General features: G+C 48.0%; 2 protein-coding genes and 1 pseudogene across 4 annotated transcripts; 2 read left to right on the top strand and 1 right to left on the bottom strand.

Annotated features, from left to right (window-relative positions):
• Window positions 1–28824: 28824 nt before the first annotated feature.
• On the bottom strand, window positions 28825–128849 carry Dpysl2 (dihydropyrimidinase like 2). 2 transcript variants are annotated; one of them, XM_028890023.2, is made up of 14 exons: window positions 128344–128849; window positions 87004–87092; window positions 84355–84539; window positions 55501–55665; window positions 51675–51736; window positions 51209–51289; window positions 50443–50511; window positions 45605–45725; window positions 36415–36571; window positions 35944–36085; window positions 34287–34457; window positions 31470–31649; window positions 30594–30759; window positions 28825–29005 (listed from the first exon to the last, which is right to left on the bottom strand). In XM_028890023.2, the coding sequence occupies exons 1-14, from the start codon at window positions 128683–128685 to the stop codon at window positions 28914–28916; spliced, it is 2022 nt and encodes a 673-aa protein (XP_028745856.1). In that variant the 5' UTR covers window positions 128686–128849; the 3' UTR covers window positions 28825–28913. The 2 variants fall into 2 exon arrangements, with proteins under 2 accessions (XP_028745856.1, XP_028745857.1); XM_028890024.2 differs by lacking the exon at window positions 128344–128849 and adding an exon at window positions 90408–90688.
• Window positions 119297–119405, top strand: LOC114707324 (annotated as a pseudogene).
• Window positions 128850–129081: 232 nt separating the features above from the next.
• On the top strand, window positions 129082–136380 carry Pnma2 (PNMA family member 2). Of its 2 annotated transcripts, none has more exons than XM_028890008.1 (3): window positions 129082–129191; window positions 133547–133675; window positions 133952–136380. In XM_028890008.1, exon 3 carries the CDS (start codon window positions 134345–134347, stop codon window positions 135437–135439), a length of 1095 nt encoding a protein of 364 aa, XP_028745841.1. In that variant the 5' UTR covers window positions 129082–129191; window positions 133547–133675; window positions 133952–134344; the 3' UTR covers window positions 135440–136380. The 2 variants fall into 2 exon arrangements, with proteins under 2 accessions (XP_028745841.1, XP_028745842.1); XM_028890009.1 differs by lacking the exon at window positions 129082–129191 and adding an exon at window positions 129625–129733.
• Window positions 136381–144179: the final 7799 nt, after the last annotated feature.

Genomic DNA, 144179 nt, shown 5'->3' with positions numbered 1-144179 from the left:
CACATAGTATTGGAAATGTCTTCCTGAGACTGCATCCAACCCCGATGGGCACACTCTGTGTGTTCTGTGAGCAACCTGCTTTACCTATATGGCGTGTTGGATGAAAGGAGGTAGCTTACTGTCTGACTGCATTCTCCAACAAGAAACGTCTAGGGATGTCACAGAGGTTACACCATTTGATGCTCTAGAGATTAAGGAACTCAGTCCAGACAGTCACTGAAACTGATCCTCATAACCATCTGGGGTTTGCGAGAGGATCCCCAAGGCTTTGTGCAACAGTGCTACAAGAATCGGGCTGTCGCCGGGCGTTGGTGGCGCACGCCTTTAATCCCAGCACTCGGGAGGCAGAGCCAGGCGGATCTCTGTGAGTTCGAGGCCAGCCTGGGCTACCAAGTGAGTCCCAGGAAAGGCGCAAAGCTACACAGAGAAACCCTGTCTTGAAAAACCAAAAAAAAAAAAAAAAAAAAAAAAAAAGAATCGGGCTGTCTCTGTTCACCTTGACACTGCAGAGAACCTGACCTTTACCACAAAGATTCTATTTCCACTAACAGGAAGCAGCACTGTGTATGAGCTTATAGCAAGAAAAATGTACTTACATCATCAGGAGGATTAAAAATCATAGACAGAAATTTGCAGCTGTCACCATCGTTGTCTAAGGACCACACTCAAAACATTAACGTCGGTGACTCTATTCTTCAGCCAATTGCTGTCATTTTGCTTCCCATGAGCCAAGAGTCATTTTCTGCTTTTGTCTTGATCCCCATGGCAGATATAAAGAAAGCAGTCACAGCGCTGGAATCAGCATCCAAAGACCCCATCATCACACAGAACCAGCTTCAAAGCTCTGGGGTATCTTTCAAGCCCTGGACGTACCCTTCAGCTACTGTATTCAAAACTTTTTTTAAAGCATCAGACCTTCCAGGGCTGGGACAATGGCTCAGTGGGGAAAGCACTTGACACAGAAGTGTGAGGACTCAAGTTCGATTCCAAGAACCCACACAAAGACAGGCAAAGTTGCACATATCTGTAATCTCAGGGCTCCTAGAGCAAAGTGAGAGATAGAGCCAGGAGCATGCCCAGAAGCTCACAGGCCAATCAGCTTGGCATACACACCAGGGAACAAGAGACCCTGTCTGAAACACCCAAGATTGTGTTCTGATCTCCACACACATGCCATGGCATGCTCATGCACACACACACACACACACACACACACACACACACACAGAGAGAGAGAGAGAGAGAGAGAGAGAGAGAGAGAGAGAGAGAGAGAGAGAGAGAGAGAGAGAGATTCCAATTTCTGTGGCTTCTCAGATGAGGACATTGTCATTGGTGGGTTTTTGGTTTGGTTTGGTTTGGTTTGGTTTGCCCACCAGTCCTAACTGAAGTGCGTCCCCAGAGAAGCCTCAGACGTTGCCCTCCAAGGCAGCAGGGAGCTCAAGCACAGGAGGTTGCTCAGTCATCCTCAGCGGTCTGTGGTTACCACACGAAGGACTCCTCTTCCCAGAAGGCTACAGCTGGAAAGGCCAAGTATCTGCTATGGTAAAATAGAAGTGTGTGCATGGCATCTGATTAACCATCAGCCACCAGCCTGGCAGATATCAGCTAAGGCACCCCGCACTGCTATCTCTACCAAAAAGATAGGTTTTATACTCAAATGCTTACCGTTCAGGAACATCTAGATACCCATTGTCCCCTACTGCTTCCCGCTGCAGACAAGCAGAATTACCGGAACTCAGAATAGACACAGGCTATGCTCCATTCTTGGCAAGGAATGGGTGGTGTGCTGTGAGGAGGGTGGTGGGGAAGAGCAGGGAGCACGGAGAGTAACAATGATAGAGAGTAGGAGTGCAAACACTGCAACTCCAGTTGGGGGGGGTTATCGCCCTCTTCTGGCCTCTTCAGGAACTGCAGGATTGTGGTATACATGCATACCTTTGGAAGACCAAGGAATCCTGGTTCCAGTGTCAGCAAAGGGAGGCAGTGGTGGCTGCAATAACAGATGAGCCCATTGCAAGACGTGAACTTAGGCAGGCAAAGCAGCAAAGCTTTTCCCTTGAATTTCTTTATAGCGGAGCCGCTGCCAGGAAGTGCCACCCACTCTGGAGGAGGAGCTTCCTTCTGTCAATCCAATCTGGAAATGACCTCACAGATCCACCCAGGGGCGTGTCTCTTGACTGATTTCAAACACCATCAACTTGGGAATGAAGACCAACTGTCGATTGTTGATACTAGGAAAGGAGAGTCCCTGGACCTTGAGGAGGGGAGGAGTATGAGATAGCATCTCAGAATTACTCTGATCCCTAAGGACCCAAATCATCTTTGTGATCTAGTCAACACAGGGAAGGGGGCTGTGTCAGTCAACTAACAAATGGAGTTTCAGCTCAAGTTCAAATTACAGTCAACTAAACAAGAATTGTGACTACATGTTACCCACTTCTCCATTCCCTGAATGAACAATTAGAATGTTCCCACTCATCAATGACAGCCTTCCACACTCTCACGAGGGTTTCTGACACACAGAGCAAGAGCTCCTATTGTAGGAAGGATTGAGTTGAGCCCAGGCCCCAGAAGATCCTTTCTCTGCTAGGACAGTAAACTTCAAACTACCCTATGTCCCAAATGGAACAATGCAGAGATCATCCTCATCTTCATAGTACATTCAGGGCCAGCTTGAGCTGCATGAGATTCTGTCTCAAATAACCAAAATAAAATAAAATGTGCGGTTCTGACCCATTTACTCATCTAAGTGGGGACTGGGCACGAAAAAGTAACCAGTGGCAAGCTAGGGCCCCAAAGCCAACTGCTCTGTCACTTGGGCCTTATGACCCAGAATATCCATGATGCATGAAATCTCCATGGAAACCGCAGGGCTGTGTGAAGCCTCTGACAAGCTTCGGTGGAAAGCAGCATCCTGCAGGGCTGGGAGGTCTCAGCACAGAGCACTGTCCTCACTGTCGGCCAAATGTTCTTCACTGAAGAAATGGCTCCAGCTTGCAGCTGGACCTGCTAAAGACTGAGCTCCTGACTGGCACACCCTAGGCTGTGTGGCCTGGGCTGCCCTTTTGAATGGGGTGTGGTAGGACACAGTGACTCCAGGAATAGGAATTGCAAGATCTGAGGGGCATGTTTCTGGGTACTGATGATAGAATGAATTCAACTTCAAAGACACAAGTACCACACCCATGCAGATGCCCCAGGCCCCCAATACCTGACCCTCATCTCTGCATTCCCTCCTCAAGTCAACCTGTACTACTAGCCTAGTCTACTCTACAACAGAAGAGCGACGATGGGCTCATGCCCTGGCGATACATGTCGGTCTAATGAAGATCCATCCCTAGTAGTGGCAGGCCCATGAGAACCAATGGCCCATTGGAATGGCTTCCTGGAGGCTCAGGACATCCTAAAAAGTTGAGATTTTTTTTTTCCTCATGGGAATCATCATGTACTTTGAGCCAGCAACTCATAGACTACTGAGTCATTTCATCATGCTCAGACCTGAGTCTAAGAAGAACTGGGTGAGACAAAGTTAACCCCCTTCGCTATTAGAGCTGCTGTTACCTTGCAGAATTTCAGGTTCCCATCATTGTCTAGTTAAGCTGTGCTGAACTGGAGATGTTAGTTCGAGGGGAAGAGGTATTTCTATGGGGGCAAATACAATGGTTACATTACAGCCACCCTTGGTCTAGTTGGGGTCCTCACGCCCCTGTACCAGTGAAGAAGGGTTCTTCTGTACCAGCTCCGATGATTGACTCCAGGTAACAGGATTACTCTCCACAAGGAGGAGGGGATGCTCCCTCAGCCAGTAGCTCTGGGGGGGGGGGTCTCTAAAATTATCTTACTACTTCCCTGTTAACAACAGTAGTTCAGGCGTAACCACTAAGAATTTGGATCCATGCTACCAGATAACCCAAACCCCAACCAGTCCTTGGCTGACAAAGAGAAGATAGACTAAACTAGACTGTTTGGGCCAACCCATTTTTATGTTAGGATATGATACAGTAGAGAGAGCCTGGTACACCTGTGTCTTTCACCCGGTGTCCCCTAATGTCACCATCTCTCATTGCTGGGGGACATTTCCCAAACCACAAACCCGGTCACTCAACCCCAAGCTTGACTCAGGTTTCCGTGTTCCTCCATTAATATTATTTTTTCTCTTCTAGGATTCCATCCAGAGTGTGGCTTTGGGTCGTCCTGTCTCCTTAAGTCTCTCAGCCTTGCTTGTTCTTCATGACCTTGACGGTTATGCAGAGTCTTCGTCGTAGATCTTGAAAGAGCGCCCTCGGTTACGGATTGTTCTGGCTTTTTTCTTTTTCATCATTAAACTTGATGTTGTCTCCTAGAGTTTTGGGATTGAGGAAGGAATGCCACCAAGGTGAAGTGTCCTTCTTGTCACCTCCTGACCACCGAGGACAAGAGTAGCCAGATGAGTCGCCAGCGATGTCACCCTTCATCTATGGTTTAGGTTACACGTGATAGTTTCGCCACTGCCAGGTTGCTACTGTTACGTTCTCACCGTGTGTTCACTTGACGTGGGTCTCCAAATCCAGATCAGCCTCAAAAGATGGCGTGCCCACCTATGCCATCAGAAATCGCTCTGTAAGAAGAGCTGTCACGGGCTGGGAGAAGGCTCATCCATCAAAGTGCTGGCCAAGTGAGCATGCAGACCAGAGTTCAGACCCCAGAACCCGCACACAGGCCAGGAGGGTGTGGCTCCTCTCCTGTAATCCCAGCCTCGGAAGGCGGAGACAAGGAGTTCTCGGAGTACAGTGACTAGGGAGGGAAGCCATCTTAGCAAGGTCTGGATCTGATGGGGAGCTCCAGTCTCAGTGAACAATGTGGGAGAGTGACAGAGGATGATTCCTGACATCAACCTTGGGTATCCACACGTGTGCACACCTGCACACACACACATGCACACTTAAACATGGAAATGGAGAGAGATTAAAAAAGAGAGAGAGAGAGAGAGAGAGAGAGAGCACTGTCTCTCCATCTACTACCCATTTAACACTCATCTCTCAGGATGACCTCATTGGTATTTTTGGATTATAATTAAAAAGTAAGCCAAGTGTGCGTCATATAGAATTTTCCTCCCAGATGAAACCTCCCATCTTGGGGGGAAGCTCTTTAAGACACAGAATGGTCTAAGGGGAGGCAAAACATTCCATCCTTCAAGGAAGCCCACTGATCTCAAAGTAAACAATTCAATGGCTTTAAGAAGTCCCTGAAAATGACCAAATATGTTAGGCCCGCCTTCCCAAGTGAAAAGAAGCAGGCGATACTCTGAGAGAAGCTGAGCTGCCTGAAAGTGACAGAGACCACCTGGGCTTCCCAGAAGAATCTCTGACCAACTGGGTGCCTGGAAATGATACTCCAACTGTCGGGCTGCCTGCAGGCTGTGCAGTGTGCTCCAGGTTCCAGCTTGGTGAGTTGTCCCCCAGGCTGGGGTGATGCCTCTGTCCTTGAGTCATCGCTGCTCCTGTAAGAAACCTCTAGCTCACATTCCTGTAAGTCACCCCAACAAAGCTCACTAGTTCACCAAGATGGACGTTAGCGGTATCTTTACTTTAGTCTGACATCGGTTCACCATCCAGGGTGAGTGTACACATTTGTCACATCTCCCCAGGAACAGCGTCACAACAACAGCATAGTGCTGCAAACCTTTAGTTCCAGCACTTGAGAGACAGAGACAAGTGGATCTCTGTGAGTTCCAGGCCAGCCTGGTCTACATAGCATGTTCAGGCTAGCCCAGGCTACATAGTGAGACATTGTCTTAAAAAGAAAAAAAAAAAGTAAGTGTCTATTAGCTAGTTCAAACTGTGTTTGTACTTCAAATTGTTCCATTTTGTCCATGGGGAGCTCTCTTGGCTTTTTTGTCTTTTATGGGGAGAGCATGGGGCTCCTTATTTCTATGAAGATGGTGGCATCTGATTGGACCTAAACATCAAGTGACTACTGCGGTCATTTGGATGCTCACAAGTGCATGTAGATGCCGAGTAAAAGGTGACCTATGGCATTAAGCTATTATCTGTCATCTCCAACGCCTCGCTTCTATCCTGGGCTCTACCATCTAAGGACTGGACTCTGGCAAATCCTGTTTCTCCTCTCAGTGGACTTGCTGCTAGCTTCTGCCAGTAGGGGGCAGTAGAGAGAGCTCAGCTGGCCAGAGAAGAATTCAGTCCGGCTTGCTTGGGTTCTTGCCAGCCTGGGGCAGCAATGACCCTTCACCAGAGTGGCAGCCCTTACTTCAGCTTCTAGCCTCTTTCCAAACTTCCAGAGTCAGCGTCGCATGCCATCTCAGAGACACCAGCAGCAGCCGATGGCATCCGTCGCGGCTGCGCAGAGGGCCTCCTCCAAGCTCCCAGTTTCTGATGCCTTTGCCCGCTTCTCTCCATGGCCTTTGGCTTTTACAGTTCCATGTGCAGCCTGTTCTCTACGTGAAATCATCGTCCACACACGTTGTCTGCGTTTTTCTTGCCTGAGCCCTCACGGACACAGAAGTAAAGCACAAAAGCTTGCAACTGAGAAACGGGAGGCCCCCAGCAAAATGAAAGCAGTTGCTTTGGTGGGGCGTGTGTCACGGGGGCTTGTCCGCCTTCCAGTCCTTCTGAAGTTCTGCCGTGATGCGGTTTCATAAGTCTCTGTCCTTCACAGAGGACAGTATGTACCCTGGGCAAACTACCTCCCACAAGCAATGACAGGTAAGGAGACCAATTTATGTAACTTGTTGGTAATTGCCAGGTGGGTGGGGACAGAGTGTGAATTGCTAGAAGAAAAAGTAAACAGAATACTGACGGAGATAGTATCTGGGAGGAAATGTTTTCTGAAAACAGAAGAGGCCATGGCAGGGTTCAACGACAGCAGCCACATCTAACTTCATTAAAAGTCCCCACACATGGGAAGTTGAGAGGATGGCTCAGTCAATCACGTAATTACCAAACAGGCATGAGACCCTGGGTCTGGAGCCTCAGCAGCCATGTAAAGGGTCAGTATAGCTCCTGTCTGTAACTCCGTGCTAGAATTGAGGGAGACACATGTGGACCCCCCAGAAATCTCTGGCTAGCCATCCTAGCCTAGTCTGTGAGGTACAGCTTCAGTGAGGGACCCAGCCTTCAACAATAAGGTGCAGGGCCTTTAAAGACACACAGCATAAACCGCTGGCCTGTATGCGTGTGTCCCTGCATGCCTGCTCACACACACACACACACACACACACACACACACACACACACACACACACACATCCTTTTTCTTATCATTTATAAAGAAGTGGGGTACATCAGGAAACTTGGGTATACCTAAGAGAGACAAGCTGGCCTTCCAGAAGCATTCTGCAAGACAGACATGCTGGTCTGACTCATTCTCGGCAGCTTGAAGTCAGACATCAGCGCCCTCTGCTGGTCATGATGCAGAGGACAACGCAGACCATTCTAAATAGCTTGAAGCTGACCACCCAATTTTTCTATTAACTCCCAGCCCCTCCAACTGTGACTGTGTTAAGCTAAAATGAGATCTTTGGGATGAGCCTTAATCTAATATGATTAGTGTCCTTAGACAATGATACGATCAGGACAAAGGCATAGACAGAGGAAAGGCTACGCAAAGACCCAGGGAGACAAGCCATCCACAGTCAGGGAAACTAGAAAGGATCTCACCCAGCCAGGGCCTCAGTTTCAGACTGGCCCCTCCAAAGATGTGACCAAGCAATATGTTGTGGGTTTTCGGTCCATTTTTATGTGTTTATGTAGGAAGGGCTATGTGCCACGTGTGGAGGTCAGAGAACAAGTCGGTCCTCTCCTTCTATGTTTGATCCACGTCCCCAGGGATCAAACTCAGGTCATCAGGCTTGGGAACAAATGTTTTTTACCCACAGAGCCACCTCATTGGCCCGCGTTTCCATTCTCTAACCTCGTCTGAGAGGCCTAATAAAACTAATAGTCTGATTCCTGTGTCCACAGCCCCTCATACTAAGACCCCATTCCAGAAGAATATTTTTCTAGACAGAACTGGGACCCAAATCCTTAGCAGGTTTTCTGCTCTGAGTGGACTGAGCTAGACAAAGAATTCCCTGTAATGAACATGCGTCGGTGTGCCATAGACGAAAGAGCCTATCTTGGCTCCCCTACTTCTGCCCTAGATGCTAACCATAGCACTCCCTTCACAAGAAGACAGAGGGTCCTTATAGTTTTCTCCTCCATAAAATATGGCTCATACTCACCCACCCACAAAACCATGCTCCAAAATGTTCTTGTGCGGTACATCTTCACACAACAGTGCAAGCTAGTCTGTAACTCAATGTATACCCCAGGCTGGCCTGGAATTCACAGCAATCCTCCTGCCTCAGACTCATTTCTCCAAAATTCTTGTGTTGACATTCTAACTCTCGAGTAGCTGTATTTTGAGATGGCCTCTCTAAAGAAGTAGTCAAAATTGCATAAGGTCATCGTGGAACTCTCTGATGTGACAGTATTCTCAGAGAAGAAAAACCAGGGCCCATGAAATGGCTCAGTGGGTAAGATGCCTGATAACTAAGCCTGAGTTCAAATTCCTGGTCCCCATGACAGAAGGAAACACTTGAACAAGTTGTCCTCTGACTTCTACATGTGCACTGTACACAGGCACACACTAATTAATAAATACAATAATAAGTAAAAAGAGGTCATGTTTTTTTCTAAGAAAAGACGCCTGAAGGGACTAAACTCTCTTACCTGCACAACTGAATTTAGGCTCCAGTTCTCCGAGAAGGACGAACAGGTGTCTTCTCCAACAAAGAGCCAATTATCTACAAGGCCCTTACATTCAGGGTCGAGGGAGAGAACAGAAGGCCTAAGTTACCCTCACAGTGTCTCAAGGACAAACCCAGCAGCCCCTCTGAGTCACGTCCAAGCTTGTGCAGATGTGTCCAAAAATGATAAAGCTAAACCTCAGCCAATCAGAAACATACTAATGTAACCACTGCTTGATTAACCAGTTGTGTAGTTGACCCTGACACTCCCCTCAGCTGTGCCTAAAGGAGCCTGCATGTGTCTCTCAGGGTTGTCGCCATTTTGTGCAGATGACTGACCCCACATGCATGATGGTATAATAAACGCCCTTTCACCTTGCATACTATATGAGTCTGGGGTCTTCCTTCAGCATTTCCTCGAACACTACACACCAAAAGCGTATGCCCAGAAACGTCTTAGAGGAGTACATAGACAGAAGGCATCCACATGCACACCAGGAAGAGAGTCCTCACTGGAAATCAAATATTGACCTTGAATGTCCAACCTGCAGACACTGAGAAAACAACTGAATGGGAAGTCACTGAGGCAGCGGGATTTTGTTATGCTAACCCAAGCTGACCAGCACACCCACCAAGATGCCTTACCTTAGGGGATTACGACACTAACGTCTAAACCAGTGCTTCTCAGCCTGTGGGTCAGGACCCCTTTGCCAAACCTCTAGCTCCAAAAACTATTTACATTACGATTCATAACCACAGCAAAATTACATTTATGAAGTAGCTGTGAAATAATTTTATGGTTGGGGGGGTCACCACAGCATGAGGAGCTGTGTTAAAGGGTCATAGCATTAGGCAGGTTGAGAACCACTGCTCTAAACCAACTCAATCAGTTCTGCTTAGCCTACCCTGAATGCAACCCAGTGTGAGCCTTTGGAACACCCCACTTAGTCTCTTATTTTGAGGCTCCCCTCCCAACTATCTCCATCACTCTTCATTCATGTTTCCATATGGTATCATTTTCTTCCTAGCTAAGAGGTTTGCTTTGACACTTGTACAGCGTGAGATCACTGCCTACACACACCCTCAGCATTTCACGTCCGAAGAATTCTGCCTACGGATTTTAATGTTTGTTTTCAAAAACATCAGTAAAAAAAAAAAAAAAAAAAAAAAACTGGTAAAATAATAATAATAATAAATCTCTACCTAGAATTTTTCTTTCAAGGCTTCCCCCACTGTCCTCTGTCTCACACTGCTCCTGACTTGAAGTCTACCCAAATTCTTACATGTTCTTTGCTCATATTTCTTCATCTGGCCGAATTTTTATAAAATTAGTAGACTTTTCTTTCAAGCAGTTTTAAGTTTTCAGGGGAAAAAATGAGCCAAGAGTGCAATATCTTCTCCCACCTTCCCTGTGTCCCATTACCCACATCTTGCATTAGTGTGGTGCATTTGTTGCAGTGGACGAATCAATATTAGTGTCTTACTGTCACTAAAGCCTACCATGTGAGTCAGACTTCACTCCGGTTTGCATAGCTCTATGAGTTTTTTCCAAAGGTGGGATGTCATCTATGCCCCATGACAGCATCACTTTACCGCTTAGAGTCCCTTTGCTCCAGCTCTCCATCCCTCCCTCCTCCCTGAGCCACTGGCCAACACGGTCCTTTATTGCCTTTTGTGGATGTGTCCGTGTCTCCCTCTGGCTGCTCTTCACGTTCAGAGAGTTTCCATTTTAACCATTTCAAAGTGTGTAGTCCAGTGGCGTTCAGTGCAGTCTCGATTTTGTGCAACCAAATCCAGTATCCATTCCTCCAAACAAGCTGTGCTCACGCAGCTCCAGCCGAGGGACCTGTGAAGGGCAACCTCAAGTCTGAGAACAAAGGAAGTCCATGTTTTCTTATAATTGTCAAGGGGTTTTGTTATCTTTTTTTTTTTTTTAAGATTTATTTATTATGTATACAGTGTTCTGCCTGCATGTACGCCTGCAGGCCAGAAGAGGGCACCAGATCTCATCACAGATGGCTGTGAGCCACCATGTGGTTGCTGGGAATTGAACTCAGGACCTCTGGAAGAGCAGCCAGTGCTCCTAACCGCTGAGCCATCTCTCCAGCCCCCAGGGGTTTTGTTATCTTAAGGAGACCTCCTCAACATGCCCAACTTTTAACTCTTTTTCTACTCTTCGTATATGAAATAAATCAAATGTTCCTTTAATTGGACATATTATACATAATAACAGCTCCAGATTCTGACAGTTTTACGAGAGAATCCATTTAAACTTTCAGTAAGACAATTTTTCTGCTGTGTAAGTAAATCATTCCACAGCACAGAGTGTACGGAAACAGTCCCAATTGATTCCGCAGGCTGCTGTATAGACAAAACACTGACATATACATATACATCAGAAGATGCTTAGCGCTAGCCCGGGTGTAAACACTGATCTAAATAAAATCCAAATGAGGTAGCGTATCAGCATTGTGTCTGAAAATAATGGTGATGCAGTGATATGGTTTGCTTCTCTGTTACTGTAATCAGCACTGACCAAAACAAAGGTCGTAGAGGAAGAGGTTGATTTGGCATGCGGCTTCCAGCCCATCATCCAGGGAAGCGAAGCAGGAACCTAAGCAGAGATCCAGGGAACATTGACCACTGGCTTGCTGCCCACGGCTTGCTCGGTTTGCCTTTCTTATTCAACCCAGGACCACTTCCCCAGGGGTGGCACTGCCCACCGTGAGCTGGGCCCTCCCACATCAATCATTAATTAAGAAAACACACCCCAGACTTGCTTATAGACCAATTTCGTGTAGGCAATTCCTCAGCGGAGGGCCCCTCTTCCCAGGCGACTGCATGTGTCAGGTTCATAATGACCAAGAAGCACGTGCAGTTAGACAGTTTTGTCCCCTTCACGGATGGAAGAGCCAGATAGATGTTCCAATAAGATTTGTTGACACAAAGCAGCTCTTCTCTAAAAATGCTTGCTAACCTTTTTAGGTGTTCTAACATCTTTACATTTTCTTCTTATGTTTCTTTGGGGCTGGGCATGCGCACCACAGCATGTGCGGAGGTCAGAGGACGGCACTAGCAAGCTGTTTCTCTCCTTCCACCGTGGGGACCGTGGGGATCAAACTCAGGTTGTCAGGGTTGGCAGCAAGTGACGCTCTTCACTGGGCCATCTCACCGGCCTAAATTATATTGTCTTAAAATGATTAAGAATATCTTTGTGAACGTAAGAGCCAGTACTATACCGACTTTGTGTTTCTAAAAACATATTCCAAATAGTTCATTTCTGAATTTTATGAGTAGTGACCGTGTAAGGAACAAACTCTTAAATTTTGAGTAAATACGAGACACGATTAATTTAGCAAATGAAATGACTGTATGCACCATTGTACATTGTAACTCCCATGTGTTCGCTGTCCACCTGAAGCTACAGGACAATGTTCCATAAAATGACTCTCCAGAAAGCACTTTATTGAAATCCACTTTAGGGGATGTGGTAGTGATGGACTCTTGACAATGGGGAGAAGAAGGGGAAATTGTCACTGGCCCCTTTATGATATGGTCCCAACATTTCAGACTAAATAGTTCTCAGCTAACACAGTCGAATAGCTTGACATAATCAGGTGGCCACTGTGGACCTTAGGAGGCTGGACTTACTGACAGGTTGACCGACCATCACTCACACAGCATTCCATCCACCAAGACAGACATGTCTTCTCAGGAGCATTGGGAACTTAATTCAGGATGGACCATCTTTAGGTCACAAAGCAAGTCTCAATAAGTGGGGGGTTAAGTCATAGAAAGCAGGCTCTCTAACTATAGAAATCGCACTGGAGCCCATCCCAGAAAGGTCTGTGCCTTCTCCTCATTAGGAGCTGAGAAGCACACTTCCTACAGCCTTGGAGTGAAGAAAACAGGGTGAAATTTACAGCACAAAATGCTATCTCTAGATAAGAAGACTATCACAGAGTCTGTTAGGAAAGTACAGCTATGACTCAGTCACACATATGTGCATACACACATACACAAATACATACATACTCACATATATAGATACACACACATACAAACATACATACACAATCATATAGATACACACATACACATATACATGCATACTCACATATATAGATACACATACACATCAACCTTGCACACCAGCCCTGCACACCAGCCCTGCATAACAACCCTGCACACTGACCCTGCACACCAGCCCTGCACACCAACCCTGCACACCAGCCCTGCATAGACTCTCTCAGACCATGGGAAGGAAAAGCTGATACCCAGATATGCAGTGAGGTCAATACTACGTGGGCACAAAGCCAAAGACATCACAACTGAAATCTATGCTCATTATGAACAGGTGCAAAAAAATTCTAAAAATCAGCCCAGCAATTGAACCAAATAATGTGACAGAAGAATAACACACCACGGCTAAGATTGGTTCACCCAGTCATGTGAAGTTGGTTTAGCATTTGAAAATCAATCTGTGTAGTCACTATTAACAAATTTTAATTTAAAAAGTCAACTCAATAAAGAAGTAAAAAATATTGGATAAAATGCGAAGTCTCTTACCAATTTTTTAAAAAATTCTTAGAAAACAATAAGCGGAAACTCTCATCTTTGTGAAGAATAGCCTACAACAGATAAAGTGAACCATACACGCTGCTGGAGGCCTGGATGCTTTTCCGGGAGGCTCTCAGCCCATTTGTGAGCAACACTGTTCTGGGGAATGTGGTCAGTGTGATAAGGTATGGAAATGGCACCTTCATTGGAAAGAAAGAAGGAAAAATGTCTTCATTTGCAGACAACCTGATTGTCTACATGCAAATCCAGGGGGGCTTGTAAAAAGCTAAGGGAAGATGAGCAGGGCTGGGAGGTCAGTATCCAGAGATGATTCATGGGGCTGGAGAGCTGGCTTAGCAGGTAAGGGCGCTGCCATCTGGAATTCCTGAGGACCTGAATCCCATTCCCAAAACTACAGGGTGGAAGAGAGAACCAACTTTGAGGGTCGGCCTCTGGCCTCCACACGTGCACACAAAACAAACAAATAAATAAAGGTGCTGAGGAGGTAGCCCAATGGTTAAGAACGTTTGCTTCTCTTGCAGAGGACCTGGATTTAGTTCCCAGCACCCAAGCAACCCCTCAGAGCTGCCTAAACATCAGTCCAGGGGGACGGACTCCCTCTTCTGCCCCCCACAGTCACAAACGCACGTGTTACACATACATAATGCAGGCAAAACATTCATACACCAAAAAATAAAATAAATCTTAAAAAACAAAATGCAAACACAATTAAAAAGTATCACTGTGTTCTAAACACTAAGCCATAGGATTAGATATACAACCCAATTTAGAATAGCATTAAAATAGGAAATGTGGATAAATCTGAAGACAGTATCCGTGCATTAAAATGTATAGGCTCTACCCTCAAAGACATGAAGCCCTACCTGTCCTCATTTTGCAAAGCATGTTATTCAAAGAAATGAGAAACAGTAATTTTATGAAAATATCTGAAAACACTTTCTCAACTGGGTGACCAAGATAAACAAATGAAGACCATTACGGGACTGAAGAGATGGCTTCATTGGTTAATAATTTGTCACGCACAGAACTGGAAAAATACTGGGAGGGAAGAGAAAAAGCGGGGAGGGGAGGGGAAGACTAAGGAGGGAGAGTATCTGACTACAGAACATCACCAGTTCTTAACACTTTAGGGGTTTTGTTTGGCTGGTTTGGGTTTGGTTTGGGTTTTTTTCCTTTAGACATTTAGTAACTTTTAATTTAAGTTTTTCATGTATTTTGACCGTGTTTTTCCCGGCCCCAGCTCCTTCCGGATTCTCCCCACCCGCCTACATTTAATTCTTAGTTACAAAGCAGGCACACTGTTACAGAACGGGCTATCACCCAAAGACCATCTGATACTCTTGGCCCAACGGCTCGACTTAGTAACGTCCTAGCTGTACAACCCGCTTCTGGATAGTACATGGTCCCTGAATAGTGCCTGATAGTTCTGATCCCGCATCACCGGGGCGCTGCTCCAGAGCAGGGAAAAGCTCACGTCCAAGAGCTCGGGTTGTCCTCCTCTCAGGCTTGTGCGCTGCCGCCCTCTAGGGGCGAACTGGGCGCACTGCACGAGCAAGGGCCGTTCATTCTGAATTCCCTGATGAACAGGTCTCTCTCACTTCTGTCCACCAGGTCTCCGTGAAAGGGAAATTAAAGTCACCAGGCAAAGGACTGCTCTCCTCAGAGTGACCCTGAGGGCTAGGACGCTCATTCTGGAAAGGCTGGGAGCGCCAGTGTTTCTGGTTTTTTTGATACTACGCTGTCTGTTTTATAAGGCAGACCCACGGACACTTAGCACCTGTTTGTGGAAGACACTGTTCAGTGCTACAAGCATCGAATAAAACATGACTCCGTCCTTAAGGATCTGATAATGGCATATAAAATAAAATAGACTTACACTACTGCTGAAACCCATGAGTTAGCCTGGAAATCAAAGGCTAATGGTACCCCCTAGAAACTTGGAGGGAGGGGTTCCTGGCATGGGTCCTTGTGCATTTTTTACACACCAACTCATCTGGACTTCACATGACCATCCTTCAAAGGGGGATACAGAGCTTCCACAACCAGCTTGCACAATCAGCTCAGAATTAGGCATGCAGGGAGCACGCACTCAGACCTGCTTTTGCTACAAAGCACGGACTCCCCACTGGGGCCCACCAGGTAACCAGGGTCTCTGTCTTCAGTTTGTGTCTGCCTCCTTTGCTTCGGGCCGCCTGCTTAGCTCTGCACACAGGTGTATGCGTCACTCAAGGAGTGTCTGTTGAGGCCCCTGTCACCCCCTTCAAGTTGGAAAACAGAAAAGTTACTGTCCTAAACTTTCAGTCACCTTGAACCTTTCAAGACAGGCTGCCCCTTTATGACTTCCCAGAGGACAGCCGTCTATAATGGCGAGGCCACATCCTGGATTGAGTGTCTTCTGAGCACCAGATTGGTCCCCTAAGTGATGATAAATAGCAGGACTTCCTCCAGCCATTCTGCAGAACCTGAATTGTGGTCAGGCAGACCGTGCCTTGACAGGGACTGTTGAACTATGTGTGCCTCTTGCCCCCCAGACCCACTTCTTCTATTTAAGACTAAACTTCACGTCAGAACCTTGAGGAGAGACTTGGGGTGACACTGAACTCCTGTCTGTGTTCCTCTTCCCATAGTGGCCACAGGAATAGACCTCCCTCCCCGGATTCCACCATTACACATCTCTTTAATTGGTGTATTACAGCAGGTGGCCCAGCCTAGCTTCTTGACTGTGCTGGGATCCAGCGTTTGTCCTAATACACATACACGTCTGTGCATGGCCACAGAGCCCACACTCATTCGCACTGGCTTCTTTATCTTCTCATGACTACCAAAAATAGTCCAAGTCTGGACTTTGTCATTTACTGGGAGCCTAAGACTTGAGTTGGAGAGATAGCTCAGCAGCTAATAACATTCACTGCCCTTGCAGAGGACCTGGGTTCTGCTCCCAGCATTGGATGACCTATATCCACTTGTACCTCCAATTCTGACACCATCCTCTGACTTCTCTGGGCACTGACACCCATAGAATGTACATACATACATGCAGGCACTCACATAAATACACAAAATCAAAATAAGTAAAAGAAAATCATTTTTGAAAGACCTGACTCTTTTATTTAGTTCTCCTAGCCTGTTTCCCAATCTCTAATTAGAGCTCACGCCATCTACCTTTCTTTGTGATGCTGAATTATTACTACTAGTATGATCCGTTAGCTGCTGAGACAAACAGAAGAGTCGATGAGAGCGTTTCAAGCAAACACTCAAGGGTAGAAATACACAGAGATGGGTAACCAGCCCCCAAAGCTCTCAGAACTCTCACTCCACTACAAGGAAGAAACGCCTTCCCAAGTGAGAAAATGCTAATACCCCTGGCACAAATGTTTCTTGATGGCTTTCTCCAGTGTGTTTCCATCAGTGGAGGATTTTCCTGTTTTCCTCCTGAAGTCCCTGACCCGAGGCTCCTCCCCCATCCCCATCCCCACCCCTCCCCCCACCCCACCCTCATCTTTCTACCTTCTGACTCCAGGGCACTGACTGACTTTCTCTGCCAAACTGCATGCTTGAGCTAGCAAACCCCCTTGGAACACAGTCTTCGCCCATGATTTGAGACGGACCTCTCTAGATCATCCCCTGGGTGAGTCACTTCTCATGGAATGAACCAAAGTATTAATCTGCCAAGAGACAGACTTTACCTAGGCAGAAAATGGTGTCTTAGCTTCCTTGTCTATGACAAATACCCCGACAAAAGCAATTGAGGAAAAGAGGAAAAGTGGATACTTTCAGACTCATGGTTTAAGGCACAATCCATCCAGGTATGGAATCAAGGCAGCAGAAGCTTGAAGCAGCTGGATACACTGTGTCCACAACTGGATACACTGTGTCCACAACTGGATACACTGTGTCCACAACTGGAAGGCAAAGATCTGGAAGGCCCATGCCATCTGGACTAGGATGTCTCTTTTTGTTACACATAGGATTCCAAGTCCTGGGATTGGTGGTGCCTATATTTAGGCTGGGTCTTCCCACATCGATAAACATAACAAAGATAATCCTTTGTAGGCATGGCCAGAGACCAGAATCTACAAAATAATTCTAGTTCCTGTGGAGTTGATGATCAATATTAAGTGTCACAGATGGGGTGGAACAAAACAAGCCAAGGGCACTCTTTGGTTACAGGACATTACAGAAGTGAACCAGCCACTTTCAAAGCTACCAGAAGGTTCTATGGAGACCACTGGGAGAGAACTGTCATTGACAATCTTTCTCAACTATGGGTTTGGGAGGCTATACCTTCGGCCCGCGGGGCAATTTGCGCCTCTTGGTGCAAGAGCAGCCTGGCTGTTTGGAGAGTAACCGATTCCTTTATAGCTGCATTGGGCTCCATTCCCCAGGAATTCGTTTGCGGTGCTACAAGCCTGGTCAAAAGCCTGTAACTAGGGAGAAGACTGACCTTAATGGGAAGCTGCTGCTGCTCATTGCTAAGTGGACACGATGTCCCTGTCAAATTACCTTCTAAATACTTATGCTCAAACCCCGTGGATGAGTGCCGCTGTCTGCTTCGGCAGGGGGCGGGGCCTCTCACAGAGCCTCATAACTGGTCAAAGTACTCAAAGTAAGTAGACTGTTGACTGCTCGGCAACAAACGGAACATCGAGATCCCCTGTTCCATGGCTCAGCAAAACCGTAGAAGGCAGGGCAGAAAGAGTGTAACATCCGGGAGTGGGGGCAGAGCTGCGAGGTTCTGTCCACCAGGCAGAACACAGCTTTTGCACTCTTGAGCACCCAGCAGCCGTGGTTGTCTGCACAAAACCTGCACAAGATTGGGCTGGGTTGACATTCCATTATGGAGAGGGGAGGGGCTCCCACACTTCCCTGAGGATCTATGGGCAATTTGTGGTTACCTGACTAAGGAGAGGAGCTTTCTTTTTCTTTAATTAATTTATTTATTTGGGGGGTGGGGGAAACGGCTACAAGACACGAGTGTGTAGGTCGGAGGACAACTTTGTGGAGTCGGTTCTCTCTTTCCGTGTGCTCAGGTGATGAAACTCATGTCGCCCGGCTTGTACAAGTGCCTTTAACCCCTGGACCATCTTGCCAACCACGAGATGTTTTCTTCAGGAGTCTAACCACCCCATGTTCCTGTAAACAATCCTAATAAAGCCCGTTTGTTGTGGAGTATTAGTTTAAGATGTGTTGCTTTTTTACGCTGAGGAATAGTTGTTGAATGATGCAAAGATGTGTTGCGTTTGTTTAACTCTGTAAAGCTGTGTTACTTTGCCTGTCTAAAACACCCGATTGATCTAATAAAGAGCTGAACAGCCAATAGCTAGGCAGGAGAGGGATAGGCAGGGCTGCCAGGCAGAGGATAAATAGGAGAACAAATCTAGGCTCCAGGAAAGGAGAAGAATGGGAAGAGCTAGGAGCAAGAAAAGGAGAAGGAGAGGTGGACACCAGAGCCGGGCCACCCAGACATAGAGTAAGAAGGGAAGAAAGAATACAGAAGAAAGAAAGGTAAAAGTCTCAAGGGCAAAATGTAAAGAGAAATGGGAGAATTTAAGTTAGAAAAGCTGTCCAGAAACAAGCCAAGCTAAGACCAGGCATTCATAAGTAAGAATAAGTCTCTGTGTATTTATTTGGGAGCTGGGTGGTGGACCCCCAAAGATTTAAAATAAAAACCCAACGGCACCCATTGGAGTGGGGCATGGGAGGACATAGTGTTCGTGCAATGGGGGAAAAAAATGGCCTATGAGGCAACTAGGGGTTACATGAAATCATTGTGAGATGTTTATATCCAAATAGTTGTCTACTTTTTACTAAACTCTTGGCAACCATATCTTCTTTATTATATTCTTCATCTGATGACAAGAGCAGCCTCAAAAGTTTTCTGGGCTCAGTTGAGATAAATGCCATTTTATTCAAGATAAATACCTTCTTGTAGAGCTGCCTCTTGTAAGAATTGGCAAGATATAGGTTAGAGACTGGGGAGGAGAAGGGGAGACAACGGACAGTTAGTCCATTCTCGTTCTGTTTCTTTTGCGTCTTTTTTCATACTCCTTTCCCTAAACTTCATTTCTACGTTGACTGGTTTTCTCCAGAGAAGCTGGCTATGTTGGCCCTATGAAAGAACGTTTGGATGAAACCATGTAGCCAGTTGCCACAGTCCATTTTTTTAGGTATGAACACCATGCTGAGGTTGGATAGTGTATGGGAAGACCTAAGAGGTGCTGTTTGGGTTTAAGTTAAAGGAAAGTGGGGGGGGTCCTTGTTTTAGTAACTCTTCTCATTGGACAATAAGCAACTTGTGGGGGAAAGTTATATTTCTGCTCACAGGTTAAGGGTATAGTCCAGCATGGTGGGAGAGGCACGGTGACAGGAATGTGTGGCAGCTGGTCACTCATGTTCCCAGTCAGGAAGCAGAGCACCTTCAGAGTCTCCCTGGAGGAAGTGAGTCACTGTGAACAACATGTAAGGAGGGGGGTGATGGTGCTTGGGACAAAAGGCAAAGAAGGAGGGAAGAGAATAACCATGACCTGGAGAGAACGCTGCAGAGTTGTGAGCTACTGGTGCAGAGAACTAACAGATAGGAGAGACCGTTCATGCTGAGTGGGTGAAGGGCAGCTGGGAGGTGGTGAGCACCAGATTCTTGGCTTGCAATAACTAAGGGCCCTATGCGCTCAGGGTTATGAGACACTGAAAGATGAGACAGTTATGTGAAAGGGAGGAAGAGTAATGTTTGTGGTCACCATAAACTATGAAGGGAAGCTTAAGGGATGATAGATACTCAAATTTGACCTTGCGGTGGTCTTTTTTTTTTTTCCCCAGACAATGCCTTCTTGAGTGTATGTAGCACACAGGAAGTGAATTGGAGGAGCTTGCCTAGGGTCACAGGGTGGGGTGGAGTGACATAAAAGGCCCACATGACAGATGGGTTCTGAATGCCAAAATCCAGAGAAGGCTGCCGAGGGATATTGAGTAATAGAGAAGACACCATAAGAAAACAAGACAAGGGACATGGAAACCAAGCACAGAGGGAAGTCAGTCCAGAGAAAGATGGAAACACCCCTTGTATTTAGCAGCAGGGAGCTCATCCTGTGAGGGCAACGTAACAGAATGTCACAGTTGCTTGAATGGAGTGGTGACTGTGCGCAGCAGTCACAAAGGTGGCGAGCGGTGTTGGGAGGAGTCTTTATCAGCAATGTTTCTCGTTACTGTCATGGGACATCTGATGAAATGGACTTAAGGAAAGAAGGGTTTATTTGGGCTTGAGGTTTGAGGGTACAGTCTGTGGTGACAGGGAGGGCATGGTGGCAGAGCGTGAGGCAGCTGGTCACATGGCGTTTGCAGCCAGAAAGCAGAGAGCAATGAATTCTAGGGCCTGGCTGCCTTCCTCCTCTTTTCCCCCTTTTCTCCCCCTAGTCTGGACCCCCAGTTCACGGGATTGTGTCACTCATGTTGAGCATGGGTCATCTCACTTCAGATAGATCTCTGGAGAAGGACCTGCAAAGAGAGTCCCGGAGGTGTGTCTCCCAGGTGATTCCAAATCCTGTCAAGTTGACAATGAAAATTAACCATCATGTGACCTGTTAGAAGGTCCATAGGTGCCTGAAGGTAAGATCTAGCACACACACACACACACACACACACACACACACACACACACCTTTCAGTTTGAGATTGTACCATGAGCTCACACACACTCTTGCCGTAATACAGCCACTGGAGTGTGAACTTTAAATCTTCAAACCTATCATTTAAATAGACCTTTTCTCTTAATAAGCTATCTGCCTCTGGTGTTTGGTTGCAGTATCGCAATGCTGACTATTACCCAAAAGAAGGAAGAAGTTCTGAGACTTAAGCAACAATCAACCTGCTGCCATCCTAAAGAGTGTGCAGACCGAGATGAGGAGGGACCTTCTTGGAGAAGGGGGGTACTGTGCAGTGGAGAAGGAGGCTTATTGGATAATCGTGAACACATTTACAGAGTTGGATATGAAAGGTCCACTTGAGAAAAAGCAGAGGAAGACAGATGCCCAGAGGGAAGTGTAGATTCAAATGGATACGAAAGGAAAATAGTGTGGCCCACTGGGTTTCCACAGCACCTTTGCAGTGTGTTGCCTGAAAAGAAGCGAGGCAGCCATGGCTGGGCCATGATTTTCAGTCCATCTTTAGGATCTGGCACTAGCACAGATTACCAGGGAACAATCAGGCCACGGACAGATCAGCTGCCTCCTGTGGAGTTGGCCTCTGGGACCAGACTGTGGAACAGGGGCTCCTGGTTGGCAGGGATACTAGAGTTGAGGCTGTTCTTCAGGTCCAAGTGGGAAGCATAGGTTGGAGGAAATTATGAAACCTGTACAGAAAGTTAAAGTGCCTCCCACTTGATCCTGGGGGTACAGAGGGGAAGCTGCTGGGGTGGCTAATACATCTGGAGATCATAGGGCAGAAAGTATGAGTAGGAGGGAGCGAGTGAGAAAACAGGTGAGAGAGATAAGGCTCTGGGTCCATCTTCCTTTCCTCCACTGAGATGGAGCACCATGCTCAGTGGAGGGCTTGACCTCCTCTTCCCTGTTCCCTCTTCTGATGCAGCCATCTAGGACTACACTGCCAGCTTTCTCAGGACTGCGTAAGTACATGAGGAAGGATTCATCTCCTCCCAGCAGAGGGCGCACAACATCACAGAGACGTGGGAGAGAGCAGCGCATTCTCCCCTAGACATCTGCACATGCGTGAGAAAGGCATCCTTGGAATAAGGGAAACCCAAGCAAGGTGACCATCAACAACGGGGAAGCTTGGCAGATGGCTCAGTCACTAAAGGGTTTGTTGTGTAAGCATGAGGACTTGAGTTCAGTGCCCAGAACCCACGTAAAAAGCCTTGTGATTTCGGTGCTGAGGAGAGAGAGAGACAGGAGGATCCTTGGGGCGTGCTGGTCAACCAGCGAACAGCCCAATCAGCAGGCTCCAAACCAATGGGAAACCCTGTCTCAAAGGGGGAGAAAAAAAAGAGTAGATGACATCCTGAGGGATGATACCCGAGGGTGGCATCTGGTTTCTGCATACATCCAGTGAGAGAGAGAGAGAGAGAGAGAGAGAGAGAGAGAGAGAGAGAGAGAGAGAGAGAGAGAGACTGCATCTGGGTCCATGCTCAGAAAAAGTGTAAAAGGGAAAGATTTTGAGTGCATTCAGAGCATGTTCAAATATATATTCTCTCTCATACACACACACACACACACACACACACACACACACACACACACAATCTAGGAATAAAGAAGATATAACTAAAATCCTCAGGCCCAGACAAGGTCATGACCGGAGGAATATATAGATGTCTTCTCTGCCCTCCATCATTTCCTATTGAACAAGCCAAGATGGCTGTGGTCTTGTATAGAACAATGTGTTTGTTACAACAAAGATCATTCCTGTAACCTTAACACCCAAGAGGCTTAGTTGTCAAAGTTCATCACGTGACTCTGTCATGCATTATTTAATCATAAGACTTTATAAGCCCTGGGGTGTGGTCTTCTCCTGTCCTCTATGTGTTCCTCTCATGAACCCTCAGGCTAAGTGTAGCCTTGAGCCAAAGCTGGGCTTCTTCCAGGGTCAGCCGAACCCTTGCTCAGGGCTCCCCTTGTCTGTCACCCCCTGTGGGCACCAGCCCTCTCCTGATGCTAGAGCTTAATCAAGTAACAATGCATTTAGTGTCTAGGTCACTTTGCCCTTTTCAAGTGACTGCTTTTGCAAAGGATTCTCACAGACATTATTTTACTTACAGCCCAAGTTCTTTGTAAGAATTAATAGCATGTAGCTATGTGTATATACACATTGGTCATTTTCTACCATTGCAACATGCTTCCCCCAAAATTTCTCTATAAAATGGAATAGCTTCAAATTAGCAGTCTCCTGACAACTCCCACCATCTCCTAGGTCACCCACCGTTCCCCTGGATTTTCGTATGTAGTATACACTGACTAGTCTCTTGACTAAAGTCTACATATTTCCGAATCTGCACTGTGTGGTCACCCGACACACTCCAGTTAGCGAAGCTGGCTTGCCTGCGTTCCCCCATGATTGACCACCTACAGTCTACTTCCCTAGTGCTCCACCCCTCTCACCCCCACCCTCCCATCCAGAACCTCAGCCTTTCCCTCCGGAAGTGGTTGGTTGTCAGCCAGCTAGCCAGGGACAGAAATGTGTTTCCTGCATCTCTTATGGAGGACTCTAGATTCTTATTTCCTCTCCATTGCCTTCATTTATATTACTACCATCCTCTTAATTACTCATTTATAATGGCTTTACGTCTAGGACGCCCAGTTTGCCTTTTCATTTTTCTTTTCTCCACATATTTTCTGGGCTGGGTGGAGTAGCGTGTGCCTGTAATTTCAGCATTCAGGAAACTGAGGCAGAAGAGTCACAGGTTCAAGGCCAGCCTGAGATACCTAAGGAAATGGTGTCTCCAAAAAGCAAACATATGTGAGGGGTGGAGAGATGGCTCAGTGATTAAGAGTACTTGTTGCTCTTGCAAAGGACCCAGGTTCAGGTCCCAGCACCTCCTGCATGGTGCCTCCTAGTCATCTGTAACTCCAGTTCCAGGGTATCCGATACCTTCTTCTGGCCTCCTTGGGCCTTTCATACTTAATATTAATATTTTAATATTATACTAAATACATAAAATATAATAATCCTTTAATATTTTAAATTCTCCCTTGAAAATACACGCGCGCGCGCGCACACACACACACACACACACACACACACCCCTCCATGTATACTGGTCCCAAGCTGCAGACTCAAAGCTGCTTCTGAAAAACTGCCTTGACTCCCTGTGCTCTGTCTCCTCATCCCTCGCCAGCACAATGGCACCTCCTTCATGGCCTTTTGCAAAGATGATCTCTGTTAACGGGCAGAAAGCTCATAGAACAGTGCCTCGTGTGTCATAATGAATGCTAGCTGTCAGCCGTGTGACTTTAACCAACAGAGTGCTTGGAAACAATGGGGAACGTCTCCACCATCTCCACCATCTCCATTCGTCTCTGCAGTCACCCGAGAAAGACCTCGGGTGATTATCAGTCATTTCTTGGTGTTTAGATCTTAAAAGAGACATAAAGGACACTGTTTCTGGAAGTTTCCTGGAGTCCTTTTGCACGTCTCTGCCCTACCCATACCCCATTCCTGGCCTGTCACTCACCAAAGGGCAGGGAAAGCTGGGGACTGAGCCGGCGAGACAACTCCCAGGTCCTATACTGAGAGCTAGATTTCCTATATCACTCCTGCTCAGGAGCATCATGGGGCTGATCCCCATCACAGCTGATGGGAGATCTGCCTCTCCTCACAGAACACATGCTACAGGACCTTGCCTAAGGATAGGGCCTTCTGCTCAGAACACTGTGAGGCTTAAGGACATGCCGCAGACTTCCTAGCTTGTGCCTCATACTTTCTCCTGGCCTCCTTCAGCTTTAATGCATGTGTCTAGAACAGTGGTTCTCTACCCGTGGGTCAAGACCCCACGGGAGTTGCATATCAGATATTTACATTACAATTCGTAACAGTAGCAAAATTAGTTATGATGTAGCAACCAAACAAGTTTATGGTTGGGGGGTCAACACGACATGAAGAACTGTATTAAAGGGTCACAGCATTAAAGAGGTTGAGAACCACTGGTCTAGAATATAATATACCAACATTAACACAGTTGACTGGACTTGACCATGCCACTAGCTACCTGGTCCATCTTTAGACTCTGCCTCCTCCAGCCTACCCCTTGCCACGCAAGAGGAGTGGGCAACAGTTGATGAGATGCTACCGGCCACACCCTGGACTTCAAGCTTGGGTACCTGGGTCACTCCGAGTCCCTGTGCTAGTAGACCTACACCTCCTAGTGCCTGGAGAGGCCTCTGTGGGGTCGATTCTGCAAAGAACAGACTCCTGAGGAGTTGAGCAGAGTGTGGACTTGTGGAGCTACAGTCTACAGGCTCTTCTTGGTGTGGGTGGAGTCTGGGAGATGATGGGATGGATCTGGGGTCTTCGTTATCCCCACACAGGATCCTCATGTCTGAAGACTCCATGCTCCCCTTCCCCACATTTGTTGGACTCACTTGGTCACAAAGCCAGCCCCACACACTCCACACTGTGGCTCCCAGGAGAACCCAGGCCTTTCACTCTGGACCCAGTGTTTCTTTTAAAGACCAAATTCTTTTCACCCTGAACCACGGTCAGTGTGGTGACTGGTCGTAGTAGGTCACTGCCAGTGTTTAAAGGATCCAAGCAGGCGTCTTGGTCTAAGTCACCTGGGGCCTTGTTTTTCCTGCTGTTACTCTCCCATCTCTTTGCTTATAATGATAACATCGTCTTTTTCTTTTCACTGATATTTTTCTAAGGGAGGACCTCATTATGTCACCCAGTCTTGCCTCAGCCTCCTGAGTGCTTGACATTTACCCCTGTGAACCACCAGGCTTGTATACGTCTGAATTTTTCCTCATATCCAGTTTAGATGATGATGATGATGATGATGATGATGATGATGATGACAATGACTGTGATGATGATATAAGGTGATGTGGAGTAGGGGTGGGGTGGGGTGGGGTAGGGGGTAAACCTGCCCTAACATATGATAGGCCCAGGGTGCCCAAAGCACATACCTTCTTCAGTCAGAGCCAATAATCACCTTAAGCAGGGAACTGTGAAGCCCAGCGTGACTCTCAACCCTACCAGCATCCTCCACCCTGGGCTGAGGGTGGAAGCCTGGGCCTTGCTCTTGGTTTTGACAGCACCTCTGGTGAGGTGTCAGGACCCTCCAGGCAGTCTCTTTTCTCTCCTGTGCTCAAGTAGTTGGAAGATTTCCCAGGGTAAACACATTAGAAGGAACTCGAGCACCTACACTGAAGCCCCGCCTCACCTCATGTGGTCCCGCTAGGATCCCAGGGGGATTTGGCAGTCCATTTGGCTTGGCAGTCCTGGAGGCTCCCTGCCTCTCCAGGATGGGGTTTTCGACACTGATCCTCAGCCTCCATGGCCCTCATCCCCCAGGTGTGGCACTGTCTGGGCTCTCATCCTGTAGCCAGGGTATCCATAGCAACCTGTGGCACGTGGGTAAGCACTCCCGAGCTGGTCCACAGCCTGAATCTAAGCCAAGCCCAGGGCTTCCCCATGAGTGACTCCAGAGGGGAAGCCGACACACTGAGGGGGGTCTCGATATAGACAACAGCTCTGAAACGACCACATTCTGCTTTATTGGGTGTTCAGTGGTAATATAACACAGACTTCTTCTTAAGGAATAATAAACACGAGACTTGTATTTTACCATAATTATTTTGCCATTAAGACAGTGGTTACAAAAAAATAAAACAAAAAAATTTAAAAAAAACAACAACAAAAGTACCTTCCTGGCTACACACATGATCAGCTTTAGCACTGAAAGGTCCCCCGGTCATGGGTCACAATCACAAGTTCAAGGGTTAAAACCATCTAGCAGTAAATCCTACGTTGATTTAGAGCATCAAGTCACTGCAGTTAATCAGTTCTGAGACACTGTTGACTTATTTTAGCATTTACATATGACATTCATTTAACAGACACAGAGAGCGAGCCGACAGGTAAACATGCTTACACGGACTGCGGAAATCTTCAGGTTTGAAAACTGTTTGGTTTGGTTTGGTTTGTAAGAAAATGATCTAAAACAACCGAAGGCCCAGGGCCCTGTACAAGAAACAGCAGGGAGATGAGTGAGCACGGAAGAGCTGCGAGTGTTTCTCAGAATCCAAGCAAACAAACAAACAAAAATGTGTTTTCCAACTTGTTCAAATTTCCTCTCTAAGTGCAGGTAAGGAAAAAAAAAAAAAGCAAATATATTAAGTCAACCAATTTTTAAAAAGTGCAATTTACCTTTAAAATAACAAAAATTAACAACAAACCAAAACCCCAACCATTAACCCCAAAGGCAAAATGCGTGGACACTAAAAGTATCACGGTATTTTTTTTTTTTTTTTTGAGGCCCTGCTTTACTCAGATTGGATTCATAAAGGCCTGTGGACCTAACACCACTTACACAGACCTGTACACACATCTGGAAAGAAACAGGACAGAAGTCAGCAAATACAGAAAGAAGCCAGCTAGTGAAAAACTGTCCCTATGACAGGCAGAGGAAAAGGTGACAGATATGAGGTGACATGGTCTCTAAGAGGTGACATGATCTCTAAGCGGGCCATGCATTCAATTTATACAGTCTTCTTCCCATGAGATATTGTTTCCTAAGACAGGGTTTTTCCTCTTGTAGAACTGGGCTTGAAGTCTAATGAGCCACAAGATTTCTACCCTTATGAGGACTTCCCACATCGTGTTAGACCTTTTGAAATAACTGGACAGAAAAAAAAAAATGTTTCCCCCTCCACACACACACTGAGAAGTCACAGTGTTCCAAAAGGGCTCCTCCACAGAGACACTGGCCCCATCTTAGTTGGCTCCCGCACAGGGAGACCGGTCCCAACTTGGTGGGCTTGGGGACTGGATTTACACATTTGACCAGAAACTCTGTCACTTCTGCAGCCTAATTCTTCCTCGTCCTTCCAGCACACGTGACTCTATTCTGGGCCCACATGTGACAATACTGGTAACATAATCCAGGCCATCCCTGTGTCCGACAAGCCTCAAACTCAGATATCTAGTGATGGGCATCGGATAGCACAAAACTATGTTCGTGGGTGCAAAACTAGAGTCCTCTCAGGCACAGCCCAAGGCCAAATCAAGATGCCTGGCTTTAAGTGTAAACTACTGGAAGAGGAAAAAAGAGCATTGTCCAGGAAACAAGAAGCAAGAAACCAATTTTTTTTTTTAAAAAAAAATCTCCCTCCATGAGTGAAGGAGAAAAAGCCAGAACAGACAGAAGATTTGGGGAAATGGTGAAGAGAACCTTCAAAAGGTCTAATCTGCCGCAAAATCTAGGCCAATGAAGAAAACCTGCCTCTTCTCAACAGCTGACCCGGAAGAATAAGGGATGGCGATGTAGATGCGTGGAGCCTCTCCAGAGGGGCAGCAGTAGCCTGCCAGCCTCAGATCAGCTTAATGGTTACATAATTGCATCATTAGGATGTCCAGTTCAAGACCCATGGATTAATATTGAATCAGGCTTTCAATTTAGTATTTAAAAAAAAAAAAAAAAAAAAAAAAAAAACCCTCTCCTAATCCCACCCCCAACCCTCCCCAGCCCCACAAAGAAAAACCCCTTTTTAAAAATCTTTAAAAAGAAAAGAAGGCAGCTCAGGGCAATTCACTCTATCTTCCCCAGGACAGGAAGGTGCAGCCGAGGGTGTGACGGGGACCCTCGCTGGGATCTGCTTGGTGGCGCATGTCTGCGTGTTAGATGCAGCTCCGTGTGGGGTGGGTGGCTAGGCTTGGGTGTGGTGTTCGTAACTGTGTAGGGGACTTGGGTGAGCGAATTCAGAAACTCCAAGGGGAAACCAAGTGTGTGTGGGGGGCCCAAGAGGAAGCCCCAGGAACTGGCTGCCCACAGCAACTATCACAGGCTCTTTAAAAAAAAAAAAAAAATGGAAGGAAGGAAGTCTCAGAATGTCCTCAGGTGTCCCATCCCCCATCCCCAGGTGGCCCTACAGGCCTAGGGGCTTTAGCCCAGGCTGGTGATGTTGGCACGGCCACCAGGGGGCGCCACGATGCGCTGGGTGGTGCGGCGGGGAATGTTGTCGTCGATCTGAGCTCCTAGAGAAAAGATAAAAAAATAAAATAAAAGGGTGAGGTTCTTGGGGAATAAAATCAGACTCCTACAGTACGCTCAGGCACACTCTTGGGGAGAGGCTGGGCCAAGCACACACGGCCCTTCCCCTTCCCCAAACCTCACGAAAGGCTCACACTACAGGAAGTACAGGGGACCTCCATGCAGCCCAAGGTGGCTCTTCTGAGGACCCACGCCTCTCACTCAAGAGGAGTACGATGGTCCAGGTATAGAATCCTGGATCTGAAGCTCCCAAACCCAAAATGCTCTAGACCCTAAAACTACTTGAGAGTTGACGTGATATGAGGCGTGGTAAATTCCACACCTGACCTGCTATGGCTAACTGTGGTCAGACTTGGCATACTAAAAATACTGTATGAAGTCCCCTTCAAGACTTCATGTCACATGTGTATGAAACACAGATGCATTGTGTGTTTGCTTTTTAAGATTCTGTTTTATTATATATATATATATGAATGAAGGGGGTGGGAGTCGTGCACATAAGTGCAGTGCCTGAGGAGGCCAGAAGAGGGCACTGGATCTCCTGGAGCTGGAGTTACAAGTGCTTGCAAGTCACCTGACATGGTTGCTAGGAACAAACTTGGGTCCCCCACAAGATCAGTGTTCGCTCTTAACTGCTTAGCCACCTGTCCTGTTTGGATTTGGGTCTTAGTCACAAACTATTTCTTTATCTACATGATATTTTTCCTACTTTAAAAACACAACCTAGCTTCCAAGCATTTCTTTCACAAAAAGGGACTGGCAACCTGTGCCATGTACGTGAATCATATGGGGAGTCACATTGTGACTGATCTCATCCTGTAGGGAGAGAACTAGGGTTTAAGAGCCTGTCTCCCACACCAAAACGCCTTCAAGTGTCCTGATTCATCATGGGCACATAAGGTACTTTCTAAAACCCAGCAGACATGACAAGAAAAGGAAGTCTGTGTCATGCACTGTGCTGGTGACCGGCCACAGGACTTTGGATGTCTAAGCTTAGGAAGCGGGGAGAATGGAAAGGCTCTCTCGTGGGCCGGAAGGAAGAGGGGAAGGAAGTTTCCAAGACAGAAAGTCCACTTTTCTGTCACCGAGAGGAGGGCACAGGTTTCACCCCTGCAGATGGCTCATCGGCGTCCAGTGGCTTTGTCCTAGGCAACGAACATGAATGATAACTCAGTGGATGTCACACCACAGCCCCACAGGGAGCCGCAGCTGTGACTGGCCGCACAGGTGAGAACTGAAGCGCGGAAGGCCTGAGCAAGGTGAGGCTCCCCATTCATCTGCCACAGTCCCTCTTTAACAAGGGACGTGACAGATCGGAAAAATGTCCCCTCAGTCTACAAGGCGTCACTCACAGGGTGGGTGTCCCCGCATCACATGGCACTAAAACTGACCTGCAGATTCTGAAACCCAGTTCATCATTTATAGGTTCACGTCTGGTGGCTGGAGTGTTCCCCGTTGGGGAAAGACGGAGACTACTGTTATCTTTCATTTTTCTGCAGTAGCGGAGCTGAAAGCCTCAGGCTGGCTCTACAGAGCCTGAACCTCCCCAGAACCACCCAGCCCTGGCCGTACCAGACAAGCTGAATCCAGACTGGTGCAGGTTCCGAACCGGTGGCGCCTGCTGCTTGGCAGGGGATGTCTTAGCTGATGAGGCTGGAGTGACTGTCTTGGGTGTCACAGACACCTCGCACACGGGTCCATCATACAGGCCACGCGGGACCCCCCTCAGCTCGGCCAGCTGAAACACACAATCACCCTGTAACCTGTCCCATTCACAGAGGACATCTTCCCTGCACCCTCCCAGTGTGAAGGAACAGCAGCCAAGACAGGCCAGCGATGCCTGGGGATTAGGCCCCCCCCCCCCTTATGGACAGGTACAATAGGGAGAGCCCCTGAAGCTCCAGGCCAAAGCTCTCCCAAGTTGGGTCCCCAACAACGGGTTACTCTACTGGTTTCTTCCAATTTTCCCCCACCAGGTCACATCATCTTTGAACTCTCCAAGAAGCCCCTGATCAGGATGTGAAGAGGGTCTGGTGTCATTTTCAAGATCAAACTGTCTTTCTAATATCACTCTTCTTTTAACTCTCAGTTTTTGAGCATCATCTGTTCACCATGCCCTGAACACACTCTATGATTTCCACCTAACACATTCCGTCTTCCTAGTGTCTCGATCTCCTTCCTTTGGCTTGAGAAACTCTTACTTAAGCTTCAAAACCCAAATGTATTCTTCCTTAACATCTCCCTCCATGACTCTGCAGCAGTAGTTCCCTCCTCTGGGTCCTTTCCCCTCACTCATCATCAAAGCTCTGATCATCCTTGACTCCTCCAGTGTCAAGTTGTCTTTACCTTTCTGTCCGCCATCCCAGGATTCTGACTCACCGTTCTTAATGAGTGTCTGTGGAGTTCAACTCAATGCATGATGTTTAAAAGTTAACAAAAATCACTCACCCTGCTCCTTGCCTTGATGCGCTTGTACACAAAGTCAGGGAAGGGCTTCCGAGGGATGTAGCGCCCTGAGCCTTCAGTGACATGAAGCGTGCCATCCTCCAAGACAATCTTGCCCTGGCTGATGACTACCAGTGGGGAGCCACGGCACTCCATGCCTTCAAAGATGTTGTACTCAAGAGCCTGCGGGTGGGGAAGGAAAGTCACCATCAGAGCAATCCCTGTTTCTGGACTGGACTGAATCAGTCTGATGAAGCTTACTGGTAAACCCCAGAGCTGGAGCATGTCTCCACTGGTAGCCCCGGGGACATGCGCTTTCTGTCTAAATATGCTCATCAGTGAAGCGTCCTTAGATACTTTCTGACATGCCTAACCTATGAGAGGGTAAGAGACACAAAAGCATCCAGGATCCTAACCTCTGTTGGCTGAGTCCTGCACTCTGTCTCCCCGAGCACAGGTCCCGGGGAGCCGAGGCCATGAACACCATATACACTGGGGCTAGTGGCCTAGGAAGGAGCTGAGGCGAAGGCTTTGGGAGTCATCTGCCCCTTTAAAATACAGAGGGAAGCAGGACCATGACTATAAGGCAATGGTTTTCAGCCTTCCTAATGCTGCGACCCTTTAATACAGTTCCTCATGTTGTGGTGATCCCAACCGTAAAATTATTTTTTATTGCTACCTCATAACTGTAGTTTTACTACTGTTATGAACGATAATCTAAATATCTGTGTTTTCCCATGGTCTTGGGTGACCCTGTGTGAGAGGGTCATTTTTCCCCCCCAGGGGTCAGGACCCACAGGTTGAGAACCACCTCTCTGAGTGCTTTTTTTTTTTTTTTTTTTTTTTTTTTTTTTTTTTAAAGCTGGCATTCCAGACCTCCTGCCCCTCTCTGAGATAGAAGGCTGTGCCATCACTAAGTATGGACATTTTTGACTTCACATGATTGCTCAAAAAATTATGGAGCAAGTTGGGAATGTGGGAAAATCCTAATGGCTTAACTTAACAATAGGGTTATGGATGAGTTAGAGTTTCCACACTGGAGTTTCCAGACCTGGAGTCTCTTGTTTGTGGGACACTGGATGAGCAACGCCACACAGGCATGCTTAATAGCAGCCCCTAAAGCAAAGGGCAATGGGGTGTCCCAAGGCTCACATTTCTTCGAGAACATCAGTCAGAGCACAGATACTGCCCGAGACAGGTGTAGAGAGAAAAGTCAGTCAGCAGCAGCAAGGGTCTTCCCAAACTTTCACTCCTTCCTGTCCTCCGTCTGTCTAGGCAGAGAGGTCCCAATGCCAGCTCACAGCTCACAGTCACCTGTGTCTTTAATGGTCCTGGCAGCAGTTTTTATTCCCTCTGGAGAGCGGACTCCACAAAAGAGGGACTGCACTTTCTCCACCCCACCCTGCTCTGACGCTGCACACGCACGCGCAGGCTGGTGGGGGGGAGAATGCTGGAAAATTAGGGCTTCTAACTCGGGCTCCACCGCAAGATCACTATGTAACGTGAGAGCGGTCGTGAAGCTCTCTGCACCTCGAGTTTATTTATCTTCCCACTTGGGATAATCACACCAGACCCTTTGGAGAGACGGTCAAATGAAAAGAGTGGGAATATGAAATGATACACATGTGCACTGAAAGGGTCACCCTGAGGACGTCACTGAGGAGCCCAAGATGGATGATACAAGTTTAAGCAGGCTTGGCACTAGACTGTGCTGAACCAGCAAGGCAAGATTAGCCATAAACATGGAGTCCAGCAGTCTCCCCATGAGGCACCCACCATCTCGGTACCCACAGGGGCCGAAGAAGCTGGCACTGAGGCTAGCATGCCCCACCCAAACCCTTCTGCTCGACAGAGAGGATTCAGACTGGCAGAAGGCCCGCGCCCATCCCGGAAACGCCTGGACCTGCCCTGCGCAGCTGTGGCCCTTGGGCCCGACCGTCCTTAGAGTTTCTGGCCCACTGAGAGGAGCCGTAGCAATTGTGTTCCCCGTGGCGCCTACTGGTCACTCAGAACTTCTCACCTAGAGATCCAAACCACTCACGACCATGCCTGGCTCCAAATGGGGCACAATGACACAACCCCACACCCAAGGCTCTCGGGGAATGCATGGAAGAGGGAACAGAGTGTAAGAGTCAGAGGACCAGGGGGATGCTGTGAGATAGTATTTTCTGACAGCAAGATTGCAGCCATGAACTCACAACAATAAGGTTGTCTGTCCAAGATCACACTACTCTACTGGAGGGGCCAACTTGGATGGAGGAAAGGCTCACAAAGCCCCACAAAGAGCTGTAGGCGTTCAGTGACTGCTGTGGGAGGGAGAGTCGTTTTTCTTCAGGAACTGCCTTCCTGACAGGTTATCCCAATCTAAGCAGTTAGTTTAGCTATCAATCAGACCTTTGGCCAGAGAGAAGGCTGACACAAAATGGAAGTTCCCAGTGGCCACCTCAGGACTGGACATTTGACTGCTCTAGCTAGGTCCCTTTCTGTAAGCCCACCACAAGAGGTACTGTTCAAACCATGGCAATGGACTGGTGCCTGACTTCTAGAATCTTCTGAGGTTCTGACGTCAAATGTCACTCTAGGGTCTCCGAAAGTTTAAGGGCAGAGGCCACTGAGTCTAAAACATGGCCAGGAGTTGCAGTCTAGTAGGCCTCAATAAAGAAAGTGAGAGTGTCAGTCTGGCCCTTGGAAGGCTGAAGTCACAGCACATCCCTGGGAAACTTCATTCCTACCCAACTGAGGTCCTTCCCGAATCCCTGGACTGGCCCCGTCTCTCGGTACCTGGAGCACACATGTCTACCCAAGATGGGCAAGCCTTACACTGTTGTGTGTCTTGGCAGAGATGGTCTTCACGCTGTCAGGGTCCCAGATGACCAAGTCTGCGTCAGATCCCACTGCGATGCGGCCTTTCCGAGGGTAAAGGTTGAAGACTTTGGCTGCGTTGGTGCTGGTCACAGCCACAAACTGGTTCTCATCCATCTTCCCAGTGACCTGTGGGGCACAGCACACACACACACACACACACACACACACACACACACACACACACACGAGGGAAGGTGGTCAGAAAGTTGAAGGTGGATCAGGTTCAGCAATAAAGGAATACATGTTGACATGCAATGCACTCTGGAATTTCCCTTTCAACAAAGCTAGGCAGAGGGCTGAGCCTCTAGTCAATTTCAGGCCAGCCTGGCTTTCCGAGATACATAGTAAGGGTCAATCACTTCCTGAAGTCCTCCCCTTCCAACCGTGCTCTAAACACAGGAGAACAAGAAAATGAGTGTGCATTGAGAGGAAGAAAAAATTTTAGGTGGCCAAAAGGCATATTAAAAAATTCATTCCAATCAGCAAAGAAATTGAATATCAACTAAGAAAGACACAATTTACCAAATTAGCTGTGTTTTGGACTTCTGCTCTTAAAACCCACTGAGAAGTGTCATACGCCATGTCAAGGGTCATAATCTTTGCAGAAGGAATTTTAACAATATGTATTTACGGTCTTTAACAGACTCCTTTGACCTAGCAATGTTATTTCTAGAAACTTCTTGTGCAAATATAATTAAAGATGTACCCAAGGAGATGTCTACATGGATACCCATCTCAGTTAAAAAAAAAAATAGAAACAACACAAACACAAAACTTTAGTGAAAGAATTATAAAAAAAATGACTAGTGAAGTCGCCATCTACTATCAAAAAAATCAAGCTTTTCACTGGGTATGGTGGCCTTTCATCCCAGCACTGGGGAGGCAGAAGAAGGTGGATCTCTGTGAGGTGGAGGTCAGCCTGGTCTACACTGTTAGTTTCAAGCCAACCAAGGCCACATCATGAGAGACCTTGTCTCAGGGAAACAAACAAGAAGACTAAAAAGTGTCTTGATTCTCATGTAGATTTAAGATGATGACAGCTTCATGACGCATTATGGACCTTTTTAATGGGCTGTGAGGCAGTGTGGGTGATGCTCGTGTTACCTGAATACCGACACATACTGTGCACACGTGTGCTGACAAAAACTGAAGACATTCCCCAAAATGTTCACTGTCGATTACCTCTGACACAAGATGATTTTTTTTTACTCACATAATCTCAAGAATTCATTAAGAATCAGAAAACCTGTTACTATATTTTAAAAATTAAAGTGAAAAAGCTTCGAAACTCCCAAGGTCAGTATCTGCCCCAAACAGGTCAAACAGAAGCCTGTGGTGTGGACAATCTCTGAACACCGGGAGACCTCAAACTCACTCCCAACGAAGTGGAGTTGGAGACTGGTGACTGGGGAGGCCACCAGGAAGCGACTTCCTCATTGACACAGGACTTACATGTAATACTCAGAAGGAAATGAGCTACTAGGAACTGCCTTGGAGAAACATCATCTCACAAGTTCGGAGTTTCTAGAATGTTCTCAACTGGCCAACACGAGCCCCACACCCACGGAGACAGGGGCATGCCTGAGTGGTGAGGGAAGTCATCAGTCCTTACCACAGCTTTATCCCAGATAACAGACATCCGCTCCTCTGTGCCGTTGGTGCCCTCAGGAATCAAGGTGAAGTTGTCCTTCCCCACAGCCTTCTGAGCAGTGTTGAAGGTACAGTGGGCACTGCCTGTGACTTGGAGATCTCCACTGTTAGGAGACACATGACATGAGGCTTCCTTACAGGGCAAGGTGCCCCGGTCTGTCTGCTGAGGTATTTCATAAGTGATGTCCCACCAGCCACGCTGGCATCCTTCTGAGCCCTCCCTTCAGAACCTTTAGTCGGCTGTCAGGATGACCCTATCACCCACCCAAGACGGTGACAGAATAACTCCTTGTTCTCACTTACTAACAACCCCAAATCTGGTCAACAGGGGTCTATTTTTTAGCCTGTTCCCAGTGACCATGTTGCTGCCTACTGGGTCATTTTGGTCCAAGGAGATCTAGGGTGCAGATGTGAACAAGTCCCCGGTACTCACCAGGACAGCAAGGAGTTGAGAAAGTCTGGAGTGGTTGGGTCGGGGCTCAAGGGAGGGGAGGTGACAAAAGCAGCCGCCTTGGCCCAGTTCTTACTCCAGTAATGAGAGCCATCCGTCCCCAAGCTGGCCGTGATGGGCTCGCCATACACCACGGTTCCTGAGAAACAGAACAGGTGGCTCGGTCGGACACCCCAAGAACAAGAGACCACTCTCGGCAGACCTTACCACGTGCTCGCACTGTAGCATGCACTCAGGGCTCCCTCCATGGGGATACAACCTCATCTCACAGGTGATGACGCCATGCCGGGACCCTAGGCAGCCAAGGCTACCCAGTTAGCACACACTAAGATATCCTGCTCTATGAACTCAACCCTCTGTCTTAAGGCAATCCTACACCCTATACATGTTACATACCACTGATCTCCAACTCAAATGGTTTCCAACACCCAGGCCTCAGAACCGTCTAGAATGTTCTCTTTCAGAAGATGAGCGGATTTAACCTTACTATGCAGAAGGGGGCCTCCTTGCTCATACCTAACAGCCATCTCCCCTACCCTCTTTACCATGTCTAGTTCTAGCTATAGAGCAGAAATCACAAGGCTGAGGGATCAAAGAGCAAGTAGTGTCAGAATCTTCTAGCGATGCCTGGACGCTTATGTGGCCACGAGAGGGGCACCAACAATGACAGCCATCAGAGCCGCAGCTGACTTCATCAGAGTCTACAGTTAGGCCACTGGGGTTTCGGAAGTCTCCAGAAGCCCAGCATAACTTCATACGATGTCCAAGAAAGAACGTCAGCTCCCTTGATGTCCAAATGGTATCTTCTCTGTCCCTTTGGAGGAAGCCAGACAACCGGGGCCACTTACTCTGCCTAATGTCCATCCTTGTGTGTCTTAAATACCTTCTTCCCTTGACCAGGCCTCATCCCTTTTCCTAGCTCATTCCAGCAGATCTTAGGTTTGTGCATGCTTCCTCGGCTCCGTCCATGCTCTGGGACACTGTGACACCCACGGAGTGTGCAGACACTCCATCTTCAGAGAACACTCTCTGAATACTCTTCTCTTTCACACCATCCCTCTAAGACCCTTCTGTGTCATGTCTTCCATGTTGAAACAACAAAACAAAATAACCTACCTTCTCCCCGAACCTCACCTATGTCCCTCATGATTCAAAGCCAAGCTCTTCTTTTTTGCCTAGCTGAGTCTGGCCTTGAACCCACTACGTATGTGGCAGAGGATGATCTTGAACTTCTTATCCTCCTGCCGGGACTCTGGAGAGCTGAGGTTACAGAGGTGTGCCACCAGACCAGGCTTTTCAGCTTCCGCTCTCATGGCTCAGGCACCACCCCTCCCCTAAGCACTGCATCCTACGCTCAGATGATCTCTCACTTTCAAACTTCTGGACTCTTGATGGTGACACCCGATGATCATTTTTCTGCCTGCACACAGTAGGCACTCAACATACCTGATGATCATTTTTCTGCCTGCACACAGTAGGCACTCAATATACCTGATGATCATTCTGCCTGCACACAGTAGGGACTTAACAAATATGTGTCCAGCCAGCTCAGTGGCCTACTGTTTGACTAATTCAAGGCCAGAAAGCCAGAAATCGTTCTCAGGTTACCCAATCCATTTTCCTCTCCTCCCATCGCTCACCCGACTTCTCTTCTCCAGACACAGGACCCTCAAAGCCAAAGCCTTCTCAGTCAGGAATGTGTCTCCCTTCCTCTCCACAGTCCTTGCAGAGGCTTATCACTGGATACTATTCCACAACACCCTCTTTGCCCAGACACTCAAAACTGGCTCCAGGGAGCTGCCTCCTCCTGCCTCAGGAATGTCACAAAGAAGTGGCTGTTCAGTGAGAGGGTGTTGGGAGGCCACAGGCACAGCTGCCTCCCAGCCACCCTCCATAACAGTCGCCAGGCAGGAGGGAGGCTTCTAGAACCGAGGGAGGAGACCCCTGGAAGAAGAGCCAGGAGAGGAACCCGGCATTCCTGACCTGTGGGAAGCCCTCCCAATAGAAGCTGGTACAAGCACACTGGGCCCACACCCCCGAATGGAAAAAGACCGCACAACGCCAAGGCCAGCTGTTAGCTGTTCCTCGGTCCCTCCTGACATACCGCGGCTGAGCAGGAGCAGCAGTGGTTCTTGTCAGAACTTCAACAGATCTGATGAAGTCTAACCCCCGATCCAGCCAATCTGCCAGCCATGCTGTCCACTGCCCACCTCTGCACCAAGGACTCACAGTCCTCAGGGCATACAGGTTTTGTCACCATAAAAAAAAATTCAGAGCACCAATGGTGCTTGGAGGAGAAAACAGCAGCTCTACATTCCCAGAATGCCCTGGAATTTGTCAGCCTCTGTCCCGTCACTGAATCTGCACCCCCATCCTGGCTCTGGAAACCCGGCTGAGGGAGGCAGGTACGAGGAACGGATGGGCTTCATCCAAGACTGGGGAGAAAGTGGTGCTGCCTGACAAGAGGCTGGGTCCCCTGCCCTCTGTTACTCTAGCATAAGCCTTATAGGAGAGTGAACTCAGCCTTCAGCCCCTGGAAACCCCACGATGGGTCGGAGCTTCCAAGATCACTGGGGACACATAATTTCTTCCTTAGACCATCACAGAGCGAGGACTCCTGGTCAACCCAAGATGGAGCCATGCAGGGACCTGGGGAGAGGGAGTCACAGAATTTTTAAAAAAATTTTTATTTATGTGTACGTGTGCGCTTATGTATGTATATGCAGATGCAAGTGTGGTGTGTCTGTGTGTGTCTGTGTGTGTGTGTGTGTGTGTGTGTGTGTGTGTGTGTGCCAGCAGAGGCTAGAAGAAAGCCTTAGATTCCCCCATAAGGTGGAGTTACAAGTGGCTGTGAGGAGCTCCCAGTGTGGGAGCTGGGAACGGAACTGTGTGGTCTTCTGCAAAAGCAAGAATTCTTAACTGATAGCCCATGTCTCCAGATCCTGCTTTGCTCCAATCAAACCTCCTGAGGGAGTCCGAGGTCCCTACCAGTCTTTATTTCTAAATTTTTAGCTCCACAGATTAGGATAGGACCCATCATATCCAAGACCTCCACCTTCAGGGGAGTGTGGTTCACACACTGAGCTCTACACCGCCCCACCCCCCACTCCATCTCAGTGGCCCAGAAGCTTGCAGTCAGCTCCCCTCCCTGCCCTATAAAGCCTGTGCTGGAGGAAGCCATGGACAGGCTTCCAGAGCTCAGTCAGACCACAGACACCAGTGAGCTGCTGTGTGCCAGCAATCATTACCACTAATAATAATAAACCACGAACAGCTTAATTGGCCCTTTTTTATGCTTCTCTAAATACACTGCTGATGCTTTCTTGGCGGCGGCTGTAGTTTCATGATTCTCTTCTCCAGGGAAAGTCTAAACTGAAGGATGTGACCCCAAGCCAGACTCTGGCAGACGCTCTAGTCAAGGCCAGGAATGCAGGGGCCTGGCGGGTGATGTTTATTCACAACCAGCCCCGGGCTGAGCACGTTCATGAAGAATAACTGCAAGCTGGGGTTTGAAAATGTTTGACAGCTCTGGGCTCCGACAGTTTGTCACTTCCCGTGAACGAGAAGCAGAACAAATCCAAAGCAAGAACAATGGGAAACCATGGCCAGGGAGCACAAAGCTCAGCCACAGAAGCCCGGGGAAATGACAGACCCAGTGGAAAGACAGACAGACCCACATCACTCCGCCTTTCTCTTGGAGTGCTCGGGCCACAGCCCCAACTGTGTGTGTGTGTGTGTGTGTGTGTGTGTGTGTGTGTGTGTGTGTGTGTGATGCACCCGGGGTGGGGAGTTGCACATATACAAGACAGTGTATCTCATTAGCCTGGAGCTCTCTAAGTAAGCCAGCCAGGGTGGCCAATGGGCCCCAGAGATCTGCCTCCCCGGCACTTGGATTCCAGACATGCACCACCCATTTTTTTTACACAGGTTCTGGGAGACAAATTCAGGTCCTGGGCTCGCTTGCCAACTCTATCTCCCCAGCCTCGGTTTTGCGTTTTTGGGTCAATATCGTGCTAATATATAGCCCAGGCTGACCTCAAACTAGCAATCCTGCTTACGCCTCTTTTAGCTTAGTCCTAAGGATGATCCCTTACAGTTTCATGATCACAGACCTCTCATGATATGAGTCCCTATCCCTGTGCTGGGATCATAGGCAAATACCATCCCTTGGGATAATAAACAGGATACTCAGGATATTTTCAGAAGTTCCTATAACTGATTCTCTAAACTGAGGTGATTTGGGGGCACTAATGATTATTCTTACAGTGAAGAAAACACATGCAGTCCACACCACAATGGCATGATGAAATGCACAAACACCACTGGGAACCCTGAGTCAAATAATTCTATGAGGCAAAGCTGTGGGTGTTGTATCTGCTGCCATAGATCAATTTTTAAAATATTCGGACAGAATGACACTGATTGGTTGCCTCTGCTGGTGCTGGACAAAATGGTTGGAAAGAAAAGAATGCATTTATGGATTTAAATTCCCAGGTCAGGAGGCACTCTTCTCTCTACCCTGAAAGAGCCCACGCATATCTTACAGAGACAGAGCACAAGTGGCTGAAAGTCAAACCCAGGACCTTAACCTATCTGACTGAATTACAATGCAATCTGAATTCCCAGCCTCCAGGGCGGCTCTTCAAATGGGACATTGACTAGGGAAGGCTTCTGTCTCCACACAGCCTTCAGATGTGAGCGCCACCACCATCTATCACCTACATCTCCAGCCTGCTGGCCCTCTCTGAAGATTTCACACTCCGGCTCCATTACTGCATGAGGCAATGCCTTGAAATAAATCCACCTCTGTCTTCTTCTTGTCCTCTCCCCTACCCCCCAGTGGGCTGTTTCTCTGACTAAGGGACTCTGCTACAAGTCTGTGACATTCACAATCCAACCCACCTGGCACCCTCAATCTCAAGTCTGGTTCAAGATTACTACGTGGTAAAGTAATCCTTAGTTTAACCCTAAACTCATCCCCAAGGTGAAATAGTCTTCATGGATCACATGACCACAGGATTTTCATGATGGCCAACATCCCTCCCTGTTGGCCTATAGGTCAAGAGAGGTCTTGTCTTGGACTTGGGTTTAGTGTCCCTCAGCAGCCATGATTGTTTGAATGTGGCTGTTCTTTGGTTCTAAGGGTGAGTAAGGAGGGGCAAGAAGGGTGCCCATGGGGTGACATCAGCAGGTACTGCCCACAGGTTATCACTCCCTCAGGAAGGTATCTACAGCCACCCAAGACTCCTCACATGAACAAAAGGCAGCCTGAGGGAGAAGTCTCCACCCTGGACACTCAGGACAAACAGACGGCAGGTATCTGGAATCATGGCTGTTACTTCTCACTGGCTGGATGATTGGGAACAACATGTTCAGTTTCTGCATTTCAATTTCTCTTCCGTGACATGAGCTTATTGAATCAACCACTGTCTAAATTCTTCTTAAGACTAAAACCCAAGCCAGGACTTGATAGTACAGGCCTATAATCCCAGCTACTCAGGAGGCCGAAGCAGGAGGATTACAAGTTCAGGTCCAGCCTGAGCAACATAGTGAGACGTTGCCCCAAAATACCAAGTAAGATGAGGTACCAGGCTACAGTTTAGAGAAAAAAACACTTGTCTAACTTGTCTAATGTGCAAGGGTGTGGGTTCAAATCCCAGGAATTCATGAAAATTAAACAGAAAGTAAGAAAGACTAGACAAAATTAAAAGCTGGATAATGTATTCCAGTCCTGGGGTAGTTAATTTCCCTCTCTGCACAATGAGGTTGGTAAAGGTTGTCCTGCTGCATGGCACAGAATAACAGTGACCGCGGGGTCACTCAGAAAAGGCAAGCTGCCAGTGTGCTGGGTCTAGCTGGCCTACAGCTGTAGCCCTCGGGGGCCTTTCACCCCATCGTCTCCTGTTCCCCTCCTTTCCCTATTAGCCCTAACACCCCCCGCCTTTCACACGGGACCAGTGGGTCTGTGGTAGGGAAGCTTATGGCAGATGCAAAGAAGGGCCCGCCAACGTTTACTAACATTACCACTGTTGTTCTGGGTCCTTCCCACAGCCTGAACCTCACAGGCTCTCTGTCCCGTACTCTAGCCCTGCCGTGGTCACACGAGCACTGATCACTCCCCTCATGACTTTCTGCTCCCGCCTCACCCTCCCGCCAAGGGATGCTTGGGGTCAAGACCACTTGTTGCTCCTGGCACTGAGGCCTAAAACACCGCACAGGGAAAAGCACACCATCAACTCCATCTTGGTTTGCTGAGCACACCCTCCAGATTACACCATCATTCCATCCCTCAGTGGCAAGGATGGCCGGTCACTGGACACAGCTCCACCCTCATTATCTCCTTTAAACCCAACCATCCCTCTGGGAGGGGAGTCACTACCACGGCCATCCCTTTGCAAGTGGGAAACAGACCTTGAGATGTAAGTCATGTGACTGAAGCACCATAAAGTAGGGTCTGATCCTGAACAGTGTTATTAATCCCAGGGAACAAACCCTGATACAGTCTGTTACTGTTCCCTTGGTGTTCAAGAATATTTGTTGAACTAAGCCCCAACCCACACGGACCACAAAAATTTCCCTCTACTAAAACAACCCTCCAGGGGCAAGGTGAGTTGGTCAAACATTAACATGGAGATTTGGCGCCTGGAGTTCGAGGCCCAGTTACCAAGCTCAACTCTGCTCTTCCCAAGCTCGGCGAATAAAAGAAAAAATGAAGGCTGCTGCCCGGGCTGCCTCCTGAGGGGGATAAGAAATTCCAACAGGGTGGCAAGAGCCTTCTCAGCCCTCTAGAGGGCTAGAGCCTTCTGCCGCTCTTCTCTTCCTTGTTAGCACCTGAAGACCGTGGAACTCCCCAGCGACGTGGGTCTGTCCGACTTCAAGGTTTTGAAGGATGGCAGAGCAACAGCTTGAATGCCAAGGCCACCCTGAGGAGGATGGCATGGGCACGGCTGGGTTCATGCATGGAAGGTTCTGGAACAGAACTAACTGAACTGCTTCCTCTTTTGGCCAGGCTCAAAGGTTAACAAAAATCAACGTTCTGCTCTGGTCCCCAAAGCAGAATGCTGGAGTGAAACTGTACACTTCATGAGCACGCATTAGTCCTCACCCTTCGGGGAAGGCCAGAGGTTTGGGAAGGAACAGAGACTTCGGTGTGTGGGAGAGCTGGCTCGTGACTCCACCCCAGCTGTGGTCTGTCAAAAGGCTGACCCCTCCCTCTACCCAGGTGAGTCTATGATGGTTTACACTTTGGACAGGAAGGCCACGATACAAAGTCATGTGAATGTTTGCCTTACCTGAGTCCTTATTAGCACATGGGTGCAGGAAGACCAGTAAAATACACAAAATCCGCTGTCTACCATGTCCCCCCTTTCCAGGCACTGTACCCACTGTACCCATGCCACATGGAAGCAGTGGCGCCAGGAAAGGTGTTCGGTGTTGAAGCTGAACGCCCAGCCACCTCACAAGTGTACCTGGGTAACAAAGGACCGCGGGTTCAGTCACCACCTACAGGGTCTCCTCAAAAAATAACTCAAAGCCAACGCTGACCACATTCGAGATGCGTATTTCAACAGGGAATAGTGGTGCACACCTGTGATTCCAGCACTCAGGAGGGGATAGCAGGAGGGTCGGAAACTCATGGTCATCCAAAGCTACACAGTGAGTTCCAGGCCAGCCTGGGCTACATGTCTGAAAATACCAAAATGATATTGCTGCTGCTACTACTACTACTACTACTACTGCTAAATAAAAGGCAGTTTCTCCAAACAGCCAGGAGAGGGCAGGCTCACAAAAATTAATAGCCTAGCAACTGGTCAAATGGAGAGCCCCAGAAAGCCTCCGAAGAGCAGGGGCCAGAAACCACAGGGTATGTCTGGAGGCCATCTTTGGGACAGGCTAACTGAGTAGCCATGGAGCGATTCCGTCCAGAGCTTGTACCCAGTCACCCACCACTGAAAACATCCCACAGCCCCATGTGGATCACACAGAGAAGTGGGAATAGCTGTACAGACCAAACCCGACAGAGGCAGAGGGGGAGGGGGAGGGGAGCACCAGCGAGGAGGGGAAAGAGAGATAAATGGAGATACGCGGGCTGGAAAGATACACAAGAAGAGAGATAGGAATCCCTTTGGCAATGTTCACTTCAGATCAGGCTAAGGTTCCCATCAGTCCGTGCCCTGCTTGCCGGCTCTATGTGCTGGGCTAACTCCTAAGCAGAAAGCATGTGGTGTGGTTAGCCAGACTCAGCAGCTGACAAGGGAGCTGCTTATTCATAATGTACAAGGTGCTCCACGGAACATTCCCGAGGGAAAGTGCTGGAAGGTATCCTTAGTGGATTAGTTTCCAGGACTTGTCTCAGCTTCACTCAGAAGGCATCCACAGTATACTGGCAGGAAGTAACTTGAGGTGGCTACACATATGTGTCCCGCACAAGACTCTGACTGTCCCCCAGTAGAAACACCCCCCCATGATGGAGGGAAGACACATTTTGCACAATAGCACTTCCCAGAGGGGATCTGTAGCCAGTGAAAAGTGATGTAACCTATGTATTGTAGGGGTGGTTGTCTGTGCTTCACCCCTGAAGCACCACCCCTAGACGGCAGCAGGTAACTGCTAGGTACCTGCCCCCACCCGGGGCGTGGCTGAGACGGGGACCCCTTAAGACCTGAGATGCGAACGTGCTCGCTCTCTTGGCTACCTTGTGATCCTGGATGCTGGATTGCAGACCAAGTCAGAGTTCTCCAGAGAGCTGCCTTGGACTGCACCTCACCTCTCCCAGATTCTGTAACCGATCCCTTTGCTGGTTGTAAGACGCCCCAAAATAAACCCCCTTTGACTCTCAGATAAACTACGTGGAATTCCCTCGTTCGTTGCCGCTTTAATGTGTGTAACTAGTCTGTTTACACAGAATCATGTTGAAAAAAAATCCACTTATAGAGAGGGGGCTCCCTGCCCACATGGCCTTGGCTTTCACTAGATACAAACAAGGGCACGGACATGGAACAAAGAGAGGAAACCAGAGCTCCCCGCTCTGCTGGGCTACAATTAGGTTAATGTTGGGACGTGATCAAAGTGGCCCAGTTGGCATGAGGGTCGGAAAGAAAGAGACTCCTCAGTGCGCAGGCTCCTTCCTTCCACCTGCCCACAGTACGTCCGCAAGGCCCACACAGCTCACCCTTCTTCCGTGCCTGGGCGATGACGTCAGCCGCGCTCTTGCTCATCACTTTGGTGACATACAGGGGGCAGTTGGTCTGATTGGCAATGGTGACGGAGCGGTTAACGGCTTCAGCCTCGACCTACGGGAGGACAGACAGACAAGCCTGAAGACCCAGTCCACCCTCAGGCCCACCTTTGTCCTCGTTCACAGACAGAGACAGATGCGTCCCCCAAGGTTCTTTTCCAAGTGGCACCCAGGGCATAGATCCTCGGGGCCCCGCCTAGACTCACACTCCGGAATAGAACCTAGCCATGTGGGTTGTAACCACCCTGCGGGATTATTGGCAGGAAACAAGAAATTCTGAAGAGATACTTGGGTCACTCCCTTTAGTTTTCAAACTACTGAAACAATGGTCCCTAAGAAATTAGAATTTCCTGAGGAGAAATTTTATGACGGGAGAAGGAAAAGGCTGAAGCTGGGTGCCTGCCAGAAGAGGAACTTGTCCCCAGGGAAGACAGTTCACACAGTTCTGACTTGACAGAACACCTTCCAGGACGCCGCAGCCAAGACAACGATGGTTGGGAGGGACCTCGCCATGATCGGGACTGCCTGGCTATGCATACTTCTTGTCTTCTATTTAAAAGCTGTTTTGTTTTTTAAACTATGTGTCCATCTGTGTGCAGGTCTGTGTACATGAGTTCTGGTGCCTGTGGAGGCCGGAGGCTTTGGATCTACCCAAAGTACAGGCAGTCGTGAGCTGCCTGACCTGGGTGCTGAGACCCAAATTCAGGTCCCTTGCAAGAGCGGTGTGAGCTCGGGTGCATTCTTAACTACTGAGCTGTACCGCCACTAAAGTTCCAGGCTGGCCAGAAACTCCTGATCCTGCCTCCTTGCCTCTTCATCATAGCCCACCAAGTGTACTACCATGACCAGCAGCCTACTGCTTAAACTGAAACTTCATCAGGCCTCTGAAGATGTGCTTACGGATCTCTCTGTTCCTCTTCCCAGTGTGACTACACTCAACTGCTTCCTTTCTCTGCTTCCAACCACAGCTTATTTCTCTAACTCACCTACAGAGATGATGGTCAAGCCAAGCTCGTCAGGGCGGCCAGCGCCCAGGCTTTGCCCCTAACTCAGGTAACAATTTCACTTCCTCCCATTGGAGAAGCACCATACATTCACAGCCCCTTGGCTGATCTCAACGTGGCTACTCACTCTGCTCTCACGATCCTGAGTGAGGACATTTAACGTCTGTGACTCTGGAGCCGAGTCTGCCAGATAACTTGTGCGCCCAGCCAGCATCACCCACAAAACAAAACAGGCTTCACAGGGCTCGGGAATGAAGCAGGCAGCAGCCTGCTCTCCGAGAGCGTGACAGGTCAGCCACAGCCTGGTACGACCTTCAGCACAGATGAAGAGCCACCCAAGTCAACCATCTGATCCTCAAGGAATGGAATTTCAGATCCCATGTCAGGTCTGCTGAACGCCCAACCAGGAAAGCCGCCTTGTATGGAGGTACACGTTATGTACAACAATGTGTGTTCACTGTGACCGATGAAACCTATTTAAAGCAGATCCCAAAAGGCTACTGCCTAAGGAGACACTGTGGTGTAAACTCTGGCAGGTGAGAAGCGGGGATGGTCTTATTCTTTCTCTACCCATCATGCCCCACTCCTAACATCCTCAAAGCAGAGCTGGTACCCACTAGACGTTCAAAACTCGTTGCTGCACAAATGAATGGTTTCATCTTATTAATGTATCTTTAAAGGCCAGGCTGCCACTTCTCCCAGGAGAGAGATGTACAACTCCTGAGTTGACTTCCCTAATCCTGTTCCCACTGGGGCTGGGGTCTGTCGCAGCTCTAAGTGCTCATTCCAGTGAAAGAGACCAAGCCTCATTCACACTCAGCTTCTGGGCATGAAACTATGTGAAGGGAGTCTACAGATCTACAGGAAAGCACACAGCTTCAAAAACACTCACCCAACACTCAAATGTTTCCCATTCCAGGGATGGCTGAAGGGAACCTCCCTCTGGCTCCCTGGCCTCCTTCCCCTCCCGGGAGCCTCCTGCTGGGCCGCCAGCTCAGATGTCTCTAGTGTGAAGTGTGAATGAAGAGGACTCCAAGATGCTCAACACTTTGAGGGGATGCCAGAAACAGCCCTATTGATGTCCCAGCACAGACCCTTCACAAAGGGACAGACACACTATAAATAATGACTGGGTCCACAGGCCTGCCCTCATTAAAGTGGGGTGTGCAGTGGCTCTAATTAAGAGGCCAAATGGGACCGACTTCCACTAAAACTAGTGAAGAAAAACCCTGGTCCCAGGGGTCTGTCTGGATTTGCATACACACTGTGAATGGAATTCAGACTCCATCTGGCCCCACAGAGTGGCCTGAAATTGGACAGAGGCCAAACTAAAATGCCAGCTCTCTGGAAGAAGAGGGTATTTAAACCTCACTCTCCACCGTCCCATCAAAACACTCCAGCCCCCAAGCCTCAGCAGATAGCACTGTACGTGCACTGGGCCCTGACGGAAGTCTCTTTACATCTTCTGGAAAGGATATAACAGCTTAAAAATAAAACCTCTTCTCCTTCTAGGGATCTCAGACATCTGGGAGGTTATCTGTGTGGTGTCATAAACAGACCAGCACAAACACCACAGGGAAATGACCTACCCAGGGACCCATAGCAGAGTCCAGATATGTCCGGCAGTCTCTGGACAGCCTCTCCCACCATGGCAACCTGCACAACTCAGGCCAAGCTGGGAAGGTGTCTCTGCGATGGCTTCACTGTACACATCTGAGTGGCCACTTTCCTCACAGGCCCCAGGCTCTGACAGCTGGTAGCTGGTCACATTCTAGCCTACATCTATACACTTCCTGTCTGCCTCTGTGTCACCAGCTCACGGGCAGTCCCTCTCAGAGAGGCCCATTCCCCGGCTCAGCTCACTGCCACATGGGGCCAGGCACTGGTGTGATCGGAACACAGGCTTGTCACACTGAACCACCTCCGACGGGCATCCCTAGAGTCCTGCGTTCTTAAAAAAAAAGTCTCCCTTTTTCCATCTTTTTTTTAAGCTAAACACCACGGGAAATCCCACTGAGCGGGCCACCTGGTGGGCTGCAAAGAGAAGCATATGGTGGCGGGAAGGTGTTCTGCAAAGCTCAAACGCAAGCTGGCCATCATGGCACCTGCCATGGAAGAGATCCTGACGCCACCACACAGAAGTGAAATCGTTTTTTAATGTTGTATCCTGTGTGCTGCTGGCGGTTTCTTCCGAAGTGGGCTATCCTGCAAGTCCACTCAGAATGGCTCCGTGTTTGATCCTCCCTGCCGCCCCCTCAGAGTTGAACACACAACAGACTCAGTTTGGCACACTGAACACTCCCCGAAGGAACAGCAAGAAAGAGTGGAGGGCCCAGAGTCCGGACTATTCTGCCAGCCCCTCCCTCCCTCCCCCTCTCCCTCCCTCCCCCCTCCCTCCCTCCCTCCCCCCTCCCATCCCCTGTCTTTGCACCTCTAAAGTCCCTACATCTGGCCTCACCTCACAGGACTGTCATGGGGTGAAATTACTCAGGGCATCATCAGGCTCAGAGCCTGGCATAAGCTGGGCACCTCCAAATCAGCTGAAAAGCCTCCTCCCACCATGCCATGCTCCTAGACCCGCTGGCCCTTGGGGGATGTCTGTAACTGGGCCCCGGGGTATTTTGCAATTCTGTATGACAATAGCCTAAGAGAGGCCACTTATGCTAAGCCACAGACAAATAGATTGAAGCTTTCTGTTTAAAGGCTCAGTCACAACGGGGGGGGGGGGGGGGGCGCTCCCGGATAACGATCTCCTTCATGGAGACCCACGGGCATCCTTCCTGTTTCCGTGCTTTGTTCTGGCAAGCTCTGGGATCTGGTGGCCCCAGCTCCTTCACAGATCACTTACCAAACATCCTCCTCTGGTCTGGTCTGTTTCTGGAAGGGACACCTTAAATGTTGAGCCTCCATCCATCCAGGTCCCTGAGGGTCTCCTCTTAACCTCTACCACATCTTCACCATCTAGAATGTTCCTTGCAGAACTCCCCCATCATCCTCTTCCCTCAGAGCTGTCAGATGGCTGTTAGATTGACCTTCACCCTACTGAAGGACCAGCCTCCGTGTGGTGGTTTGAAAGAAAAATGGCCTCCAAAGGGAGTGGCACTATTAGGAGGTGTGGCCTTGTTGGAGGAAGTGTGTCACTGTGGGAGCAGGCTTTGAGGTCTCTTTTGTTCAAGTTTCTCTCAGTGTGACTTTCAGTTGACTTCCTGCACACTGCCATGCTCCCTGTCATGATGATAATGGACTGAACCTCTGAGCCTGTAAGCAAGCCAGTCCCAATCAAATGTTTTCTTTATAAGAGTTGCCATGGTCATGGTGTCTCTTCACAGCAATAAGGACCCTAACTACGACACTGTAAAGTAGTGTAATGTTAAAACTCTAGTGATAAAAACTCCTATCTCCCACAACATGATACCTGCAGCCTCTGACTCCATTGTCTAGTGGGGTAACTATGCTTCATAGCCTGGGCTAATCCTGCTCACAGTCTTCAATTGGATCTGACCACTAGGACCCACGGAGCATGCTGCACTGGGTGAGGGCTCCTCCTGTGTGTTTCAGAGATGTAAAGGGGCTCTGTGATTCCATCTTATGTTTGGGGGGCCTGACGGTATTGCTGGTGGGTATGCACACGCGCACACATGCACTCATTTCTTTGAAAGACCAGTGTGCATCCAAACAGCCCCACTTTTAACGGGTACTTGGGGGTGGGGTTGTTCTGCACAGAGTCCAAGAGACATCAAGTCACACATCCCACTCCCAGATGTTCACCTCCTCTGGTCGGCTCAGCACATGTCCCTCAGGGCCCGTGATGCCCAGATCCAGGATCCTCTGCTGTTCCTGTAATGTGCAGAAAAAGCCAAGTGGTCAGAGGAGGTGGGTTTCAGGTGGCTGACAGCTAGAGAGCTGGGCAGAACATTCCCTAGCAAGAAGTACAGTGGGCCCTGCTGGATCCACAGTGTCATCCCAGACCTCAGAAACGAAGGGGTCACTCCACTAATCCCAGTCCCACTTGAGCAAGACGGCTCAGTGGTTCTCGACCTGTGGTCTTGACCCTTTTGGGGGTCAATGAATGTCCTGCACATCAGATATCTGCATTATGATTCATAACAGTGGCAACATTACAGTTATGAAGTAGCAATGAAATAATTTTATGATTGGGGGTCACCACAATATGAGGAACTGTATTAAAGGGTCACAGCATTAGGAAGGTTGAGAACCTTGCCTGGGAAAGCTACAAGTAGAGACACACTCATGGCCCACAGCAGAGTATATGATGATGCCCGGGTGTAACCAGGGTGTTCCTCGACTCCATCCAGAACAGCTGCATTGCTGTGCCAAGGGAAAGGGCCTTTGGAGAGTGGGAACAAGCCACATGCCCTAAGAACACTGGCAGGAGATCACTGACTGAGCCCCAGTACCAGAACACCAGGCCCTCTGGATTCCCACACTGGTGTTCAGCTCCCAAAGCTGTCCTACGTTCTTGGGCTTGCTTTCTGCAAGATGAAAAAAGAATGTGAGAGGAAGAGTCCCATACCTCTGCAATGATGTCACCATTCTCTGCATGGACTTGAGCTATGGCACCAATATCCCGGATGACGCTCAGCACTTCATAGATCTGAGGAAGAAGAGGGCAAGCTCAGAGACCAGAACCTGAATCTTCCAGGTCAAAGGAAACCCCCTTGGTGGGGGAAACATGGCATCCAGGCTGCTCTGGTAGGCCGGGCTTAGCCATACTCTCAAGGGGACTGCGTCGGGCCACTCTGCCATTCACAGAGGCAGCCCAACCAAAAGGACAGGAGTGAGGTGTGAGAGGCAGAGGAGGACAGCTCTGCACAGGTGTGGTGAGGGGCCCTCAGTCCATCAGAAACCAAATCTGCCAGCCATGGCCCATTAATCTATGGGCAGGCTATACACACATGGAAGAATGTTTCCCCAGATGGCAGCGGTGACCAGACCAAACAGAACATCAGGAGCCTTCTGAGAAAGACTGACTTTCTTACCTGGGAGTCCGTCAGCTGGAATCGATCTTTGAAAGCCATGTACACGAGGAAGGAGTTTACACCTAGTGACAGACAAAGAGATGTAGATGCGTGAGTTTTAATAGATACGCCTAAACTAAACAACCTAGAAGACAGACAGTGCTGTTCACACATGGGCGTGAGCCCGTGCGTATCTGTGGGAGGAGGGGGGTGTAGAGAAAGCAGAAGAAGAGAAAAAGAGGTGGAGACACCATGGGAACAACAAAACAGCTGTGCAGCCACACGCCTGTCATCCCAGCTACTTGGAAAGCTGAAACAGGGGGATCACACTTTCAAGACCTCTCTGAGCTTCAGAGTGAGTTCAAGCCAGCGTTGGAAGCTTAGAGAGACCCTGTCTCAAAAACCCAAAACTCCAAAGGGCTGGCACACAGCTCAGTGGGAGAGGGCCAGACTATCATTGATGAAGCCCTGGGTTTAATCTTCAGCATCACAGAGTGGAAGAGGAAAAAAGCATGACAGAGAAAGACAGACAGAATGACAAAGCCAACGGGAAGCTGGGAATAGGATTTCTGGAAATTGTTTTTGGGTTTCTTATGATTTTCCTGTTTGGGGACTTTGAAAGTCTGGCAAAATTAAAAGCAGCAGTGTGAATGTACTCATATAGCAGCATAACTCACAACAATCAGAAGGTGGAACGACCTGCCCCACCCCACCCCACTCCCCCACGCCATCCCACCCCACGCCCAGCGCTCGTCAGTGGATGAACAGACACAAAAAATGAGGTCTCTGTGTAAGCCGGAACACCTTTCAGCCTTACAAATAAAATGTGGCTGTGTGGGACAATGGGGATGAGCACAGAAGCCATCCTACTGAATGAAAAACCCAGTTACAAAAGGTAGGTGCTGCAACACCCCATGTGCAGGAGGGACACAGAGCAGTCAGTGTCATGGACAGGCAACACCCCACATGCAGGAGGGACAGAGCAGTCAGTGTCATGGAGAGGCAACAACCCCATGGGCAGGAGGGACAGAGAGCAGTCAGTGTCATTGAGAGACAACATCCCATGTGCAGGAGGGACACAGAGCCATCAATGTCACAGAGGGCAGATGGTTTTATCTAGGCTGGAGGAAGGGGAGAGGGAATTACAGAGACAGATTTTCATTTTAGCAAGATGACGCATTCTGAAGGTGGATAGTGGTGATGGCTTGGGGAGTTTTTATTGCATTTGTGTGTGTGTGTGTGTGTGTGTGTGTGTGTGTGTGCGCGAATGCGCGTGCGCGCACGCGCTTATGCCACAGCATGCACATAGAGGTCAGAGGACAACTTGTGGGGAGTCAGTTCTGTCCTTACATCATGTGTGCACTGGGAATCAAATTCAGGTCATCAAGCTTGGCGCCAAGTGCCTTTACCTGTTGACCCATCTCAGAGGCCCCATACTGATGGATTCAAACCAAGGTGAAAGCTGAGCAAATCCACTCAACTGCACACTTAGAAGTGATTCAAATTGTGCATCTTGGGCTGGAAAGATAGCTCAGAGATTAAGAGCACTGGCTGCTTTTCTAAAGGATTCAGGTTTGGTTCCCAGCACCCACCTGATGGCTCATAGCTGTCTGTAACTCCAGTCCCAGTAGACCTAATAGCCTCTTCTGGCTTCTGCATGCACCAGGCACTCACACAGTGCAGAGACACATGTGCAAGCAAGACACTCATACACATAAAATAAATGAATAATTTTCTAAAAAAATTCTAACACTATATATGTATATACATATCATTTATCACCTTTTAAAAGAAAACCCTTTCTCAAAATAAGTATTTATTCTGACTTTGACAAGAAGATGAATTACAAACTTCTGACTATGAAAATGGCCTTTTCTTTGGCAAGCCATGCTGGTTTGAAGAAGCATTTCTTTTTTTAATGAGAAAAAAATCCATTAGCTTGGCAAGCAGCTGTCCATCCTAGCATCTTGGAGTTCTTGCCTCCCGAGGCACCAGACCAAATATCCCTGTCCAAGAACCATCACAATTCTAAACAATTGTCTTGACAACCTCAGAGCCTCGGAGCTTAATTCAAGCCACCTGGGGATGCTGGAAGCTGCCTGAGCTAAAGGCCTCTGGGCATCCCAGTTTTTCATTCCATGCTAGGCAACAGTTGCTATGGTAACCTGCCTAGACTGATTTAGGATAGACTGAAACTAAGAATTGGAAGTTAAAATCCAACAGCAACTGGGTTTTCTCAAGAAGCAAGAACAGTTCTAACTAGAAGCTAGAAATGCCAGAAGTGTGTTTGGAAGCTCTGGGCCCTAGTCTGGTTCCAAAATGATTTTAGGGTTACCTCTTCAGAGGTGGGAAAAAAGTTACAGTAGCATTGAATGGCCACTAAGGAAAGCTGTTGCCTCCTAGCTGAAAAAAAAAAAAAATGAGATCTACTTCTGGATGGAGATGTATCACTGTCTCCTCTCCTAAGAGGGAATCACCTGGCTAAGGGACGCCCCTCTGGAAGGCAGGTTCACCTTAAGCCATGCTAAAAAGATGGGAGGAATAATTACCCTTTAGCTAAGGGAATGAACTTTCCATCCTAGAATTCCAGCTCCCTCCTGGAGTAGGTTTCAGGGCTACAGCCATGAGGCTTCACACATCTGCTCGATTTTCTGAATTACTCAGAAAAAACGTTAGCTTTTCCACTTCTTCTTTCTATCTGTTTTCAAAGCGTGCTGTCTCTAACACTCTGAGCTTTGCTGCTTCTCTGAGCTTTCGAAGCTCCCCCCTCTCCCCCCCCCACACACCCCCGACACCCCCCATGGCTGCCTGTCTGCCGTGTGGCTGCCATGATGCCAGTTTAACCCAAACAGCATGATCTTTTCTCTTTCTCTCTTCTCTCTTCCTCCGCCCTCCAGGCAACTCACCTATCTTGGGTTTTTTTTTTTTTTTCCTTTTAAACTCTGTTAAAATGGTTCTTGAATGTCAAAAAAGAAAAAGTAAGAGTTTGCAAGGTTGGGGGAGGGGGATAGTTACCTCCATGCTAGGAAGGAACTTAAAGAACATCTTATTCACAGGGCAGATAATAATTCAAATTATTAAGATTCAAGTGTTTCATGAATTGCCCCACGTCACACAGCTAGTCTGTGGACAAGCTGGCTTGCCATCCTAGAGCCTTTTATACCGGATCTGTGGGTGCTTCCCCACCAGCTTCCATGCCTAGATATTTGCCTCCACTTTTCACTCATAGCATATACTGCTTCGGACTCTGAACTGCTAAGAACAAAAAAATTAGTACTACTTCCCCACAAATCAAGACCCGGTGATACCAAAGAGTGACTCCTATTCCACAGCCCAGGAAAACCATGTGGTTCAGCTCCACTACCTGAGCCCCCCAAGTCTCCTGTGGGCAGGAGTCCTGGGGCACCTAGAGGTAAGTGAAGACACCTCTGGCCTCCCTGGGGTGGGATTCCTCCCCAATCCCTGGGATTCTCTGGAGCAGAAAAGGCCCTTCAGGTTGTCCCAGGTTTGAAGAGTCTCATAACCTCCTCAGCGAGCCTCATTCTTACAGGTTTGTATGACATGCTTGCCCCAACACTTCAAAGACAAACCGAGTGCTTCACTGGGCCTTGGATGGCCAATCACTCCTTGAGACCAGAACCCTCAAGTCAGAGATCGGTCGGAAGCTGTTACACAAGAAGACACCCCAGGGCAAAGCCACACTGTCTTACTCATCTAGGCTTCTGCTCCCACACTGGGGTAAGGGCCCCTGTAGTCAGCCTAAGCTGTAGCCTAAAACCTCCCACCGCTCGCTCGAGGAAGGCTTTGAGTCAGAACAAAGCATCTCCAGTGGAGTGGCAAGACCTACCGTGGTCCTTCACCAGCGCTTCCATCTCCTCCTGGATGCCCTTGTGCCACTCCGTGATGTCCACGTGCAGAGAATAGTCGCAGCAGGACTTGCTGTCCGCCCACTCCCTCCATTGATCAAAAGCAGCCAGCAGGCTTGTCCCGGGCTCAGGAACCACATGGTCAACTAGGAAGGAACAGACATTGGTCGTCACCCCGGGAAACGCATGAGCAGGTATTCACCCACTTGAACCCTGCACTGAGCCTCCCCGGGTTCCCACTGGAGACAATGATCTCTCCAACAATGTCTAGGAATGCACTTAAGCCAGCTGAGTGCTCCACAGGGAGAAACTTTGCATGGGACAGCAGACACGTGAAACCGCGCATGAACTACTCAGATCCGATTTATCAAACCCGCGGGCCTGGGACCTGGGGCGCATTCCGAGGACAATGAGTCCTTATGGACAATGGCGGTGTCAGAGGGCCAGCTAGAGGAGCCAAACCCTTCTTTGTGCTCCCAGCTGCTGTGAGACGCCCCAGTAGACAGTCAGGCCTCAGAGAGGCTGGAGCGGGGCCATGTACGATGGGCCTCTCCGAAGCAGCCAGCAGCCTCCGCTCACTCCTAGCCACTCAGGTTTCTACAGTGTAATTCCACTCTGTAATTGAAGGACAATCTTTCATCTTAAGAGTTTAAAACATTTTGAAGCTGAGCTTGCTGTAATATTATTACTAAGGCAGGCTGATATTTAGGACAAAGACCATGAACTCAGGCTGCTCAGTTTGTCCGCTGGCCCCATTGGTTGCCCGCAGGTGCCCCTGGGTACACTGCTCTGCTGTCCTAAGTCTCCGTGCTGCTTTTAAGGGGGATTGTATTACCTGCAGACTTTGTTATGAAGATCACACACAGACAGAATGTCTATCAGCCTTACAGGGCTCCTTGATTTAAATCCCCCGGTGCCTTCCTTTGCACTGCAAATACACTTTAAAGTCTCCAAGGAGCCCTTCAAGAGCCTGGCTGACCCCAACAACAGGACCCCGAGACGTCTCTGTCTTGTCTTCTATCTCCAGCTGAACAGGCCATCTTTCAGTTGCTACATCAGGCTGCTTCCTCTCACCCCAGGGCCTTTGCACATGCTATTACCTCTCATAGGTTCCCTGGAGAGCTCTTGCCCCGGCTTCCTTGATGACATGAGGTTTTCTAGAACTATTATCGCCCATCTTTTGCACACACACACAACAAAGTACTACGATTCCAACTGAAATTAGCTGTCCAAGGTTCAATCAAATTCATGCAACAATGAGGAAAAGGCTCAGGACTTGGGCTCCTAAAGCAATGAACTATTCTTCCAAAATGGAATATTAGATTTCTTATGCCCAGGTTCAAAACCTTCAGATGCAACTACATTGTGATTGGCATAACTTGGCTTCATACATACCAAAGATATGATCATCAGATACAGCAGTTACCCCTGCCTGGTCATTATACATACATGTATTGAATGTCACACCGAAACTCGTAAGCCAATATCATTACCAGATGGCAATTAAAATAGATGTATTTTATTTTTATTTATTTATTTTTTTTTTTTTTTGGTTTTTTCGAGACAGGGTTTCTCTGTGTAGCTTTGCGCCTTTCCTGGAACTCACTTGGTAGCCCAGGCTGGCCTCGAACTCACAGAGATCCGCCTGGCTCTGCCTCCCGAGTGCTGGGATTAAAGGCGTGCGCCACCACCGCCCGGCTAAAATAGATGTATTTTAAAACACACTTCTAAATTTTGTTAGAATTCTTTTCTTTTTTTTTCACACTTGCTCATTGGGGACTTCTCAGGGACCAGCTCAAAGAACCCGTCTATGTAACGACAGGGCTCCACAGCTACCTAGTATCTAGAACATGGTGCCAACTGATGAGGACTTTGGCAAAATGCTACCCTAGAAACTCCATCAAGACAATTCCAATTTTTCTCCCTAATCTGTGCTCTCTACTCCGCCCCACTACCCCCAGCAACAACAAAAATACCACTTTGTTAGCAGCAAGCATTCTGGAGTGTCTGTGGCTCAAGCCCGCCTCCTGCTTCCCTCCCTCTCCCCCATCCCACGCTCCCAGGAAGCCAGGCAGACCTTGGAATACCCTTTATCTGCAGCTGCAATCCCCATGCACATCTGCCAGGAAGGGCCGACTCCAGCATCTCCCCAGAGGCCGGCTACATCTGACCCTAGCAGACATCTCCAGTCTCCATCACGGCCTCTGTCCCTGACACGGTCGCCATCCATGGCCATCCTGTGGGTCTCTCACTCCTTTGACTCAGCCTGTTCCTGCCCACGCCATGCTCCTTGCTCAGGGGTGGCCCCTCGCTGAAATCCTCTCCCTCAGTCCTTTCTCAAACAGCACCTCCCCATCGAGCTCACGACACTGCCACCATCTTGGATTGCACTGCCACCTGCAATAGCTTCTGAGCGACACATACACACATATACTCACACACACACTCAGAGACAGTTTACTTGCATATACACTCACTCACAAACACACAGACACACACACATATCCTCAGTCACAGACATATCCACACATATCCACACACACACACACACACACACACACACACACACACACACACACACTACAAAGCATACGCTCCTCAGAGCAAGGACCATGTTCAGATACAGGAGAGGTTCACTGAATGCCCCATGTAATTACTTCTTGGCACGCACATCTCGCCTTTCAATCAGTTGAAAAAAACAAATGGGGTTAAGTGTTCCCTCAATATCTGTGAGCAACATTCTAGGACACCCCTAGGATGCCAAAACCCCACAGACACCTAAATTCCTTGCATTAGTATGTGCACACAGCCTGCTACATCCATCTGTATACTTTTGAGGGGAGGCTGAGAATTGATCCCCGGATCCCAGCATGCTACAGTTGGGCTCCACTCCAGACCCCCTCCATACACCTTATAGCCTCTCTATATTGCTTGCTTGCAGGACCTGATGCAATACCACATAGCACTCTGCCTGTGTGGACCTGGTGCTTGCATTGAGGCAAATTTCAATTTTGCATTTTGTAACTTTCCAGAAATTTTTTCCAAATGTTTCTTATTTGCGGTTTGGCTGAACCCAGAATTAATTGAATCCACAGATGCAGAATCTTTGGATCCAATGGGTCAACTGTGCTCTCCTGGTAACAGGGTTAGCTTTCCCATCCAACCCATAGGGCTGCTATGAAACCTGGAGACCCTCCTGCCCCACCCCGCTGGACGAGGAATGTTCCTTCTACCAGACATGGTAGGAAACCAGCCTTCCTCAAAGCTGATTTTTCTAAAATAGAGATGATTTTAGACAAAGGTAATATTACATCTACTCAATCACCAGCACCCTCCATCAAATCAACCAACTCAACTTGGTACATTTTCTCTACATCTTTTTTTTCTACATGCTGTATTTTATTCGATTTCCTTATCTATAGTCTATCTCCTTCCCAGAAGCTTTAAAGCGGCTTTAAAAAAAATACCCAAGCTAGTCCTGACTAACACACCAGAACACAGGTGTTAGAGGCAGGAGGAGCTTGACAAGTGTGAGGCCAGCCTGGGCTACATAGTAAATAAGCCAGCCAGAGACACTCAGGAAAAGTAGATAACAAGAAGGAAGGGGAAAAAATGGGGGGACATTAAACAAATTCAAGAACAAAGTTGTATGTTTCATGTTTGTGTGTGTGTGTGTGAAGACATATATAAATGCATGCATAGTTGTGTGTACATGTGTGCAGACCTGTATAAATGCTTTGTTCGTGTCTTTGCATGTTTCCACCTATGCAGAGGCATACATACATGCATGCATGTTTGCATCTACGTGTGTACGAATCAGTAGATGAACGTTTTGCAAGCTTCCCACATCTGCTAAACTTCAAGTTAGGCTCTCAGGCCAGGAAGTCTGACATCAAGCAGATCTCTTTCCTGGGAACCATTGCTCAAGAGGACACTGGGAACAGCAACGCTCAGTCTGGGAATAATGCTCAGCCCACTGAGTATAATGACCATTTCAAATGTCTCAATACTGCATTGGATAAAATGGTTTACATCTACACGATGAATGCTTTGATTTGCCCATTCCAGAGAATAAAGACTAAATTCCCTAAGCTCTGTCCCTAGACTGGCTCTTTCATTCTATTTATCCTGTCAGTAATAAACATGGCTGCTTTGAGATACTCTTCTTAAGATTTCATATTTTCGTTTTATGTGTAGGGGTATTTTGCCTGCCATGGAAGTCTGTGCACCATGCGTATCCATGGTGCCTACAGAGGCCAGAAAAGGGCACCAGATCCCCCCTGAAACTGGAGCCACAGGTGGTTGTGTCGCCATGTGGGTGCTGGGAACCAAACCTGGGTCGTCTGGAAGAGCAGCCATCTCTCCAGCCTCCATGATACGCTTTAAAATCCTATGTGAGCTCCTTACCATTAAAACATACATGTTCATGCTCCCCCAGGGCTGGGCATCAAACCTAGTGTCTTGTGCGTGGCAGGCAAGACCATTTCTGAGTAACTGGGCTACACTGTCAGCCCTCTGGCTTTTATGAGAGAGAAAGTTTCTTTCAACAGCACACTTCTTTCCGTAAGATCTGTCTGCTTCCTTCTGCACCTAAGGAGCTCCACGCAGGATGCTCCACGCAGGATGCCTGCTCCGGGGACAGCAAGCAAGGAGCCTGCTGTGGCTCAGCCTCCACTCACCCTTCCACAAAGCTGCAGGGACCGTGGCCAGAGACACCTTCAGATCAGTAACAGGACCCAGAAAGAGCCTCAGACACTATGACGCCATGCTTCTCCATCTTCAAGGAACACGAGAAGTGTCTTGAATGTAAACCCCGGTTCATGCCCTCACCCCTTGCCTCTGTTCTGGGACCACGGGTCCAGATGGGAACCTGAGGAAGTGAGTTTCTGATAAGCAGCCATTCTGATTCTGGCTGGGGACGGACTGTTTTTCCATTCGCCTCTCCTTCCATTTCCACCCACTAGGCCTTTGAGGGCCTGTCCACCACACAATGGCAAGGCCACTTTCAAAACAGAACCAGTTCCCTAGCTACCAGGCTAGGCCCTCCCTCCACAGCCAAAGGCAGTATCTGATTAGTGAGCTGTGGGATCCCCAGCACTTGAGAGAAACAGGCCGATTTCCTCTAAGCTAATGACACTTGCAAACGTGTCCCCGAAATGCCTGCATGAACTTTCCCACCGTTCTCCTTCCATGGAAGGTCTCCTGGGAAGAGCTGTTTCTCGGGAACAGGGCAGAGGGGTCATGACCATTTCCGGAGGGAGCAGGGGTCCTTGATGAGGATGCAAAGCAGAAAACCCCTCACAGAACATCTCTCTGGTGACCTTCCTGGGTTAGCTGTTCCTGTGAGAAAGGCGCAGCCACTGGCCAGCAGCCGGCAATGACAAGGGGGTGAACAATAGGGTCGAAGCACCCCAAAACCTGGGTCTGCTGCCTGTGGTGGCCTTCCTTGTGGGTGTTTACTGAGATTTCCGGACTCATCTATAACCATGCACAGCGGAGGAGGGTAACACGAGGCACAGGGAAGAGTATCTGTGAAATGCCTTCCACATGATGGCTCTCATTCCCTCCTCAGGGCATCTCCATGGAGTCCATAGACTCGGGTCCTCCTGCTGTAGGATGAGCCAAGCGCAGGCCCTGGAAGGATGGCCTGGACATGCTTTAAGTGAAAAATCCCAGAATTTCCAGAGAGTGACTGACTACAAATTGTCTTAATTCTGAAAGTTCTAAATTCCAAAATGCTCCAAAATCTGAAATATCGTGACACCCGTGGGACGTTCCACACTGATCTCACATGACAAGTACCAGCCAAATTGCAGACATGCTACCCAGTTGTACAGAATTGCTTTCAGGGGTCAGGGGAGGAGCTTGGTTGGTAAAAGGCTTTCTTAGCATGCCTGTGTCTCGGTCTCCAGCACTGAGAAAACTCAGGTCTGTAATCTCAGCATTTAGGAGGTGAGGAGGCTGATAGATCAAAGTAAGATGGAGGCCAGCCTGGTATACATGAGACTGTCTCAAAAGAAAAAAAAAAAAAGGCCCCAGACATTACATACGGTCAGGAATAAACCTTTCTTAGGAATTTCACATTTAGACCTGAGACCCATCTTCAAAATAACTCTATGTATATGCAAATATCTTACTCTGAAATTTTAAGCTCTTCTTATCCCAAACACTTCAGACGAGGGACACTGGACCTGTATTATTGCCTGTCCTATTATTACAAAAACCATCAAGGGATCCTACCTCTTTTTAAGAGCTTGACTGAACTAAGACAAAATTCACCCAGTTAAGGGCACAACTCTATATTTTTAGTATATGCACATTTCCATACAAGCATCATCCCATCTAATTTTAAGACACAACCCCCAAAGAAGTCCAATACCCATCAGCCGTCCCTCCTCATCCCTTCCTTCCCATTAGCCCAAAGCAGCCGCTAATCTGATCCCGGTCACTTCACAGGAAACGGAAGTGTACGCTGTGCGGTCTTCGGGGTCGCCTCTGGCCCTTCCACACATCATGAAGCTTCCAAGGCCAGCCCAGGCCGCCCACTCCAGCATGAGTCAGCACTTCACCCCTCTTTATGACCTGCAGCGGCTTTGACATCCCATCCTTAAGCTTTTGGACATGAGTAAAATATTAAGACACGAGGAAATTAACTGCAAACTTGGAAAAGCCGAATACAGAGTCCCTTTGGAATTGGCAGTATTTCGAAAGACTCGGAAATTTTAATTTTTTTTTTTTTTAAGATCACTGTAGGTTTTATTTGTGTAATGTGTGGTATGCATGTACATGTGTTTTCACATGTGTGTATGAGTGAGTGTGCATCCTTGTGAACACACATGCAGAGGCCAGAGGTTGCCACCTGATGTCTTCCTCAGTCACTCTACACTGAGGCAGAGTCTCTCACTTGAAACCACAGCTCACCAGTTTGGCTAGCCTAACTAGCCAGCCAGCTCTGGGGTTTTCCTGTTTCCACCCTCTGAGCGCTGGGAACCCACACTCTTACATGATAAGCACCTCCCAAGCCCTCACATGCGATCTTTAAGAAATGGTGCAGGAAGATGTCTCACACCCTTCATCCAACTTCCCAGTTTGCACCCTTCTCCGGCTTCATTCCCATTTCTGACAAGTACTCGGGAGGGGATCTGAACAGCTAAACAGCAGGCCTCCGCCTGGCTGAGTGATACCGGCCCCTCACCTCCTCTCCTCTCCCACGACCTTCATTTGCCTCAGCGTCCCTCAGAGCCCATCTTGGTCCTAGCACCTGCCAGACAATGGAGTTGAGATGGCTCCCTCTTCATACCAAGCAAAATTCCCCCCATAAACACTTAAGTGGGGGACACTGGTGATGGCACCTGTCACCCCAAGGGAGCTGCCTGTCACAAGATACCTAGAGCTGCCTACCTCTGACGTCCACCCACCCAGACTTCCTTCTCAGACTGTGCCCGGTGGGAGGACGTGACCCATTCCTTCCCAGCTTCAGGAAGATGATTCTAGGAGAACGCAGTCAGGACAGGAGATGGAAGTTAGGAGCAAGGCAGAGAAGGTCGGCACTGCTAACTCGGAGACGTCTGACGCTCCAACGCTTTGAACAGCATCTCCAGTCTTCACTCCAATCCCAGAGAAGCCTGCGCGTTCACAGCACCCAATTCAAGAAACGGCAGCTCTCCTCCTCTCCAGCAATCATCGGCGGCGGGGAGGGGACTATGACGCTGTTACAGTGTCACACCCCAGCCTGTATTATTTCACAGCCATCCTGTCGACTCACATGGGCATCATCCTGGCTGAGCTCATCCCAAAGTGATGTCATGTACCCTCCTTCCATAGACACTCAGTGTAGGTGGGCCAGGGTGGGCGGTGTAGGTGGGCAGGGTAGGCGTATGACCCTCCAGTCACAGCTGGGGGACAGTAAGCCCTGTGGTTTATCTGCTATAGTAATTTTTTTTATATTTATTTATTTATTTATTTATTTATTTATTTATTTATTTATTTACTTACTTACTTATTTTGGTTTTTCGAGACAGGGTTTCTCTTGTGTAGCTTTGCGCTTTTCCTGGAACTCACTCTGCAGCCCAGGCTGGCCTCGAACTCACAGAGATCCGCCTGCCTCTGCCTCCCGAGTGCTGGAATTAAAGGTGTGTGCCACCACCCCACCCCACCCCCACCCCCACCCCAACCTGCTATAGTAATCTGAATGAGAAATGCCCCCCTAGGAGCTCAGGTATTCGTTAGCTTGGTCCTCAGCTGGTGGCACTGCTTAGGGAGGTTTGGATCATTTAGGAGGCATGGCCTAGCTGAAGGAAGTGGATCACTTTGACAGTCCTTTGCCTCGGCCCACTTTTATTTCACCGTCCCTGCTTCCTGCATGTGGGTGAAGATGTGACTTCTCTCTCTCTGCGGCATGTTCCAGCCGCCTGCCGCCCTGCCTTTCCCACCGTTACGGACTCTGTTTCTGAACTGTAAGCCAAAATAAATCCTTTCTCCCCTAAGCTGCTTTGGTCATGGGGTTTTATCACGGCAACGGAAAAGTAACCCGTCCAAACTGGGGGTGTGAAGCAGTTGGCCTTGCCCCCTGGCCTCCAGCGACAGCCGTCTTCCAGGCATTGTGCTGGAGTGGTTGGTTACCCATGGCCACACCCTTGTCTGCCTTCCAAACACAGGCAGGTCCCCCGGAAGCAGGCAGCTCTCAAGGGAACCCCAGGGTCAAAAGACAAATACCCCCCCTGTGTGGGAGAATATGGATTCAGGGCATCAGGTTAAGAGCTTGTCAACATGTCGGCACCTCATAAAACCCTTTCCTCCACGCAGCTCACACATGCACTCCTGGCAGCCCAGATCAAAGGCCAGGCTAATGAAATCTGCGTGTTGTGATGAAGGGTCATTTATAACATGCAAATCCCTTGGAGAGTGATGAGTCAAATGATCAGCAGTAATTCCCTGACTCATCAAAAGCAGATTGGGGGGGGGGGGGTGAAAGAAAACAAGGAGCGGGTGAGAGCCCTCAGGCCATCTGCAGGAAGCAGGAGGTCAAGACATCAAGAGCAGGTCCACCAGACTCAACTGGGCATGGGCCAGGCACAGGAAGAGAAGGCTCAGAACGACCCTCTCCACCACAAACGGCTTTACTTGCGTTCTAGGGCTTGATGGTTTGAGCGCATTCATTCATAAAGGTTGGTTGGACCCAGTTTGGGCATTATCTGAAAGTCTTATCAAACCATGAGCCATGTGGTGGTTTGAATAAGAATGGCCCGCATAGGCTCGCATATTTGAATGCCTGATCTGCAGTTGGCAGAACTGTTTGGGAAGGATTAGGAAGGGTCCCCTGTTGGAGGCAGTATGTCACTAGCTGTGTCTGGGGGGGGGGGCACTCCATCCCCAGTTAGTGCTTGAGATGCCCCCTCCCGCTCGCTCCTTCCCTTCTCTCACGGTTATGGATCAGATGTAAGCTCTCAGCTACTGCTCCAGTGCCATGCTTGTCTGCCTGAAGCCACGCCCCCTGCCATGGCGATAAGGGACTCACCCTCTGAAACTGTGAGCCAGCCCTCAATTAAATGCTTCCTTTTATAAGCTGCCTTGGTCATGGTATCTCTTCTCAGCAACAGAACTAAGACAAGTCACATGGCTGGAGAGATGGTTCAGTGGGCAAAGTGGCCCAAAGGCTCGCTGTCCAAGCGTGAGGACTGCAGTTGAGATCCCGGCATCCACATAAAAGGCAAGCGTGCACCTGGAACCCCAGTACAGGGGGCAGCAACACGCATATCCCGTGGGACTTGGTGACCAGCTAGTCTAACCAACACTGTGAGTTCTATGTCCAGTGAGAGACCACTTCATGAAACAAGGCAGAGAGCAATGGGGGGAGACATGTACATACACACAGGTGAATACACACACACACACACACACACACACACACACACACACACACACACACCAGAAACCTTGAGACCTAACAATTGATCTGCAGAAGGCCTCAGGGGGCTTTGTACACAGGCTGTTGCCATGTGACCACGAAGCCCACTGACATAAGCTAGCTGGGCAGCCTCGACCTGGAGAGATTGTGCAGCTGAAATCAGAAGGATGTCAAAGGTCTGCTGGGACCACCCCACCGCTTTCCTGACAAAGACTCCGGGTTCTGGGCAAGTTTTGAACATGGCATAATCAGGGTTGTCAAGACGGCCCCGTGGGTGGAAGTACCTTCCGCCAGGCCTGGTGACCCGATGTTTGAGGTCCAGAACCCACAGTGTAGAAGAAGAGAACTGACTCCTGGAGGTTGTCCTCCAGTCTCCACTCCATGCACTCCCCCACCATGCATGAACATACCTCTACACACTAAATAAATGTATTGGTTATTAAAAAAAAAAAAAAAAGATTTTTTTTAAAGATGCATAATCAGATGGAACAGCTTTGGAATTTAACTCAGGTCTGAATCCTAAATATTTGTTTTCCTTTTCACTATAATAGAAGAAAATGTTACCCATAATCCTACCACCTTACTAATAATTATTCATCATCCCTATTATTCCCCAGATCTGTCATATAGACACATATATTTAATGGGGTGTAATCACAGGCCATGCTCATTTTTAGTGGTGTGGGACTTTATCTTAAGAACATGTTGTGTTACCATCTTTTTGATCCATCTTCTAGTAAGAGTTATCCGTGGGGGTATCCATCAATTTCACCATTTCCCTAAGGAACAACCTATGGCTTTTTCTACATCCCCCAATGACGCATAATGTCCTTATGAACATGCTCATGTTCCTAACCGGTCCCCTACTTCAAAGTCTTCCCTGGGGAGGATGCTGGGGTCAGCACAAAGGGACGGACTACGGCTCTCAATTCACATGACCAAAGCAGAATGGCTTGACTCTGCCCCAAGCAAGTCACGGGGACGTCACTCCAGATAATACTGGTGCCCACTTTACAGGTTTGCTATCTCAAGGGGTGAACACAACACGCCCTTCACTCTCCTTGGCTGCCTTTGTTTTAGAAAACTGGCCACTTTCCAAGCTCCATCTAGGAGGACCGAGGAAGACAGGAACGATTCAGCAGACCAGCTGTGCAGAGTGACTCACAGTCTCACGAGAGCCTGGTCCAGTGGCCACTTGGGCCATTTTAGCGCTCACTCTTCTTCAGCTACCAACCTGCATCCAGGACAATTCCCAGCTAACGCTGACCCGTTAGGCACACAGAATGGAGACAGGGTTGGGAGGACAGCCCAGGCCCTAGTTCCTAGCACTGAAAGCCATGGCCATCTCTACTTCATGTTCACCTCCCGGCACTGACAATTCATAGAAAACACCATCTCTGCAGCAGAATGACACTCCTGTCGCCCGGGCAAGGAAGCGAGCAAAAGCAAAGGTGAACGAACACCCTAGCCAAATGCTGCCGGCTCCGGGCTGCTCAGCATTTCTCCAAGAAAAGTTGAAGTCACTGGCTGAGGGAGGGGTGGGGTTCCTGTTTCCCGTCCTTAGACAGGCACTCTGGGTCAGACGCTGAACAAACACCATCACTGACAGCAGCTACGGCCCCTCACCAGAGAGAGAGAAACGCACTCTGGTTCAGATGGGTGCGTCATGCCTGGAATTCCTCTAGCTCTGACATCCTGAGAGGAACTGTGCCCAGCCCTGCCGGGACCCCGCCCTCAGAAACCCTGCAAGTTCCCAAGCTCGCCAGCTCTCACATGCTCAGTGCAGACCACGGGGACTCCCTCATCTGAAAAGACAGGATGAAATACTTGCTCGTTCAAAGACATGTCAGAGGGCCAGGAAAATCCATATTACGTGAGAACAGGCCCCAGGGCCCTAACTGCCCACTCCAAGCTCGCAGGAAATGAGGACATGACAAGCTGCAGGTCTGGCCTTGAATCCAGGCGCTACACTGATAAGGTCCAGGAAGCTGAGCAAGTCAATAACTCCTCCGTGCCTCATTTTCCCCATCTGCAAAAGAGGTATAGCTACGTGTCTACCCCATAGTATTGGGAAACTGAAACCACAGTGTCGGGTGCGCACCTGGGTACCTCTCTCACTGCTTGACCCTCCCTGGACCTCAGTTTTCTTATCTGTAAAACAGACATTATTCTAACACCTGTCGTGGCACAGCAGTTGTTAAGGCCTTACAACAGACATCCCATTAACCCTGCGTCAAATGACTAAGTAACACGGGACAAAGCTGTTTCTGCAATTCCCGGCCAGTGCTGTGGTCCCTAAAGGATGAAGCTTCTCTTGGGGAGACCAGCCACACGACCCAGCAGCAGGGGAAGGGGAATGAGGGTGGCCTCGAGCAGGGAATTCCAGCAAGGCAGAACAGGGTGTGGGGGGAACTGGATAAAGACTCTGCAGAGGGAAGGCCAAGGCCACAGCACCACAAGAAAGGCTTGGAACTATGAGTCATCCCTACAGAGGAACAGACTTCTTCAGAAACAGACCAAAACCCAAGGAACAAGACGAAGCTGTCCTATTTACGGGATAAGTGGGTAAATGGCAGAGATCCTCTGAGGATTGTCGGCAAAGAAGACATCTCAGTTCCTGGGGAAATTCCCTGCACTAACCCCCACCACCCCCCATGCCGGGACACCAGGATACAAAACAAAACAAAACAAATCCTCCTCTCTGGAAAGTGTGAGGATCAGGTAAATTTGCTTCCCGATGTTAAGAGGACCTGAATGTGGGGAAAGCTGCCAATCAGAGCAGATAGCAAACTGGCCTCATTAGCAGAGCCCTCTGTCATTCCAATAAAAAGCAAAGCAACCTGATCCTACAGGTTCCTAGAGATCTCCCCACGCATCAGGCCCATCCACAGCAGGCTTTGAAAGTGCAAGAGCAACACTCACTTTCAAAACCCCTAGGGACACAGGAAGCCCAGGCTGGCTGGATGTCTGGCTCATTCCCTTCCCCATGTGTATATATATGCACACGGATGTGCGTGTGTGTGTGTGTGTGTGTGTGTGTGTGTGTGTGTGTGTGTGTGTGTGTGTGTTCATGTGCCCATGGGTGGGTGTACATGCATGCACATGGAAGTTCATACATGCATAGCTCCCCTACCCTACTTCTTGGGGCCTTTGGGCCATTTAAGGGAAATAGAAGAGACACTTCCCAATTTTCACCACAGTCTGCCAGAAATAAACTCCAGACGATGAGCAAATTACAGAAAGAGTAAAGAGATGTGATGAGCCTGGGGGACGGTGGATGACAAACTAAAGATTTGCCACTTGAGGCTAGGTCAACCCTCGCCAGCCGGGCTGGGCTCTGTGAGCACCACCTCAGCACTGGCCAGCTAGCCAGATGAGGTGGCTGGAGAAATATGTCATTCATGACACTTCCTCTGTTTGTGTCAGCTTTCAGTTGCCCTGGGCTACAGGACCACAGATTTGGTGCAGGCTTGCCAAAAATAAGAGGTTTGGGGGCAGGGTGGAACATCAGAAGAGAAAGAAAGAAGGAAGGAAAGAAAGAAAAGGAGAGAGAGAAGTTAAGAAGTTAAGAAAGGTCATATACCACAAGGCTCCCATGTGCAAAAATGCAATTAACTTGGTTTTCATTCCAGAAGGTTCCTTGTCCAGAAGACAACCCAAGGACACACTTGAGGACTTAGTCTTCCCGTTAGCAGCGACTAACAGCAACATGCACATTCACTTATGCAAAGCTAGGTTAGTATACTCCCAAAAGCCCAAAGGCCACAGACAATAACAGGAAAGGACGCTGTGCCAATCCATGAGAAGGGTCGTGTTTACATTACTCCTGATGTCCACATAGAAATACTACAGCCCGATGACCATGACCCTCTGTGAAAACACAGATTGAAACAAACACAACAGTGCTCACACCTCTATCTGAGGGCACAGTTTACAGCTACTACATGATTAGCATACCGGAAGGAGCACCTGGTTCAGATACTACCCACAGGGGACACAGGACCCCATCGGTACACGGACAAACATCCCCCCCTTGTACAAAGGCTGCCAGGACGGCTCCCCGCGCCGTCAGGAATAGATCAACTTTCTGGGCTTGGAGCTAAACTAAGAAACAAAAACAAAGGAACTGGCCTTCACTGTTTGTTCCAACATTGCACAATGCCTCTTCCATCCCCTCCAAATGAAGTCCCACAGGGAAGGAAGACTCGGTGAGGTCATTTGTTGACTGGGTTCAATTTAAAGCAAAAAAGAAAAAAAGAAAAAGTGATGGTGTTTTCCTCCTAGGAACCTGGACTGAATTCAAAAGCACAGCACAAACCGTATCACGGCCTCGCTGGAGCCTGACAAAGTCACGACACTGGCCGGTGCCTCCCTTTTCCACTGGGGATGATGCCTCATTGGTCTGCTTTGTCCCTGGTTAATTAGAAAGACTGAAGAGAGCCAATCTGGACAGTGCCTGACAGTGCTGGTGAAACCTGATAAGGGACCTGTGCTTAGCATCCAGGTGACGCCCACCAGCACCCCACCTCACAGAAACACCAGCATGTGCTCGCAATAACACAGCCTCACAATAGTCTCTCCCTGTTCTCAGGGACAGCAGGGCTAAGGAAGGGCAACCCAGGTGGCCAAGCACAGCTCCAAATGCAAAAACAGCTGAAAGCTGAAAACCTGGCAAACCCTAGTCGCAATTCATCCAATCAGCCAAAGAAAATACTCAATGGTCATTTGTTTTCATGAATATCTGTACCATTCTTCTATCCATCTATACACACAAATGTATTTTTAAATACAGCATTAAAATAGTATAGAATATAAATTATTCATCACTAAAATGCTTTCTTTAAAATAAAAAGGGGAGGAGTCCATTCGGCACAATGCTATTTGCCTATAGTTCCAGAATTCAGAGAGTGAGACAGGAAGATCTCTTGAGCCTAAGAGTTTAAGACCATTCCAGGCAACAAAGAGACCGTATAGCAAAATAAAATAAAATAAAAATAAAAATGAACTGATTATGGCACTTACGGCCAAGCCTAATGGCTGTTCAATCCCCAGATCTACACAGTAGAAAGGGAGTTCCAAGTCGCCCAACTTCTCCTCCGGCCTCCATGTGCAAGTCGTGAAGTAGACACACACACACACACACACTCGTGCACATGAGTGCAGGAGAACAAGGAAGGTGTTGGATCCCTGGTGCTGGAGCTGCGTGCAGCTGAGAACAAAACACAGGTGCTGGAAACGGAACTCGGGTCCTCTGCAAAGGTAACACGTGTTCTTACCTGCTGAGTCTTCCTTCCCCCCAGGTCCACCTTTTGAGATTTTTTTGAGTTTATAGAAAGTAATTACTTTTAATTCACTAAGCTTTTCTCTTAGGTAGCATATGTAATATTATATTCTTAAAATCCTTAGTTTTGTGTCACTCCTGTAAAAAGAATATTTAAGTTATCTTTTCCCATTGGTCATTTATGGCTTATTACAGTTCATGTAAGTAGTATCATATTCTTATTATTCTTATTATTATAGAAGCTTTTAACCTTAGTACACATTTTCAAGCTGATAAGCTTAATAAACTTCTCTATAAAAAATTGCAAATATTTTCTTCCATCAGTCCCTTTGAATAGTTAAGAAATGCACTGAAAAAAAATTGCAATAATTTTATTTGCTTTGTCCATGCAGACAGCAGTTCTGAGTCCCACTTTCCTGTGGTGACCCTGACATCCAATAATCTGCCTGTTTTCTACCTATGACCTTGAACTTGTTATATCAGGATTAGCAAAACAGGTTAAAAACTGAGCACGTACATGTCTATAATCCTAGCACTGAGGGGGTGGGGGGAATACGGGGGCACTGATACACGGCACAGCTCAGGGGAACCCTGAGAACGAGACGCCGAAGAAAGTCAAGTATACAAGCACCCAGGTTATGATACTACTTACATGAACTGTCCAAAATAAGAAAATCCGTACAGACAGAAAATGGACTCACGGTTTTCATGAGTGTAAAATGAGGAAAAGACACAGGTGACCTCAACCCTGCCCCAAGGCCAGACCCCCTTCAGTGCGCCACCCAAGAAATGATGATAACAAAGAAGATCTAAGTCCGGGGTGTTCAGCTCTACCACTCCCTCAAGGGACAGACTGACATGGGTGTTACAGCCAGCACTTATAAGGGCTTTGTCCCATGATCTAGGAGACCTGACTCTCTCCTGAGCCGGAGGCCGTGCCCCGCAGGAGAGATGTCCCACCAAGGTGCTGAAGGAGGCGGTACACAGGCCGCCCTCCCCTGGGAGGCACAGGGCTCAATGAAGCAAAGTCCTCATCTTCAAAGGAAGGCAAGAAAAATGTTTCTCTAGACGGTGAGACCGGGAGAACTGCCATGATTTGAGTGGGTCCCCCAAAGTTCACAGTGCTCCCCAAAGTTAATGTGTTTAAAATTTCACCTCTAAGTTCTTGGGTCAGAGGCAGGGACTTGAGGAGGTGATCAGGGCTGGAGGAGGTCACAGGGATGGGGCCCCCACGATGGCACTGATGATTTTACAAGAGGAAGAGAGGCCAAGTCTGGCCACGGCTCACCATGTAGCGCCTCCCCCCTGTCACTTTGCCCCACTGCCCTCTCCCAAAGCCACCACCATATTCTTGGACTTCTAGACCCTCATCAATGAACCCCACACCCTCTGTGCTTTACAAATGCCCCAACCTGTGGTAGCAGAGCCATAGAAAGCAGCCGAAGACAGGAAGTCTCCAGCAGCCCCAGCTGAACGCTCTTAACGAGGGGGGGGGACTAGCGGGCCACCTCCCCGCCACCTCTGGAACTCACCCCAGTTCTGTCTAGTCTGCAACACCCTGAGCCCTCACTGAAATGCTAGGAGGCAAGAGAGGCTTCAGACAGGCAAGGAAGGCCAGGCAGACATGGAGCAACTCGCTGGAGCTAAGAAGCAGCAGTCTATCCCAGAACTAAGGTCTCCTGATTCCCTCCTTCATGTGTCCTTGAGAGTGTGAGGCCTCACATTCTTTCCACTCCACCTCATGTTTCCTCAGTGAATCCCTGGGATAGCTACACAAAGGAAAAACAATGCCTTGGATCCCAACCCCAGACTCGGGTGACGCTCCTCCCTGTCCCCCGGACTCCCCCAACTTCAGAAGACACCTCATCCCTGGGGTGTGTTGCAGTCAGAAATAAAGAGGGCTGAGCTGATGAACCTCACAGAGACATGAGAAAGAGGAGACCCAGAAGCCTTTGGGGGCAGCCTGCCTGGGGACAATTGGCTCAAGCTGGCCCTACACTGAACAGGGCTTGGGGCCGCTCCACAAATGGAATTAAGTTAGACTGGCGAATTCAGGGCGTCAGTCACTCCTGGGGGCTGCTGTCCAAATAGCCCTCTGGGATGTAGGGGAAATCTAGGTCACAGAGGCAGGGCTTCTGTGGGGAGATCAGAGACACTCGGGAGACCACCACGGTGGCAAGCCTCTCCTCCTGGGTGTAGCCGCCCTCTTAGTGGGAGATGGACAATAACTGATCATTTTCTCCCTCTATATTACAGAAAAAGGAAAGGCACTTTGAAGTGATGGTTGGTTGGGAATGCAGGATAAAGCCTGAATACTAGAATCTTTCCTGCCGCAGGGAGATTGGACGGAGCCTAATCCTGCAGGCAAACTCACGGGAGGGCCTGTGCACAGGATTTCTGTGGCGTCCACAGACATTCTAATAATAAATAAAGAAGTAAGTAAATAAATAATCATGAATGCTTTGGGCTGAGGAAACAGCTTAGCTGGTTAAGAGCTTGGTACCTGCCTTACAAGCATGAAGACCTGGGTTCAATCCCCAGAGTCCTACAAAAAAAACTCGGACATGGTGGTATTCGCTTAGGACCCCAATACTGGAGAAAATGAAGATAAATGGATCTCTCGAGCTGGCTGGCCTAGCTTCCTTGGCAAGTTCCAGGTCAGTGAAAGACCAATTCAGAGAGACCAAAAAAAAAAAAAAAAAATAGTTAGATGGTGCCTGAGTAACGCGAACACGCATGTGCACGCACACACACATGCATGCATGCAGCCAAGTTCTCTGGCTCTGATCTGAGGTCCTTATCTACGCTCAGAGAAACAAAGCAAGTCCCATGGCTTCTCTGGGCTTTTTCCCATTCCTTCAGTTCTAGCCTGATAATCAGCTCTTGACCTTCAAGGTCAAAGGGAGGACCGGAAATGGGGGCCCAGGGTTTGCCGATTCCCAGTGCACCGAATCAATTATCTGCACTTGAAAAGGAACTTTCTTCTCAGGTCTTGTGACAAGGACAGAATCCTGTCCGTGACTCCTGCTGATCTGTAGAGGAGTTCAGAGGGCATCTAGGAGGTCAGTTCTCATCAGAGTTCATCGGAGGACAAGGGAACAAAACAGAAGAGCGCCTTAGTGGTCCAGCAACACGTGTCCGCCTTTGCTTGGATCAGCCTGGCTGGTGAGACAGTCCCCATGTCAGTCACATTAACAGGATGCAGACTGGAGTGTATCCACTGGGCAGGACCTTCAACGTTTGTCCTCAGAGAAGTTCCACGCAGTTGCACAAAATGACCCATCACACGGCCACAACTACTCAAGCCGTGACTTCCTGTCACTTCCCACTTCCCACTCTGAAGCACAAGTTTCTTTTCCTCCAAAATATTAAATGCCCACAACCCCTGCCCCCACACAGTAGGCTTCAGAGTAACCCTGAATACTTGTCGGGTCTCTGGGGACAGGGTCTCCTCCTTATACTCTCTCCTGGGTTTAAGAGTGGGCTCTATTCAGCCTGGCTTTTATCTGTTATGATTTGTGCTGATAACGAACTCAAGCACAAAATAACGACTCCCAGTTAAAGAGAAGCAGGAGAGATATCTGTCATACGTCTCTTCCTGAATCAGCCACTCGTGGTACAGAGCCCAGTACTTTGATACTGGAGCCCTTGGTTTGATGCTATGGATCAGGAATACAGGGCTCACAGTGCCCACCCAGAGGGGAAGGAGATCTGCTGCCTGGCAGGCCTTGCCGGAGCCCACTTCCCTGAGTCACGGGCATTATATGACTAAATGGTTCCTTAGCCGAAATACCCACTGGAAAGGATTTCTCACCAAGGCTGGGAGAGGAAAGACCCAGGGTTGTGGCCTGGGATCCTCAACAAGCTACAGGGCAAGGCTGTGGGGCAGGGGATATGGGTACCAACTCAGGGAGGAATGGACACCAGCATACAGACTGGGTAGCAGGTCCGCCACGAACACCACAGAGCTCAGTGGGCACAGTAGTTCAGAAGAGGCGCAGCACTGGCCTCATTCGAAACCCAAAGACAGCTGAGAACTGAGATCCAATAAGAAGAGTGTCCCAGGGGCCCAACTTTGTATCTACAGGACCAGGTGTGCCGCCAAGAAAATCAGGACCCCAGAGGAAAAAAAAAGAACAAGTTACAATTTTGACTTTAGTTTGCCAGTGTTTTTCTTGCTGTATTCAAAGGAGGGACTGCTTTACCTAGACTTGATCATAAAACATACTTTGAACTCTCTTCCTGGTTCCATCAAATACTGTGAAATAACACACACAGAGAGGCAGTAGGTAACAGAGACAGACAGATGACCGATGGGACAGACAGATTACATGAGTGACAGACAACACATAGGTGGTCAACTCAATAGATTCTAGAAAGACACAGATACATTTAATCCTTCAATAGACGAGCTAGACAGAGACCGATATATACATTAGGCCAATGCACATGTGACAGATTAAATAAAAAAGATGAATGGATGACAGACAGAGAGACAGATATAGATGGATGACCTGAAGAATGGTAGCATCCCCCAAAAATTGGAAACTGAAATCCCAACCCCCAGGAAGAAGCATTGGGAGGTGGGGCTTTAGGAGGTGGTAACTCCATGAATGGACTTATTGTGCTCACTAAAGAGGTCCAAGAGAACACCCCAATCATTTCCACCATGTAAAGACACAGTGAGAAAACAAGCGTCTGTGACTCATAAGGCAGGCCCTCACAGACACCAAATCTGCTAGCGTCTTGATCTCAGACTTCCCAGCTGTGAGAAAAACATTTCTGTGGTCTGTAAACAGCCCTCATATGGTATTTTCTCATAGTAGCCCTAGGTTAGTAAGTAGGTAAGCAGGTAGATAGATGGATCTTATCTATAGATTAGATAGATAGATAGATAGATAGATAGATAGATAGATAGATAGATAGACAGAGATAGATGGCAGATATAGATACATGATAGACAACTTACAGATGATAGAGAAAGATAGATGGTAAATATAGACAGATTATAGGTAGGCAGATAAACACATACAAAAATACATAGATGAGCCATACCAACTAGACTAACAGATGAAGACGGATAAGCTACGTGAGATTCACACACTCCATACATATCAGAATAACCATTTTGCAAATATCATGGTATAAAAAAAAATCCACAAATCTCACTTATTCTGTACATAACCCTAAGAAATAACAGCCTTGTCATTCTCACAGATGTGAAATTGCTACCTAGAAACACATTAGGACGGTGGCTTCCAAACAGCAAGGGAAAACCAGCTCGGGTCTGATTCTTGGTGCTCTCCTGTCACAGAAAGCTTATCCTCTGAAGTGGTCCAGTGAGTTTCACCTAGCCTCAAGAGCGGAGCTGGGATAAAAGATCTGAATGGTTGCCCGGAATACCCTGATTCTATGTTATTACCAAGATCTTTTGATTCCTTGCATACAGGCTCCCCACAAGGACGGACTCCAGTCCTGACCTATCATTAGAGGGAGACTAGGTCATAAACACTACTGAGTCAACCTAAGGCAGTAGGCTTCTGGCAGAAACACAGCACAGCGGGTGGCCCGTGGGCCTGGGGAAGGCAGCCACCCCTGCCTGATCTACTTCTGCCCGGCACTCCTCTCATCTCGGCTCCCGCCTCTCCTCCTGCTCACCGCCTCTCCTACTCACTCCGAGTCCTAACCAGTGTCGGGGAAGGAACCAAGAGAAACCTTCCAGACACCAAGGACAGCAACAGCTATGGAATCAGGAGGCTCAGTCCCATTGCTTTCCTAAGATTCTTGAGGAAAAGCGGCTTTGCAAGCCACGCCCCCAACCAGGTCTTAGCAGTGACGCCCCTCCCCTTGCAAAAAGGAGAAAGCGAAGCAGGGAACAGCCCAGAGGGCACCTCTAGCTTTTACAGACCTCCGTGAACATCCATTCATTCCATCTCACCAGAAGTCCAACTGTCGAAACAAGATCTTAGATGTTGGAAGCTTCCAAACTAGCAATGCGAAACCCATCTAGAAATAGAAGTTTCTGTGCCTGGGGTTTGTTTAAAAACTCCCCAGGGGGGGTCCAAATATGCAGTTATACTTTTTAATGTTGGCCAGAGATCACTACAAAATTCCCTCTACTGGAGAGGGGCCTGAGCCACCACCACCCAACTTCGGGCACTATCTGCTCTATCATTAGGGGAACGATCAGCCACATTCTAAAGGGGCTGCCTCCCGAATGGGCTAGCCAGAAAGAACTCTAATTTCTACTCACTGTAACCCCCTTTGCCATTAACCACAGCAACGAGGCTGACCAACGGCAAAGAACTTGAATAAACGGCTTCACCCAACAATGGCCACAAGTCTGAGGCAGAACCCTCAAAACCCAGAGAAATAAGGGGTCACTGCTTGGAAAGAAATGGGAAACATGGCTGCCGAACGAGGAAAGGGATGGCACAAGAAGAGCCTTAAGGGAGTAACTTAGGGCCAGAGCTATCGACGACAGCCACCACAGCCCAACAACACGTCTCTTGGCCAACTAGTGCCTAAGGCACTCAGTTTTGTCTTTTAACCATTGCACACCATTTATTGTCTGTGTACCTACTGGTGTATTCTGCATGAGCAGGTGTGTGTGTATGTGTGCATGTGCATGTGCGTGTGCGTGTGCGTGTGTGTTTATTCTACATGAACAGGTACAAGCTCCTGTGATCTGAATGAGAAATGTCCCCCACAGTCATGGGTATTTGAACATTCGGTCCCCTGTTGGTGGCGCTGTTTGGGTAGGCTTAGGCAGCAGAACCTTGCTGGAGGAAGGACTTCACAGGGGTCAGGCTCTCAGAACTTAAATCCTCCAACCACTCCAGTTTGCTCTCTCTGCCACGTGCGGATGGTTGAGGCGCTCCCTACGCCAGCCACCATGTCTGCCTGCTGCCCTGCCTCACAGCCACGCTGGACTCCGATCTCTCTGGACCAATAAAACAAAATAAGCCCTTTCTCCTTTAGGTTACCTTGGTCACAGTAGTTTATTATAGCAACAGAAAGGTAACCAACAGAGAAGTCAGAGGAAACCTCTGATGTTGTTCCTACGGTGTTTTCCACCGTGTGTGTGTGTGTGTGTGTGTGTGTGTGTGTGTGTGTGTGTGTGTGTGTGTGTTTGTCCTGAGACAGACCAAGCAGGTTAAGCTGACTGTCCAGGAAGCCCCAGGAATTGTCCAGTCTCCTCAGTGCTGAGATTATAAGTACGAACCTCCCTACCACGCCAGCTTTTGGTGCATGGGTTCTGGGGAATGAACTCGGGTCCTCAAGCTTGCATGGGAAGCCGTTTAGTGATTAAACAGGCGTCGTTCCCCGGCTCCTGTGTGAGCACAGGAGGGGTGCTCGCTGACCGCTAAGCAGCGTCAAGTTCCTGAAGTGACTAAGCACGCTGGCTCTGTTTTCTAAACCCCTTCTACCCAATGACTCAATACAGAAGCTGGCCAGGGGCAGCTACAGCATCACCACGGTGCGGAAGGAAGGTAAGCCATGAAGGGGGGTGGTTTCCACACTGCCCTTCCCCAAATTCTAGGATGCTCCAGAATCTGAGGGGGTGGGGCAGCTACCAACAGGAGGCAGACAGGAGAAAATGGGGACAAGGTCCCGGGTCTTCCACAGCCCACCGACACCCACCATCCCCACTAGACGTACCGTCATCAGTCCTCTGTCCAGGACCACCATAAAGCAACCTGCCAAGCAGCCAGTGACGCCAGCTCCCAGAAAGCCATGGGCATACAGACATGGCCAGAGCTCCAGCCCTGCCCTCCAGACATCTCTGCCCCATTTACGCAGCTGGGATACAGAACAGGGCATCTTTGGACCATGGAATCGTATCTACCAACGGAAACCCTGAGACTGAGACACTGAGCCACGGAAGCCTGTCACTCATCTGCCTTTGAAGGTTGGGGAGACCTGACTGTAGCCCCAATACGTCCCCTGCTGCCCCACCACTCCTCCTGGCCCCAGCCATCATTCTCACTAATCGGACTGATGGAAAGTTCCCAAGAGCCTGCGCATCTAGGGAAAACTGGAGACGGGTCTCTGAAAGCATCCGAGGAGGACTGAGACTCACCCAGATCTCTGTGCACCACCACCAGCAGAGAAGAGACTTCCATCCAGGGGGAGGGGGTCGTCTCAGGAGATGAAGACTCCCATCCCTCCCTTCCTAAGCTGGTTTGATCTCTAAGGCTCTAACTGCCAACTCTCAGAACCAGGATGCAAGAAAGAAACCCTGGTGGGTTGCGGTAACTCCCACAGTGCCCCTGAAATGGATCTAGCAAAGCATACAGTTAAGTCCTTCTGCAGGCTACAACTGAAAGAACTGCAATGTTGTATGCAGCAGGCTGAACAAGGCTAACACTTCAGGATCCTTCAAGAGAAAAATCCCTGTGAGATTTTGTAGTGGGTAGCTGTTCCAGCTTTGACCTCGAAGCACCGCCCCAGTGAGGCAGACGGCAACTGCCACGCCTACCTATGACCTGGGGCATGGCCAAGACAGGAGCCCTTAAGACCCAAGATCCATACGTGCCACCCGCTTGGCTCCCCATGATCCTGGATGCTGGATTGCAGACCAAGTCAGAGTTCTCCAGAGAACCACGTTGGACTGCACCTCACCTCTCCCAGATCCTGTAACCAACCCCTTCTTTACTGGATGTAAGTTACCCCCAAAATAAACCTCCTTTTAACTACCAGGAAAACTACGTGGAGTTGCCTTGTTAAATCTCCTCATTAAGACAGGAGGGCTAAACCTTTGGGAAGAGCTCTACTGTCCTCCAGGATGCTCCTCCTTATTCTCCTCAGCAACAGGTATCAAGTAATTGGTCCAGTCACGGACAAAACCTTCCAGTCCAGCCAGCTGGCCAGTGACACCTGAGCAAGCCCAGAAAAGGCCTTCATGTCCTTAGGCAAATTATGTGACTTCATCCACGTAGGGCTCGGGAGATAAGAAGCTGAAAGGCAGTGGGGAGCATCCACACAGACAGTACACTGGATAACGTGGATTTCTAAGCACCACCACAGGCAGATTTTGTGGTGACAACGTTGGGCCTGGACTTGGAAACTTCAGTGTGATGTGGTCGCCAGTTTGGTAAACACTTTCTAACCAGATTCAAATGAGCACTGCAGAGGGAATAATCAAAGTATCCATTACAGACACATCCAGCTCACACTACGTGTTCACACGCAGGCCTGCCACAGGCAGGGAGCAAACCCAAATGCCACATGGATGCACAAATGACAAGCAATGGATGTACCACAGTGGCACTCCTGAGCCACGTCCCCTGGATCTTCCTCCACCCACAGAGGGAGCTGGGACAAGTACAAAGGGTCCTGGGAAAGGCTTCTGAGTCCACCAGGGTCTCCAGGGACACATGACTTCGCCTACAGCCACTGTCCACAGACAGCAAGCTCTCTGTGCTCTGCAAACCATCGTGAGTCTCCAGGCCCAGCATTTATGCCAGAACAACTCAGGGAGAGAGCCTGCCTCGTTCACAACCACAGACAGGCTGACACGTCTGAGCTCTGGGCTCTCCCCAGCCACTGGCAGAGTTGATCACTGCATTGGTGTTGGGGGGGCGGGGGGGGCGGGGGGGGCGGGGGGGGGGTTGAGCACTAAGGGAGTGAGCAGCCACCGCCATCACAGTCCGCACAAGACACAGACTTCTTAAACCCACCTGACTCAGTCATGCAGCATCACTCAAATCAAGTGTCCTCGGAGTTTTATTTATCCATCCGTCCATCATCCCTCCCTCCCTCCCTCCCTCCTAGCACTGACACTGCTTGGGTGGGAAACTTGAAAACAGAACAGAGGGCTTCAATGGACACATGACATGAAACTACGTGTCACAAAGCATGAGATAAAGATCCACCTTTTGCCAAGGGACAGAGAAATTATGGGCTACAGGGAGGGGGCACCTACGCTGAGCCTCAAAGGGGTGAGGATTCTCACTGGCAGAAGGAAGGGCAGTCAAGGAGGCGATGGGAGCCGAGGCTGGCCAGCAGGTTCGCAGAACATTGCAGACGGCTCGGGTTGCATTCTGTGAGCAGGAGGGAGCCCCAGCAGGAGTCGGAGGAAGGAGACAACATAAGCAGAGCTTGGGAAGAGAGCGTCCAGCCACAGAAAGCTGAGGCCACATTATCGGAACAGAAAGCAAAGGTGGGAACTGGCTGGATACAGAGGCAAAACACACTAGGATGAGTGAAGATCCAGGGAGGCTCTGGGAATCAGGCCAGGGGGACTGTGAGGCAATGCTCTGGAACTGGGCACCAGAAACGCAGCAGAGGAGCCACTCGGGTTCACCGTGCCCAGGTTCCACACCTCGAGGAAAAACCTTGGACTTAGGACAGAAACAGAAACTTCTGTCCTTGGAGATCCGGCCTATGCAGCCAGCACAGGCTTCAGAGAGATGCCCAGTGCCCTGTGGTCACACACTCTACATCTGATAATTCAACTAACTCCAGATCCATGGTTTGGTTTTTTTTTTTTTTTTTTGTTTTTGTTTTTTTTTTTTCTTTTATTGCATCTTACTGAACATGTGCAGACTTTTGTCGTCATTAAGTCCTGTGCTGGGGAGTTTCTGCTGTAAACTTGACAACCTAGAGTCACCTGGGAAGAAAGAACCTCAACTAGAGAATTGCTCCATCAGATTGTCCCGTGGCCAATGACTGGTGTGAGAGGGCCCGGTCCACTGTGGGCGGCACCACCCCTAGGCAAGCAGGCCCTATAAGAAAGCGAGCTAAGGACAAGCCAAGTGAACAGTAGGCAGCATTCCTCTGAAGCTTCTGCTTGAGTTCCTAGCCTCACTTTTCTCAATGATGGACTGGACCTGGAAGTGTAAGTTGACAAAAAAATCCCTTTCCTCCACAAACTGCTTTTGGTTGTGATGTTTATCAGAGCCACACAAAAGCAAAGTAGGGCACGCCCCGAAATAATACAGCATGACAACTATTTCCGCCAACATTTACATTTCATTAGGTGTTATGAATAATCTAGAGGTTATTCAAAGTCTCCAGGAAGGTGTGTGGAGAAGATATGTAAATACTATGCTCGTCTGACATAAGAGACTTTAACACTCTCAAATTTTGTTATCCTTGTGGGGAGTCCTAGAACCAACCCCCATTTTCCCAGTCTAGAATCCCAGCCACCCCCACCACCCCCCTCCAGCCACCATCATGACTCTGGGGCCAGTGTGGATGCCCTATGTCTGGTGTCTCTGCCCACCCGTCCCTGGATGGAAAGGGCAAAGGGCATCCTACCACCCTACACTGGGTCACCTCACAAAGATCCCATTGTGTAATGATCAACAGCAGCTTGGCGGGGCGATAATAATACGTTCTGCCAGTGATGTGGCACCTTCTTTACACGGGAACATTCAGGGGCATTTTCTTCAGCAGGCAGAGCCTTGCCACACACAAACGGAGCCTCCAGGGCCAGGGGAAACACAGCCAGAAAGGAAAGAGGTAATGATTCACACACACCCCAGTGCAGGTCACAGGGATTAGAGGAGCTGAGAGGGTCAAGAGGAGAAGGTGTGGGCAGTCTTTACACCAATTTACCCAACTGCTTGTTTCTACAAGAAGAAGCCCTTCAAGTTTGCACTCGAAGACACCCCAAGCCTTTCTTTCTGGCTTTAACATGTACTCGGAAGCCAGGGGCCTCTTTCAGGAAGCAGGCACCGAGTGACATGAAGCTATCCCCCTGCCCCACAGAGCAAGCTTCAGCCACACACTCAAGCCAAGCAGAATATATGTGCGCCCAGCAAGCAGAAGACAGGAAAAAAAAAAAAAAAAAACCCTGATTCCTCACCTGCATCATTAGAGCCCCTCTCCAGGGGGAAGACAGTGTAGCTGAGAATCCTGCCCACATCAGCAACCATGGTTTTGGCAAGAGTCGTTAGTATTTTTCACAAACTACCAAAGTAACGGAAGTAGAGTGTGACAACCCCGAGCACACAGTTTACCCACATAGTCTTTGTCTTTCCACCTTCTATAATGCTGTGGTTCAGACTCAGGACGTGAGTTCTAGTGCTGAGAGATAGGCTCCACCCTTCTGTTCTATGAGATCTTTCATCTAGGCCCCTTGCTATTGAGCCAAACTGACTGCATCTTGAACCCGCACTAACACCATCACATACCATCCCAACAGACAGAGCTGGCCAGCGTGCCCCCTCCTCTTCCCTGGAAATCTCCTCGGGGCTCTCTAGTGAGCATCTGAGGTCTCCTGGATCAGCACAAGACATACTGAGATGCCTCCACCTAGGGAAGGAGGTCCACAGGTGCTACTCAGAAAAAAAAAGGGGGTCAGGAAGTGCCCATTCAGCCAAGTGAATCCCAAGCAGCCAACAGAGCAGCAAGTTAAAGTGGGGTTTGTATGAAGGGCTCTTCCAAGAATGGCACCCACAAGGCTGGAGCAAGGCAGAGCAGCAAAGAACACTCCTGGAGGGGCTGTCTCACGGGTGTGACAAGGGAACAGAGTGCTGTCCCCAGTGCTTCCGATGGAAGACCAGGATGATGGGAACACCAGGGAGTCAGGTGTGATTCAAAATGCAGGAGACCCTGGACGTTGCTCCTTTCGCTTCAGGGAGACAGATGGGAACCTTCTAGACAGACCCCAAAGCCATGGTCATCACCAAAAAACACCCAGGAAATCAGGCTTCAAAAAGCACATACCGAGGTTCTTTCAGTGTTGACCCAAACCATCTTCTCAGTCCCACTCTTAACTCTTCCTCCGTGACACAGTGCCCTGCCTTTTGCTCATGGACAGAATCCCTTTTCTAACACAGGACTCTGGTAGGCCACTGGGCGGCTTCCCCACCCCCCACCTCCCCAGTCACTTGTCAAAAGGCATGCTGGAGTCAAACCACTCACGAGCAAACTCTGAACACAGCTGCCATGTCCAGTGAATACGCTTTAGATTAGATTGAATCAAGACACAACACCCTGAGAGGGATGCATGAAAGGACACCACTGTGGGAGCCTGTGGCTTGTCTGTTTAACAAACAGCTATTATCAGTAGGTCTTGTTCCCAAGCATAGTAGTCTAAGTCATTCAGTGTCCAGCCCCCATCTCCCTCAACTGAGCTTCATATCGTTGGAGTGGAGGCTTCAGGCTAACACTCCATTTGCACCCGAGTGTGGTGGCATATGCCCACCACCCAAGCATTTGGGAGGCAGGGATATGAAGATCAGTAACTAATCTCAGCTATACAGAGGGACTGAGACCAGCCTGGGCGACACAGAGGACCCTGTCTGAAAAACTAACGGACAGGAAACACTTCGTTTATCCTATCTTCCTTCTGAGAACTATCCTTAGAATGTTCGTAATCTAATATGGATGACTTCAAATGCCTTACTTTCAGAACCCAGTCACATTTGGAGGTCAAGGAGGACAAAAGCGCCAGATCAGATTGAGCAGCAAGCCTTCCTCTTATCCTACATAACTCCCCAGGAGCTCATCCTCAAGTTCAACTGTAGGAGCAAAGCTTAGTAGAAATTGAGGCCAAGGGAATAAGACAGTTTACTCTCTCCCTCTGCTCTCACTCGGAGCTCTGCTAGGCTCGGCAATATTAGGGTCTAGTAACCCAGACTCATTTTCACACTGCCCTGGATCCCTGCTACGGTGATGGTGCCCAAGCCTTACTGATCATGGTGGTTCCCCCAGCCAGGGCTGCCTTGGTTCCCTGGAAGAAGTCATCAGCTGACGTCATTCCCTGGTCAGGCATCTGGAAGCGAGTGTGCACGTCAATGCCTCCTGGGATCACCATTCTGGAATGGGCTTCGATGGTCTTCACTCCTCCTGGCACAATCAGGTTTTCTCCTATTTGCCTAAGAAAGCAGAGTTAGTGAGAGAGAGGCCAATGATATGTGGAATCAAATCGGATCTGACATCTGTTTTCATTAAGCTATAAACAGACCCTCACTACATGATGAGCACTTTTGGGGTTGTTGCTATAATCATTCACGGGAGCACCGCCCACTCCTCATCCCCAAACATGAGCAGATGTAGAATGAACTAAGAAACTAGGCACAGCGGCTCACATAATCCCAGCAATTTGGGAGGCTTACATGAGAATTACCTCTAGTTCAAGTTCTGTAGCCTTGACCACAGAGTGAGTTCCTGGCCCACCTGGACTGAAGAATGAGGCCCCTGTCTCCAAATATAACTTATACACAAGGCAGCAAATTCCTAATCCAATGACTAGTTATCAGAAACCCCTAAGCTTGAATACTAACGAGGCCCCAAAACACTTCTATATCATTCACTCCGCCGCCGCCTTCTAAAACACCAGCCAGCTAGTTTTCCAGAACAGTTCTCTCTTGGCCCAATACTATTTCCCAACATCTTTTTCCACCACTTTCCTTTTCAATGTAGGGAAAACAGAGGTGGAAAAGTGGAGGGAGAGGAAAAAAGAAAAGTAAAAAGTAAACACTATAATTCCAACAATTATAGAACATGGAAGCAGGTGCTCATGGATTCAGATAAAGGCAGAAAAACAAATATCCATGCTGTTTGGGACATGCATCATATCCATTAGGTGAGGGGATGTTGTAGCAGTGTTTTTTGTTTGTTTTTGAGGGTTTTGTGGGGATTTCTTGGGGGTTTTGTTGTTGTTGTTTTGTTTGAGACAGTGCCTCTCTGCAAAGCCCTAGCTGTCCTGGAACTCACTATGTAGTCCAAGCTGACCTCAAACTCACAGAGATCCACCTGTCTCTAACCCCTGAGTGCTGGGATTAAAGGTGTGCGCCACCAGACACAGCTGTAGGGTTTCATTTTTTGAGTCAAGATCTTACCATCCAATTAATTGTTTTTTTAATTTTACTACATCTTTCTACCAATTTTTAAAAGGAAAAATTAATCAAGGAGGAGTTAAATTTCTAAGACAAATAAACTACACTAAAAATAGCATTGGGCTGCTCCATTCCAGGCCAGCGTCCTTCAGCTAGACCCATCACGTTCTCCTATGACTGGGGATGCAAAAGGAATAAGGAAGCCCTAGCCTGTGATCGCCAGAGCTGAGACTCTTCCAGACAAACACACATGGAGAAAGCATTAACTGTGAAAACATCACGACCCATTCTGGCTTCATCAGTCAGGGTGAGCGCTTCCAAGCAGTCACAGCCAGTCCAGCTCACCCTCTCCAGACTCACTTGCTGCTAGCGTTTGGTGAGCACTGCTTATTTAAAAGATGTCGTTTGCTGGGATGTTTGTCTTTCAACAGATGTGCTCCCTCTCCAGAGCCCAGGGGCCATCCCCAGAGGAAAGGCACGAAGAGATTGCTACACTCCACTCAATTAACCCTCCAGAGTCCTAGAATACCCAAACCCAGAACATAATACACAAGCAGCACAGGGTGGTCTTATTTATTCTAGGAACCAGTTCAAGAATGAAACTTAGGGTTGGTGAGATGGCTCAGGGGCTAAGAGCACTGGCTGCTCTTCCAGAGGATGCAGGTTCAACTCCCAGCCCCCACAAGATGGCTCACAACCATCCATAATTCCAGTTTCAGAGGATCCAATGCCCTTTTCTGACTTTCAAGGACACAGATGTGTTTCTCTGTGTTGATTTTGTGCCTGTCCTGGATCTCAAACCACAGAGATCCGCCTGGCTCTGCCTCCCGAGTGCTGGGATTAAAGGCATGCGCCACCACCGCCCGGCTGAAAAAATTTTTTAAAAGGAATGAAACCTAAAATCTCCCCAGCACTAGGCAGTCATTTATCTGAGTTCCTGGTAATTAACTCAATGTCCTGTGGCCCTTCCTGATTAAGCAAGCAGATATACATCTTAATAGGCCAGGCTGCATTCCACAGCCTAGGTCCTACGACTGAGTACTCCATCCCAAACAACCACAGTCCGGGAAAACTGAAGTGCATGCAGCCTATCACAAACCAAGCATGTGAGCTGGCAACCAAAGGATGTTGTGTCACCTCTGTTAAAAATAGTCAATTACATAACACATGGGTGTTCGTGTGTGCTGTGACTTCCAATTCCCTGAATCTGAATGCCCAAATTCATTAATTACCACCAATAAAAATGAGCTGAAAAGATGCTAAATTGGTCACTTTTGGTTTTCTGGCGGCGCCTGACTAATGCCAGATGCACATTCTACCAATGTTACAACATTCCCAGCCCAAGCTTAGCAACTCTTGGAGTCATTAAAGCCTAAGACTATTTACATGAAAGGAGCTAAAGCTTAGGAACACAGAGTGTGTGTGTGTGTGTGTGTGTGTGTGTGTGTGTGTGTGTGTGTGTACACATATACACCTCTACATAGCAATGAATCGTACTTACTTGATCAGCCCATCTTCCATATATATGTCCGCATAAAAGGACTGGTCATCATTCACAATCTTGCCACCTTTGATGAGAAGGCGATCACTCTATAACAAAGAGGGGAGCAAGGTCAGAACACATAACTGACCTAGGAGAAGAGAAGCACCCATCCCCAGGGGGGGAGGGGGACTAGGAGCACATTTTCATCATTCAATAGTGATGCTCAAAGCCAGGGAATTTGGGGAGGTACCTTAACCAAGGTGAATCTACTCTCCCTCGCTCCCTCCACTAGCTGGAGGATTCTCAATGACGGTTCCTACAGGAACTTCCGTGAGGAAGGGGAGGTAGTGAAGGGCAGGACTTACTGCCTCCCAGACTACAGACATTCCTCTCAGGGGAGAAAAGGAGGGGTCCCTGCAGGCATAAGCCCCCTGAGTTTATGATGAGTCAGAACACACTGGCAAGCTCAACCTAGACAAACAAACCACCTTTTCAAGAACACCTTAGACCTGAAAACAAAAAAAGGCCATTACAGAATATTCCAGCTAAAGAAGACAATGCTTTTGAAATGATTTTTGGCTAAACCTCATACTTAAAAAAAAAAAAATTCCACCCACATGTAGGAAAGTCAAGTCTTGGCAAAGTTTTTGTCGGGGAAAACTGACCAAAAGTCTGTTGTCATAGCATATGCTACACAAACACAGAGTCTTCAGCCATAACAAGATGTCAGCAGCTTAGTGTGTCCATCTCATGTGCATTTATCTTTGGGGTAAATCACAACAAGCACATGGCCGAGGGAGGGACATACACCCATTTAGCAGGTAAGAAACACAGCTTTATGATAAATTAGAGACATGGGGGATGTTTTTAAGTCTAATACCACTACAGATGGTTGACCCACTTTCGTGTAAAAAAAAATAATTATTATAAAGGCTAGTCCAACTGAGACAGCCAAGAGCATGTAAAAGAAATGCTATGTTCTGACTCACAGCTATCCAAAAGACTGTGGATGGGATGTATGTGATGTCATCACCCTGCTTTGGGTGGACGTACAGGTTTATTATTTATTATTTCAGAGTAGATAGAAGCCTTCCCAGCAGCACCATCCCCTTTGATTATGCTACCTACACCTTTCAAAGGACAGCATTCATCTTGATAACAGTCAACCCAGAAGCCTAGGACAAAATAAAATCTCAGCAGGTACTCCCTGCCTTTTGCAACCACCAAGAAAAGGAAATTTTTCCTTAAAATATACACATGGTGCTATAGAACAAAGAAAACAAGATACAGTTGCACATAAGTGCAAACACTCTTGGGCTTAGAAAATATTTATTGTTTCTGTTACATTGAAAAACAGGGTCAGTTCAGTTTTACACTGTAGGATCTTCTATCCAGATGTAAGCATTGAAAAAGCCTTGAGAACAGTCAACATGGAAAGGGTAAACAAAAAATCTTTACTAGTCCTGCTCCTCATACCAAGCAGTCAGAGTCTTAGAACCTTTGTGAAGTGGATGGAGCAGGATTCTAATCCTGTGACACATGGGGAAACCTAGGCTCAGTAGGCTTAAGCCTGCAGGGACCTCTCCTTTTCTCCCCTGAGAGGAACGTAGTCTGTAGTCTGGGAGGCAGTAAGTCCTGCCCTTCACTACCTCCCCTTCCTCACAGAAGTTCCTGTAGGAACCATCATTGAGAATCCTCCAGCCAGCGGAGGGGGATGGGGGGAGATTGGATCATAGTTTATTCAATCTTGAGCCTTCTAGACGAAAGCTTCTTACATAAGAGGCGGGCCCCAGTGACAGAGGGAGAGAACCAATAGATCCTAGGGCATACGACTAGATGTTTTTAAAGGATAGAGGGGGCGCTCTTTTAAAAAGTGGTCATGTGGGTTGCGTATTTTCCCCCTCCTCATACTGTCAAAATGAAATTGTCTTATTTGTGCAAGAAGACAGCAAATCACAAGAGGTTTGCAGGAATCTCCCCACCCCCACTGCCCAGTTCCCCAGATGCGGTCCTTCAGAGCAGTGAGCATTTTACGTTGTATCCTGTGTGTCAGTCCTTTGGGATCTGGTACCAAGGATAGGGTGTGGGGTGCCTTGAAAAAAGGCTAGTACCCACCCTTGTCTGAGAACTACCCAGCCCAAGCTAGGGCACACGCCCCCTCCTCTGGGCAACTGTTCTTACAGGGCTCCTGCAGATGGGTGTGTCCTTGTGCACCAAGGAAAGAAGGCCGGGGTCCCAGGGCCCCAGAGACAAGCAGGGAAAAAGCTCACCGTCAAATCCGACCTTAAAACCTATCTTCACTATTTGGAAGATGCCTTCAAATCTGCGTGTCCCTGGGTCCTAGCCGGCCACACGCCGGCTAGTGCAAACACACAGCATTATATAACAATCAATTTCCTTGGAGATTCTCCCTGCCCGGGATTTCCTTCGAGGATGCAGAAAACTGGACTGGTGAGATTTTTTTTTTTTTTTTTTTTTTCAGTAAAAGACGCAAAGCCGGGGGGGGGGGGCAATCCCCAAAGCATCGCGAATTCTTCACAGAGATGCTTGGCAGGGATGCAGGCCTTGAACGAGGCCAGCACCTCGGCTCCGGTGATCATTGTCTAGGGCAGGCCCGGCCATCTGCGCGAGTCGCAGCCAGCGCCATTACCTCCGCGAGCCTGCTAGCTGCTGTCCCCAGCGCCCACCCGCCCAGTCCGCTTTGTATGCGCCACCACAACCGCCTCGCTGGTGGCGGAAGGGGCAGGAAAGACGGAGAAAGCGAGCCAGGAACCCTGCCAAGGCCCCAGCTCCAAACCAGAGGGCTCCCCAGGTCCTCTTCGTCCACAAAAAGCTCCCGCCCTTCTCTGCTCATCATCGAGTCCCGATCCTCCCTTCCCTCTGCATCATCCCGGTACACCCTGCCCTTTCCAGCATCCCTTCGCTGTCATGACGCCTCCGGGCTGGAACTCGCTCCTTCTTGCAGGAAGAAGGCTCCAGAAAGCTCTTTCTGGAGGGGGCGGGAGACACGGGAGGGTCTGTTTTCCAAGCTCCCCACCACCGGACTCCCGGAGCCCAGCCTTGCGGCACGCAGCCGGAGAACAATATCCGAGCGTCGACCATGCATATTCAATCTGGCATCCATTTGCTTGCACCCCGCGGGCAGCGCTGCAGCATCTCGTGCTGACAATGAAGGATACAGAGGATCTGGCGCACTACCTCCATACACTCCCGCGCCTATTTCAATGCCTTGCAAATTGCGTGCCTTATAACTGTTATTACCTCTCCCAACCCCCACCCCCACCCCCACCTTCACCACCATCGCCTCCGTTGGCAACAAGAAGGAAAAGTTGAATCTCTTTCTCTCCTCCACCTTTAAAATACATTCTTTAGCTATTCTATGTCACAAAAGGTTGCTCGCCTTTCTGGAGTGCCAAACTTACCGTGATGCGTGGGATATTTTTCTTCCCCTGATAAGACATCTCTCCTGGGGGTGGGGGAGTAATTTCAAGAGGACAGCTTTAAAGCAAAGATAGCCGGAAAAAAAAGATTTGGTTTAAAATATATGTATTTTTTGTAGGAAAAAGGTACAATCCCTTAGCTGGCCTTGCTGTTAGGAGATTTCAAAACTATGAGACAAATGCAATCCTCTGTCTCTTCTCCTCTCCTCCAACACAGATCCAGCTAGGGCGGAAAAAAAGAAAGAGAGGGAGAGAGAACAGGAGGGAAGGGGGTGGAAATAAACTACAGCAATAAAAGCCTTGGTTCCAGTCGGCCACCACCGCGCATGCGCCGCCAGCCACTCCCTTTCCTCCCAGGCAAAAGCCATCCGCTTCGCGAGAGACGCTCACTGATTGGCCAGGGTCGTGGGATATGTAAATGAGAGGGGCGGGGCAAGGCGCAGCGCCCGGGCTGCGACTGCTGCAGTGCGCGCAGGGCGCGGTGCGTGCGCCCGAGCAGGGAGCGCGCCTTTCGCGCCCTTTCTCTGATCCTGGGCGGGCGAGCGGGCACTGCGGCTGGCAGCGACCCCAGATGCTGCATCTGCAATTCAGGGCACAATGGAGGGGTGGTCGTCCCGGGAGGGTGAGGAGGGGGCGCAAGCCCGCGATGGAGGGGCTTCAGTACGGCCCGGGCGGCACGCACACGCCCGCCCGCGCGCCAATCCGCGGAGGCCGCCGCTGCAGCCCCGCGTGGGGTGACTGCGCTGAGCCAATGGCCTCGCTGGCGGCGAGCGCGCGACTGCACCGCGGCCTCCCCCGCCCTGCTCGCCAGAGCGGCCTCCGCCCTGCAGCGGCTGCTGCGACAGGGGACTGACGGCTGGAGGAACGCGAACAGCATCCGGGAAGGTCGTGGGCTGCTGGGCACCGGACGCCCCGCCCCAGAACGGTTTTTTGTGACTGCAGGCTACCGAGAACAAGAGATGGAGGCCGGCGCCTATGAGGCAAAAAGGGCCCAGTCTTGCGCCCTGGTCGCCCTTTTAGCTGGCACACCAAGACTGGCTCCTTTTGTGTGGCTGTGGCGCCTTCAGATCTGGGGAGGAAAAGCTGCTGCGAATCTAGCTGCAGGGAGTCAGTCCTAAGGCCCCCACAGCCAGAAGCAATGTGATAGGTTATAAGGAGCAAGAGCAAAAGATAGGAGAGGTTACATCCCACAGAAAGGAGAAACTGAGTAATGGAGAAACTCAGCCTCTAGTCACTAAGCATTCCAGGCCTCTCTTCATGGTGCTAGTAGTGCAATAATAGGCCTGTGAGCCTTTGACTGTCAAGCCAGGCTGTGATGTTGTAACAATACCTGGGGAAGGGGAAGAGCTGGTGCAGTGGACCCGGGAAAGGGTCCCCGGGCAGATGACAGAACTTCTGCCTAGGCATAGCTTTGACCCTCTCACCTTGAGATCAAAGAATGCCTGTGGTTACTGCTTAATCTGGGTCACTGGGCAGCCTTTCAGGGAGGGGGGTATCTGTTTAATTGGCTCACACCTGCTCAGCAACGATTAGCCAGATAAAGACAGAATTATCCTGGGGGCTCTGTTTCCCTGTTTTGTTTTTGGTTTTTTTTTCTGCACCTGGCCACTGTAGGGGTCTTCTGTCTTTCCAGACTCAAAAGAGGGGTAAAATCCACCCTTTCAATTCCTGCCTTAAAAATCTACAGTCCCCGAGGGACTGCGGCTTCTGGCCAGTTCATTCAAGTTCAAGTTGGATTTAAGCTGTACATCTTGAAAAGAAAACAGAAGCCAGTCCCTGCTTCCTGTTCCAACTGTATGACACGCACTAGCAGGGCGAGCCCAGATCCTAAGTACTGGTGTCAACCGGTAATGGCTACAGACTTCAGGCTCAGAAAGCTTAGCAGGTGGATCCTATAGTCCCAGCACTCAGGATGCTGAGACAGGAGGATCATGATCCAACTGGGCAATATCATGTACTGAAGATAGATAGATAGATAGATAGATAGATAGATAGATAGATAGATAGATAGATAGATAAAGCAAAACATATGCTTTCCTTTCTGGGAAAGCCAGATCCACCTGGGCAATATAGACTGGAAAATAAATAAACAGATAGATAAATAAATAAAGCAAAAAATATGCTTTCCCTTGGGAAAGCCAACAGTAAAGTTCAGCTAGAAATCAGCAGGGGAAGGAGGGTCCTATTAAATCACAGGAAAAAATAACTACTTGTCAGGCAAGGATAATGGGATTTAAAATAATTTAAACAAAATAGCCTCTAGTTACATCGTTTGTTTCTGCTGCACTTTCCTGCTCTTGATCTTAATGCGTTTAAAGACATCTTGTTGTTTCCCAATTTGCTATGGAATATTTTGTTTTGTCCCATCCATCCATCTTATTAGTGCCAATCTCCTTCCCACAGCCATCCACACAAGGTTCTTAGCCCATGATAATTGACATTTCTCCCTATAAATGCCCAGAAACATAAGGTTAAAATTGATTTATCTGTCCTGACTGGAACTTAAGAGAATATTTGGCACATAGAAGACCTTGAAGAGAAAACAACTTTAATTAATGAAGGAAGATAATTGTAGTTTGCATATCTTAGCAAACTCACTGCCCAATTCAATACAGGAAGATTAAAAGGGGGTGGGGAAGAAGCATCCACACTGACAGATGGGTTAATCCGAACTGTATTTGTTAGCTCTCTTTAAAGACACTCAATGGAAAATTCCTAGGAAATTATTATCAGTCTCCAGCCCGACTTCTGGGTATTTAAAAATTAAATGCCCAGCAACAAGGATGAACCTGTCTATTCTGAATTCACGGTCTCTTCCAGAGCCCATCTCCCTCAGTTCCTCACCCAGCACCAGAAGAGGGCGAGCAGTGGTGTCTACTGAGACAGTCCTTATGATGGAATACCCCAGGATCTGGTGTCATCTGGGGCAGGGAGCTGAGAGTTGGTGAGTTGGAGGTGCCCAGTCAGAGACTGACGTCAGCCTCCACTGCAGTTACAGGCCCCTCCCCCTGGACTCACACCCTGTCACAATGCTCAGCAGATACACAGAGCTTCAAAGCAAACCTCTCCTTGCAGAGAGAGAGAGAAAAAAAAAAAAAAAAAAAAAAAAAAAAAAGCTACAACCCAGTAGTAGAGTGCTAGCCTAGCATGCCCAGAGCTCGGCTGTGTTTCGCTGGCCTTAGTAGCACAGACTTGGAACTGCGGCTCCTCAGGAAGCTGAGGCAGGAGGAACACAAGTTCAATGCCAGCCTGGCCAACTTATCAAGACTGTATCCTAAAATAAAAGAGGTAAAAAAAAAAAGTAAACTTTGTGCTTCCTTTTCTTTCACTTCTGGTTTTTGTTTATTTTTCCTTACCATATAAGATGCAGTCCAGCAAGCTGTCAGACCTATAGCAGGCATTAATGATTGGTACATAAATAAATAGGCTTTGCCACTTTAATTGTTAGGGTAAAACCAAAAAGGCTTTTCCACATTACCACCATGCAAAAAAAAAAAAAAACACCCCAAACTCATTCTTTGTTTTGACACTATTACTGTGCTGGGTCTTGCCTTTCTGTCCACACAGTCCTCTTCCCCAAGTCCCTGGAACCACAACAGAATTCTACTTGCAAAGCTTATTTTTGTGGGACAGGGGAAAGCTGCCTATGTTTTTGTGCTGTGTTTCCTCTAACAAAACCGCTGTGTTCGACTAACCCTGATATCAGGGAGTGTCGTTAATCTTAAAATGAACCTCAGAATCATACAACGTGTCCCTAGGAAAACGTCACCATTACTGATTTCTGAAGTTGTATTTTGGAGACAAGTAGGGGAAAAGGGGTTCTAACCCGGGGCCTTATGCTTGCTAGGCAAGCACCCCCTTTATGGAGCCACACCCTTGTCCTCTGCAGCGGCTCCTTCCTCCACTCCATCATTCCGTCTTGTATGATATTTGTCCTATCATGCCACCCATACCATATGATACACCCCAGCACCAAGCCTGGGAGAGGGTAATTCTGTTTGAACTCACAGAGCTAAGAACCTATTTCAAAGTCTTAGTGATTGCTCACCCTTCTAAAGAATGCAGCAGGAGGACTCCCGACTGGGAAAAGATGGCTATGCAGATGGATGGAGTAGAGATAACACCCACAGGAGATTTATAAGATCTTTTTACCAGAAAATGGGGTGGTGAGTTGAGGGCTGCCGTTCTGACGCTCCGGGGTGACTGGCTACTCTCTCAGTTCCTCAGTATCTACCCAGTATGAATTCTGTCCGGGCCCAACCCACCAGGGCTCTCGGTTTCATCTTCCCCCTGTGTGGGAAGCTGGAGTAACCATTTCTGCTTCTTCAGGCACACAAGGGGCACCGTGGAAGCACAATGATGAGAACGTCACAGAAAAGAGACACTTGGAAACAAAATGCTGACGGGAAAAGCGGAACCCAGATGTGGCCAGGAAGAACAAGCCACAAACCCCTGCGCCACTGCAGTCAGCCGCCCAGGGCTGCAACCTCCAATGTGCTCTGCAGAGGTTAGGATGACGCAGTGGTCAGGAGCATCGCCTAAATCAAAGAGCTTTGGTTAAAGTGCTCCTCTGCGATGGCCACGAGCAATGATGACTGCTTTATGGAACCCCAAAGGACACAGATTGCCAAAGAACAGCTGAGTAGCCATACATGAGGCCAGCCCACTACCACCTTCAGTGGGTACATCTTTTGGGTAGTGACCACTGAGGACCATTAGGGCAGCCATACACTGCTTTTTACCAGAACTGAGCAGGTATGAACCCCCCTTTGGGGCTCTGAAAAGGTCCTGAAGATCCCCTGGCTACATGAGGCTGAGAGGAGTCTTAGGGCACAGATGGAAGCATGACCCCTACAGAAATTAACAGAATCCAGCTTTCTCTTCCAGTCTCCAGTTAGCACGGATACCACCCAAAGGACCCCACAATACACATCTTGCACCCCAATATGTGTGAATACAGATGTCCTTGGGGTCTCTGTCCCTGCTGGAGACACAAGGCACCTGGCTCTGGCCTTCCTGTCTCAGGTCTTCCCTCTGGTGGCCAATGAGGAGTATGCATATGGTTCGCTCCTTTGTCCTGGAGTAGTGGGCTGCACACTGGGAGAGAGCCTTTAGCCTTTAGGTTACTGGTCCTGGTGTCCTCAGCCTGTCTGCCCATCAGAACCATCTGACCCTGGCTCCACCCTCAGGACCAGAGTCTCCCAAAGCCAGGTTCAGGAAGATTATTCTCCTCTGGGCACTGAGTCGCAGACCCAGACCTTCTATTTCTAAAGGAGAAAAAGAAAAAAGAAAAAAAAAAATACCAGCTACCATGAGCTAAAAGGAAGGTTCTACCACTACTCAGAACTCCCTCTACTTCCCAAAGCACAATGTGGCCTGTTCTTTCTACAAAATAGTGTAATAGTCTAGCTTTCATCAACTTGTCTGGTTTCCACTAACAATCCAATCTGCTACAATGTTGCTCTGTAGCTAGAAAGGTAGAAAACAGAGCACAGACTGATTCAGTCATGAGGCTGAGAGCTTCAACACCTACTCCAGGTGCAGGTGTGGCTCAGTGGTTGAGTTTATCTAGAATATGCAAGTCTCTGGCTTTGATCCCCAGCCCTGCCAAAGTTCAAATTGAATACATTTTTAAAAACAATACCCATCTTTCACCTTCCCCCAAGCCCTACAAAGTGTCTTTGTATCCTATCTTACAGATAGAGTAAGGTACAAAGAGGTCTCTAGTCAACCATAGCTTCCCACTGGAGCGAGAGAAATAGTCAAATCCAAGAGCCCCAGAGTTCAGCAGGTGTGTTCTCTCCGTAATAAAGAACTTGATTTAGAACCCAGGCCCTGCCTTGTACAAGAGGAAGGCATGGGTGATCTACCATCTGTCTTCACTCATTTCTATCCCTGACCCCCATTCCTAATGGATTTCCCGTTACCCCCCAAATCCATCCCTTTCTTGCCTACACCCCACCCCATGTACATACACAGAAAGTAGCTTCTGTAAGCATCCCTGGACTTCCTGTCATGAGAACCAGCACAGAAGGAGACCAAAATTTAAATGAAAATGCTTCATGGTTCTTCCCACTAGAAGAATAAGGTTTACCTCAAAGGCATGTGGGGATCTAGACGCCCGGTGTATCTGCTTGCACTGTCAGAGCACAGTGGAGAAAGTCGGGGTAGGATGGAGAAATCCCCCCTGGCCCAACACAGGTAAATCCTGACTACTCACAACAATGACAGCCCAGAAGACTGGCCTAGGCTCGCATGCAAGAGAATAGAGCCTCTGCAAGAGTCACCCGCTCTGACCTCCAATCTTACCAGACTGTCTCCACAGCAACACTTCATAACACAACACTGACCCAGTGTGGCAATGTGTCCATGTCTGAGAGAAAACCTCTCTCTGTCTCTCACACCCCTTCTATTCAGGCATCGATGTTTCCACCGATGAACATCTTGCAGCGAGGGAGACATGCTGTACTTGCTGTGTCCAGCCAAGACACCTCTTAACCCAGGTGGCTGTGGTGCCCTGTCATATAGCTAGGGTAACTGAAGGACTTTTTTTAGGTTTATTTCAACAATATTACATTGATTTTCATGTAAATCCACACCTTAGGCTCTTTCAAATCACTCACTCCTGTGCTCAAGTCATACAACCCAAGGTCTGTTTGTTACAGCAGCAATATTCTTTCTAGACTGACTGCTATCAATGTGTCTACTCTTTACTTCCTTGAACTTGGGGAAATGCTCCAGCCTTTTCACCCCTGGGCTCTCTGTCCTCACCAGCCACTGCCCTGCCACTGTCCTTCTTCCACAGCTCTACTCCGGCAAACTGTGCTCTGTTTTCATGGTCTTCACTTCCTCAGCTTCCTTTCCCATTAGCTTCTCAAGCCACAACCACTGGCTTCTTCCCCTGCTGTTGAAAGAGATCGAACACAGAGTTGGCAACTGGTCAACCTCAGGACCCCTTTGTAGACTTTACCCTAAGAGACCTGACTGTGCCAGTTAACTGTTGTCTCTACCTGTGTTCTTTCAACAACTATTAGCTGTTTAGTGTCCACAGCACATTAATAAATGAATAAAAGAAAGTTACACTATATTATTATATAATATGATCCCATTCAAAATAATCAATAAACTTGATTTTAGAGTATTTAAGTTCACAGGACAAAATGGGCAGAAAGTAACAAGAGTTCCATATGTCCTCCACAACAAACACACAGTTTCTCTTATTATTAACATTATATATATGGAAAGGTCTCATTCTAGAGCCAGGTGACCAAGAATTTATTCTGTAACTTTTTTGTTTTTCAAGACAGGGTTTCTCTGTGTAGCCCTGGCTGTCCTGGAAATCACTCTGTAGACCAGGCTGGCCTCAAACTCACAGAGATCTGCCTGCCTCTGCCTCCCGAGTGCTGGGCTTTGTTCTGTAACTCAAGCTGACCTCAAACTCATGGTGATCTTCCTACCTCCACTCTCCAAGTGCTGGGATTACAGGTATGAGCCATCATATCCAACTCTGACACATTATTAATTAAAAAACATAGCTCACACTAGAGTTCACTCTGAATTGCTGTGGTTTGCTTTTTTTTTTTTTCCTTTTAGGACAGGATGTCGTATAGTGTAGATTGAGCTCCAAGTCATTATGTAGCTGAGGATCTATTTGAACTCTTGGTCCTTCTGCCTTCACCTCTCAAGTGCTGGGAGGCATTACAGGCATGCACTACCATGCCCAGCAGGTTTTCTCTTGAATGTACAGTCTATGGGTTATGAAAGCCAATGACATGTATCCACCATTACAGTATCATACAGAATTGTTTTGTTGCCCTAAAAAGACCTCTGCACTCTACAGATTATCTCTCTCTCTCACACACACACACACACACACACACACACACACACATACACACGGCAAACACCAGCCTTTTTGCTGACTCTGTTGTTTTGTTTCTTCAAGAACATCATATTGTTGGAGTCATATATCATGTAGACTTTCAAAATTAGCTTCTTACATTCATCAATACATGGGTAGGATTCTCTGTCTTTTCATAGCTTGGTAGCTTATTTATTTTTGTCACCTACTATTCTATCAGGTGAATAAACCATTTTTTTTCTTCACTATTGAAAAATATCCATCTTGGGGGTTGGAGAGAACTCAGCAGTTAAGAGCACTAAACTGCTCTTGCAGAGAACCCAGGTTCAGTTCCCAGCATCCACATGGTGGCTCACTCCAGGGGATTTGATGGCCTCTTCTGTACTCTGAGACACTGCACACACATGGCGCACTGCATACGAATAAACTAATGCAAGCAAACACATACACATTAAGAAAGTTTAAAAACAACGATCTCTAAAAAAGAAAGACAACTTGGTGGCCTCCAAGGCTTTGCAATTATGATCATGCTGCTGTAAACATTTCCATACAGAATTTTGTCTGGACACATGCTTCATCACATCAAAGTGTAGGGTCACTTGGTCACCTAGCAAGAGCATATTCCCTTTTGTAAGAAATTGCTCAGCTGTCTCCCAACATGGCTGTTTTGCATCATATTGGCATCTGGCTTCCCTTCAATGTGAGTTCTTAGCACCTTCACCAGGGATTGGCTGACCACCTGGGGTGTGAGGGGCTTTTTTTTTTTTTTTTTTTTTCTTTTCTTTGTTTTAGTTTGTTGTTGCTGTTGTTGTTTGTTTTGTTTTTGAGACAGGGTTTCTCTGTATAGCCCTGGCTGTCCTGGAACTCAGAGATCCACCTGCCTCTGCCTCACAGGTGCTGAGACTAAAGGTGTACACCACCACCTCCCAGCTATTGTCTTTTTTTAAGTAAAGGTTGTTGCTGGTGTTGGTGGTTGGTTTGGGAGATCTGTTTGTTTGTTCACGATGCTGGGACTGAACACAGCCCTTCATGCTACTAGGCAAGGACTCCACCACTGGTCTTCATCCCCATGAGATGTCATTGACTTCTGGGCATCCTATCTGGTTGCATTGGTCTGTGCCTCTGTCTTTAGCCATTACTACCCTGTATTTATCACCATAGCTTTTCATATATTTTCAAGTCAGAAACTTTGATGCCTCCAGATTTGTTCTTCTTGCTCAAAAATACTTAAATTAGTCATGCTTATTGGTGGTTCTGCATTAGTTAAGACTGATTTCTATTTCTGTAAAAAGTGCCAACGGGATCTGAAGGAATCACATCAAGTCTGTCACTCATGTCTGTGATGTGGACAGTTTGTTTTTCTTTTTCCAGTTTTCATGAATGTGCACACGCTTTTGGATGTGTGTGAGTACACATGTGTGCACAAGCATGTGAAGGCCCAAGGGTGTTGGACTCATCTTTTCTTGTTCTCCTACCTTATTTATTGAGGCAGGATCTCTGAATCAAACCCAGAGCTCACTGATGTGTCTTCCCAGGCAGCTTGCCCTGGAGATCCCATTTTCACCTTCCGAGGCTGGAATTACAGGATGGCCACCACACTCACCCAGCATTTATCTGGATTTCTGGGGATCTGAACTCTAGTCCTCACACTTCTGAGGGTCAAGCACTTGAACCACTAAATCATCTCCCCAGCCAGTGTGAATATTTAAAAACATATTAATTGTAAAAATGAACATGGAATTCTTTCCATTTATCTTTCTCTTCCTTAATTCCTTTATGAATAGTTTATACTTTTCAATACACTGCAATGTACTAGTCTTTCACTTCCTTGGTTACATTTATTCCCACGTATTTTATTGCTCTGTTGCTCATGTGAATGGAACTGATTTCTAAATTTCCTTTTTAGGATAGTTTATGGTGTACCAAAGCAAGATGGAAGTCAGGCAGGTGATCCCTGCTTGTAATACCAGTACTAGAGAGACTGAGGCAGGGGGATCACAAGTTTGAGAGTAGCTTAGACTACATAGGAAGACTTTGTCTCAAAACAATAAATAACTTTTTAAAATCAAGATGTGAGGGGAAAGGGGCCATAAGATGGCTCAATGGGTAAACTCGTGTAGATATAGATTTTAGATAGATAGATAGATAAAAAGATAGACAGAGCCGGGCGGTGGTGGCACACGCCTTTAATCCCAGCACTCGGCAGGCAGAGCCAGGAGGACCTCTGTGAGTTCGAGGCCAGCCTGGGCTACCAAGTGAGTTCCAGGAAAGGTGCAAAGCTACACAGAGAAACCCTGTCTCGAAAAACAAAAAAAAAAAAAAAAAAAAAAAAAAAAAAAAAAAAAGATAGACAGATGACAGATAGATAGTTGATTGATTGATAGATAATTGATGGATGATAGGCAGATATGTAGATAGATAGATAGATAGATAGATAGATAGATAGATAGATAGATAGATAGATAGATAATTTATCCACTGGTTCTGTTTCTCTAGAGAACCCTGACTAACACAGGCAGCTTTTCCTTCCTTTCCTTGTCTATTCTCTTCAAAAGACATGGGCATTCTTACTTTGCCCCCAACTGAGAGGAGAATTTTTGGATTTCCCCATTGGTTATGGGGCCAGCTTTGGGATTACCCTGACCCCCACTCACTGTGACATAAACACACATGTGTGTAAGTAGCAGGAGGCTGGAGGAGAAAGCCAGATTTCCTGCTCTATCATTTTCCATTTTACTCCCTTGAGACTGAGTTACCCACTGAATCTAGCTAGAGCTAGGCTGGCAGCCAGCACACCACACCAATCCTCTTGTCTCCACTGCTCACAATGGTGGGGTTAGACACACAGCCATGCCTGGCTGTGTTTTGTAGTATGGGTGCTAGTGGTTCAAACTCAGGTCCTCATGTTTTCATAGCAAGTGTTCTGTACCCATTCAACCATCTCCTTGCCCCAGCTGTGAGTGTACAAGAATGGCCTTCACTGTGGTGACATGGGATCCTTCTGTGGTGGTTTGAATGAGAATGGCCCCCCTAGGCTTATGTATTTGAATGTTTAGTCACCACTTAGTGGAACTGTTTGGGAAGGATTAGGAGGAGTGGCCTCATTGGAGGTGTATCAATCGGAGTGAGCTTTGAGATTTTAAAAGCCCATGCCAGGTCCAGTTTCTCTCTCTCTCTCTCTCTCTCTCTCTCTCTCTCTCTCTCTCTCTCTCTCTCTCTCCCCTGTCTCTCTGCCTGCTACCAGTGGATCAGGATATAAAGCTCGCAGCTACTGCTCCAGCACCATGCCTGTCCACTTCCCTCCATGATGACATGATGATAATGGACTAATCCTCTGGAACTGTTATGTAAGCCCCAGTTAAATGCTTTCTTTTGTAAGAGTTGCCTTGGCCGTGGTGTCACTTCACACAGACAGGACAGTGACTAAGACATCTTCTATACCTGCTTGATTGAGACTTTTATTAACCAACAACTGTTAGTCTCTGTGGAAAGCTGTTTTACCTTTCTTCAGGTGGCTTTGTAGGGTTTTCCTCCCATCTTGTCTGCATGTTGTGGGTTGGTTTGCCTGTGTCAAAACATCTCACCCTGTCATGCTGTGCAACCACGTGAGACTGACTTTGGTTGACAGTGTTTATAAGTATCCGCGTTCATCAGGAATGCTGGCCTGGGGCTTTTTTTTTTTTTCCTAGTAGTGTCTTTACCTGGTTTTGAAATCCAGGCAAATTATCATGATTCATGACGTGGACTGGAAAGTGTCCCCTGCTTTTTGATTTAGGGACGAGTCTAAGAAGGCCTCAACTCTTTGAGTTGAGATGTTCACGGTGGCAGTGAGACATTAGAGTCCTTGTGATCTCCTTTGTGCCGGTGTGACAAAGTCATGGTCAACAAGACCCCTGTAGGTTTAGTTAATATAGCCACCCTTACTACCAGGGTAGTGCCAATGTCCAGGGCACAGGGACACTCAGAGCAGCCACAAAGCTTGAGTGTGTGTCAGGAGGAGATAGCCCCTGCTTGCTACACTTTTCTCTGCAGTTATGCTCAGTCTGTGTGCACCCGTCAGGTTCTGGTTCCTTCCTTGTGCCCAGAACTCCCCCAGAGCTCCTCCACTCAGTTGTCTGCTTGTTGCTTTTGTGTTGGGGTGCTGATCACCGGGACATCCTAGTGTTGCCGGGGACACACTACCTCAATGAGCATAGTATGTTTACTAGTTGATTTTAAAGCTGCGTCTGGCAGCCTCACCATGGCCAGTGATGAAAACTAACCTGACTAGTCATGGAACAGACTGACATCTTGTACCCCATGATGTGGGTAGGTCTTGGGGGAGACCTGGAATCACTTTAAAGATAAGCTTACAGAATGCACACCAAGGGCTGGAGAGATGGTGAAGTGGTTAAGAGCACTGGCTGGTCTTCCAGAGGTCCTGAGTTCAGGTCCCAGCAACCACATGGTGGCTCACAACTATCTATAGAGATGAGATCTGGTGCCCTCTTCTGGTATGCAGGCATGTATGCAGGCAGAACACTGTATACACAATAAACAAATAAATAAAATCTTTTAAAAATTTGAGTTTAAAAAAAAAAAGCACACCGATTACAAAGACATGACAGATACATTTAAATTGAGGGACAGGCTACAAATAAGTGACCTGTAATCTCCATTAGGTGCTAGAGTCAAAAGGCCAGGCAAAGAATAGTTATTCCAGATTGAAAATAGCAGGGAAACATGAGAACTAAATGCAGACAATGTTTTGGACAGTGGACCCACCAAAGGATATCAATAAAGAACAGTGTAATATGAAGGAAGGAACCAAAACCTGATGGGCTCACACAAGCTGAGGATAACTGCAGAGAAAAGTGTAGCGAGCAGGGGCTATCTCCTCCTGACACACACTCGAGCTTCGTGGCTGCTCTGAGCGTCCCTGTGCCCTGGACATTGGCAACTAAACCTAAACAGGTCTTGTTGATCATGACTTTGTCTGGCAGAAAGGAGATCACAAGGACTCTAATGTCTCACTGCCATGGTGAACATCTCAGCTCAAAGAGTTGAGGCCTTCTTAAACTTGTCCCTAAATCAAAAAGCAAGGGACACTTTCTGGGGGAATGGAAAGCGGTACCATGTCAATTGTGACTTTCTGATTTGATGGTGAGGAGAATGTTCTTGTGTTTTTAGGAGATGAACACTGGAGTGTTAAGCGATGATGAAGCAACCAATTGGCAGCTTTTTCTCAAGTGATGCAGAAAAAACATATAGTTAGGGAAAGCAGGGGGACAGAGAGCGGGACTACAGTAAAGTGTCCACGATTAGGGGAGCTCAGTGAAAATGTAGCATACCCAAATTCTCTTTCTCACTGTTTTTATTTTCTTACAGTGCTTCTTCAGCTAACTTGGAACTCACTGTGTAGATTCTGATGGCCTTGAACTTGCATTAATCCTCTGCTTCTGCTCCCAAACACTCACATGCACTACACCTATTCATTACCATGCATGGCCTCCAAAATCCTCTAAACATTACATGGCTTCAAAAGGCAAACTTATTTAAAACACTGTTAAAGCCCAAAGTCATCTTATAAAATTTTGTATTTCTAATATTAAAAGTTGTTTACAAGGATCCATCCCTGCTGCATGAGCAGGCTTTTTGGAGCCCAGGGCCTATGGTAGAACATCTTACACATCCTTGGTTCAGGGGAAGGAGCTTGGACCTGCCTCAATTGAATGTACCAGGATCTGCTGACTCCCCATGGAAGTCCTTGCCTTGGAGGATGTTGGAATGGGAGGGTGGGTTGGGGGGTAGGATGGGGGGGAAGAGGGAGGAGAGGGGCACCTTTGGTTGGTATGTAATATGAATAGAAAATTTCTTAATAATAAAAAGAAAAAAAGTTATTTACAAATATGACAAAAAAACCCCCAAAAAACTGGTATTGGGGCCCCTTGCTGCCTCATCCTGAAGCTCTGAATTTGCCTTGACCTTGAAGTCTCTGGGGCAGCTGGCCCAGACCCGGCTCTGCCACAAGGGAAAGTCAAGATCCAAGGCCACAACTTTTAAAACTCTGTGTCCCCACACAGAGACAAAAGTCCAAATCTCACATTCCTTTTTGTATAAACAGACCAAAAACTTAGCATATGGGCCATCAAGATGGGCCAGCGAGAAGGTAAAGAACCCAGATCTAGAACCTTGCCCTAATTATCTAAATATTTACACAACAGCAAGGAGACCGAGAGGATTTCCCTGGGATCTCCATAGCCCTTAATGTAGCTATGAACGTATTTATTTAAGCCACTCATTAGAAAATCAACTTAAAAAAAGCTTTCCACAGGCTCTGTGGGAATCCCCAAACAACCCAGGCTATTGCCGAAAGTATAGATTGCTCTCCACAAGCTGACACCAAGGTCGAGTTGCTGAAGACAACACCTATACAACCCACTGAACATGGAGATGTCGAGCTGGTGTCTACACAGAACCTACATCACTGTGTTCCAGTGTCTTTGGTTCAGAAAGGCACTCAGCACGCTATCAAAAGAGAAATGTAAGCACCAAGCCAGCCACAAGCCCTCTGTCTACAATGGTGTTCTACCTGCAACATGCTAGGGCAAGAGGCACAAAGCTTGTGGGGGTCACCAACCAGTGACTGACCTGACTGAAGGCCCACTCCAGGAGATGGAACCCATACCTGACACTGCTAGGGTGACCAAGAACCTGAGACTAGATAGCCCACAGACCTGGGGGAAAACCAAATAATACTGATCAAAAGGAAGGAAAGGAGGGAGGGAGGGAGGGAGGGAGGAAGGGAGGAAGGAAAGGAGGGAGGGAGGGAAGGAAGGAAGGGAGGGAGGGAGGAAAGAAAGGAAGGGAGGAAAGAAGGAAGAAAGGAAGGAAGGAAGGAAGGAAGGAAGGAAGGAAGGAAGAGAGGGAGGGAGGAAAGAAAGGAAGGGAGGAAAGAAGGAAGGAAGGAAGGAAGGAAGGAAGGAAGGAAGGAAGGAAGGAAGGAAGGGAGGGAGGGAGGGAAGGAGGAAGGAAGGAAGAGAAGAAAAAGAATGTAACAATAAAATGACTCCTAATGATATATTCTGCCAGATTCATATCAGTGCCTGGTTTAACCATCATCAGAGAAGCTTCCTCCTGCAGCAGATGGGAACAAATACACAGATCCACAGCCACATCTTGGAGCACTCAGTCCTAAATGAGATGTCTCCATCAAATCCCTTCCTTCCCTCAGAGCTCAGGGGAAGAGGAGGCAGAAAGAATATAAGCGTCAAAGGGGATGGAGGACACCCAGAAAAGAAAGGCTTCTATATCAACAGGATCGATACTCACATAAACTCACAGAGACTGAAGGATCATGCACATGGCCTGCACGGGTCTGCACCAGGTCCTCTGTGCTTATATCATGGCTTCCAGTTGAGTGTTTTTATGGGATCCTGAGTGTGTGAACAGGTGGGTGTCTGAATCCTGTGCCTTCTCCTGCCCTCTTTTCCTTCTATTGGTTTGTTTTGTCCAACTCTGATGTGTTCATTTTTGTTTTATCTTATTATATTTTATTTTGTTACACTTAAAAATGATTGATTTTAAATACATCTAAAAATGAATGGATGGATGGATGGATGGATGGATGGATGGATGGATGGATGGATGGATGGAATACTAAGCCACTAGGGTAACAGCTAACAATTAAACTCTCATTTATATCCAATGGAAAGAGAAAATCCATTTTCTCCACTGGAGTGACATTGGGTGTATCAACCACTCCACGGCACATCTCATGTTGAGGAGTAGTTGGCCGATACATAATGGTTTGTACTGTGTGTTCTTTTATTCGGTTACAGTTTGGTGAGGGTTACAGTTTATATGTGTGTATGTGTGTATCCATGTGTGTGGAGGTGCATGTGTGTGCATATGTGTGTAGAGTCCAGAAGACAAATTCAGCTATTACTTTTCCAGAGCTGTCCATCTTGACTTTTGAGATAGGATCTCTCAGTCGTCTGGGTTTTTTTTGTTCTTGTTGTTTTGTTTTGTTTTTTGTTTGTTTGTTTGTTTTTAGGGTGATGTTGTATTTTTTTCTAGATTTTGGGCATTTTGTTGTATCAGGTTTTTGGTTTTGATTTTTTGATAAAGAAGTTAAAGTTGGGTGGGTAGGACAGAGGAGAGGATCTGGATGAACTTGAGGGAGAAGAAGAATATGATTGAATTCTATTTAAATCTTAAAATGTTTTAAATTACATCTCTGTATATATGTGGGCATGTATACTTACATGCATACACATAAAGAAAATGTAACCACCCAGTTTCCTGCTACTGCTCGCATGCCATGCCCTCTCTACCACTTTAGACTCTTGCCTTCTGGAAATACAAGCCAAAATAAACTCTTCATTTTAAAAAAAAAAAAAGCTTTCCACAAGATAACTTCTTTATTTATATCTGTGTTTCCATGTGTGCGCAGGTGCATGTATGTACAGGTGCATGCGTGTGCACATGTGTGTAGAGGCCAGAAGACAACCTTGGCTGTCGTTTTTCAGGAGCTGTCCATCTTGGATCTCTCACGGGCCTGGAGCTCATAAAAGAGGCTTAGACTGCCTGTCCAGGGAGCCCGGGGATCCACCTGTCTCAGGATTACAAGTGTGCTCCACCATGCCTGGGTTTAAAAAAACACACACAGACTCTGCAGATCAAACTCAGGTCCTCATGAGTGCAGGGCAAGCATTTAACATGCTGAGGTATCACCCCAGGTCCAGCCCCCACAAAATCTTTGTAAGCAGGCATTAGGGTGTGTGTAATGATAGTACATATGTGTAATCTCAACACTGATGTTGGTGATAGCTGTGACAGAAAGATTGTGAAAGAAAGAGAACCAGCTGGGCATGGTAGTGCACACCTTTAATCCCAGCACTCAGGAGTCAGAGACAGGTGGATCTCTGAATTTGAGGCCAGCCTGATTTGCAGAGTGAGTTCCAGGACAGCCAGGGCTGCAAAGAGAAACCCTGTCTCAAAAAAGGGAAGAAAAGATAAGAAAAAAAAGAAAGAGACCCAGTAAAAGCAATCTTCATCACAGATCCTATCCTTCATACATTCACCTGTGAAGGAATTCAAGTTCACCAGACATTTTTCACCAATCCTCAGAGTCCCTGTAGGGACCCAGGTCAAGAGGCAGCCACATCTTTCTAGCTCTCATCTTCCACCTTGTTCATCTGCACACCTACATCAGACTCACAGCCATCGCTTTTCTCTATTATATGTAAAAAGGATTTGTCTGCCCTACTACTCCTACTGGGCTCAATTTCAAATTCCTCTTTGTTCAAACATAATCTTCCCCCTTTTCTAGATCCACCATTGGCGCCCAACCACCTAAAAATTTACATTTTAAAATATAGAGCATGTGTAATTCAGAGAGGGAGAAATCACAAAGACTATGTATCAATGCTGCATATTCAAATTCATAAAAATGATCTGTGTGTCTCTACACTGAAACAAAAATCCAAATCTCACATTCTGTTTTGCATAAACAGACCAAAACCATAGTCTAGGGGCCGATGAGATGGGTCAGTGGGTAAAGGCACTTACCACCAAGCCTGATGATCTAAGTTTGACCCCCAGTATCCAATGTGGTTCAAGGATAGAACTGATTACCACAAACCTCTGACCTCCACAACAGTGGCAATCCTGTGCCCACGCACAGATACACAGATACACACACAATAAATAAATGAATGAAACCTTCAGATGTAAAAGCTAACTTTTTCTTATTCTTGTTTTCTTTTCTGTCACAAGCACTCACAATGTCAACCAGGCTGGCCTCAAACTCATAATCCTCCTGCCTCAGCCTTCCCGGTGCTGGGACTATAGGAGTTTTTACTATTTTTCAGCTCCTTACTCAAAAACTTCAATTATTATATACATTTAATCCTCCAAAACAACCCTAACATTATGGACTTAATGTTTGTCCCTCAGATTCCTATTTTGTTGAAATTTGACCCTGTGTGATGATATTTAGAGGGAGAGTGTTTGGTAGGTCATTATGTCATGAGGACGGAGCCCTCATGAACAGAGTTAATGCCCTCATTTAAAAAAGAATATAGAGCTGGCATGTACTCTGTCATGTCAGGATACAAGAAGCTGACTGTTTGTGACCAGGAAGAGCACCCTCACCAGAACCCAATCAGGATGGTATCTGGCCTCAGACATCAGGGTACACAACCACGAGAAATATTCAGTGTTTAAGCTATAAGTCTGTGGTAACTGGTTCTAGCAGCTTAAATCAGGACATCTCACACACTGTTCTTATCCTAAGCAATGAGGAAAAGTTGCTCACAGAAATACTGCTCTATAATATTCCTACAACAATGAAGTCATGTGGCATCTTGGTCACTGTTCTAGTGCTGTAAAGAGACACTAGAGCCAAGCCAATTCTTAACAAGGAGAGCATGTCGCCGGGTGGTGGTGGCACACGCCTTTAATCCCAGCAGAGGCAGGCGGATCTCTGTGAGTTCGAGGCCAGCCTGGTCTACAGAGTGAGTTCCAGGAAAGGCGCAAAGCTACACAGAGAAACCCTGTCTTGAAAAAAAAAAAAAAAACAAAACAAAACAAAGAGAGCATGTCATCGGGAGCTTACTTACAGTCCCAGAGGCTTAGTCCATTATCATCATGGTGGGGAGTGTGGCAGCACGCACGGCCCTGGAGCAGTAGCTGAGAGCTACATCCTGGTCTGCAGGCAGCAGACAGAGAGAGAGAAACTGGGCTCGACAAGGGCTTTTGACACCTCAAAGCCCGCCCCCAGTGACCCACTTCCTCCAACAAAACCACACCTACTCCAACAAGGCCGCACCTGCTAATCCTTCTAATCCTTTCAAACAGTGCCACTCCCTGGTGACTAAGCATTCAAATATATGAGCCTCTGGGGGCCATTCACATTCAAACCACCACCCACTCGGCAACTCAGTTCTCAGACTGCACTCTGTCATGTTGTATACAACTGATATATATATATATATATATATATATATATATATATATATATATATATATATCAAACCACCACCCACTCAGCAACACAGTTCTCAGACTGCACTCTGTCATGTTGTATACAACTGATATATATATATATATATATATATATATATATCATCACAAGGTAACACTGTTCAGCCCTGAAGGAAGGAATGGACGCTTGACACAAGCTGCTTGGACTGCCCTTGAAACATTGTGCACAGGGAGAGAAACTCATCACCAAAGGCTACATCTTGGCTTTTGTTTATTTGTTTGTTTGTTTTGTTTTGTTTTTTCATGTAAGTAAAATCTCAACAATGAACAAATCCATAGTGGCAGAGAGGAAATTAGAAACTGGCAGGGGCACCAAAGGAGGAAATGGGGACTTTATAGTGGGCCTCTTGGTCAGGGTGGGGGCTGATGAGAACACTTTACTAAATATTCGACGGCGGCGGTGCACAGCTTGTGAAAATAGTAAAAGCTACCGAGCTGAACTCACTGAAGAGGAGAGTTTTTATATCCGCAGGACTCCATACCTGATACTCGCATATCTCTGTGCTCATTGCTGCTCTGTGACAGCAAGAGAATGGGCACTGCCTAGCTGCCCATCCACCGATGCGTGGAGCTGAAAACATAGTCACACACACAATGAAACTGCAGTCAGCTGGAAAGAAAATAAAGTCACGAAGCCTGAAGGAAAATGAATGAATTTGGAAAGTATAATATTAAATGAGGTGACCCAACCCCAAAGAAGACAAAATCACATGTCATAGACAATTGCTAGCCCATAAGGCACAAAAGGGTGAAAATGCAGGCGAAGCCTAAGAAGACGAGGAAGGAAACCAGGAGAAGATGAAAACGCGCAACGAGGAAGAATAGGGGGTGGAAAAGAACATGTGGGACGTGAAGAAGATAGCGTGGGGAGGATGTGAGGGGGTGGAAGTACAGGGGTCAGAGACGGGGGAGGAGAATCACTAAGAGATGCTTTGTTTGAAAATGTCAAAATGATAACTAACACCTTGTGTGTTAATTCAAACTTTTAAAAGGAAGAGCAGGCATGGTGGCGCACGCCTTTAATCCCAGCACTCAAGAGGCAGAGACAGGTGATCTCTGTGAGTCTGAGGCCAGCCTGGTTTATATAGAGCATTCCAGGACAGCTAGGACTACATAGAGAGACCCTACCTCAATAGTTAGGTAGATGGATGGATGGAAAGATAGATAGATAGATAGATAGATAGATAGATAGATAGATAGATAGATAGATAGATAGACAGATAGATTTTAAGGGGAAAATTATATGTTCAAGAAATAGCCATGTACTTTAAAAAAAAAAAAAAACTAGGACTCCAGGATAATCTTAAAATGTGTGGATTAGATCTCAATTAAAATATGCTTTTGTCAAAACTCAGCTATCTCCAGAAGTTATTCTGCCCCAACTTGCCCTTGGAGAAGACCCTACCCTCCTCCTCTATGTATAGATGGCACCAAAAATGTACAGCTTGAGTGTTCTGCCCTCTGACGCCAGCCCCCTGCCTTCCCCATCCTTGAGCCATGCCTGCCTCTACATTGGAAGCCAGACTCCGCCTCGGGAGGGAGCTACATCCTCAACTCCATTGTTCTGACCATCACTGGGACCTCCCTTACTATACAATGTGACCAAAGACCCCATCTGTCCCCAAACAGAGGAATGTATGAATGCATGGGACCTTCCCTGACAGCCCACCTGCCTTCCCTGAATGCCCCTGAAAGTCCTGACCTGCCCCTACTCTCCCCTCCTGATCCCTCCCACCTCACAGCACATGACAGTTACCACCAGTCACGTTCTATAAAGACACATGGAGCAGCCAGACAGAGGGACCTTTTGCAGTCTCCTCCTACTCCATCTTACTGTCGCTGACACTGTCAGCCACCCTGCACCTCTGTGCCCTCTCCACCATTTGATCACTCCCTGTGCTTTGGGTCTTCTGGCCATCCTCCTGCACATCTTCAGACTGTCTTCCCTGCCCTCTGACTACGGATGGCACATTTTCCACAGTCCTGCTAGCTCTAGTCACCCAGCCCTTGTTATCTCGGGGTGGTCTTTTCTATCCAGGGCTTCTAGCAGCCCCTCCATACCAATGGCACCCCATCTCCATCTCAGTCTCCAGGTGGCTTCTGGGATTACTTCCTGCAGGTTGGGGCAGATCAGAAGGCAGTCCACGCACTGCCTGGGAGAGTTGCATCAGGACCCTGTAAAAGCATCTATAACCCCTCGAGCACCTTTTCCACTACACTGGACCATCGCTTGTTCTCTCATTGTTCTCTCATCATTGAAGTCCCCATCAGCCTGCTTCCACGACTCCCTCTGCCTTTTCCTTTTCGCTTCCTGTCACTGTTGTGGCCTAAATGAGTCCCCCAAAGTAGATGTGAATGAACCCCAATGCAGCAGTACTGGGAGGTGGCGGGTGTGTTTGGGTCACAAGAGCCCCACATTCATGAGTGGGCTGATTGCACTGAGACCGTTAGTTACTCGCTTTGTTAGCCAGGGCTAACTATATAGAGGTCACTGCCCCTTCGCCATTCTGTGGGGACGCAGCAGGAGTGCCCTTAGCGGGTGCTGACGCCTCCCTCTTGGACTTCCAGCTTCCCGAGCTAAGAGAAAGGGAAAGGTGTTCTTTTATAAACCCCTCAAGCCAGATGTGGTAGCACTTGTCTGTGATCCTATTCTTGGGAGGTGGGGGAAGAGCTCAGAAGACCAAGGCAGACCTCTGGAACACAGTGAATTCAAGGACAGCCTTAGCTGACTAAACAAACAAAGCCAGCAAACAGACAAATTAAAAATATGCTATATAGCCCCAGTTACTTGGTTATAGCAACATACAGAGACAGGCCTGGAAGCCTGTTCTGACGGCCCCTTTACTTACGCTCAGCCTTGGCATTTTAATTTTTGTGCTCAGACAGCTTCTTTCTCTTCGTTTCTTGACACCCATATTGAATTTAATATCTGCCTGCTCACATTCTGGAGCTATCTTTGGCTTTGAAATCACCTTCCCTCACTCAAAGCCAGTAGGTGACACCCACGTAAATGTCCCTCAGGTACCTCCCAGTCAAAATGTCTATTGCAAGAGCAGTCTACAGCTGTTCCTTTCCAGCCAGCCACCCCCGCCCCATCCTGCTCCCTGTGGCTCTGAATCTCACTTTATCCAAATGAGGCACAGAGAGACTGCCACACCCACTCTTCCTTACAGCCTCCCACCCCAGCGTCTCCCAGCAGCTCCTGAATCTGGAGCCCCTCCCTAGCAGCTCCTGAATCTGGAGCCCATCCCCAGCAGCTCCTGAATCTGGAGCCCATCCCCAGCAGCTCCTGAATCTGGAGCCCCTCCCTCCCTCCCACAGGCCCAGGTCACTGCCCACCCCTACACGGCTTGTTACAGAGCCTCCTGCAGCTCTTCGGCCGGCTCCACCGTTGTCCACAGGGGTCCAGTTGAGACCCTCAGGTCCATCATGCCACTCCCCTGCTCTGACTCTCCACGTCCAGGAGCTTCAAAGCCAGCATTTTCAGGATGGCTGACAAAACCCTGCAGACACCATGCCACTCCCAGCCGCTCCTTCTCCTTGGCTCAGTCCTGCAGACACACAGACCCTCTGCAGCTCAAGGGTTCCAGACAGTCCTTCCTTGGGGTTGTCCTTCTCCTGCCTGGAACTCCTCTCCAGAGCCTTCTAGCCAACTTCTTCAAGTCTTTACTCAGCTCAGACCTTGTCAATGAGGGAGCCTCCCGGGCCACGCCCCATTTCCTCTTCTAGTTCCATTGTTAATGTTCTGAGGACCCTCCGACCTGTCTTCTGGGATGGCTTCAACAATCTGTCTCTAAACAACTGCATTAGCTCTACATCTAAAGATGATAGAAAAGATGAAATCGGCAGAATGGAAGGAACTATGGACAGTTTTGTTTCTTTTTCTTTCTTTTTGTTTGTTTTGCTTTGTTTTTTCAAGAAAGGATTTCTCTGGGTAGCCCTGGCAGTCCTGGAACTTGTTTGTAGACCAGGCTGGCCTCAAACTCACAGAGATTCGCCTGCCTCTGCCTCCCGAGTGCTGGGGTTAAAGGCATGCACCACTATCGCCCAGCATACTTTTGTTTTTCAAATATTGTTTCTTTTATTGTTATTTAAATTTAATGGGTTTATTCTTCTTATTGGGGCTGTGATTGTTTTTAATGAACGAGTAAGTACGTTTTCTTAGTTCCCAGCCTTATTTTCTAACACGAAGTGTGGATATGAGCCCACACAGACAAAAGCTGTCGGCAATTTTTAAAGACGTAACAGAACCTTGAGACCTGAAGGTATGAGAAGCTAACAGGCAGGCCAACCAAAGAGACAGAGCTGGCAGAGGACCAAGTGTATGGGTTGGTGGAAGTCAGGCCATGTTTCTTGAAGGTATAAAACGGGTGAAGATGAACCTGGCCACTGGTCCCTGTGTCCTCTTCTTCACACAGACTGGAACTGCTGGCAAGCTTGCCAGCACCAAACTCAAAACTTTATACACCCAATCATCTTACATCACCTCAATAAGCACCTTCAACTGCCCCAAGACTTCCTGTGTCTCCCTCTACAAAACGACACCCAGCATCTGTTAGTCAATACCCAAGCCATGGATGAGCAGAGCCACCATAAAAGGCCTCTGCTGCTGTCACCTTCCAAAATGAGCTGGGTCACCATAGAAGGCCCCTGATGCTGCTGTCACCATTCAAAACTTGTTGACTCAGAGATTCACTTGGACATGTGTCCTCATCCGCCCCAGATGAGGTACCCCATCCTCTATGGGGTGATGGCCCACCGTTCTCTCTGTCCAGTCTCTAGCTCTGAAAGACTTCCTGTCTCAAGCATTTTCTCTACATGCCCTCCCAAGAAAGCCAACCATTGCTACTGTTAAGTCCTGGTGATGTGTCTTTGTTTCTCAGCCCCAAGACGGAGGAGCTCTGTCTATGGGGGCAATTCCCCAAAGGTTTAGCTGGGAAAGGAAAGCCCATCCTGAATGTGAGTGCCATTTTCCATGCACTGGGATCCCTGACAGTAAAAGGGATACTTTTTTTGCTTACTGACTGTGGATACAATGTTACCACAAGCTCCAGCCTCAGCTCCTGCCGCTGCCCCCGCCATCATGCCTGCCCCGCCATCATGCCTGCCTCGCCATCATGGACTGCACCCACCAACTGGGGACCACAACAAGCCCCTCCTTCCTTGAGTTGTTTTGTCGGGGATTTTGTGGCCACAAAGAGAAAATGAACAACAGATAACACAACACTGGGCTATCCACCGAGACAATGGTGGGGCGGGGCTGCTGAATTTACCAAACCTGACAAGTTTGGGGTAGAGACACAAGCTCCATTGGAGTGGGCTGAAGAGTGTGAGCAGTGGTCTCCAAAATATATATGCAATGCTCACAAATTAAAAAGACAGTTATCCTCTCCACAGAAAAATGGAAACAGATTATAAATACGCACTTCACCAGAGAAAGGCCATGAACAACCAGGCACCATATGAAAAGATGCTCAGCTCACAAGCACCAGGGAAAAAGGCCAAGAAAAATTACAAGGGATTCCGGAGCCATGGCAGTTAGGTGTGCTTGCTGCTCTGTCAGAGGATCTGAATTCAGAGTCCAGCAGTCCCATCTCACAAAAACCTGTAACTCCAGCTCCAAGGGGTCTCCGTGGACACACACACACACACACACACACACACACACACACACACCATTAAAATAAGTCTTTTTTTTTTTTTTAGGAAAAGAAAATTACAAGAGTTCAATAACCCACATTACTGGCAAGTAGTTTGCTATCAAGTGATGGTAACATCATGGGAGATGGGTCTGCTCCTCAGGAATGGCTGAGGGAGTCTAAAATAAACAGTCGCAGGGCCAGTGAGATGGCCCGGCAGGCTAAAAGTGACGTAAAGCAAATCTAACCACCTGAGTTCCGTCCCCAGGACCCACATAGTGGGAGGAGATATCCAACTCCGGCAGGCTGACTTCTGACTTCCATACCCATATGCCTTAGTACAGGTGACCATACGTGGGCTCACACAGTGAATACATAAATAAAAGTCTAAGTTTACAAAGTTTTAAACGCAGAGTCACATGTAAGGGCCACCCGACAATAGCTATAATAATGTTAAATGTCCTTATCCTGGGACCCAGAGCATGGCTCTCTGACTCTGCAGGTTCCACCCTGCGGATTCCACCAACTTAGATAAAAACAGTGTTATATTATTACTGATGCATACCACGTGGTTAGGGCTAAGGTGGACAAGTCAGCACAGATCACCTGCGGACTTGCCCTCTTCTCATACCCCCCCCCCCAAGTGGCACCTTATCGAGATTCATATTGCAGCAGGCATTGCAGGTCATTTGCAGCTGGTGTGAGGTAGACAAGATGCGGTGTGCAGGTTCTATGCAAATATCTCATTTATATCAGGGACTTGCACATTTGTGAGTTTTACCAGTGGCTTTACATCTTAACTAACCTAAAAACATCCAGACACCCGAAAAGGGGGAGGAAATACAAACATAAGCAAGGTCCAACGGTACATATGAATGACAGTGTCATGATGGAACCCACTAGCTTAAAGACTGAGTTTAAAACATTGGGGGGGGGGGTGCCCAGAGACTTATTTGGCCTGTGTGCTGGCTAGATTTATGTAAACTTGACACAAACTATAGTCGTCTGAGAGAAGGAAACCTCGATTGAAAAATGCCTCCATAAGGTTGGGCTATGGGCTAGCCTGTAGAACATTTTCTTAATTAATGATTGACGGGGGAGGGCCCAGACCATTGTGTGTGCGGCCACCCCAGGTGGTCCTGAGTTCTATAAGAAAGCAGGCCGGGCAAGCCAAGTGGAGAAAGCCAGTAAGCAGCTCTCTTCTGTGGCCCCTCATCAGCTCCTGCCTCTAGGTTCCTGCCTGTCTCCCTTCAGTGACAGATCACAATGTAGAAGTGTAGCCAATAAACCCTTTCCTCCACAGCTTGCTTCTTGGTTATAGTGTTTCATCCTAAGACAGCCTAAGAAGCTTTATAATGTTTCCATGTTGCTCTAGAAGATTCTATCTAAACCTGGGTAATTCCGTTCAGTGATTAATTATTGAATGATCCATAATAACTACAGACTATACCCAATGAGGACACAACTAAAAATACCACAGGCCAGTTGGAGGTTATTGTAAGAAATGCCGTTATGAAGATATCTTAGCTGATGTGCTGCAATTAATCCTCCGTGGTGGAGCTCTCTGCTGATGGACAAGCTCAAGGTCAGGAGGTAAAGCAGGTCCTGCCTGGAAATCTCATTGCAGCCTTGAAGGGAGGTGGGGCATGAGATGAGGAAGGGTGGACAGGGATGGACTGTGACTGACAATGCAAGACCAAGATTGTTCTAAAACAGAAACAGATAAAACACGAGAGAGTAGAATCCATCACTCCAAACCTCATTTTCACACTCCATTGAGACAAAAACTACAAATCAGGCCTGGTGAGAAGTGGAAGTAGTAAGATCAGGAGTTCAGGATCATCTCCAGCTACGTAGCTGGTTGGTTCAAGGCCAGCTGGGGTTATTTGAGGTCTTGGAGGGAGAGGGAGAGCAAAGGAAGATGGCAACCCCTCTATAACAGGAATGGCGCCACCTAGTGGACTGGATCTTCTAACATCAGTGAACAGTCAAGACACTCCCCACAGACATGCTCACAAGCCAACCTCATCTAAACGATTCTTCATGAAGACTCTCTTTCCAGGAGATTCTAGGCAGTGGTAAGTTCACTTTCAACTCCAACCACAGCATATCAGTGTCATCTAAGGTCATCTTGTCATGTAGCTTCCAAAATCAAAATTGACTTTAAAACTTCCCTGCACCAAAGTACATAATCAATACAATGAAAAGAAAACTACAGAAAGGGTGAAAATATTTGCACGCCATATGTCTGTGAAGTGGTTACTAATAACACATGGGCACATTTCTATAACACAGTAACTGTTCAATCCAACAACAACAAAAAAAGGGTCAAGGGAGTGAACAGATATTTCTCCAGAGAACATGTGCAAATGGCCAGGAAGCGTGATTGACCGCTCTAGTCAAATCATTAGGGAAATGCAGATCACACCCACCATGAGATACCAATTCACACCCACTGGGATGGCTACTATCAAAACAAAAACAACAGCTAAGTATAGTGGTACACACCTGTACTCCCAGCTGCTTGGGAGGGAGCAGGATTGAGGCAGGAGGATTGATTGGGCCCAAGAGTTGGGGACCAGAGTTGACAACCCAGTGAGATGTCATTTCAAATGAGGAGGAGGAAGAGAAGGAAGGAAGACGAAAAGGGAGGAAAGGAGGGAGAGAGAAGATTTTAAAAGACTAAGAAGTGGGAAAATAGGAGCCCTTTGCTCTACTGATAAAACAGCATACCTGCTGTGGAAACATTTCGTGGCCCCTCAAAAAACTAAAAACAGGCTAGCTAGATGGCCCAGCAGTTAATTGCATGCACTACTCTTGAAGAGGACGTAAATTCTGCTCCTAGCACTGATATTGAATGGCTCCACCTGAAACTCAGGTTCTAGGGGGATCCCTTGCCTCTGGTCTCTTCGGGCAATGCACTCACACGCACATACACACACAGAGACACACACAAATATACACTTAAAAAAATAAAGGCCTGGAGATGGTTCAGCCATGAAGAGCATTGACTGCTCTTCCAAAAGGAGTCTTTGGTTCCATCCCCAGCTGCATACACTGGATGTGGTGGCACATGCCTGGAAGCACTCAGGATGCAGAGGCAGGAGGATCCCAAAGTCCAAGGTCACCTTCTGTGACATAATGAGTTCAAAGCTCACTATGGACTATACGAGACCCTGTCTGACAAGAAATAAAAATCGTAAGTAAAGCAGTGTTATCAAATGATCCAGCAACTCCACCTCTGCGTAGATGCTCAGAAGAACTGAAATCAGGAGTTCACAGAGACATTTCCACACCACATTCATAACAAAATGATTCAGCATGTCGACAGGTGAGTGAATGGATGGATAAATAGAATGTGGTTTTTGGCTGGGAGTATACCTTGGTGGAAGGTGCTTACCTAGCATGTGCAAGGCTCTGGCTTTCATCCCAGCACCGTGAGGACAAAAAATGTAATCTTAGCAATGAAATAGCATTCAGTCTAAAGAAGGCAGCTCTGTCCATGCTGTAACGCGAGTAAACATGTTGTCATGGTGAGTGAAAGCAGCCAGTTACAGGAATGTAACGGTGCAGCTTCCAGATAGGGCACACGTGCAGTGCTGAGAGTTTAGAGACCAGAACACACCAGGGCTGCCAAGTTCGTGTGTGTGTGTGTGTGTGTGTGTGTGTGTGTGTGTGTGTGTGTTTGTGCCAAAGAACAGTAGTGTGGTGAGGACAAAGCTTCAGATCTGCATACTGCAAAGGATTCTGATGAATAAACAAACATATGTTTGCACTTATCACTGAACTGCACACTTAAATCATTAAGATGGTGAACTTTGCGTTATATATGTTTTACTCCAATAGGAAAAAAAAATCAGTGAATACAGTTTTCCAAATTTAATAGTTTTAAGTTCCACTTGCTGGTCACTGTTTCTCAGCACCACCCCTGGCATTCCAAAGCTGTTTGCTTGGGAAGTAATTTTTCCATATTATTAAGTATACAGTTTATGTACACACAATTTTAGTCTATTGCATATATTAAATATCATAGTTATATAATTAGATGTGCATATGCACAGGAATAATGAAGGAGTCCTTTTTATATGAGCAGGACCAGAAGATAGAAGGCTCATTATTCAGAGCAAAAAGCCTCTGGGGGACACCCAGCTATTGTAAATGAATTTCAAGGCTCCCTGAGGACTCAGTGGTGTGACAGTGATTGCGGGAGGGATGCCCCAAGCTCCAGGAAAGATTCCAGGCACTTCTGTAGTTCTGAGCACAGCAAAGGGCAGTGCAGCAAAAGCAGAGAAGTTGACTAAATTAAAATTTAAAACTTTTACTCCTCCAAGAACACTATTGTAGTCTACGGCCATACCACCCTGAATGCACCTGATCTCGTCAGCTAAGCAGGGTCGGGCCTGGTTAGTACTTGGATGGGAGACTGTCTGGGAATACCAGGTGCTGTAGGCTTAAAAAAAAAAAAAAAAAAAAAAAAAAAAAAACTATTGCAAAAAGTTTAAAAAAAAAAAAAAAAAAAAACGGGGGCCGGAGAGATAGCTCAGAAGTTAAGATGGCTCAATGCTCTTCCAGGGGACTGAGGTTTGGTTCTCAGCAACCATGAGGGCATCTCACAACCACCAGTTGTAGTTCCCATTTCAGGAGATCCGGCATCCTCTTCTGACCTCTGAGGTCACCTGCACACATGATGCACACGCAGGGAGACATAGACACACATGTGCTCATAACTAAAAACAAAACAAAATAAAAAGTGAAAAGTAACCGGAAAAAGGAAAAAATATTATCAGAAACCATCTACCATGGCTGAAGGGACAGCTGAGGAATAGAGGGCTTGGCTGTCATGTGCAAAGTCCTAGGTTTGATACCCAGAATTAGCACTAAACAACCATTATCTATCCAATAAAGAGGCAGGATCCAGAATATGTAAAGAATTCTTATCACTCAACAAGACAAGGGACCAAACTTAAAAACAGAGGTGTTTTTAGACAGACACATGAACACCCAGCAAGCAGGACAATGTGTTACTGGGAATGGGAATGAAACCACCCAGAGATCCCACAAACTCACAGAAAGTGAAATAACCAGTGTTGGAAAAACTGCAGACACACTCTCAAGGACATAAAATGTAAGGAGTGGGCTTGTTCCCAAAATAGCTGAACCTAGAATTATTTACCGTAGAGCCCAGGAATTAAATTCCTAAGGTAGAATCCAAGAAAGTGGAGAACATGGTTCTACTTTGAGAAGACTGTGAGGCACCAAGTTATTCAGAATTGCCAAGAGGTGAAAATGACCCTACTGCCCATTAAGGGACAGATAAAAAAAAAAAGCACAAAAATGAGGCATATTATTCAGCCAGTAAAAGGAAGAAAACTCCCCCCACCACACACACACAAACTACAACGTGAACCTCGACAATACTGCGCTCAGTAAGATAAGGAAGAAACAAATGGCCACATATTGTTTGCCTCTGTGGACATGAAATATTCAGAAAAGGCAAGTGCACACACACACACACACACACACACATACACACACACACACACACACCAAGGTGAGAGAGACTTCTAGAAGATGTTAGATCATAAAGTTGGAACTGCCCGGTGAGATTAATGTCCTTATAACAGAGAGTCTGCTCCACCACATGAGGAGTATGAAGCCGCTCTCCCCAGATAGGGGATCTGCAAGCTTCTTGATCTTGGACTTCAAGAGTGCACAGCTGTGAGGATGAATGCCTGGCGTTCCAGAAGCCTAGTCTATAGTCATCTGCTACAGCAGTTCCAGCTGCCTTAGACAATGATTGACAGCAACTGGAAAAGGTACACTGTCATCACAGAGCTCTAATCTTAGAAAGGGGTGTCATTCATGCTGTTGAGACTTGGCCTGTGTCCCAGGGGTAGTTGAAGATACTTCTTGTGTTTAAAAATAAGTGGACAGAATATCGTTCATTAGGAGCACATTCATAAAGACAAATCAATGGTCCATTTGATAAATGACACTGAAGAGTGCATAGTAAAAAAGTGTAGTCACTCAGAACTTGTTTGCAGTAATTGTTCTTTCGGAGATGGGTAGGAAATGATTCAGAGCCAAGCATGACGGTATACAGCTTTACTCCTAGCACTTAGGCCGCAGAGGCTGGAGGATTGCTAAAAGTTCAAGAGTAGCCTAGTCTACACAGTGAGTTCCAGGCCAGCCAGAGCTACATAATGAGATCCTGTGTCAAATAAGCGAGGGCAGGGAACAGCTCAGTACATCTTAGTGATTAAGAAGTTCTCAGATGCCTAGTTCTAAGTTCAGATCCCACCCTTGGCACTTCATTAGGACATTGCTTTTAACTTCAGATACTTCCATTGCAAGATAAGGGTCCCAGTGGCACATGCTTCATAAAGTCAGTGCAGGATTAACAGAACACACAAACATTGCTTCCAGGCCTGCCCCAGAAAGCTATGACGTTCAATGGGATATAAGGTCCTCCGCCAGTAGAAGTCAATCACACTTGAAGTTCATGACACACTGTGGACCCCAGCTGCAGCACAAGTTGGGAGGAACCCAGGGCAGATGAGGACAGCTCCTTTCGAAGCCCTGTCCATGCACTTCCCGGGTTATCAAGGCCTAAGCAGTCAGGTCAGTAAACACCGTGCATCTCCCCTTCCTTAGCTCCAGGAGGTTGACAGCGCGTCTACCAAAGGGAAGGTTTCAAAGGGATGCGGCTGCACACCCTGCGATGGAGACGCTCGTGGGACAAGTCACGGTTGAGAGTCAGGATGTGACGTGTAAGTGATGGGTTGAGTTTTTTGCTTCGTTTGTTTGCTTGTTTATTTTTCTTTAAGAATTTATACATTTACCTATTCGGAGCACATTCCTAGTTTTGAAATACAGCGATGTCATGAGTCATAGAAATAGGGTCTCCTTTTAAAACTTTGTAATTACATTCATTCACTGTGTGTATGAGCAGGTGTGTCAGCCACAGCCAACATGGAGGTCAGAGGACAACTTGGCAGGAGTTGGTCCTCTCCTTCCACCGTGGGGGTTCTAGGGACTGAAGTCAGGTTGTCGGGTTTGATTGCAAGTGCCTTTACCCAGGGAGACATCTCGCTGGCTGGGAACAGGGTCTCATAATTCCAGGTTAGACATGGCCAAGGCTAACCATGAACCCCTCATTCCCCGGCCTCCACTTCCCAAGCACTGGGATTGCAGGCATGTGCCAACATTATCCAGCTAGTAACAAGGCCGGGGTGAGGGGGAAACCAAGAGGCCGCCACTCTAGTCACAGGACCGCCCCCTGCAGTGCAGGGGTGACGTCTTTCTTCACTGCTCCAATGACCAAGCCTCATTTGAGCTCTGACAGCCAAGGTAAAGACACAACACAGGTGACGTTCAAACAGTGGTCGATTCAGACTCTCCCTCCCTTCCCAAGGAAGTAGAAAGGGACTCTTGTACCAAAGGACACCTAAAAGCTGCCTGCTGCTGTCAGGGCAACAGCAACAGCTCTGCCCAGCCTTAATGTCTACAGCATGGAGTCTGTCCAGGGCTGGCTGGTGGTGGAGAGTAACCATTACCTTCCTCTTGAGCTGTTGTGGAGTGATGCCTACAGCTGGCAGGCTGGCAGGCCTTCAGTCAGCTTAGGCCTTAGGCAAAAGGCTGGAGAATCCTGTCTCATCTGAGCTCAGCCTTTCACTTCTTCCTCTACAGTTAGTTAGCTAATTGCACACCTACTAGCTGGACAAGAATTTTTAAGTTGCTGATGATTTGTTGTGATTTAAAGAATTATAAAATCTTTAGGAGAAAAAAAAGAAAAGAAAAGACTGGGGAGCTGTCTCAGTTGATGAAGTGCTTGTCTTACAAGCTGACCCCTAGAACTCACATAAAAGCTGGAAGTAGAAACATACTTGTAGTCCCAGCACTGGGAAGACTGAGGCAGGAGGACCACTAAGAGTATGAAGCTATTGGCCTGGTTCTAGGCTCCCAGACAAACCTCCACTACACATCCGTCATCACACAAGAATCTCAAGGGACAGCTTGGTTATGAACCGTCAGGATTTCGCTGTTGCTCAGAATTGGGAATGTTGAATGGAAGAGGGGATTATGAGGGGGGAAGAGAAGGAATTTAGAACATAACACCGTGGTGGTATTGTGTTCCCCAAAATACTGTGTACCCTAATAAACTTATCCGGGGTCAGAGACAGAACAGCCACAATATTAAACATGAGGGTAGGCAGTGGTAGCACACGCCTTTAATCCTAGCATTCCAGAGGCAGAAATCCATCTGTTCAAGGATACAGCTAAGCATGGTGACTCACGCCTTTAATCCCAGAAAGCAAGCCTTTAATCCCAGGGAGTGATGGTAGAAAGGAAAGATATGTAAGTCGTGAAGTCCAGAAACTAGAAGCATTTGGCTGGTTACGCTTTTAGCTGGTTAAGCTTCAGGCTTTCGAGCAGCAGTTCAGCTGAGAGCCATTGGGACGAGGACACAGAAGCTTCCAGTCTGAGGAAACAAGACTAGCTGAGAAGTTGGCCAGGTGAGGGTAGCTGTGGCTTGTTCTGCTTCTCTGATCTTCCAGAATTCACCCCAATAACTGGCCACAGGTTTGATTTTATTAATAAGGAGTTTTAAGATTCCTGCTACATGGCACCCTTTGGAGGAAGAAAGGTTACCCTAGGAGGATGGGATGGGGATGGTGTTGTGGAACACTGGGAATCCAAGGCTGAGGAAGAGTCAGCTTGGAGAGAGGGGCTATGGATCCAGACTGGAAAGGAATCTTAGAAAGCATTGTATAGGTGTGGTGACTGGCTCGATTCATTTTATGTGCTACTGTAACGGAATACCTGAGTTGGGAATTATAACAAGGACATTTTTCTTGTTTTCATATTATTCTATTATGTATTTATTTATATGCGCATGTGCAGATTTGCATGCATGATCATATATTGTGACTGTACATCTATGCACACTGTATGAAAGCCAGATACCTCAGGTATCCTTCCAGGAGGCATCCATCTTGGTTTTTTTTGAGACAAAGTCTCTTACTAAGCCCTCTGGCTTGCTGCTTTGACTAGGGTGGCTGACTGTGAGCCACAGGGATCTATCTCCCCAGCTGTGTCTCCCCAGCTCTGAAATTACAAACACACACCACCACAATCCACCGCGTTGTTTTGAGACAACATCTCACTGTGTACCCAAGGCAGATCTGGAATGTATTACATAGACCGATACCTTGAACTCACAGAGGTTTGCCTGCCTCTGCCTCCCAAATGCTGCGATTAGAGGTGTGCACCACCGTGCCCAGCCCACACCCAGGTTTTTATGTCGGCACTGGTGATCAACTCAGGTCCTCAGGCTTATGCAGCAAGCATTTTATTGACTGAGCCATTTCCCCAGCCCTAGACAAGAATGACATTTGGTGCTTGAGTCTAGAGGCCGGGAAGTCTAAGATTGAGGTTACACACCGTGAGCCTTCATCGTTGCCATGTGACCTGGGAGAAAGCATCACATTGGCCAAAGAGGAAAAGTGACGCAACTCAGGAGTCTCAGGTTCTTGAGTCCTCAGTGTTGAGAGCATAAGGATAGGGTGTTCCCACTGGCCTTACTTCCCAACATGGCGCTACACGAGGAATTAAGTTGCCAGCAAAGGTCTTAGGGGATATGTTTGAGCCACAGCAAGATGCTGCCAAGCTCAGCAGGGCTCTATAGAGCCCACTCACTGGCATTTGTCCTGGACCAGAGGACAGTTCCTTCCCCACCTCTGTGGTCTGCACAGGTTGTTCATGGTTAAATGGGCCTGGACGTTCTTTGGAAGGGGCTCAGCATCCAGTATCCCAGGATGAGAGGAGGTTTCTGACCTAATGCATCTCCACTAGAAGAGAAGGATCCCAGGAGAAAGGGTGGGGCTCAAAGACCCACGTTCACTAGCAAGCAGGGCAACTACCATGGTTAAGCACTGAGTGTCTTCCAAAGGTTTGTAGGTGAACTCTGGATCCTTGGGGAGGTGCTATTACAGACCTTTAAGATGTACGGTTTGATAGGAACTCCCAAGGTTACTGTGGGTGTGCCCTTAAAGGGGCTTATGTGCTCTCTTCTCTCTCTCTCTCTCTCTCTCTCTCTCTCTCTCTCTCTCTGTCCCTCCCTCCCTTCCTCCCTCCTTCCCCCTACTCCATGTTATATCCCCATTGCCAGTCTCATAAGGCAACCAGATCCTGGGCCTGAACTTCCAGAACCATGAGCCCAAGCAGATCTATCTGCATTTATTTCATAAGTGTCCCACTCCAGGTGTTTTCTTATAGTGATGTGAGCCTGACAAACACAGCGAAACAGCTGTCCATCTGTTCTCTATCCCAAGAGGCTCGGGATCAGTATGGTATCATTGCAGCCCAAACCGGCCTCTGGCTGCACACACGGGAAAGAGAAGCAAGAAGATGGACACTCTCCTCGTTCCTAACCCCTCTACTGGCTTTTTCCCTTCCCCCAAACCTGGAAGCCTGGGGCAAGCTACTCCTAGGGTTTTGTGTTCATGGCTTGCTCACTCTGTGCATCACGTGTCGATAGTCCCTGGGAATGTATTCACTAGGCCCTCTCATCGCCCATGAGCTACGTGGCTAAGGAGCCTGCTCTGGCCTTTCTACAACAGAGGATTCTTGGTGTCATAGGTGAGCAAAATACTTTTTTCTTTTATTTTCCTTTTTTCTTCCTTCCTTTGTCCTTTCTTTTTTCCCCTTTGTTTCTTTCTTTTTTTCTTTCTTTCTTTTTTAAACAGGATGCTGCCAAGTAGCTCTGGTGGGTCTAGAACTCACTGTGTAGCCCAGGCCACCTACCTCTGCCTCCACAGTGCTGGATTAAAGGTGTGTGCCATCATGCCCAGCAACTCTGACCCCTTACCAACAGATTCAAGGGAGGGGAAGGGAACATGGCCCACTCCATCTACCCTTCTCTGTGCCAGAGCTTCTAGAAGAATTCCTTGAAAGCCTGAAGACAGCCTGCTGATGAGCTAAATCTAAGTAATGACCACTGGTTCTGTCAAAACAGTGAGCCAACTGTGCTTTCTGAAGTCACCGTCATTATACATATATGCACACGCTCTTGTGAAACATGAAAAATTCATCCATTGTAAGCACCACACTGGGTAAATGCTGCTAGTTATGAATGACCAAGTCCCACAGGAATGGCCCTTTTGTGATAAATGAACCAGAGAGGGCTGCTGAAAGCCTGTGCCAGAACCGACCTCCAGAGCTAATGATCAGGAAGCTGAGGCAGAGACGGATTTGCAGGGGTTAAAACTAAGGATTGGATCTGGTGCTTTTGTCTTCAAATTGCCCCCTCTGTGTTCCCTAGATTTGCAAGTTAGAGTTTATGTTAAATTTAGGGTGTGTTCCAACAATCCCTCCAGTCACCCAGCCAGTGGCTCTTCCATTGTCATGCAGAGGTCACCTCATCCGCCACTTTCACGTCTCCTCTTACAGATTCTCCAGGTGTGGTTCTGTTTCCTGCACATTGTCGGGGTGACCCTACACCATGTCTGACTTGAGAGTACTCACTCAAACTCGGTGCAACGTGGTCTTGACTTTCACCAACGTGCTCCCATGAGGACTCATTTTATACTTACCCCATTTTTACTACAAGGTACAATATTGAAACATCTGGGTTAGGGATGTAGCTCAGTGATAGAATGCTTGTTTAAGCACACACTAGTCCCTGGGTTCAGGCCCCAGCACCACAAAAGAAAGAAAAGATAGATAGATAGATAGATAGATAGATAGATAGATAGATAGATAGATAGATAGACAGAGCTGGTGGTCATGGTGGGTCACATCTGCAATCCCAGCACCCAGGAGGCACTGGAATTGTCATGAGTTCAAGTCCAGAATGAGATTCTGTCTCAAAAAAGAATGAAAAAAAAGAAAGGAAAAGGGAAGAAAGAAAAGAAGAAAGATAGAAAAAAAGAAAGAAGAAACTTTTCAATTGTTCTCTTGGAACAAAACAAGCTTTTTGGATTTAGATTCCAGTCGCCTCTTAGTGAAATATAAATTTAAAAATCAGAGGATGGGTGGGTGTAAATTAAGTGATTTTTTTTTTTCTAGAAGTGGTCCTAAGAAAGTCAAAAGCTAGAACACTCTGCTGCGTTAGGACACAGGGACCCGGTGTCCCAGTCATTGCCCCAGAGCTGCTCCCTGAGGCTTTCTCTGTAGCATTCTCCGGACAAGCCCCACAGTGAGCATGTGCAAACTGCCCCCAACTTCTCCAGTGGCTGTCTGAAAGGAAGCACTTTTAGGACTAATCTTCCTCCTGCCCTAGAAGGGAAGGCACATGGAGATTCAATATAAAGTCATTCATAGACTGGTTTCTGATCTTCACCACGGGCATGGGAGAGAAGCAGCAATTGAGCATTAAGGCACTGTGCACTATAAATGATCAGCTGAGACATTAAAGCTGTGAAAAAAAAATACACGAGTATAAACGTCACCCTGAAACAGAGGGACATGTGTGTGAAAAGACCACTCGATTTGAAATGTGCACTGCTGTGATTTACTGGACCATGTCAAACGTTTTCTATGACCACGGATAACCAGGCTAGCCTTCTTTGTTTCTAATCAGGGAGTCTTGTCTCCAAATGCAAGCCTTCTTCCCCTCCCATCCTCTTTTTTCTTTTCCTTTTTGGCTCTTTGAATATCATCCACGTAGTCTCTCCCCATTCCCAAAGTGCCTCCCAAACAGCGCTGGGGAAGCGCTCTGGGAAGCCCTTGCCGAGACACTTAGCAGAACTTTGTTCTCCACATGGGCTATCTAGCTTTTCTCGGTGACATCACGGCCTCCCCGACTCTTAACTGGCTGTGAACCGAGTCCAGGCACTGGTGACAGGCTCAGGGCGCTGGCCGTGGTCCTGACCTCAGAGCTCAGGACCGCGGTGCGGAGCGCTCCGAAGGCGGAGACCTTGCCACTCCAAGGAGCCATGTGAGCCCTTCCCCCCTCGACCCCAGGAAAGTCCTCTGGCCTTGACTGCAGCCCACCACTGCGCTCTTTGAGCTGCATCAAAAAAGGGTGGGGCACTGAGCCACAGCTGCAATCGGATGCCACCCGGGAGGATTTAAGAACGGCACAGTGGTCCACCCCAATCGCCACTCGTTGCCTCCAGCCCAGGGATCAGCTGGTCCCTGACGCGGGTTCCCCACCTCCCAGGCACAAGGAGGCGAGGGCAGCCTTTGTGGGCGCTCAGACGCCCACCGGCTAACCCGTGCCTCGCCGCACCCTGCGCGGTGAAGGGGCGGGCAGGGCGCGGTGCGCGTGCAGATGCGGGAGGCAGAGCTCCAAGCGCCGCGTGCCGGTCGCCACGCGGGGATGCTCGGTCCTCCGCGAGATGCCAGGGTTCAGCCCCGCTCTCCGTCCCCACCCCCCCATACCAACCTGATCGTAGATGTTCTGCAGGGCTTCCTTGCCCGAGGCCCGCCGGATCTCCACCTTCCGGCCCGATTCAACAGATGGCTCCCCGCTGGCACGCCGGCTCTGCCGGTGCGGGTCCGGGCCCAAGTGGGCGACATCTCGCTGCTGAGCCACCACCTGCCCTGAGCCCCGGCCCACCGAAAGCGAATCGAAATCGATGGTCTTGTTCTCCGAGGACCCTTCCACCGGGCAGAACATGCCGCAGAATTTCTGCCGGGGCTTGGGACTGCCCGAGCCCAGGTTTTTAAAAAAGGCAGGGACCTCTTCGTCCTCTGCCGCCTTCCCAGATTGCTTTCTCTCGGCCATGGCTCGGGGGGCGCTGGGGAGGATTTTCTCGGTCCGTCCGTCTGTCTGTGGTTCCCTAAGTCTCCCTGGCTGGGTGTGCACTAGCCTCTAGCTGCCGCCGCGGCTGCCGCTCCCTGCCTACCGCAAGGTGCACAGAAAGGATGGAGGGCTGGCGAGCCGGCGACCCACCCCTCACGGTCCCTCCTCCTGACCCTGCTTTCTCCCTCCCTGCCCACGCCCCCCGGCGCCGCCGCGCCACCTCCGAGCGAGCGGCAAAGTTGGATCTGGGCGGGCGGTCGCTGCGGCAGAGGATGCTAGTTCCCGGCAACGCGGGGCGGGGCGGGGCGGGCTGAACGCGCGATCAGGAGGGAGGGACAGGGAGGGAGGGGACCCAGAGGGAGGGGACAGAGAAGGGAGGGTACAAGGGGGTGGGGGGCACCCGGAGCCCGCGCTCCGGAAGTGAAGCGGCCACTCCACCCGCTAATGGATGCGCAGCGGCCGCCCAGCAGACAGCTCTCGGCGCCAGGGTGAGTGTTGGACAGCTACAGCTGGGCGAGGACCCGAGCGCGCAGATCCTGGCCCTGAACCCCTCTCCTCCACCTGCCTCGCTGCTTTGCGAGGTGGCTCTGGAGCTCCCCTGTCCCCGGTTGAGGGCGGAGGGTTGGGGGAGCCAAGGGTCAAGCTTGCGGGCGTTGGGATGCTATGTCGCTGGGGAGGGGTGATGCTGGAAATAGCCAAGGGCTGGTCTCAGACACCCAAGTGCCCGACACCAAAGCTTCAGTTTACCCACGACCTGGGGGTTGCGGGGCGGGGGGACTTCAAGGAGCAGAGGAAAAGGAGAATAATCTCGCTGCTTGCAGCCGCGGTGGTTGGGAGGTAGGGCTCACAACATGGCGGGGACGGAAAAAAGCAGAGGGGCGTAGCGAAAGGGAGGAATTGACCCGGAGGAAGATGCAGGCCTGTGGTGCATGGGGGCGTAGAGGAGAATTCAGGCTGCGTATCACAGCACTGCTCCTCAACGGAGAAACTGAGGACCCTCAACATTATCTGAAGGTCTCATGCCCTGCAGGTAGGCTACTGCCCCAGGAGAGGCCCAGGAGGGTCGGATTTGGTATCTCCCACCACTACACACACACACACACACACACACACACACACACACACGCACACCTGGTTACCACCATTCCACCCAAAATGGTTGAGGACTAAGCAGACTGAAGCTCACTTCAGGCACATCTTGTTTTCAGGACGCCCCGCCTAGCTCCCCCGCCCTGTTGCATACTGCGCCAGAGCCCCGCGGTTACCAGATGCCGCTTCTCTAGGGCGGCAGCGCTTTGAGCTAAGGGTCGCTCGATCGAGGCCTAGGGGAGGATTACATGCTGTGAATTATGCGCAGCCAAAGTGTGTGACGATTTGAGGGTGTGTGTGTGTGTTGGGGGGGCGCGTGAGCGCGGTCCAGCCACGGTCGCCAGGTTGGAGGCTTTTCCAACCAGCATTCTAATTTTGGGCCCTTCCTTGCTTAATCTCAACCCCTGGTTCTGCTTCTGGTGGATTTAGCCCCCCCCGCCCCCCCGTTTTTCCAAAGTGGCTGAAACCTGCAGAAGAACCCATCCTTTAGGGGCCCCCCGGAGGGAGATCTGAGCATGCTCACTAAAGAGAATGGGTTTGGTCTATGACAGACAGTTTACTGCAGCATGTTCTCACCGGGCGGTGTGACCAAGAAATCAGGCCCATTGTCAGCCTTTGCTTAGGGAAGGATTGTGTGCGGATACCAACGCCCCCGGTTGCCGGAGATAGTTTGATGGATGGAGTCACAGTTTACACACACACACACACACACACACACACACACACACACACACACACACACTCCACCCCAAGCTTATGTAGGAGCTGAGAGGACCCCATGTGCGTAGGGCCTTTGGACGTCAGCACCGGATGTGCTTGGCATTTTATTGAAAGCTTCCAGTAGCTTCTCTTGCCAATGCGTCACCAAGGCCCTGTGAGATGAGGGCTTTCATCGCTCCAGCCTTTCAGGTTAGGATAGGGGTTTAGGAGGATTTTATGAAGGTCATGTGTCTAGTTTGGTAATTCAAGTGGGGTCTTTGACCTCAGAGTCTGGTTCCTTTAACAGGTTATCCTGTGGGCCCCCTTTATGTGAGAAAAATACGAAACCCTTGCGATCTCTCACATCCAAACATTTTTTCATGACCCTGTTGTACATCAAGGGTATTTCACTTGGGGGTCTTTTTTTTTTTTTTTTTTTTTTTTTTTTTTTTTTTTTTTTGGTTTTTCGAGACAGGGTTTCTCTGTGTAGCTTTGCACCTTTCCTGGAACTCACTTGGTAGTCCAGGCTGGCCTCGAACTCATAGATATCCGCCTGCCTCTGCCTCCCGAGTGCTGGGATTAAAGGCCTGAGCCACCACCGCCCGGGGGGGGGGGTCCTTAAATTTTGGGGTGTGTGTTTGTTTGTTTATTTATTTCTTTATTTATTTATTTATTGGTTTTTTTGAGACACGGTTTCTCTGTGTAGTATTGGTGCCTGTCCTGGATCTCACTTTGTAGACCAGGCTGGCCTCGAACTCACAGAGCCTGGCTCTGCCTCCTGAGTGCTGGGATTAAAGGCATGCGCCACCACCGCCCGGTGTGTGTTAATTTTCAGTATATATATATACATGTACATGGGTGTTTTGCCTGAATGCACGTACATGCACCACATGCATGCCTGGGACCCTTGAAGAAGGTGTCAGATTCCTTGGAACTGAAGCTGTGAATCACCACATGAGTGCTGCTAGGAACCAAACTTGTGCTTTTAACCACTGAGCAATCTCTCCAGACACTTGGGGCTTCTTTCTTTCTTTCTTTTCTTTTCTTTTTTTGAAAGCCATCCCTTGTAGGCAGGATTACCTTCAGGGGAAGGCCTCACAAGCTAATCAATTTTAGTATGACAGTTTTTCTGTGGATCTGGGTATTCAAAGCCTTTTGTTTGGTTGTTTTTGTTGTTATGGAGACAAGGTCCTGTAAATAACCCCAGGTTAACCTCATACTCCTTACATAGCCAAGGATGCTCTTGAATGTCTGATCCATCTGCCTTTACCTCTTAAGTGTTGGGGTAATGGGCATTGCCACTATTGGCTTATGCAACGCTGGGGTCTAACTTCCTGCATGGTGGCAAGCACTCTACCAACTTGAGCTACATTCTTAGCCCCTCCAGTGTTCTTTACATTTCTGATTCCTCCAAATACTCCAAGAGAAGGAAATTCACTCCCATATTTTACAAGGAAATCTAAGGTCTGGACTGGTCCCAGGTCCCCATGCTCCCAGGCACAGGGTGAGATAGCATCTTGCTCCCCTGGTTCTGGCACACTGGAGCAGCCTTTAGCATTTTCCAGGAAGATGGAAGCTGCTCCTGAGGCAGCCGCTGCCTTAGTAATGGCCAGCATCTCTGGCATATGGCCTCCCTCAGACTGATGGGAAATGTTCGGGCTAAGGGTAAAAATGGTTGTAGCATCCTAACATACACCCTATAAAGGTCTCTGAAAGGCACAGTCAAGTCAACATTTCAGTTGGTATAGCACAGTGACTCCATAAGAATATGTGGTCTAGTGATGTTACGAATCTCTTAGCTTACATAAGCACACTCTGTGATGTTCAGCCAATTAGAAAGCCACCTAAGGTGCTTCTCTGAAGGCATCCCCATGGCTAAGTGACCATGCTGTCACAGGACCACCCCCTTTTACACTCTTAGGTCTCCCTCTCCCTGGAGAGCAAGCTGCTTCATGGATACTTCACTCTGGTGTGGGCATGCTTTCTGCTCTTTGCTTTTCTCTCAATGGCCCAGTCCAATTTAAATGACAGGAAGTGTCTTAGTTACTTTTCTGCCTCTGTGGCAAAGGATCATGACCAAGGCAACTTAGAGAAGAAAGCATTTATACAGCTTCAGAGGGTGAGTTCATGACCACTGTGGCTGGGAGTATGGCAGCAGGTAGGCAGGCACGGTCTGGAGCAGGAACTAAGAGCTTTCTGATCCACAGGGCACCAAGATTGACAGTGGGAATGGTGTGGACTTTTGAAATCTCAAAGCCCACCCCCAGTGACACACCTCCAAAGTCCTTCCCAGACAGTTCCACCAACTAAGGACCAAGCATTTGAATACATGAGCTATGGGGCCCATTCTCATTGAAAGCACCACAGGAAGAGCTGGGTTGGTAACTTACCATGTGTAACCCTGGAAAAGCCAGGCTAGACACAACCAAAGACGATTGGTTCGTAACTCCAGAGTGCACTTATTTTTCTGAGGTTCCATTTTTTTCTGTTATACCCATTAAAATCATTTGAATGATTCTGTTTAGTTTTGTGTATGTCTTTTTCTTCTTTGGAGACAAGATTTCTCTATGTAGCCCAGATTGACTTCAAACTTACCATCCTCCCGCCTCATCCTCACAAATGCTGGGAGTGCCCCCACACACAGTACAGTTGGATTTATTTTTAAAGCTGGTTCTCATGTAGCCCAGGCTGGCCTCAAGCTCCCTATGTGGTCAAGAATGATCTTCAGCTCCTGACCCTCTTGCCTTCATTTCCCAAGTGCTGGGATTACAGGCATGGACCACCACGCCCATTTTATGTGGTGCTGGAACTTGAACTCCAGGCTTCCTGCATATATGCCAGGCAAGCCTTCTGCAGACTGAAGAGTGTCCCCAGAACTAGGTGGGCTTTTTCTTCAAAGAAGTGTAGCAACTATCTTCTTTAGGATGTTCCATTAAATTGTGCAGGACTCACCTTTTTTTATCCTTTCCTGAACTGTTACGTTTTTATTAAATGCATTAATCTTTATTACTAGATTTTTGGCCTAAAAACACTTTATTCATTTTTGTGTGTACAGGACAGCTTGATTTGGCTGAAGTTAAAACACGTACACACTATTGTATGGAGGTGGGAGACATCTTCCTGAGCTGGAAGCTGAATACTCGGCCCCTTGATTCTTGAGGAATATTCTGGAACATATAAACAGGTATTTAACTATGTCTCCTGATCTCATCTTTCCAATGGTGGAGGTCTCGAATCCTGCCCACTGGTGGGGCTTCAGGGTGGAGAGATGGGATTTAAGCTGGTCCCCACAGGCAAAAAGTACAGTAAGGAAGGAAGGGAGCTCACCAGAGTCGGGTAGACACAGGTGCAGTGGGAGTCATAGCCCTTGGTCCGCCCCCAGTCCCATTTCAAACTAGAATGTGGGTGTGTCCTGGGAAGTAGAGGTCTGTATAGTAAAAAAGAACCTCTGTTTCCCTAGGAGTCCTTGCCATTTTGCTCTGTGACTCCCCAGCGCTTTGGGTGTTAGAGTGGACGCTGCCTCCCCACTGACTAGAGAGAGCCGAAGTGACAGGAAGCAGATGACGGGAAAAGCAGTTATCCCAGGTGCCTCACAGTGACGAGAGTCAGCACCACACAGCTGCCTACGGCTCTCAGAAACAGCATCGAACCCACTGCAGAGCCACAGGGCTGATAACTGCAGCCCACCCCCACCCCCGTTCATCCTGTAGTATCCATCAACTTTGCCGAGGGTCTGAAGACACCCAGGAAGTGAGTGCCTGGTTCTTGATACTAAGTAAAAGGACAAAGCCACCCACAAGGCTTTGAGCTGTGAGCCAGGCCAGGCCTAAGCGCAAAAGCGTATCCTGAGACGATGGCAGTGGCACTGTTGGAGGAGTGGTCTAAGATCATGAATGTGGATGACCAGAAGTCACTGATGGTGACCGGCATACCCTCGGAATGCGGTGAGTCTGACATCCAGGCGGTCCTTCAGGAGGCGCTGAAGTGTGTGGGCAACTACAAACTGCTAGGCAAGATATTCCAGAAGCAAGACAACACCAATGCTGTTTTACTAGAACTCCTGGAGGACACAGATATGTCTGTGGTCCCCAGTGAGGTGCAGGGGAAAGGGGGTGTCTGGAAAGTGATCTTTAAGACCGCTAACCAGGACACTGAGTTTCTCCAAAGACTGAACCTCTTTCTCGAAAAAGAAGGGCAGACGGTTGCAGGCATGTTCCGAGCCCTCAAGCAGGAGGGAGTGACTCCAGCCACCGCGAGCTGCTCCTCGTCTGAGTTACTGGCCCATTTGGTGGGGCAGGCAATGGCTCAGACCCCAAGGTCTCTGCTGCCTGTGAGGTACTGTAAGTTGCGAGTATTCTCTGGGAGCACGGTACCTGCCCCAGAGGAGGAGTCCTTTGAGGTCTGGTTTGAACAGACCACAGAGATAGCCAAAGAGTGGCCCATCCCTGAGGCAGAAAAGAAAAAGTGGATGATGGAGAGCCTCCGTGGCCCCGCCCTGGACCTCATGCACATCGTACTGGCGGACAACCCATCTGCCACTGTGCAAGAGTGTCTGGGGGCCTTTAAGCAGGTGTTCGGGAGTATGGAGAGCCGTAGGTCCTCGCAGGTAAAATACCTAAAGACCTATCAGCAAGAAGGGGAGAAAATCTCAGCCTACGTGCTCCGGCTGGAAACTCTGCTTCGAAGAGCTGTGGAAAAACGGGCTATTCCCCGAAACATTGCTGACCAGGTACGCCTGGAGCAGGTCATGGCTGGGGCCAACCTTAACAACGTTCTCTGGTGCCGGCTCCGGGAGCTGAAGGATCAGGGCCCACTACCCACCTTTTTGCAGCTGATGAAGGTGATACGGGAGGAAGAAGAAGAAGAGGCCTACTTTGAACATGAGAGCAGGGAGGAGTCAGGGGAAAGAGAGGGTTATAGCCGCTGGGACAGTGCAAGGAGCAACTGAGAGCTACCCCGACTCCTTCCACCTCTTGGGGGGCGCAGGGATAGTGCTTGACAAGGCTCATCTTGTTAGGGTGGGGGGTTTCTCTAATATACAGGATTGAAGACAAGCATTAGAAACAAGTCTTTTCTTTTTTCTTTTGTTTGGACAGGGTCTCACCTGTATAGAGCCCAGGCTGGCCTTGAGTTTGCTCTCTCCCTGCATCAGGCCTCCCAAGATGAGTTCTGGGATTAGAGGAATGTACCACCACTAGTGTCCCATCTGGGCTCTAAGTAGATTGGTTTGGTGGACTCTAAAGTAGATTGTTAGTAAATACAAGACCAAGTTCCTAAAATACCTAAAACTCCTGTACATTAGTTTCCTTTAAGCACACCAATGGTCAGCCAGATAGCTGGGTTGGTAATGCTGCTTGCCAGCCTCTTCAGAGGGGGTAATGATGTGAACAGGAATTAGAAACTGGCAAAGCAGGAGCCGGAGAGATGGCTCAGTGGTTAAGTGTACTTGTTACTCTTACAGAGGAGTTCAGAAACCAGCACCCACATGGTGGTTTACAGCCATCCATAACTCCAGTTTCAGAGGATCCAGCACCTTCTTCTGGTCCCTTTGGGCACTGCACACATGTGGTATGCATACATACGTGCAGAGCACACCCATAAAATAAAAATAAATAGATCTTTAGAAAAAAAAAGAAGGCAGTTTAGGAGCATTTCAAGAGTGGGTTCTCTGACTCACGAGTGCCACAAAGGAGCCCTGATTTCTCGTTGTCACCTTCATAGAGGTTACACTTTAGGGTGGGACTGGGACCTCAGCCAGACACTAATCCCTTTGTAAATAGCTTTAGAAGTAGATCGCTAGATTTTCATGATAAAAATGGCTTATATCTGTTCCCCAATTTTAGCCCATCTCCTAAATGATTTTAGGGTTACCTCTTCAGAGGAGAGAATTTTATAGTGGCCTTGATTGGGGCTTTACTGGGTCTCATTATGAGAAAACCAGCCGGGTGGTGGTGGCACACACCTTTAATGCCAGCACTCGGGAGGCAGAGGCAGGCGGATCTTTGTGAGTTTGAGGCCAGCCTGGTCTACAGAGCGAGATCCAAGAAAGGCGCAAAGCTACACAGAGAAACCCTGTCTCGACAAACCAAAAAATAAATTAATTAATTAAAAATAAATTTAAAAAAAAGAGAGAGAGAGAGAAAACCATTGTCTTCTGGTCAGAAAAATGGAATCTACCACTTGCCTAGGTGGAGACCTAACATTCCAAACTAACCAAAACATAAGAGTTAATCCTGTTGGGAAGGTCCATCACCTGGCTGATGGATTGCCCATTAGGAAGGCGGATTCACCTAATCCCCTTAACGAGATCGTGTACCCTTTCTCCCCAGGATCTCTGCTATCTGTATAGTCACTACAGAGCCACCACAAAAGAAGGCATGGCTTTCTCTCTTCCTCTTCTGTGTCCCTCTGCAGGAAGGTTTGGTCCCCATGGTGGAAGGACCAACTCCTGCAAGCTGTCATTTTATACACACACACACACACACACACACACACACACGTAATGTTTTAAACCACATCAAGAAGACCAGTGTTGACTCATACCATAAAAGAATGAATTGACCTTATTTAAAGAAAAAAATAAACAGCTTTTGCGATAAAGTTTGAAAGATGAGATGGAGTGGCTTGTCGGGACATTTCCTGTCTCAAATCAGCAAATCCTGTTAGACTCTGGAAACTTCCTCCAGCTCTCATCCATAGTTAAGCAGTCACAGGCCTTGTACTAGGGATCTGGGAGCAGGCCTTCCTCTACCAGATGAATTAGGACCATCATGCCTTTGGGTTTCTAATGTCACCTGCAGAGTGTCCCCCTCCACACACCTTTCTTCTACTTCATGTAGATGGTTCCAGAAGGAGCTGCAATGTCAGTCTCTCGACCCATGGATGGTTCACCTGGTCTGTTACCAAGAGGTACACAGCCATAGAGAGATGTCTTTGAGAAAAAGATGGACGTTTAGAGACATGCACAGAATTGGACGTGCACGGAGTGGTGTGACTGCCACTCTGGTCTGTTTAACCACAAAGACTTTAACTGGCAGCAGTGAGCAAAGCAGAGCAAAGGACCTCACAACCTGCTGAGGTGTGTTTCACCTAAACCCTACTCCATTTGTGCGGCAAGCTACTCTTTGTAGAGTGGTGCGTGTGTTTGTGGGGTGTGTGTCACTGGTGTGGGTTGCTGTGTTACTCTTTATAAAGAGAAAGAAGCAAAGGCCAAATGAGTTCAATGGTCTCAACACCAAAATGCTCAGCAGTGATACCTGGACAGAAGCCCGGAAGGGACCTTGGGAACCCGCCCTCCCCTAGCTGTGTATCACTCAAACGTGTTTTTCCTAGTTCAGTAGAAGACTGATTTTGAGCAAATAGTATTTTAAACTCCTTAAATCTCAAACACACAGCAGGTGGCTTAAAGTGTCCTGATGACCAAGTCTCAGCATGATCAGTGTTCACCCAGCTTGCTTTTGTTTCTAGACTGACCCATTTGCAGCAGAACCAAGTTCCCCTGCCGGCACTGGTGTGCCTCTTTCAAGCTTTCTGTAATTGTACGTAGACTTGAAAACTGTAGTGTCTTGTGTGTGTGCGCCCCAGGTTCAAGTGCACTAGAACACCATGAACAAACAACACTTACATGCCAGGCAGAGCTCTGGCCCAGTTCATGCACAGCCTTGTGGTCGGTCCTTGTGTGCTGTAAGCAAGTGGCTTAGCTTCTCTGAACATCAGTTTCCTCATCTGAAAATGGGCTGCCATTAGGATCAAACGGCACAATGCCCTTTACGCACTTCAAGTAACGTTTTGGAAGTTAGAAACCCCTCGCCACACTGAGGGTCTTGGTATTGTCGTGATAGTTGTTGTCCGCTCAATGCATGCTCTCCTGACTTCAGGCTGTGTGGAAACAAGTAGAGATGGAACAGGCTGCCAGTCGTGATGCTCCCACCGGGAAGCATTTTAGCTCCTTTGCACTGGCTGTCTTCCACATCTGGGATAAATATTCCAGAAGTGCTTGGTGACCTAGTTGACTTGATTTTGAAATGATAACATGCTCTTCCGGATTGTGAGTTGGTGTAATTGAAGAAAAAGAAGTTGCAAGAGAAGTGTTTTTTAAAAGTCATCATCTGCGATGCTTTATCTTTCTGAAATGCATTTGTCAACACCGCCTAACCACAGTGATTGTCATTATTGGCCATTGTATCCTGACTTCATGTGGCTTTGTGTTCCTGAGAATGGCCTCACCATTGTCACCTATTAACAGGCTGAAAAATTAAATGTTACCCCTGTGAAGTTATGAAATAAATCAGAGTTAGTGAAATCCTGAGGTTTTTTTTCTACTTCCTATATAATATGTCTGAGTGAGTGTTTGAAGGTGTTTCATCACTAAAAACAAAATCAAACTAAGGGGACTGGAGAGATGGCTCAATGGTTAAGAGCCTTTGCTGATCCAGAGGACCTGAGTCGGTTCCCAGCACCCACATCTGGTGGTTCATATGTACCTGTATCTCCAGCTCCACGGGATCTAACACCCTCTTCTGGCCTCTGAAGGTACCAACACACACATGGTATTCACACACACATATAAAAGCAATAAAAAAAAATTAAGAAAAAGAAAGTTAAACTAAAGTCAAAGGCCTTGAACTTTTCTAGGCAAGAAAACCTGTGAGCAGAGGACTATAGTAACTACTTGAGTGGTGTCTCTAGGGGCAAGACAGAGCTTGGCCCACCCATCATTAATTTCCCTGTTAAATGCACAGGTTCAGATGCAGATAACCAACTCACCTGCTCAGGAAAGTAAAAGCCCAGATCGGCGGTTCTCCAGCCTTTGTTATGCCAAGGGTAAGAGGACCTAAGGGCGGACTCTGCATTCAGGGCTGAAGTCAGATCTGTACAGATCCTGTGGAGATCTGTACAGAGGGAGTGCCGCTTGCCTTTGGAGGCCTTGAAGTTGTGTCACCTCTCTGGAGTGCATTGGGAGAGCATTCCATATTGTGTAGACACACTGTGACAAATCCATTAGGAGTGAGTCCCCCAAGGGATGCCCTGCTCCACATCTCCATCAGGTGAGCAAAATCCTTCCAGGAAGGGCTCTCATCTCATGTCCCATCTCCACTCCTAACCCTCAAGGATGGAAAAAAATCCAAGATCCCTGAACCACTGCTTAAGTTCACTTTCCTCTTCAGTAGGTGTCCCCGGTGGAAGCTGCAGGCCATGCCATCAGCTTCCTGCAGGTTTCAGGACATTGGTGTGGTGGTATTGTGTTCCCCAAAATATCGTGTACCTTAATAAACTTATCTGGGGTCAGAGAACAGAAAAGCCACTAGTTAGGCAGTGATAGCACACGCCTTTAATTCTAGCATTCCAGAGACAGAAATCCCTCTGGATCTCTGTGAGTTCAAGGCCACATTGGAAACAGCCAAGCATGGTGACACACGCCTTTAATCCCAGAAAGCCAGCCTTTAATCCCAGGGAGTGGTGGTAGAAAGCAGAAAGGTATATAAGGCGTGAGGACCAGAAACTAGCGGCATTCGGCTGGTTAAGCGTTTGGCTCGTTCAGCATTTGGCTGGTTAAGCATTCAGGCTTTTAAGCAGCAATTCAGCTGAGAGCCATTGGGATGAGGACACAGAAGCATCCAGTCTGAGGAAACAGGACCAGCGGAGGAATTGGCAAGGTGAGATAGCTGTGGCTTGTTCTGTCTCTCTGATCTACCAGCATTGACCCCAATAACTGGCCTCAGGTTTGATTTTATTAATAAGAACTTTTAAGATTCATGCTAAACATTGGTGTCATCTGATGTCCACAGCTGCACCAGCCACTCAGGCTTGTTCATCCTGCTAGCTTCTGCTTCCAAAACTAAATGCAAGGTTGTCATCAGTTTTACCAAATGTCCACGATGTTCAGCAGATCTTCCGGACATCCCATGGTTTGCTACACAAATGGCCAAGGCCAGCGGAGTCTTGGGTTGTGGAATATTCCTTTACACTGTGTGAAGATGCATCACTGTGATTGGTTTAATAAAAGGCTAAGCAGCCTATAGCTAGGCAGGAGGTATAGGCGGGACCTCTGGACAGAGAGAGCTCTGGGAAGAAGCAGGGAATCGCTAGAGGACACAGAGAGGAAACAGGAGGTGCAAGATGGAAGAGAGGTAAAAAGCCATGAAGCAAAATGTAGATTAATATAAATGGGTTAATTTCGGTTATAAAAGTTAATGGGACAAGCCTAAGCTATAGGCCAAGCTTTCATAATAATAAGTCTCCATAATAGTAAGGTTTTTTTTGTGTGTGTGAGCTGGCAGTCCAAAGAAAAATCATGCTACAGTCTTGATTGAATGCCTGTCATCTGTAAACTGAAGTTTCTCAGTCCCTCCCGGTCTCACCTGGGCAGCAGCCATTTTTATAAAATAATCACTCAGAGGCTTAATACTAATTACAAATTGTTTGGTCTATGGCTCAGGCTTATTGATAGCTAGCAATTAAATCTTAAATTAGCCCATTTATATTCATCTATGTATTGCCACATGTCTTGTGGCTTTATCTGTGTTCTATTACATCTTGCTCTCTCCCCCACCCCCACCCTTGTGGCTCACAGTATCTCCTCTGACCCCGCCTTTCTTCTCCCTCTATCTCTCTTGGATTTCCCACCTGGCTGTCTCCTGTCTTGCCATATGTCAAAGCAGCTTCTTTATTAACCAATGGTAGCAACATAGATTCACAATGTACAGAAAGATCGTCCCACAGCAGCCACCCATATCCTTCACTGAACCCTAGTCTTGCTCCCAGGGTTCTGCAGCCCTTGCAAACCCCTCAGTACAAAGCTGCTCTGTCCCCTCCATCCCAAGGAAGACTGGAAGGTGGTAGTAGCATTCCTGCAGGCTCTGCATCAGCTAGGCTCTACTCAGGAAGATATTCATTTCTTTCTGGTGTGTGTTCATCCCTCTGACCCACCACCCACTGTCCACTTAGACCTGATCCTGATGGGTGTTATCCAAAGCAGAGGGGAAAAAAAGCAAGAAGAAAATAATAATGATTGCAATCTGTGTCCAAGACAGTGCTGTGAGCCTGGGCAAAGCAGGAAGGTCAGAAATCACTGATGAGAAGGGACAGAGCCTGAAGCAGAGTGGAGAAAGAGGATCCAACACAAACAGGTATTGTCCAGTGGGCTCCACCAGCAGAGTCTTTGGTGCTCTAAATACCTAGAACCAGGGCCTGGACAGATAGCTGAAGGCATTTGCCAACAAGCCTGATGACCTGAGTTCAATCCCCAGAATGCACATGGTGGCAGGAAAACCCTCCCCCTGCAAGTTGTCCTCTGACCTCCATATGTATGACACGGCAGGCACATGCATGTAAGCATGTGCACGCGTGGGCGCACTAAGGCCAAGCAGACATCTCACTTATCAACCTATCCTTCCAAGGGACTGAAGCAGGAAGTTGCCCTGGACCAGACCTCCACGACACTGCTCTTCTCTATGCCCATGTGCTCCTTGACATCCCAGATGGACATCCTCATAAAGATCAGTGAAACTCCAGGAGCACAAACCCAAATCAATGTGCCTGTCAGGAAAGGTGTAGGGTTTCCCTCTTGCTTTCCAGATACCAGCTGGGACTGCCCATTAGTTGTCAGGGTTTTTTTTTCAACACCAGCTGAGGCTTTCTCAGCCACCCCACCTCTGCTTACCAAGGGGGACGGGTGGCAGTTGCTAAGAACTGTGCAGTGGGCCATGCTGGGAGCCACTGCGAAAGGCTTCACAGAAAGGGAAGATGTTCCCCCACTCTGTCCTGCCCAGACCTGTCCCTCCTCCACACAGTCTGCCCTGTGCTGGTCTCTCCCAGTCTCCAGAGGTCTTTCCCAACAAACGTAATTACCAAAATAAAAGCTTTCCTGAGCAAATAGTTGTCACAGAAGTCAATTTTATATTGTTATTTGAGCAAAAGACAGTATAAACCAGATTGATGGACCATGGAGTCTGGGCCTGTCCACAAGTCCTTTATACGACCAAGTTATTGATGGCATGATCTAAAATGTATTCCAGGGGCTGGGGACACGGCTCAGCAGTTAGAAGAACTGGCTAGACTTACAGAGGACTCAGGTTTAGTTCCCAGCACCCACGTGGTGGCTCACAACCATCTGTAACATCAATTCCAGGGGGTCTGATGCCAACTTCTGGCCTTGGAAGTCACTGCACACACCTGGTACTCACACAAACATGCAGCCAAGTACCCATATGTATAAAAGAAAAACAAGTAAATGCTCCAAAAGAAAAGAAAATGTATTCCATCGGACGTATTTTGGCTCAATTTATACATTTCTGTTCCAGGAGGAAGGTTGGCACAGCTGCTTTCTCAACATCAGGACAGGAGTGGGGTAGGTGGTATGTACCTAGGCTGGGTATCTTGGGGTGGAAAAAGCACCCAGGACCAGGGCCACTGAGATGTCTCAGTAGATAAAGTGACTACCTTACACCCCTGACAAGCTGAGCTCGGTCCCTAGATCTCACGATGGAGAGAACTGACTCCACAAAAACTATCTATTATCTATGTGTCCTCTGAACCCCACACACGCACTGTGGCCTGAGTGCCCTACACACATCATGCACACACAATAATAACAAATCAAAAAAATTAAAAGGAAGAGACGCATCGACCACCTACTCCAACACATAGAGTACCCCTGGCATTTGTTGTTGACATCAGAAACAAAAGACAGATTTAGAAATAGATGAGAATAAAATGTAAAGATGGGACTGTGTGGTGGTTCAGCAAGGAAGGGTGCTTGCCAACAAACCAGACTACCTAAGTCCAAACCCCCGGAACACACGTGGTAGAGGGAGAGGGCTTACTTCTCCTGCAAGCTGCCCTCTGATGCCCTCACATGCATGCTCTGGCACTCACCCATCCACTCACATACACAAATAAAGAAGCCTGGAAGGAGCTATAAGGAAATGATATTTACATAGAGGAATGATGAGAGAAATAGCTGCTGATATGACATGAGAAAATATGACAGGCACAAGACACTGATGCTATTGTGCCACTGGATAAGGAGGACTATTAACTCAGTGGATCCAGTACAAACTGCCTCGGTGTCATCTGAAGCTGGGAGCGACGTGGAGGTGCTTGCCAGGGGAGGGACCTGGGCACTGAGCGGACACCTGCCTGCAGAACGGGTTTCTTTAACGGCTATTGAACCATTCAGAATTTCTAACTTCCTCTGGGGTCAATTTTAATCATTCAGATTTTCTGTTTTTTCCATGTTTTTACAGGAAAAGACACAAATTTGTCGATCTCCCTTTCTTGTTTTAAATTATTAATACTTTGTGGTATGGCTTCATTTTCATTCTGAATCAATCTCTCTGTCCTAACCTATCTATCTATCGCTTATCTATTTATCTATTATCTACCAATCTGTCTGTTGGTCTGTCTATGTGTGTTCATAATTTTCCATAAGTTTAGCTATTTTATTAATATTTTGTGGAAAATCAGCTCTTACTGTCTTACCATCTCCATCTTCACTGAGTTAACTTCCATCCTTAGCTTTATTCTGTCTTTCTTCTCATCTAAGATTATTCCTTGTCTTTTTATTTTTTCTAATGCTGGGTATAAGACCTAGGGTTTCACACCACTGAGCTATCTCTCAGCCCTGGTCTTTGTTATTTTTCTTTCACAAATATATTGAAGCATAGAAATGTATGGCCAAGTATCAG

The sequence above is a fragment of the Peromyscus leucopus genome, chromosome 9 (assembly GCF_004664715.2).
Source record: "Peromyscus leucopus breed LL Stock chromosome 9, UCI_PerLeu_2.1, whole genome shotgun sequence".
Taxonomy (NCBI): domain Eukaryota; kingdom Metazoa; phylum Chordata; class Mammalia; order Rodentia; family Cricetidae; genus Peromyscus; species Peromyscus leucopus.
The sequence above is the reverse complement of the archived record's forward strand: the minus strand, read 5'-3'. Positions and strand labels throughout refer to the sequence as shown.

Bases quoted from the DNA above. Each gene is read 5' to 3' on its own strand.
- Dpysl2 (XM_028890023.2), bottom strand. From the start codon at position 128,685: ATGGCCGAGAGAAAGCAATCTGGGAAGGCGGCAGAGGACGAAGAGGTC. The intron at 45,726-50,442 runs GTGAACATCTGG...GTCCTCCCGTAG, and splicing joins TGCTGAGCCGACCAGAGGAG to GTCGAGGCTGAAGCCGTTAA. The intron at 31,650-34,286 runs GTAAGGCTTGCC...CCCCACCCGCAG, and splicing joins CTGCCAAGACACACAACAGT to GCTCTTGAGTACAACATCTT.
- Pnma2 (XM_028890008.1), top strand. From the start codon at position 134,345: ATGGCAGTGGCACTGTTGGAGGAGTGGTCTAAGATCATGAATGTGGAT.